This window comes from Meriones unguiculatus, chromosome 12 (genome assembly GCF_030254825.1).
Source record: "Meriones unguiculatus strain TT.TT164.6M chromosome 12, Bangor_MerUng_6.1, whole genome shotgun sequence".
Lineage (NCBI taxonomy): Eukaryota > Metazoa > Chordata > Mammalia > Rodentia > Muridae > Meriones > Meriones unguiculatus.
This window is the reverse complement of record NC_083360.1, coordinates 4,363,885-4,508,063: the sequence shown is the minus strand read 5'-3', so window position 1 is coordinate 4,508,063 and position 144,179 is coordinate 4,363,885. Positions and strand designations below refer to the sequence as shown.

General features: G+C 37.4%; 1 pseudogene; it reads right to left on the bottom strand.

The window, feature by feature from the left end:
• Nucleotides 1-67,296: 67,296 nt before the first annotated feature.
• LOC110564661 (ATPase GET3-like) lies at nt 67,297-118,927 on the bottom strand (annotated as a pseudogene).
• Between the last annotated feature and the right edge of the window lie 25,252 nt (nt 118,928-144,179).

Genomic DNA, 144,179 nt, shown 5'->3' with positions numbered 1-144,179 from the left:
AGGTTGCTTAGGCACCTGTGGTGTCATCATTGGTCACCACCACTAGGCGCCCAGGAAAAAAGGACACCTGTCCCTTACCTCTCTCTTGCTCTCTTGGCCTTGCTGTTTCAGCCTCTCTCCCCTTTCTCTGTCAGAGCACACCCTGCCCCAATTCTGTTTCTCTCTTTCTCTCTCTGTCTCTGTCTTTCTCTCTCTGTCTCACTCTTTCTCTCTCTCTGTCTCTCTATCTCTGTGTCTCTCTCTTTGTCTGTCTGTCTCTCTCTCTTTCTCTCCTCTCATGGCTCACTTAGGCCCTAACTCTGTTCTGCTTCCCTTCCCCTACTTCCCTTCCCTTTAATAAATATCTCATATAAAATATGTTGTGTACAGGGCATCATTTTAAAATAACATTGGGAAGAGGGACTGCCTCAGACATAATCTGATTGGCCTGCTCTTTGATCACCTCCCCCTAAGGGGGGAGTAGCCTTACTAGGCCACAGAAGATGACAACGCAGCCATTCCTGATGAGATCTGATAGACTAAGATCAGTAGGAAGGAAAGGAGGACCTCCCCTATCAGTGGACTTGGGGAGGGGCATGCGTGAAGAAGGGGGTGGGAGGGTGATATCAGGAGGTGAGGAGGGAGGGGCTTATAGGGGGATACAAAGTGAATAAACTGTAATTAATTAAAAAAATAACATTGGTACATGACACAGGGAGCAATTCTATAGAGACACCATTCTCTTTCCTGCCTACGCACAGCAGCAACACTCTCTCTTCACTCTTACTACCAGAACCTGCCTATTCTCTCCACTGAAATAACAGTGGGGATATCCAGGGCAGGCAAAGGCCATTGGGCTAAGGGCTAAGGTACTGAAATACCTCCTCTGCATGAGGGTGCATTCAGGAGTCCCAGGGAGCTGGCTGAATGGGTTCTTATAGGGAGAAAGCGAGTTGAACCTGTAATGTCCCTAATGTCTACAAGGCATTCTTCAAGTAGGATGTGTGGAGATCTGGGCTCCCCAAGGCAGAGAAAAGAAAACCTCACCAACAAAGGGGGTCCTCCATTTTGCACTGAGATAAGGCTTTCTGGTAAGAGCAGACTGCAACCTTAGCAGGAGGGCTTCCTGACAATGTTCTACAACACAAGACGTGGGCAGACCACTTACAAGTTACAGCAGGAGACACTTAAAGCACAGTCACACACCTTATGCTAAAAGGAGTTTTGATAATAATTACCCTTCATTACTCTCTGTTTTAAACTGTTTACTGTATCTAGTGGTGTAGTTTGATGGTGCTGGTTCTCCTCCAGCATGCATAGCCCCTTCTTGAATTATAAAAGCAATCTAGTAGGGACGAAGCTTTCAGGTCAGAAGCAACTTGGTTTAATATATCCAGTTTCTGTTTCTCAAGTACGTAGCGTCTTCAGTACACAGGGTCTTGCAGTCAAGTCCTGTAGGTTAACCAGCAGCGTTAGCAATACACTGTAATGTTAAAGATATTGTTATCTGTACCTAATTATGATGACACTATAAAAACTTTGTGTGATTAACAACAAATATATAAATGCTTCTTTTACAATGTTAGTTCTAATCAGCCTGACCATATAATAACTTAGGGACATTTATATCTTTGTCAAATGTCATTTGGAATTAAGTGCAAAGAATATGGAAGGCATAGACTTACCTGCAAAAATACTGTGCATGGATATGCATAAACAGATGCAATTTCTAGGATGTAAAAATACTTATTTAATAACGTGTTTTGATTTTTAAATGTCTTTATTAACAATGTATTTACTTAAAATCATAAGCTCATATATGAAGTAGAAAAAAAATCTCATCGTTCATAGTAAGTTTACTCTTTAGAATCATGTTCTTTCCTTATTTTATGCTTAAGAGAATGAGCAGAGAGAATGAGGAGGAAGCGTGCCTTTACCTTTTTCCTCAGTTATCAAGGAGAATACAGTGCCCACAGATCTGTGGAGTGCTGAGCCATCAGAATTTGGTCTTTTATGCAGGCTCAGTTACATAAGCCAGTATAACCTAAGCTCCCATAGAATTAGCCTGCCTTTCAGAAGCCGCATATTTCTCTATACAGAGTAGTGGATTAAGGACGAGGCTGCTCTGGCCTTCATCCTGGATTTGTCATTCTTGCTTTTTGTGTGATCCAGGTCAGATCACAGGGCCTGTCTGCTTGAACATTCACAGCTGCAAGAAACAGCTGCGCTTCTGAAAGTTATACCCACTGCACGAACACTTTAAAATAAACGCCAACCTCCATACTTAACATGAAAGCAAGCACTGCTTCTGCAAGTTACTTACCATTTCCAGACTGCTTTTTTAACTTCATAAACTTTATTTTAAAAACCACTTGCAAAAAAACAAGGACACACCGCAATTAACCAAACCCAAAGCCTATGCATCTCAAACAACTTCTATCCAGTTTAAATAGCAGTTCCGAAGCTGTGTAGCTTCAAATTGGATTTTACTTGCAGTATTGCATATATTTCTCGCTCTTTTCCACCATCAAACTGAAGAACTCCATGACAGAATTGAAACTAAACAAACAAAAACCAAAAACTAAAAACTAAACAAACAAACAAACAAACAATAAAACCCCAAAACGAAACAATTTGCTTTCTAGTTTCCTTTCTAACACATGTCCATTGCCTGCACTCAGTCCTTTCTCCCTTTGGAATACTTAGCCTATTTTTCTGTGTCTTATCATTCATCTTTTAATTTATTCTTCACTCACACAATACATCCTGACCACACTTTCTCTTCCTTACACTCCTCCCAGTCTCCCCTCCTCCAACACATTTCACCTCTCCCCAGTTGACTCCTTTGTTTCTCCTCAAAATAAACAGGTTTCCCAAGGATATCAACGGAACAAGGCATAATTAATTACAACAATATTAGGCACAAACCTTCATATCAAGGCGAGATAGTGTAATCTGGTAGGAGGAAAAGCAATCCAAGAGCAGACAGGAGTCAGACATATCCATCCCCCCCCAACACCCACTATTAGGAGTTCCACAAAAACAACAGGATACCCTTACACAGCTCAATGCAGGCTCGGTGATTTCTACTTCGGTCTATTTTTGATGAACTAAATTACATGTCAAGTCCTGAGACAACAAATGCATTTCCCATAAACAGTTTTGAACTTATTGTTATGTAATATTTTAGTAGAGGAAGTGTAACTTTTTTTGATTGCTATTAATTTTGCCACATAAAGAGTTAACACATTAAATATGTGGTGATAGAGTTTTCATCTCTAAAAACAAGCGGCAATGTAAAATTTTATGCATAACTTTACAGTGGTCTTATAATGGCAAACTTTAAGGAGAAAAAAATGAAATAAAACACTATTCCAATAGGAATGTATGATACAAACACTTGATCAAGTTAGTTTCTGATGGACAAAGTTGGGCAGCCTTTGTTCCTTCCCCAATTAAACATGTTTATCATTTTCACACTAGTCTTTTCTATGTGGCATAAATACCACCCTGCGCTTAAAAGGAACAGTTAGTACATAATTTTGCAATTATAGGTATTATATGTCTGATATCTCTGAATGTCTTTGTTTTTGTCGGGATGAATATGCATTTAAGTAGTGTAGCAAAGATTTCTGCAATTTCGGTTTTGCATGTCTTTTAAATACCATCCTTATCACAATACTTCTGGATTGTCATGACTACTTTAAAGAATCATTTTGAAGATATATACTCTGCTATTAAACTTGTCAATAAAATGGAAACCACTTAATAGGAATAATTTCCAATTCATATACTTCCTATGAGTCCCCTTTATTTCATAGCAAAATCCTATCTAGTTCATATGGTTAGAATATACAGTACCCAAAGGCTACCCTTCTTCTTTCATCTATGAACCCTCTACCTAGTATTACGGTGTAACAGGCCTAACGGGCACACAAATACACATTCCTACACTCCAACCAGACATTTAATTTTGGTTCATTTCACCTTCTTAGTACATGTTTCCTTACAGCTCCTTTCCTACTTCAACAGTTACCTCACACCTTTTCTTCCAGCTTGCCAGCCTGACATTGCACAAGCGTTTTTCCTCCCTTCTCCATCTTGGCCTCCTGTGGCGGGAGAAAACTGTCTAATCATCATAATTTCACTCTACACTTGGTAGCTAGTTAATATATAAAATGAGTTGATTGTGAGGCATTAGTGCAATTACTGCTTTCCAGCCCAGGAAATGGCCACAGACAATTACCATGCCCAAACCAGCTGTATGACATCATAGTATATGGATTATGTGTTGAGCAAAAGTTGACTGAACTACTTACGGTTTGATAATATTTACTGAAAATATTTTAAAAATAACTGGATTATTTATAATCAATTTATTACAAACTTATAAATGCATTACTAATAACTTACTGTCAATCTTATGTCAATCAGTGATCACCTTTTTATATAATCTTGCTATCCATGAGGTTGGGCTCCTTGGGTTGTATTTAAATCTCTCTCTCTCTAATGACTTGTAAGACACCTAAGGAAACGACATGGTTTCCGTATCAGTGTGTCACTGGCCCAGAGTCTGAGGGGGGATTGTGGTCAATAGCACGCAGATTCTGCAGAGGCTCAAGAGCAAATATGTGCATAGGATTTCTTTGTTCAGCTCAAAAAAATTTAGACATTTTACTAGTTCTTATGATACATTTCTTAGAATTAATAACTGCTGATTAAAAGAAACTTAAACATGTATGCTCACGTAGGAAATAAGCTATAAATGAAGGAAATAACAGATTTTAACTCTTTGCCAGCTCTGTTACAGAATACATAAATATTAACAGACCAACAACTATAGGGGTAGGACTTGCTGCATTAGTTTTGACTGTTGCATCAGGTTACCAGAATTTGGAACATGACTCAAATTCCTAAACATCTAGATTTTACTCACTAAGGATCAGCGAGAGTACATGGTGGCTGCCAGTCATTTTTCACTTTTGACTAGGAAACTGTGCTGTTAAGGATTCTTCATGTTGGTGGTTAAATTCTTTTTCCCAACGGCTGTAGAAGTCTCGTTGTACTGTCTGAGAATGCTCTCAGATCCTTGGCATTACTCTTGAGTCACTGATATGTGCTGCTATCACAGCAAGGCAGACAGTCCGTGTAATAAGCAGGAGACTTCTGTTTCCATTTCTTACATCTATTAAATGTTCACCTGTTAGTTCACCCCGCATAGAATAACTCCCTTTCCAATTTAATCTACACCAATTAATGAGAGACATAAAGAACACTACGCCCACAGTCCATTTACAGTGTAAGGCGATGTTATTACAAGAGTGACATTCTGTTCTCATCATGTGCCAGCCAATCAACAGGAGGGTTTTCCCATGATTTATATACCACAGCAATGGAAATACAGTGGTGATGTAGGGATGTTCAAAGTCAGCTGCCATGTTGTAAAGTTTTACCACACTGACAGTACAAGATGTCAGAGAAAATCTGTAAACCATACTTAGTGAAAGTTAGATTTTTTTTGTGAAAAAAATACTATGATATTTCTTTATTTTACTTTATTTTCATTTTTAAAATTCTTTTTTTATTTTTATTTTTCTTATTAGTTACATTTTGTTAACTCTGTATCCCAACTGTATCCTGCTACCCCATTCCTTCCCCAATCCCACCTTCCCTTCCTCATCTCCTCCCTCCACTGAGAGGGGAGGACCTCCTTCCCTTTCATATGACTCTGTTTTATCAGGTATCTTCAGGACTGGCTGCAAAGTCCTCCTCTGTGGCCTAGCAGAACTGCTCCTCCCTTGGGAGGTGGGGAGGTCAAAGAGCCTGCCATTGAGTTCCTGTTAGAAATAGTCCTTGTTCCTCTTACTATAAGAAACCAATTGGTTACTGAGCTATCATGGGTCGCATCCAAGCAGAGGTTCTAGGTTATATCCATACATGGTCATTGGTTGAGTGTCCATCTCAGAAAAGACCCTGTGCCCAGATATGTTTGGTCTTTGTGGAGCTCCTATCCTTTCCACATCAAACTCCCCTTCTTTCATATGATTCCCTGTACTCTGCCGAAGGTTTGGTTATGAGTCTTACTATCTACTTTGAAACACTGCTAGGTAGAGTCTTTCAGATGCTTTCTGCGGTAGACTCCTGTCATACGTTCATTGCATATCCCATTTTTCTTTCTAAATGAGGATTGATCATCTTACCCCTTGTCTGCTTTCTTGATTATCTTATTTAGGTGTGTAGATTTCATTGAGTTTATCATATCTTGCAGGTCTATATAAGCGAGTATATTCCATGTTTGCCTTTCTCCTTCTGGGATACTTCACTCAGAATGATCTTTTCTAGATCCCACCATTTGCCTGCAAATTTCATGATTTCTTCATTTTTGATTACTGAGTAGTATTCCATTGTGTAAAAATACCACAATTTCTGTATCCATTCCTCCGTTGAGGGACATCTGGGTTGTTTCTAGGTTCTGGTTATTAAAAATAAAGCCGCTACAAACATGGTTGAGCAAAGGTCCTTGTTGTGTACTTGAACAAATTTTGGGTATATACCTAGCAGTGGTATAGCTGGGTCTTGAGGAAGCACTATTCCTAATTGTCTGAGAAAGCGCCAGATTGACTTCCAAAGTGGTTGTGCCAGTTTACATTCCCACCAGCAGTGTAGGTGGGTTCCCCTTTCTCCACAACCTCTCCAGCATGTGTTATCACTTGAGTTTTTCATCTTGGCCATTCTGATGGGTGTGAGGTGAAATCTCAGGGTCGTTTTGATTTGCATTTACCTGATGGATAATGAGGTTGAGCATTTATTTAAGTGTTTCTCTGCCATTTGATATTCCTCTATCAAGAATTCTCTGTTTAGCTCTGTTCCCCATTTTTTAATTGGATTACTTGGTTTGTTGCTTTTCAGCTTCTTTAGTTCTTTGTATATACTGGATATTAGTCCTCTGTCAGATAAAGGGTTGGTGAAGATTCTTTCCCAATCTGTAGGCAGTCCTTTTGTTTTGATGACAGTGTCCTTTGCTTTACAGAAGTTTTTCAGTTTCATGAGGTCCCATTTATTGATTGTTGCTCTTAGAGTCTGTGCTGTTGGAGCTATGTTCAGGAAGTTGTCTCCTGTGCCAATGAGTTCTAGGCTCTTCCCCACTTTTTCTTCTAACCGATTTACAATATCTGGATTTATGTTGAGGTCTTTGATCCACTTAGACTTTAGTTTTGTGCAGGGTGATAAATATGGATTTATTTTCATTTTTCTGCATGTAGACATCTAGTTAGACCAACACCATCTGTTGAAGATGCTATCTTTTTTCCATTGAATGGTTTTGGCTGCTTTGTCAAAAACCGAGTATTCATAGGTATGTGGGTTTATTTCTGGGTCTTCTATTCGGTTCCATTGATCTTCCTTTCTGTTTCTATGCCAATACCATACAGTTTTTATTACTATTGCTCTGTAGTACAGCTTGAGATCGGGGATGGAGATACCTCCAGATGATCTGTTGTCGTACAGGATTGGTTTTAGAGATTCTGGGATTTTTGTTTCTCCATATGAAGCTGGGAATCTTTTTTTCAAGGTCTGAAAAGAATTGAGTTAGTATTTTGATGGGAATTGTGTTGAATCTGTAGATTGCTTTTGGCAGGATGGCCATTTTCACAATGTTAATCCTACCAATCCATGAGCACGGAGATCTTTCCATCTTCTGAGATCTTTAATTTCTTTCTTCAGGGAATTGAATTTTTTCTCAAACAGGTCTTTCACTTGTTTGGTTAGTGTCACACCAAGGTACTTTATGTTATTAGCGGCTATTGTGAAGAGTGTTGTTTCCCTAATTTCTTTCTCTGCTCTTTTATCTTTGGTATACAGGAGGGCTTCTGATTTTTTTGAGTTGATTTTGTATCCAGCCACTTTGCTGAAGGTGTTAATCAGCTGCAGGAGTTCTCTGGTTGAATTTTTGGGGTCACTCATGTATACTATCATATCCTCTGTGAATATTGACACTTTGACATTTTCCTTTCTGATTTGTATCCCCTTGATCTCCTTTAGTTGTCTTATTGCTCTTCAAGTACTATGTTGAAGAGGTATGGAGAAAGTGGGCAGCCTTGTCCCTGATTTCAGTGGGATTGATTTAATTTTCTCTACATTGAGTTTGATGTTGGCTGTAAGCTTGCTGTATATTGCCTTTACTATGTTTAAGTATGTGCCTTGTATCCCTGATCTCTCCAAGACTTTAAACATGATTGGGTGTTGGACTTTTGCTTTGAGAGAAGTATCAATTTCTATGAGTGTATCTTCAGCAACCGAGATTCTCTCTTCCATCTCTTGTATTCTATTAGTGATGCTTACCTTTGTGGTTCCTTCTCTTTTCTCTAAGTTCTTCAGTTCCAGGGTTTTCTCGGTTTGTGTTTTTTTTTTTTTTTATTGATTCTAATTTTGTTTTCATGTCTTGCAACATTTCCTTCATCTGTTTGAATGTGGATTCCTGTGTCTCCAAGATGGTCTCTATTTTTTTGTTTGTTTCCTCTTAGTGCCACTACTTCTGCTTCCAATTGTTTGGCTATATTTTTCATGTGTTTCTTTAAGCTCTTTTTTTGTTCACTTCATTTTTCCTTATTTCCATTTGGGAGGCCATATATTTAAAAGATTTATTTGTTTCCTCTTTAACTGTTTGAATCTGTATGACTATTTCTTCACTTTGTATCCCCTCTGTGATTCCCTTCCTCATCCCACCACAATCCCTCCCTTCCTCCTCCCTCTGCATGCATGCCCCTCCCCAAGTCCACTGATAGGGGAGGTCTTCTTTTCCTTCCTTCTGATCCTACTCAATTAGGTCTCATCAGGAGTGGCTGCATTGTCTTCTTCTGTGGCCTGGTAATGCTGCTTCCCCCTCAGGGGGAGGTAATGAAAGAGCAGGCCAATCAGTTCATGTCAGGGAGAGTCCCTGTTCCTATTACAATGGAACCCACTTGGATACTTAAATGCCATGGGCTACATCTACGCAGGGGTCCTAGGTTATCTCCATGCATGGTCGTGGGTTGGAGTATCAGTCTCAGGAAAGACCCCTGTGCTCAGATTTTTTGGTTCTGTTGCTCTCCTTGTGGAGTTCCTGTCCTCTCCTGATCTTACTGTTTCCCACTTCTTTCATAAGATTCCCTGCACTCTGCCCGAAGGTTGCCCATGAGTCTCCCCATCTGCATTGATAGTCTGCAGGGCAGAGCCTTTCAGAGGTCCTCTGTGTCAGGCTCTTGACTTGTTCCCTCTTTTCTCTTTCTTCTGATGTCCATCCTCTTTGACTTTCTGGATAGGGATTGAGCATTTTAGCAAGAGTCCTCCCTCTATTTGTTTCTTTAGGTGTACATATTTTAGTAGGTTTATCCTATATTACATGTCTATATGAGTGAGTATATACCCTGTGCGTCTTTCTGCTTCTGGGATAGCTCACTCAGGATGATCTTTTCCAGATCCCACCAATAGTTAGATTTTATTAAATTGTTTTCTCATGTATAAATTCAAATATTCATCTACTTAGAAATCTGAAGTTTATAATAATAATAATAATAACAATAATAATTCCTTAAATGGTCAAAAAGCAACTGAAAGTATAGGCAATTTTAATGACATTTAATTAAATACAGCAAAGAAAGGTGTTTTTTTGCTTCCTTCAGAAGAAACTCATACCATGTATATCTAAATTTAATTTAAAAATATAACTCTATGAAGCTGAACTTGAAATTTCAGCAGGAAAGTTATTTTATTAAATCATCTGGGTCATTAATGAAATGTCATTAAATTCTGAACATCTCCATTCCTTGTTCTCATATAATTCACTTCCATTCTAATATCCTAAAATGGCCCTGAGGGTAACAGTTATATTAAAGGGCCTCGTTTTACCTCAATATTTACAAAGGTGTAACAGAAGTAAGTGAATTTGAAATTTTACACATGTGTGACCATTTATGTGTCAGTAAAGCAAATAATGGTTATCTTAGTGTGTTGTGTACCTGAAAACCCATAGGATCAATGTCTAATTTCTAATGACAAGAGGAAATTCTCAATAAATATTCTGGGATTTCAACTTCTAATATTTGTTATTAATTGATAATTGAATAATGTTATATTTATTTCTCTTTCCCAGTACTCCAAGCCATGTGATACTAATGACATTTTTTTTTAATCTTTTTTAAAGTATCCACCTTAAAAAATAACTTCATTACAACTGGAATTCTAGCAATGCCCAGGAGGAACTAAGTTTTATAAGAGCTTTATAAAAGTGTGGGGAAAGGCTTATAAGAAAGGTAAGCTAGGTGTTTATGTGTAGGTTTTGTTGATTGCAATCTTGACAGGGTCCAGAATGACCACCCAGACAAAACTCCGGGCATGAAGAGATCAGTTTACTTTAGTTGGAAGATCTGCCCAACTTGAATGGTACTAAATTATGGTTTGTGGATCCTACAGGGAAGGCAAAGAAGAAATCAAGCTGAGAATTCATTGCCCCCAGCTTTCTGAGTATGAGACAATGTAACTAGCTTTCTCAAGCTCCTCTGCCCTGACTTGCCTGACTTAAAGAATACACAGTTAATCTTCCTCCTTTCACTTGCTTTTGTGAAGCATTTCAGCACCGTGTGTGAAAAATAAACAACAAAATCATGACGATATTTATAATAGATAAAGACATGGCTTTGATCATATTAATCTTTAAAATAAGTAATATGATATGCTTTGTTTAATCTAAGTGTTGTAATATCAATTATGTTAAGAAGCTAAATATGGCAAACCTTTGTCCTGGATAACTGTTTAGGTACTTTATCACTGGGAGGGAGGAATTATATTTCTCTCAGCAGATATTAGCTCCCTGTCCAAAGTATTTCATTCTGTTTCTGCTATTTGGTAACTAATTATACAGAAAAAAAAAAACAATACCAATTCTTATTTTTAAAGTATATTAAATAGTTAAAAATAAACAATGGTAAAAAGAAATTAAGTATGAATGAACTAAACATCCTGTCCACATGTCACCCAAAGCTCCATAAATTCTGACCAAGTAGTATGTGATTAAAAAAAGTAGATAGACCATAAATAGCTAATAAATCCCATTTATTGAGCACTTCTTAAAAGTACAGTGTAAACAAGGTTTGGTATGTGCTTCATTAGTCTACAAATAATCAGCTACTACCTCTGATGGAGCCAAATAAATATGTTTACTTTGGAAAGACCTTTTATTTGTTTTTCTATAACCTTGAGAATTGACCTCTTATCAGTCATTTACTTATTACTCAGTATTATCTTTTAAGCACAACAGAATTGCCTATAAAAAAAGGTTCCCATACTTTCCCAGTTCCTTAAATAAAATTCCAGGTTATTTTGGAGTAGTCAGTGACTTTTGGATTGTTTTCCATTTAGCATTTGATTTATGCAGAACTCTCCAGAGCATGTTCCTCTGAATATCCCATACACATGTAAACTCCACACACATAAGCTGTGCTGAGTATTTGAGTCTACATGAACTGCCAGTCTATGTGAGCAATTTTAGGAGCAGAGGTGTAAGTGGGAAAACTCAACAGACGTTCCTGAAGTCACTAACCCAGGGTTTTCACAGCATGTGAAACACTTGATTACGTGGCGGGAAAGATACGATGTGGCAGGGTTACTAACAACATTTCTGAGTTCAACACTACATCACAGGTTTTGCTGTTTTTACCTTGGGCAAGAGTCAGAAAGCCCAAATATATCCAGAGAGCTAGAGAGTGGTTTAGCATTCACGCTATGTGTCAACTCTCCTCACACATTCACGCCCAGGTTCCATAGCTGTTGAGCACATTCCATGTGCAAGGTTCTTTGGCATGGGGTGAAGTATTCAGGAGAAGTAAGTTCCGCATTTCATGCCTTCAAGCGCTCGGGCCTCAGCCAAGAAGAAACTCAGCTCACACAGCTTACAAGGTATAAGCACGTGAGCACCCCTCATAAGTCCTGCTGGCAGGTCCTGTTGGCTCACAGTATTTGAGAGCTGCACCACCTATGCGCATATTTTTCATGTAAATTGAAATGTTATACATGGAATTATGTTTTAGGAATTAATTGAACCTTTAGTGAACCATAATTAAATGAGTTTAAAAATACTGTCATTAGAGACACGTGTGAATAATAAAGAAGACACACAAACCATTGTGAAAACCAGAATATCTCCTTTTACATCATAACACAAATACTTAGCATACATTGCCTTCTTGCTTTATATATATTTTTCTTCTCTCACGTTCAAGGTTATAAATGTAATATTATTAGAATTGTCAAGTTGTTATATGTTGTTATATTAATCCAAATCAATCCAAGTAAACAAGACTCAAGAAACATTCAATTGAAGTCTAAATGATTACTTTTCTTTCATTGAAAAATTAAGTATTTTAAATTTATTTTAAAATTATCCCACTAGATAAGATAGTGATAGCATTGCTAATTTGAATGCAAATCAAATTAACAATCTTCACTAGTTATTAGTAGGCAACACATTTAAACTAGGACTCACAGTCCTTAAAGGAAAGTTTTGAAATATAGAAAGTGAGAGGACAAAAAAAAACACTCACATGGGATTTGCAATTAAGAGATTAGTGAAATTATTTTAGGTTTAAATATAATTCGTGTGTGAATGTGTTTATGTGTGTGCCTGTGTTTGAGTGAGTGCAATTTTTGTTTCTTGTTCTTTTTTTCAATAAACTGCATAATGGAAGTAAGTGTATCAGTGAAAGGATTATTATATTATACATTTACTAGGCTTCTGAGAATCTAGGGAGTTCACTGAGCATGGAATTAAAAACGGGGTGGGGGAGGGAGTGGAAATCCTAATTTCACCAAGAGATTATGACCAAATCATGGTGACCTGTTAAAAGGATTGCTTGACTACTGGAGAAAGAGTTTGCAACAAGTTGCTCAATTAAGATATTTGTTACAGAGGATTTGTTTGAACTATATTCAATACTGAGCCACCAGTAATAAATAAAGCATATTGAGGAAAAAATAAAAAATAAACTGCACATCACTGGCAAATTGAAATAAAATCAAAACATGGGAAAACTACAGAAAAACACTTCTATAAATATCATTTTAACTACATAGAAACTTAGTGTAACAGATTTATTGTGAAGACTCTATAGTGTGTGGCTCTAGTAAATACTTTTAATTAGGAAGATTAACAATAATTCACTTCCAGAGAGAGGATCCAGGTAGTCCTGATGAGACTTGATAAGCTAAAGTCAGAGGGATGGGGAGAACTCCCTCTTTCAGGGGACTAAGGGGGAATGATGGAAGAGATGAGGAAGGTGGCTACATTCAGGATACAAAATCAATAAATTGTAAAAAAATAATAAATAAACAATTAATTAATTAATTAATTTTTAAAAAGAAAAATAATTTACTTCATACAAATAATATGATAAAATTATTTCAAAATTCTCTTTGCCAGATACTTTCAATTATCTACTTTCCATTAGTTATTATAAGATGTTACAAAGCTTCTTAATTTATGTAGCAATGCAAGAACTAATCTATAAAACCAAGACTAATGATGAAAATTTCTTGTAATTATTTAAATGTAGTTTCATCTTAGAATCTAGTCACAATAACATAATGCTCATAATACAGGAACGTTTGTAGACAACGTTTCTCTTCATCTTCAGGACCATGATTTATGCATATGATGGAAAGCCCAAAATCTTTAGACTGTTGTAAAAAGGATGCAGTAAAGGTTACCAATAATGAGGAAAGAGACCATCATTCCTAGGTAATTGAAAGTACAATCCCTAATGCTGTTAGCGAAGGAGATGGTATCATTATCACTGCATTCCTGGAAAAAGAAAAGGTAAAATGTGTGTGCCACTTACCAGTGCTGCTACTTTTTTTTTTTTTTTAAGCATAGGTCACTGGTCTCTAGAGGAGCTTAATTAAATTTTGGAGTTTTACTGTAGGTTTGAAAGAAATTGGCTGACTTAGCCTTTGCATGCAAAGCTGCATTTGACTCACAGATCCTAATGTTACAAGTCAACAAGACATGAGCGTGGGATGGAATGTTGGAATGTACTGTGAACAGACACCCTTTGAAGATTTCTTTTTCTTTTTTTGTGTGAATCTTGCTTTCCTATACCAACTTTCTTTTTGGAGTACATTCAAGGTCAGCATAATTGTGGATGTCACACAGCCTTCAAAAGGGCCATCGTAAACCTAGTAAAAATGATAGCGTGAGACGGAGCTGCTCAATGTCAGTGCCTATTGCTTAAAAACACATTTCACTGTAACTACATTCCCATCAGGTTGCTAACAACTATGATTATGGTTGCATTGTCAAAAAGTTGGAACACCTATCATGTTTCTATGTCTTATTTTAAGACTGTCAAGGCCCTCAATAAAATGTGACTGGCAAATCCGCACAGTTCCAACAATAACAACAAAAATAAGTATGTTGCATACTAGAAATGCAGTTTCCTTTCTGGTACTATTGTCAATATCAATGTCCTCTCTTGTGGTTTTGAATCCTGTGTGGTGACTGCAGCTCCAATGCCAGGGGTTATGTTTTTCTACAGAAAGCTTGGCTCTTCTTACCCCTGAACTTAAATATTTTTATGCCACTTTTAATGAAGTGTTGAAGAAGTCATCTGAGGTATAATCATACTCTGAAAACAACTAGGTAGTCTTGTGCCAATTTCTTCAGGAAAACAAAAAAAAAAAGAAAACAAAACATATATATATATTTATACATATATATATATATAAATGTTGGGAGCTTCTCTTTGAAAATTATATACACTTGCAAGAAACAGAGATTTTCCTTTTTTTAAATTAAATTTTATTTATTTATATTACTGTTTTTTCACTTTGTATCCCAGCTGTAGCCCCCTCCATCATTCCCTCCCAATCTTACCCTTCCTCCCATGCCCCTCTCCAAGTCTACTGAGAGGGGAGGTCTTCCTCCCCTTCCATCTGACCCTAGCCTATCAGGTCTCATCAGAACTGGCTGCATTGTCTTCCTCTGTGGCCTGGTAAGGCTGCACGCCCCTCACGGGGAGGTGATCAAAGAACCAGCCACTGAGTTCATGTTAGAGACAGTCACTGTTTCCTTCACTAGGGAATCCACTTGGAGATTGATCTGCCATGGGCCTCATCTGAGCAGGGGTTCTAGGTTATATCCATGAATGGTCCTTGGTTGGAGAATCAATGCTAGAAAAGATCCCTGTGCCCAGATTTTTTGGTTCTGTTGCTCTCCGTGTGGAGCTCCTGTCCTCTCCAGGTCTTACTATCTTCTCCCTTCTTTCATAAGATTCCCTGCACTCTGCCTAAACTTTGCTTATGAGTCTCAGCATCTACTTTGATACATTGCTGAGTAGTGTCTTTCAGAGACCCTCTATAGTAGGCCCCTGGCCTGCTTCCTGTTTTCTCCTTCTTCCAGTGTCCATACCATTTGTCTTTCTGAGTGAGGATTGATCAATTTACCCAGGGTCCTTTTTCTTGGTTAACTTCTTTAGGTATGCAGATTTTAGTATGTTTATCCTGTATTATATACCTGATATCCATTTATAAGTAAGTATATGCCCTGTGTGTCTTTATGCTTCTGGGATACCTCACTCAGGATGATCTTTTCTATATCCCACCATTTGCCTGCAAATTTCATGATTTCCTTGTTTTTAATTGCTGAGTAGTGTTCCATTGTGTAAAAGAACCACAATTTCTGTATCCATTCTTCCACTGAGGGATAGCGGGGTCATTTCCTGGTTCTCCATTTAAAGCAGAAATAATTATTTGCTAGTCAATCAAGTCTTTTCCTGAAAGGTTTCTGTTTTTTGAAACTTTAGCCTGTAAATCTCATATTCTCAACCAATCTTAAGTATTGAATCGAGTACGTGCAAGGTCAGGTCTCAGAGCTATAGAGGAGGCCGTTCTTAGAAGACTAATCTTACAGAATCATTTAATTAAAAAATCTAATAAAAAAGCAAAAATTAGAAAATAGTATTTAACTGCAGAGTGGTGTGGAGTATGTAAATATGTTTTTCAGCTATTGTGAGAAGATGAGGTGGAGTTTGTAGCAGAGCCAAGGTCTATAGAATAGCCCTGAAGACTGATGTTAAGGTGAATGCCAGGAGAGATTAGGAAGAGAAGCAGTTTGTGTGTTCTCCTCTGAGGAAGCTTATTTCTCCTGATCCCAGCATTTTTAGTTGCTTCAATTCTCTGTTTAGCATTTAGGCAATTTGAGCTTTCTCCGCTTTCTCCAGACTAATCTAGCATGTTTTGGTATCATACTTGTTCATGTTATGGAGTCTTGTCGGTGAAAATTTTGGGTGTATCTTCTGACATTCTTAGAATATATCAATTGTTTTTCCAATACTGAATTGCCAGCCCTGAAAAAAAATATACTGTGAAACTACATTACAGAGACTGAATAGGGGACATTGTGTAATTATATAATAATCTCATAAGACAAAAGATTTTTTTTTAAATGAGAAGAACTCTAAACAGGAGAACATGTGTATAAAAGATCTGCAACATGAAAATGCATGATACATGTTGAAGATTAAAAGTTAATACAATTTTTCAGATACCATGTCACTTGGCTTTCTAAATTAACTCAGCAAACAGATATGATGCATCAGTTTTTACTTAGTGTCCTTTAATAAAATATTAATTATTAATTTTTTACTATTACATAGCTGCTCAATGATATTGATGAATTGTGGACTGGTCTTTTTGTATCATAAAAACAAATCGAGTACAGCATTGCAAATCATGCGAAGAACAATGTTTAGCATAAGATAGTAACAAAAACTAATACATATTTGCCCTTTTATACAACTGTTTGGATAACTGATGATAGCTGTTTCTTTTCCTACTGATCTAATTCTCATCACCAGTGAAGTGTTAGCATTATCAGCATTTTCTAGATCACAAGTGCAATTCTTCTAGATAAAAGTTCTTCTAGACAACATTAATAACGTTTAGATTTAGGATCATTAGTAGACAACACTGTGCCCATTCCATCTATGTGGCTTGGGAGATCAAATTCAAGTTTGTATGTTTCCAAATAAACACTTTATTGGCTGAGCTGTTTCTCTATCCCATAAAAGTGTATTTGTCATGAAGAAGGGCTTTAAGATTTAGAGAGCAGAGTTTCATTATATAAGGTTGAAATGTTTAACATGAAGTATTAAAAAAACATAATGCTTATTAATTATAAAACTGATATTTTACTTTTATCCATGAAAACTATTAACCCACGTTCTCATGCTTCATAATGCTGACTGCTGAAGACAATAAAGTAATGATTTCTTAGGGTATGGCCTCTTTGTGAAATATTTCTGGCCAAGTTATACAATTTATATTGTTATAGTCCATAGTTCATATGTCAGAATTAGACACCTATGATCACAGAGACTCAGAACAGAAGTTTTGATCACATAGTTGGTTGATTCAAAGTCCTAGTAATTTTTCCTGTTCCACATTTCCTCCTGTATGCACAACCTATACAGCAAAATAGTTTTTTTATAGGGAATGGTAAATATCTATATGTCTACTCCATAGAATAATTAGAGGCCTGTCTTTTGAATCTACTGTTATGAGTGTTTGCTCCAATTTTTAATATATACCACAACAGGAAACAACCACAGAGAAGGAAGGTGGCATTTGTCACTGACGGAGTTATAAATGGTACACTCTTATATGTTTAATGCATGTACATAAATACACATATATTACATTACATAGCGTAGGTTTGTATGGCTGTTGCTATTGAGTGTACCATATTGTAAATCTGTGTGTCCTAGGGATGAGACCATTTATTTGTGTTTGATATTAAAAAATACGTTATGAATGCCAGAGTCAGTGACTGCAATCCAGGTTGTTACATGCCATTAAATCTGTTTGCCTGGTGAGAGAACTGAAGTATCTATTATTGGAAATACTGTATATGACACAAAGTATTTCAGCTTCAGCTATTTCTAATAGAAAATCTGTAGTCTAGTTTGAAGGCTTTAAATTAAGCTTTTTATTCCAGATTTTCACCTGCTGTTTATTTGAGACATTTCCTTCTTATATTCAACAACTAGTTAGGCTCAATAAGTTAATACTTTGAGCAACAGAAACTCCATATGTTATGGATCTTGCTGACAGTATGGGTTCAGGCTTGAAGGCACTGATCTATTAAATCACATGTTATGATCAAAGTGTTATTTGCAGGCAAGTATGACAGGAGTCCTTCTTTGTAAAATTGCAACCTTGTGCAATACTTGCATAGATCATAGATAATTAAAAGAGTTAATGCCAAAGAAGGTTGCCTTTTTAAAAATTAATTAATATATTTATTGACTCACTTTACATCCCAATCACAGGCCATCCTTCCTCTCCTTCAGTTCCCATCCTCCCTCCCATTTCCCACTATCCTCACTCCCCTACTCACCAAATAAGGGACCTCTTGTTACCAACTCAGACCAGATGGCCTTAGTGCATCTTCTTCCCCTGTGGCCTGGCCAGGCAACCCTGCAACAGAGAACTGATCGGAAAGCAGGGAACAGGCCTACAGCTTGACACAGAGAAATCTCACCTCAGGTTCCCTTCTTTTTATTATTTATTTATTTATTTATTTATTTATCTATTTATTTATTTATTTTTCAATGCAGTTTATTCAGGAGCTTTGAACAATCTTCTGACCCTGGGGAAAGCCAGCCCACAGCTTAAATAGCCTCTGGGTAGCCAACCTCAGCGTGCCTCGTGGGCAATGCAGAGAGGTCCACATATACTGAAGCAAGCCAGATCCTCAGCCTTAGCCAAATGTGGAGTTGTTCGTGACAGAGAGCACTCACCATCGGGAAGGTGGAAGGCGGAAACCAGCTCCATCTTTAAGGCATAGCATTCCGCAGCTCGATACAGTTCCCCCTTTTCGTTTTAGACGCATCAGGCAAGAGTAGAGGTCTGATCTCTGATATTAGAAATAAATTGGGACTTTGTACCGATGTTCATTTAGGTGTCACCCACCCAAAGAGCATCAGACCCGTCTGATACCTTTTTCTCAGAGGCGGGACCTGGGGCATCAACCCGCATGCAATCAGACATGCTCTTCTCTGGGTCCAATGTGGCTGACCCTGAGTGCAGTGCTTAGCCTCGCATCCTGAGCGTAACATTGTAGCTTTTTATGGTAGCCAACCATGCTTGGGGAGACTGTCCTGCTTCAATGGCTGTAAAGGCCTGAATGGTCATGGCTGCATTACGCTGTTGTGAGACTCTAATCTTGCATATATACCACAGGCAAACCAAGGAGACCAACACCAGAAGGCCTGCTAACACTCCCATGCCCGCCCATTCCTTCAGATGATTCATGGCTGCAGCAATCCATGATGATAATCCTGTGGCTAGTCCTGCGTCCACTCTGGTAGAATTTACTGTGACAATGGCCACTCTCAGCTGCTCCATCATAGTATCGAATTCTCCAGTCCAATTACCTAAAATATAGCTAGACAATTGTTTAGACAGATTTGCAGCACAGGAAAAATTCTCATGTTATATGCTAGTGACTCAAAGTCCAACATATTTTCATTGACAGCCAAGTTGAGCGATTTGCCATAGGGTATCAATTTGCTCCTGCACGAGGTCAATCCTCTGATTGAACACCATCAAGCCTCCTTTTAGTTGAGCATTAATTCCTTTTTGTACATATCAGGCATGAGCTACATTGGCTAAAAGATTATTCAGGGTCTGAGCAGTCTGCACAGTATGACTCATGGCTAATGCCGCAGTGGTAGCTCCAATAGCCGCCAATGAGATGGCAGTACCAATGGCGGCTGTAATTCCAAGATCCCTTTTCTGTCTGAAGAGAATCATAGCGTGAGGGGCATCAACGGACACAGGCACCCAGCAAGGCATGCGAGTAACCAGGGCATACCTAAATTCACTAGCATTCCAGCATTGGGCAAAAAAGCAAGTATCATCACCACAATTACTGGCTCTATCTGGCTAATAATGAATAAAAATGGGGGATATAAACAAACAGGTGTGGGCTTATAGGAAATAATATGAGAAGCCTTAACCCCCTCGTAGGTTCCCTTCTTGTTCCCAGCTCTCTCCCCTTCCACCCCTGTTCTCACCACATCTGATCTCCATGCTTGTTTCCTTCTCCAGTTCCATCTCTTGCCTAGTTCCCTCTCTTCATCCACTTCTGCTGTCTATTCTATTTCCCCTCATGAGTGACATTCTGGCACTCTCCCTTGTTCCCTCCTTGTTAATCAGCTTCTTTGGGTCTGTGGATTGTAGTATGGTTATTGGGTGCAATAGGTCTAATATCTGTTTATAAGTGACTACATACCATATGTATCATTATGAGTCTGAATTACCTCTCTTAGGATGATCTTTTCCAGTTCCAATTATTTGCCTGCAAATTTCATGATTTCCTTGTTTTTAATAGCTGAGTAGTATTCCATTGTGTAAATGCACCACAGTTTCTGTATCCATTCTTTGACTGACATTTAGGTTGTTTCCAGTTTCTCAGTATTATGAATAAAACTGATATGAACATATTTTAGCAAAAGTCCTTGTTGTATGGTGGCGCATCTTTTGGGTATATGTCCAGGAATGGTATAGCTGGGTCTTGAGGTAGAGCTATTCCCAGTTTTCTGAGAAAACATCAGATTGTTTTCAGGAGAGTGTACAAGTTTACATTCCCAGCAGCAGTTTAGGGGTGCTCCCCTTTCTCCACATCCTCACCAGTATGTATTGTCACTTGAGTTTTTAATCTTAGCCATTCTGACTGTGTAAGATGGAAACAGAGTCACTTTAATTTGCATTTCTCTGATGGCTTAAGGACATTGAGCATTTCTGTAAGTGCCTCCTGCACATATGTGACCAATGGGCAGCTTTGTCCTTACATGGGGTGCCTGGTGAAGAAAATGGAGTTGTTTCTAACATGATTGCCTGCTTTTGGATCATTTCCCCCTGGCAGCACTGCCTTGCCTGGCTTCAGGGGATGAGGATATGTTCAGTCCTGATGTGACTTTATAGTCTGGGGAGGGTTGATATCAGGGGAAGGAGGCTCCCATGTTTCTTGGGGAAAAGGGAAAGAGAAAGTGGAGAAGAGGGAAAGGAAGTTGGGAGGAGAAGAGAGAGTGGGCACCCTTGGAATATAAAGTAAATAAGCTGAAATAAAAATATAAAAAAGAACAACAGCAAAGATAAAAAGAAGAGCAGGCAAGAGAATCCATGTCAGAGACAGCCCCCTCTCTCCTTTCCTGGTCCACATGTTGGCCAAGCAGTCTATGTAGGAGATGTAGGCCTGGTCCATGCATGGTCTTTGGTCGGTGTTCCTCCATAAGTCTCTCTGGAACCAGGTTAGTTGTCTCTGTGGATCTCCCAACCAATGCCAGGCCCAATCTGTGACCCACACCATGGGAGAAAGTCAGTCCCTGACACTCTTAGCAATACTTTGCTGTGCTTGCACATAGGAGACTTGCATAGCTGTCCTATGAGAGGCTCCTTCCAACAGCAGATTGATCCAATGGTGAGATTCACGGCCAAACAAACATGGGACAGAGCGCAGGGAGTCTTGTGGAAGGATGAGAGAAGAACAGAAAAACCCAGGGGGTACCACAAAAAGCTTACCTTTTATGGCCCATAAAAGCTGTGTGATTCCAGCAATTATTTGCCCCTTCTACAAAAGCACAGCATAATTAAACATGTAACACACTGAATTCTGATATTTGAATTACTAAGAAATTGTCGTCTCACTGTAAGACCATTACTTAAATTTCATTTCTAAATCAATAAATAAATCAATAAGTTTATTAAAGTAAAAAAGAATTAATAGCAAGCCCCAAATCCACATAATTTTAAATGTCATTAATTATGAAAATTATATTTAATAATTTATTAACTAATTTTGGACTATATTATTGTGAATATTTCGAAACAGGGTCTTGCTATGTAGTCCTGGTGAGTATTTTGAAACAGGGTCTTACTATATAGTCCTGTTTGTCCTTGAACTCACTGTGTAGTCCAGGTTGGCCTAGAACTCACAGAGACCCACCTGCCTCTTCCTATTGAGTGCTGGGATTAAAGTTGTGTGCCATCAAACCAGGATAGTAAAATTATTTTAATTTGGAATACAAATTAAGATACAAAATACAAAATAATAGATGAGTTATTGTTCTTTAAAATGTTATATTGAAAGCTTTCCATTTCTCTTTTATAGAGAAGATAAAATATGCGATTATATTGTCTTTGACCATTTAACTATTACTTATATAATTGATATTCTTATTTTAACTACAATCTTGTCTTAAAAGAACTAACCTGATGACCAAATTAAGCATCATTTTCATCATTAACAACAACAAACTATTCACTTGAAAGCATCACACTTTGCAATTACATTTGATTTTTATTGACCTATGAATTATATTATGCCTTGCATTTAAAAGAGCTCATAATTTTTGATTTATAGATACACTTTGTCATGCCCAGTCACATCAAGGCAACTCAGATATGCTACTACATTTATGTAGAGTAGAGGAAACACATGAACTGATTTTTTTCAATAGTTAGGTCCAAAATTATTTATTAAAATTAATTCATAATACTTTAAACTACAAACACATACAGTAAATATTAGGGTCATCTAGTTTGAAGGGGAGATTAAAAGAGTAAAACCTCAATATATGTGTTTTTGTGTGACTGTATTAAATAAGCTGTGTGTGTGCATGTGCTTGTGTGTGTCTATGTGTGTGTGTCTGTGTGTGTTTGTTTGTAAGATATTGTCATGCTATAGTTATGGGTAGTAATTGATGAAAACCTGGTTGACATGATTTTTTTAACTAGGATAAAGGGCTTATCCACACATAGAGCTAATGACCAAGATTTGGAATAATCTAATGTTAATATATATATATAATTATATATATTTAATTACATATATATAATTACATATATGTTCTTATATATTAATTATATATATAATTAATATATAAGAACATATGAGTAGTTTACTGTTCTTCCAAATCCCAAGTCTTGGTTTAATGCGTATGTCATAAAAGAGAATTCAATAATAAAAGTTTTGGTCTTTGAGAGTGTGTTTGAAGGAGATGACATCTGTTGTTGTTTTAATGATTACATAATTCAGAAAAATAAATGTCTTTCTAATCATCCAATGATCTATGATTTTATCTTTGTATATACATAATGTGTTTATAGATTAAATAAATCTATGCAGCATGGTGAAAATTCATTATTAATTATTGTTCATTGCTCTTGAAGTATATTGAATAAGCATATTGTTTCCATGTGGAGATAAAAATAAACAAGCATGTTATTACTCCATATGGTTGAAGTTGTTACAAACAGTGTAAGAAATATAAGTAAGACATAAAGATGTCAGAGATGGATATGCCGCTACCAATTTTAACTAACGTGATCTGGGAAAAAGAACTGTAAAAGTGCTCTGTGAGAGGTGGAGAACTCATGGAAACACCTACTTGAAAGACAGAAGCAGCAGAAGAGAAAGAACAGGACAGGAGCCTACCACAGATGTTCTCTAAAAGACTCCATCCTGCAGAGGATTGGAGCAGATGCAGAGACTCACAGTCAAACTTTGGACAGAGAACAGGGCTTATGGAAGAATGGGGAGAGAGAAGGACGCGGAGGGGACAGGAGCCCCACACGATGAAGAGCAAAGACAAAAGAGCTGAGCCCAGGGGTTACTGCAGAGATTGGTGCATCAATGGAGGACTATACATACTGAGGATCTGGAGTCCCTGCTCATATGTAGCCCATAGTCAACTCAGTCTCCATGTGGGTCCCTAGTAATGGGAGAAGAGACAGTCTCAGACAGGATCGCTTGCCTTGATCACTTCTCCCTGGTGAGGTGACTTAGCCAGCCCACAAAGGAAGAGGAACCAGAGAGTCCTGATGGGACCTGATAGGCTGGGATCAGACAGTAGAGAAGGAGGACTTCCTATACAAGTGGAGAGGTATAGAGGTGGAAGGAGGAGGGAGGATGGGACAGGGAGGAGACCAGGGAGGGAGCTACAACTGGGAAACAAAATGAATAAATTGTAAAATAATAATAATAATAATTGCATATTAAAGACATACCAGATACAATAAGAATTAGAATTTTTATGGCATGTTACAGGAGCCTCATGAAAGTTAGTGTCATTGTTGGGGAGGGTAAAATTAAAATTTGACTTCAGAGAATTAGTAGATACAGGACAATATCAATTGTAAAACTGAAATGAAATTCACTTGACATATTCTGAGTAGAAACAAAAGCTTCTTATTGAAAGTTTGACACCATCACCCAGACTGCTTCATTGAGTATTGATAAGAATTTATTAAAGTAAATGCTACTATAAAGAAACTTTAGCTATCTCTAAATCCCCTTCATGAAAAAAGCATCAGTCTATATTAGATAAATCTGTAAGAAGGTGGACTATACTTCTGCTGTAACTTAATAGATACATAGACAATACATAGAGTATGAACTATAGATTTTCAAGTATTTTCAACTCAGTTGTGTACACTTTAGAATGTTATGTTGCCAAATGGTGACTTAAAAGGTAATGATTGTTACATGCTATGTAAAATATGAAGTGTGAAGTATTACTTTTTGCAGGGTGGCATATTTCATCCTATCATACATATGTTACACATACACTGTTTATAGCATAATATGATATATTTTACATACATTTGTACAGACATATGCTATAAATATAAATATGCTAAAATACATACACACAGATTCACATATGGATACATGCCTTGAGAAGTGATGTCTGGACTAATGATACCACAAAAGAAAATATAGTGTTTGGCTGCCATTTCAAAAGAATGCTCTTTTAGACTGGTTGAAAAAGAAATTCTGCAGGTGTCTGGATTTGCTAATAATAAAACATTTTTAAGCAAACAAATATTAATAGATAAAAGATGCAACAAGAATCAAATACTTCAATGAGATTATAGAAAAGAGAATAGTTTTGGGGAGGAGAATGGGCTTTGCCTGTGAGTGAGCTGTGCCTTTAGCCTTGTTAGCTCACAGTCACCTCTGCTTTCATTCTGACACCATCATTTAACTGCAACAAATCAAATATTTCTGATAGCCTTGTTTGACAGGAGACATACGTAGCTGCCAGGAGGCCTGTCTGCAGCTGCTGCTCTCCGGGAGCACACAGTTGTGCTGTGTCGTTTGAATTTGTGCTCCAGTGAATCTTTAAAACCTTTCTTCTGCATAGCCTGATTAAAGTCGTGTGTCTCGTCTGTTCAATTGACTGCTGACGCTGAAGAATCCAACACATCACAAATAGTCACTCCTGCAGAAATATTTTTTAAGAAAAAAATACTTGCAAAAAAATAAATATTTGTAACAGACTTCATTTTGTCAGCCCTTAAGCATTTTATCAACAATATCCAACCACCTCTGTCTACTTGTTTTGCCTTGAACATATTTGATTTGTCAATCAAAATGAAAGTCTTTAAAAAGCTTCTACTCACTGAATTAATCTCTGGATATTTCTTTTCTGTGTTCCTATTTTGCCTGTACACACTCTCTAATCTTCTAATCTACAGTCTGGCTGCCTTTTAGAGTTTCTGTATGATCTTCCAAGTATATATTATCAATTACATTTTAAGAATTCTTTAAGGAAGTCAATTCGTCTGTTACATTGGATCCATCTTAGGAAATGTCAGAGTGCTTCATTTCTATTACTATAGCAAAATGCCAAAGATAAACAGTTTATGAGGAAAAAAAAAGCTGACTTTACTCAGTCCATGGTTTCATTCTTGGAACATCTGGTTCTGTTGTGTGGGTGTATGTGAGTCTGGGCATTATGGTGGACTTGTGTCAGGAGAGCCATGTGCATAAGAACTATCTACCTCATGGCAACCTGGAACAAAGAGAAAGTAAAATGGCCAAGGATCCCAATATGTCCTTCAAAACCACACTGCCACCAACGTCTGCCCACTACACCACACTCCCTAAGGGTTCCACACCTGCACCAAGGGATGATGACCAAGCTTTTGGAAGTCATTTAAGGTTTTTCTTATGCGTTAGATTAAAATTGGCATGACTCCTTATGTTACTGCATGTTATGTTGGGAAATCGTAGTTAATAGAAAAAATGTTTCAAATATTAACTTTCTCTTCCATTGTTCCTTTTCCTTATGCTAATGTTATCAATTCTCCCTACTGGCATTCATTCCAGCAATAACTAAGCCTAAAGAGCTACTGAGTGACTGTTATTTTTATCTTCTGGCAATAGTCTCCTTTATACAACAAGTAATTTGACATTTTAAAGAATAGCAAATATTCAAATCCCCTCTACCCCTTCAAAAAGCTCATTACAATATTTTGTTTGTGTGTGTGTACAAGTGTGATGTTTGATTGTGAAATATCTTATCACTAAAGAGTATTTTGAAATCCAGGTAGTGAAACAGAATTATTTAAAACATAACTAATTTCTGGCATAATTTTGTTTTTGTTGTACTTTAAGCTTAATAGTTGAAAGATTGAAACACCTTGAAATGACTTATGTTTTTCAACCAGTTTGAAGGCCTAGGCCTTAGAAGACATTATTTTTAGAAAGAAAGGATCAAAGTCATCTTTAGAAGAAACAAACAAAACATTGAGCGTAAATAACAAATTGCTAAAGATGCAGAAATAGGCAAAATTTATATCTATGGCACCATGATTAGTTGTGCACCCACATAAAAACAGTGTTTATGGGCTGTAAGATACGTTGCTAGGACAGGCATGTAAGGTCTGGATGAAGGCAGTTAGACTTTAATGAATACATCTTTCTGGAGAGTGAAGGAGACTCCACCGCAGTACAGCTCACCCAGCAGTGGTCTGAGAAACTGTCCCCCAGAACCTGCAGTAGTTTAGAAAGAAGTAAATGTAAGTCTTTAAGTGCATGCTGCTGATCATTTCATTTTTCCCAGGCTGAAATGGAAAAGGAAGCGGTGAAGTCTCAGTTTTCAGAAGGATGACATGCGATCATCTATGACACTGACTAAGGTCTGAGGAACTGCACTGTAAGATGGGAAGAGACCTACTTATTCTGACATAGATATCTGACTTCTCTATCAGCCTCTAATTAAACTTGCATTCTTTTTAGCAAAGGCAAGATTAATTATTTATTTAATTGGATCTCGTGTTTCTTATTACAATTACTTAAAATATTTGTTTTTTCTATTTGGCCTTTCTCTTCTTGATTGTAAGTGTTATTTATATATTTATCATAGTAATACTATGAGTTATTTCACCATGAAAAGGTTCAACAGCCCATCATTCAAAATAATTTTAAAGTATGGTCATATTTTTGAGAGAGGATGTATCTCAGTGGAGGAAAGTACAACAGGAAAATGATTATGTGTTGTTTAGTTTGTCTGTTTCAGACTGTTTTCTCTTTATGTTCAAATGTTCGACAGTGTCTCCTTTCCTTCTTTAACTGTGGATTTGTTAACATTTTAATTGAAATTTCAGAAACTGCATTAATATGTAGGCATATTACTTTTGTGTCAAATATTTTATAACTATTTTAACTGAGCTATAAAATATAAAATGTATAATTTATACATATTAATGTGGAATGATGTTTCTGTTACATTATATGAGGTCTAAATCAAGTTAAGATAGATTAACTGCTAAAAATGAATATATGACTTTGTTCTTGATCTCTGGAATCTCTCAGCTAGTGGATATTCTGTAATAAACAAAAAAATGCAACATGGGAGACAACAAATGGGAGTAGAATTCAACTGTCTTACTGAGTCTTTATTTTGTTCATTATTTTAAGAAGCTCTAATATTCTGAATCTTCTAGTTTTAAAATTTGAATTAAAAACCAAGCAAGGGACTTCCATGCAGGGTGTGTCTGCAATCCTATCTCCTGGTATGACGGGACATGGGTATTAAAGTAAAAGTCAGGCTCCTCTGGGCTTCATAGCAAGATCCGTGCTGAAAACACCCCTGTAAGTTTTATAAATCCATACTAACACTGATAATATATTTTTGACAAGATGACTAGCCAAACAATTAAAAATGTACAAAAATAAAAATTAACCCAAATAGAGTTAAAGATTAACTATTAATTTTTGGATGGAATTAGCAATTCTTCATATTAGCTTCAAAGATTTTTTTTCTGTAAAACTGTAAAAATCACGTAATTCTGAAGTTTCATAGATTATTTATCTTTTGTTAGTTAATATTGTGCTTAAAGTTCAGACTTTCTTGAGAAATAAAAAGTAAAAAGGCCTCTTACATGTAATCCAGCTTGTATAGGCAGTACCCTGTAAGTTTACTTCTCTTTTTCCCCAAATCTTGAAGATTATTTGTTTTCATTATTATTATTTTTATTATTAGTTACATTTTATTAACTCTGTATCCCAACTGTATCCTGCTCCCTCATTCCCTCCCAATCCCATCCTCCCTCCCTCATCTCCTCCCTGCCCGTTTTCAAGTCCACTGATTGGGGAGGACCTCTTCCCCTTTCCTCTGACCCTGTTTTAGCAGGTATCTTCAGGACTGGCTGCAAAGTCCTCCTCTGTGGCTTAGCAGGACTGCTCCTCCCTTGGGGGTTGGGGAGGTCAAAGAGCCTGCCATTGAGTTCCTGTCAGAAATAGTCCTTGTTCCCCTTACTATGGAAAAAAAAATTGGTAACTGAGCTACCATGGGCTACATCCAAGCAGAGGTTCTAGGTTATATCCATACATGGTCCTTGGTGGAGTGTCAGTCTCAGAAAAGACCCCTGTGCCCAGATATATTTGGTACTTGTGGAGCTCCTATCCTTTCCACACCATAGGAACTCCCCTTCTTTCATATGATTCCCTGCACTGTGCCAAAGGTTTGGTTATGAATCTTTGTATCTGCTTTGATACAGTGCTAGGTAGAGTCTTTCAGAAGCCCTCTGTGGTAGGCTCCTGTCCTGTTACTTGTTTTCTCCTACCTCCAATGAACATCCCATTTGTCTTTCTAAGTGAGGATTGATCATCTTACTCCAGGTCCTCTTTCTTGTTTATCTTCTTTAGGTGTATAGATTTTAGTATGTTTATCATATCTTATAGGTCTATATAGGTGAGTATATACCATGTGTGTATTTCTCCTTCTGGAATACCTCACTCAGAATGATCTTTTCTAGATCCCACAATTTGCCTGATATTTTCATGATTTTCTCATTTTTGATTACTGAGTAATATTCCATTGTGTACAAATACCACGGTTTCTGTATCCATTCCTTTGTTGATGGACATCTGGGTTGTTTCCAGGTTCTGGCTATTACAAATAAAGCTGCTACAAACATGGTTGAGCAAGTATCCCTTTTGTGTACTTGAATGAACTTTGGGTATATGCCTAGGAGTGATATAGCTGGCTCTTGAGGAAGCACTATTCCTAATTGTCTTAGAAAGCGCCAGATAGCTTTCCAGAGTGGTTGTACCAGTTTACATTCCCACCAGCAATGGAGGAGTGTTACCCTTTCTCCACAATCTCTCCAGCATGTGTTCTCACTTGAGTTATTCATCTTAGCCATCCTGATAGGTGTAAGGTGAAATCTCAGGGAAATTTTGATTTGCATTTCCCTGATGGCTAAGGATGTTGAGCATCTCTTTAAATGTTTCTCTTCCATTCTGTAAAAGAATCAGAAGCCCGTCTGTATACCAAAGACAAAAGGGCCGAGAAAGAAATCAGGGAAACAATGCCCTTCACAATAGCCACTAATAACATAAAGTACGTTGGGGTGACTCTAACCAAGCAAGTGAAAGACCTGTTTGAAAAAAAAAAAAAAAAAACAAAAAAAAAAAAAACAAAAAAAAAACTTTAAGTTTCTGAAGAAAGAAATTGAAGAAGATATCAGAAGATGGAAAGAACTCTTATGCTCATGGATTGGCAGGATTAACATTATGAAAATGGCCATTCTGTCAAAAGGAATCTACAGATTCAATGCAATTCCCATCAAAATACCAACTCAGTTCTTTACAGACCTAGAAAGAAAGATTCTCAGCTTAATGTGGAGAAACAAAAAACCCAGAATCTCCAAAATGATCCTGTACAACAACAGATCATCTGGAGGTATCTGCATCCCTGATCTCAAGCTGTACTACAGAGCAATAGTAATAAAAACTGCATGGTATTGGCATAGAAACAGAAAGGAGGATCAATGGAACCACATAGAAGACCCAGAAATAAACCCACACACCTATGAATACTCAATTTTTGACAAAGAAGCCAAACCATTCAATGGAAAAAAGACAGCATCTTCAACAAATGGTGCTGGACCAACTGGATGTCTACATGCAGAAAAATGAAAATAGATCCATACTTATCACCCTGCACAAAACTGAAGTCCAAGTGGAGCAAAGACCTCAACACAAAACCAGATACTCTAAATTGGTTAGAAGAAAAAGTGGGGAAGAGCCTAGAACTCATTGGCACAGGAGACAATTTCCTGAAGAGAACACCAACAGATCAGTCTCTAAGAGCAACAATCAATAAATGGGACCTCATGAAACTGAAAAGCTTCTGAAAAGCAAAAGACACTGTCATCAGAACAAAATGACAGCCTACAGACTGGGAAAGGATCTTCACCAACCATATATCTGACAGAGGGCAGATATCCAGCATATATAAAGAACTAAAGAAGTTAAAAAGCAATAAATCAAGTAATCAAATTAAAAATTGGGGTACAGGGCTAAACAGAATATTATTCTTAAAATTGACTGATCTGGTAAAATGTTCTGTTCTTGCAAGACAGTAGGTCACAAGACTAGCCCATATTTCTACTGTTGTAATCAAGCTTGCTCACGCTGTTCAAATATATGAACAGGAAAAATGCAAGGCATGTATATTAAGATAATCCTCTGCTTGCACTAGGCAGGATATATAGGATCTAGTGGGTTTTGCCCTTATAAATGCTGGGCTGATATGGCTAAGGGCTGCATGTTCAGAGAGTTCTCAGGTTCCGTACTAGAACCAGTAAGTCCAGAAACCCTGCTTAGATGTAGGCCATGGCAGCTCAGTGTCCAAGTGGGTTCCCTGGTAAGGGGAAGAGGGACTGTTTCTGACATGAACTCAGGGCTGGTTCTTTGACAACCCCCTGAGGGAGAGACAACCTTGCCAGACCACAGAGGAGGACATTGCAGCCAATCCTGATAAGCTCGGGTCAAATGGAAGGGGAGGTGGACCTCCCCTAGCAGTGGACTTAGAGAGGGACAGGGAGATAAGGGAGGGAAGGTGGGATTTGGAGGGAATAAGGATGTAGGTTACAGATGGGATGCAAAGCGAATAAAATGTTATTAATGTAAAATAATAAAAATTTAATAAAAAAGAAAAAAAAAGAATAAAAACTTCTACTTATTATATCTTACTCATTGTCAGATTGCTGAATTTCTGGAACCCCAGACCTGTAATAACCTCACCTCTTCATGATTAACCTGAGGTAAGTGCAAGCACTCAAATATTCTTTCACAGAGTTTGGAATTATACACAATTCACACATTTGCATACATAAAGTAAATTGGATAGGATTTACATATTTACAATATTCAAATAACATTTCTTTGCTTTTAAGAGGATTTATTTTTCCTTGAACATGATAATTTTGGAATTAGCTGTTCATGAGTCCTAACTAATTTATCCACTGTAGTGTGATGATCCCAGGTATGAATTTGTCATATTTATATTTCGGATTTTTTAAAAATTGTGCTCATGCAGCCATGATCACTTGTGTCCTTTCTGAGAAACCACGATTCAACTTTGACATCAACAAAAAATCCCTAGGGTGAGTTCCTGATCATAAATTATTTTTGAAGTGAAATAATTTTATCTTTCTTTCACAGACATACCTTTAACAGACACCTTTAATTGTCTAATTAAAGGATAGAAAAAGTGATAAATCAGAGAACGATTTGACAGAATAAGTCAGAGACAGTATATGCCCAACTCTCAGCAAAACAAACAGGAAAAAAAAGCTACTTAAGAGTTACACAGAAAGAGCAGTGAGGAGTTCCTAGAGACAGTACAGTGGAATCTGTGAGACATTATATTAGCATTTGGGAGTACAGTACAGTTTGATGAATTTCAGTTGAGTGCAGTTTAATTGAGAGCAGATGAGTTTCTGCAGTTCAGTTCATGGAATTCAGAGGCAGTTTTTCTAAGCAGGGCAATTCAGTGAGAAGCCAAGAGAAGCCAACTTAAATCACTCAGCTTGGAAAGGAGTTTTGAGCCAGAACAGTTGAGTTGAACCACCGAGCTAAGGAACAGAAAGAATGAGAAAGGCTGAGTTTATTCAGCCATAAGTCTCAGAAGCTGAAAACCTTACAGGCCCTGGTTAGCAGATAGATGCTGGGACCTGAACCTTTCAAAGTCTGACGTTTCAGAAGATTAGATTGTAAGTAGGCTGGAAGCCTCCAAGCCTGGGCCTAGAAACAGTTATTTAGAAATGTTCTGGGCTACACCTAAGCCATGTATTTCTACAGCTTGAGTATGGCTGTCATCACAGCCACATCTCTGAGAAAACAACTACATTTACAAGTTTCGTTTCTTTTTCTTTTCTTTGGGGATATGTCAGGGTGTATTTGAAACAGGTCTTGCTTTGGAAATCATTTTATAATCCAGGCTGGCCTTGAAATTTCAGTGATTCACCAGCCTCTATTTCCTGAGTGCTGCTGGGATTAAAGGAATGTGTCACTATTGCCAAACATAACTAAATTTCTGATCTTTCATTGGAAATATAAGCATTTCTCTGTATGCATCACTTTAGGTTCTGTGTAGGACAAAACTTACAGCATAAACTTTACAGAATGTCACCTTGGAAAAAAATGGTGATTAAGACACTAAAAACCAGAACAGGCCTGTTCCTGAATAATTGCATAGAGCAGACACAGCCACTATATTAAATATGGCATTAGTTGTAGCATATCAAAAGTATAATAGGAAAACTAAATATGACACAACAAATAAAAACACTTTATTTTTTAATTGAAAGTAGATATAATTGATGTGAAACAATCCTTTAATCCCAGTTCTATAAAGCAAAAGGCAAATGAATCTCTGTGACTTTTTTGTTTCCGCATGTAGTTGCATTTTTTAAATATATTTTTTTGCAAATTATTCATTATATATGCCGATTGAAATCCCCTCCCTCAACTCCTCCTCGTTCCATCTTCCCTTCCTCTTCTCCTCTATCTCTTTCTCCTAGTCCACTGAAAGGGAGAGTTCTCCTGTGCCATCTGCCCATAGCTTATCAAGTCTCATCAGGACTGCCTGGGTACTCTTTCTCTGTGACCTGGTAAGGCAGCATCTCCAGGTAAAGAAGCTAAATACTAAAGAGGACCCTAGGAAGAATGCTTAAATCTCATTCAGAATGACAAACAGGATAGGCACCAGGAGAGGTGGAGAAAGGAAACAGAATGGGAGCCTACTATAGAGGGTCCTCTGAAAGGCTCCACCCAACAGATGCTGAAACTCACAGCCAAACTTTGGGCAGAACACAGGGAGTTTTATGGAATAAGGATGGGGGTAAGGAGATTGATATAGAAGGACACGGAGGGGACAGGAGCAGAATAAGGAGACCAATAAAGCTAAAAAATCTGAGCTCAATGGTCCTGCAGAGACTGATGTACCAACCAAGGACCATGCATGGAGAAGACCTAGACCCCTGCTGAAATGTAGCCGATTGGCAACTCAGTCCACGTGGATCCCAAGTAAGGGGAGCAGGTCTGTCTCTGTCATGAACTTGCTTGCCTGCTCTCTTGGTCTCTGTGAGTTTGAGCCCAGCCTTTTCTACATAGCAAGTTTCAGATCAGCCAGGATTATACAAGGAGGCTATGTCTCAAAAACAACTAAACAATCAGACGAGAATCCGTTGCCATGAAATAAAAACCTAAGAGGGGAAATAGTCATGCTACAAAAACAAGGAGGGCATTAACACATGAAATTGTTTTTTGCTAATTTCAAATTGTAGCTTAAGGGACTTAATGTCAGAGCTGGATAGAGAATATAAAACAAAGTGAATTAATAGAAGCAATTTCTTGTACATCTCAGATATATCTTGGGAATCAAAAGCAAAGGATGTCTGTATTTAGTAATTACATCAAAGTACAGGTTTGAAGAAATATAATTCTGTTTCAGAAACAGAAGTTCAGTAGTGCAACCGGCCTTATCTTCTTTGCCTGTTAGTTTGATTGTAACATTTTAAGATTAATTGTTTAGGTTTAAAAGAAGAGGTCAGAAGAGCAACTTACTGCTCTTGGAGAGAACTGGAATTTGGTTTGCAGAAATCATATTTCGGGGCTGCATGCTTCTGTGACTTCACTCTAGATGTAGGTCCTACTTCTTGTCTCCATGGGCAATTGCACTTGTGTCATGCTCATACATTTCCACACACCCAAACACACAACTTAAAATAAAAACAAATCTTTCATAATACGTGTTATATAATTATTAAAAATTTGTTCAGATTTTAACACATACAGATATGCAATCTTTTTATTTAGTTATTCTCTTTACATCTCAGTCTTAGAACCCTTCCTCCTCTCCTTTTGGTCCCTCCCACTCCCTCATTCCCCTATCCTCCTTCTCTTGCCCCTCAAAAAGGAAACCTCCACCCCCCAAACAAAACCAGCACATATAGTCTGTGCTGCTTCCTCCTTCACAGTGTCCTGGCAAGATAGCCCCACCAGGGGGAAGTGATCAAAAGCATACAAGACAGACAATACACAAGACAAAATACAAGACAGCCTCTGACCCCCTTTCTAGGGAACCCACATGGAGGCTAAGCTTTTCATTGGGTATATGTGTGCAGAAAGCCTAGGACTAGTCCATGCGTGGTCCTTGGATGGTATTCCAGTCTCCACGAGCAACTGTGGGTAGTTAGGACTGTTGGTCTTCACGTGGAGCTTCTGTCCCCTTAGGGTGCTTCTATCCCTCCCCCTACTTCCTATTGTCTGCCCATTGATTGGCTGTGAGTTTCCGTTTCTGTTTCCATCCATTATCGGGCAGAGACTCAGAGGACAGCCAGGCCGGCTCCTGTTAGCAAACACAGCAGAGCATCATCAAAAGATTCAGGGGATCAGAGGTTTTGTCGGGTTGTTGTTCCCCTCCCTCTGCTGGTCCTGCCTGGCTATGAGGTGGCGCTTCGGTCTCCATCTCTATTCCCTCCCCCACTCCACTTTTGGAGTCTCAGCTGGAGACACACCCATATCCTCCCAGGAGCATATGCTGGTGCAGGCCACAAACTTGACTAAGGGATGACTCCTTCCGTTTCCCTTATCCTAGCTTTCTCACCACCCGGCCCCATCTGCTCCCACCCTGTTTGCCTGCCCATTCCATCTCCTGCCCAGTTCCTCTCTCATCCACTTCTGTTGTCTATTGAACTTCCTCTTCCCTGTGGCTGTCTTGCGCCCTCCCTTGAGCCCACCATGTTACTTAACTTCTTTGATTGGAGCATAGTTATCCTGTATTCTAGGACTGATATACACTTATAAGTGAGTATCTACCATGTGTGTCTTTCTGGATTTGGGTTACCTCACTCAGGATGATCTTTTCCGGTTCCATCCATTTGCCTAAAAATTTTCATGATTTCTTTATTTTTAATAGCTGAGTAGTGTTCCATGTGTAAAGGTACCACAATTTCTGTATCCATTTTTCTGTTTGGTTAGAGGGTGGCCTCTCCAGTCTCCATGACTCCTGCCACCAGGGATCTAAGCTAGGGTCACCCGTATGTTCACCGGGACCTGTCTTTTTGTAGGTCTGCTGATTATGTGAGAGATGCCCCTGCCCATGGTTTCTCCTCTCTCTGCAAGCCCTCTCTGTCTCTTGCCCCCACTTTCCCCACATATGATCCCAACCCTCATTTCCCTCAGTGTTTCCTCTCTTATCCTGTTCCTTCTCTTCAAGGTCTTTCACTGACTACTCTACTCCTTCTGAGTGAGATTAGAGCATCCTCCTTTGGGCCCTGCTTGTTAGTTAGCTTCTTTAAGTCTGTGAATTGTACTATGGTTATCTTGTACTATATACCTAATATCTGCTTATAAGTGAGTATATTCCATGCATTCCTTTCTGGGTCTGGGTTACCTCACCCAAGATGAACTTTCCTAAGTTCCACCAATTTGCCTGCAAATGTTATGACTTCCTTATTTTTAATACATGAGTAATATTTCATTGTGTAAATTTTATAGTATTGAATAGGCTTTATTATCAGCACAGCCTAATAAGAAGAACTCTTGTAACCATGTATAAAAAGTTATATGAAAAAAGTTACATAAAAAGTAAATGTTTGACTATAATGTACTAAAATTTTAGAGTGAGACTAGGGGTGTCTATAAAATTATAATTCACCAATGCATTGATTCTAGAATTGGTGTATTCAAGATGTTAATATTTTAGTGAAAATAAAAGTATATTGAAAAGCTATGTAAATGAATGAGAGTCTTGCTATTTCTCAGCCATAATATTACTTGGTGCTGATGGGTTTTTGTTTGTTTGTTTGTTTGTCTGTTTGTTTGTTTTGATTTTGCAGGCTGAATTTAAATGAATGATTGATGGGAGAGATGGATATGTGTTCATATCCATCAGTGAGAATGTGATATCAGTAATCAGAAAAAAAGAGAGTCTTACTAGCTAAACACTGGGCAATGGCCACCTGATTGGGATTGTATTAAGCGGAATAGTTGAAATCAATATTCACTTAATTATATTTAATATTCATTTAATCATAGCTAAAAATTAAATGGAAGTGCTATATTTTAACATATTATTTGGTTGGTTTACTTTATATTGTTTATTTGTGTCTTGATCAAATCTTAAGACAATTAAAATATATATTATCATTGTGTTCACTTAACAAAGCCATTAGGAAGACATGATGTACTTAATTGTTACAATTATAGGATTGAATATCACTCTGTATTGACATAATTTCATGAAATAGAGGAAGGAATAATTAATGGAGTCATAGATAAAGCATTTTATGTCAGCAGCTGTAGCAGTGCAAAACTTGAAATCCTTAGTATTTTAAAGAAGGTATATAAATGGCTGGTATTTACTTTTTCCTTAAAAATTGCATTGTTTTATAATTAAAATACTCTGATGATAGGATTTCACATCGCTTTGTTTTAAAAATAAAACTATATGAAAATGAATATAATATAAAATACCATCACATTACTGTTCTCTAAGTATACACTAATGGAAACCTAAGACATATTTCTTTAATTTAAATATTAAAGAACAACACTGTGAACTTTAATAAAAACAATCTATTTCATGTAAATTTTGTTCTACTTACTTGGCTTTCAATTCAGTTCTAAAACAAAATATATGCAAAAGTCATTAAAGAATATTTATTCTTTTTCTTTATTATTATTACTATTATTTATGACAATTTATTCACTTTGTATCCTAGCTGTAGTGGTCTCCCTCATCTCCTCCCGGTCTTCCTCTCCCTTCCTATTCCATCCCCATGTCCTTCCCCTAGTCCACTGATAGGGGAGTCCTCCTCTCCTACTATTTGAGGCTGTATTTTATCAAATTATATGGGTTTAAAAACGTAGAGTCAAGAGTAATTCTGAACTGGATGTGGTGGCACATGCTTTTGATCCCAGAACTCAGGGATACAGAGGTAGGTAGATCACTGTGAGTTCAAGGCTAGCCTGGTCTACAAAGCAAGTCCAGGACAGGGTAGCCAAGACTACACAGAGAAGCCCTGTCTTCTAAGATATGCTCATTGAAAAGTAGTGCACTATATGCACTGACCAAAATTAAGTTGGTAAATTTCAATTAAGATTCTATTTCAATCTATGAAAAAAACATAAGGTTGTGATGCTCTGTACATTTTGTTCTCATGTCCTACATAAGTCATAATTATGTGCATCAAGATTTTGTACTTTTCACTCGACTTGCTTTAAAACAATGCATGATGAATAAAGGAGATTGTTCAGTTATTAAAAGTGCATGTCTCATGAGCCTGGTGACCTGAGTTTGATCATTTTAACCCATGAAGGAAAAAGAGAATTTAATTGGATTATGAAAATTTTTTCTATGACCTGTACCTTTATGCTATCTTTTTAAGGCTAGGAAACTCCTGACATAATGATTATAAAATGAAAATTTCATTTTCTAGAATTTAAATTTGAATAAAAACATGGAAATAAGGGAAAATAATAGTCTTCAACTCTCACCAAATTATGTAGGTGAAGGAGGGATACTTCTCAACACAGTAAAGGGAGCCATATGGTGAGGTTATCAGTTACGTCACTGTCAGATTCAGCTTTGCTGTGGGAGACATGGTCTCTAAAAAGAGTGGAGAACAGGCTCTAGACTCTCTCCATTTATATTCACCAGACAATTAAGAAAAAATAAAATAAAATGGAGCAAAATGAATGAAATTGCCTTGGCTTGCTGATATCATGTTATACAAATAGAAAAATATGTAAAGATTATGAACAGAAAACCACTTAAGTTAATAAATGATTATTACTGATGTTATACCCACAAGTCAATATGTCTCAAAACAGGCATCTAAGAAGCAAATAGTAGTGGATATAGGTGTATGTACCTGTACACACAGAGACACATACGTATAAATTTTAATCCATCAACTTGACTGCTCTGGCAAGGAATCACATCTAAAGACCCTCTAGGCCTCTGTGCTTAGGCTGGAATGCAATCACACCTTGGATTACAGTATGATAAGGCTGGAATGCAGACACTCCCTTCTTACACACCTTTAATCACATACAATGAAAATAAAATTAGTTTATAGAAGGGAGTAGTCATGTTTGAAGTGATGTCTAATTGATGAGAAGACAGAGCGAAGAAGCAGAGAAAGATTTGAGAGAATGAGTCAAAATTCACAAGAAGCAGAGGCTGCCTAAGAGGATGGCAGGAAAAAGAGGGGGTTGGGTTAGATGCAGTTCATTTGAGTGCAGTTTAGACTTTGCTGTCCCTGCACTCAGCACATTTATATTGGTTGTATATAGAAATTTATAAATTAGTTGTGGTATGGAAGTCTGATAAGGACAGCTAAAAAAAGTCTTGATTAATTGAATATAATGAAAGAAAATAAAAAAATAGAGGCATGTATTTAATGTCATAAGAGTTGTAATTTGTAATTTTTATAATGTTTACTTATTTATTTACTTTAATTGTGTACTTACTACATTATACTTGGGACTAATTTATCATGTATAAATACCTATAAAAATTTAGGACAAAGTTTAAGTAAAAAAATGTATGTGTAATATTACATTTTCTACTTTAGCCATTTAGTGTTCTTTTCTGTTCTTACCAAGAACAGAATAATATCTAAAACATATAACTTCTATAGTTGTAAATATTTGTTGTTTTGACTCACTGACTTTAAAATAAAATCCAAAATGCTAAGCAGAGAATTAAAGGCTTTTGTTTTGACTTTTTCAAACATCAGAACTAAATTAGCATCCATGCCAGAATGGGCCTACTCCATGTAACTGTAGATTCATGTATGTTCAGATTTTATTCTTTATGATACACTATTTGTTCTTCTCTTCAGAATTTTGTTCTGTACAATTAAAATCACTTGCTTATTCAAAAACTGCTTCTCACAACATATAAAAACACATTACATGTTAATGATATAAAAGATGGATTAATCTATATTTATAATCTATATTTAGATACATATATACAGCTTCATCTTCATTATTTTTGGTGATGAGCAATAATTATAAAATAAATGTGTAAACATATCAGATTTTGATGATAAATTACAATGCATAGCAAAATACCTTACAAATTTTTAGAAATATAAAAATTCCATCACGGAGGTTGGATTATAGCTTAGCATTTCATGGACTTAGTGTTTTTAATGCCGTAATTCAGTGTCCAGCACAAACATGTTCAAAAACTAAAAATATATCTGGCAATAAATGTTGCTTGAAACTTGATGGTGATGGAACAGCAAAATCAAACATTATTAGTGATGACACTTAGCAATTCAAAGATTGACTAGAAACTTTAAACATTAGAGAAATAGGAAGCCAGAGTATTAGGAAAAAATTATAGCTTGAAGTCTATCACCATATTGAACTACAGCCAAAGAGCAGAAGAGAATTGTGCAAGAGCTTGTGGATTGTGACAAAGATGTTCTTTAAGCTTATGGGAAATATTTCCATATGTTCAAAGCAAATATGTGCTATAATCCCACATAAATGGTTCAAATATAATTTGGGAAGTTGTTTGGAGAACAGATGAGCTGTGGCTGTGGAGTACATAATGCTGGCAGACTGACGAGGAGGTTACCCTCTAAGTCAGCTAAAATGATGATGATGAACTAGGAGATGGGAGAGGATGAAAAAAGCAGGCTGAAAATTGTTGAAATAGAATCTCATGACTCATTCAACAGTGTTATTTCCTGTAGAATGTGTACTATAAACTTTTAAAGTTCCTGCATATTATGTATTATAGACATTTAATAAATTAAAAACATCATAGTGTTAGAAATACACAATTGTCACTAAAATTTTATTTTTCTTAACCTATACACTTCAATTATTTATAACTTGTTTTAAGGATTAAGTTTGTTCTTTGACAATTCAAAGCATGAAGTCACTTTCCCACATTCATGACTTTGTTTTCTTTTGTTTTGTGTTCCTCAGGTCTTAACCTGTGATCTACATTACCTTGGGTTTGAGGCTATTCGTAGGAGTCTGGTGGACTCATTTTTGTTTTTCTCTTCCAGAATTCACCTGTAGCCCATAGATCAGCAAGAACAGGTCAAGCCCACAAATTTCTCTCTGATCTATGGTGGACTGTGAGTAAGTCTCATGTAGTTCAGGCACAGAGCAAACATCTCCAAGTACTATGAGGTCATGTTTGTAATGTGTGCTAATGCCATAAGCATAAAATTCCACAACCATTTTTTTCTGCCTTCAGTATCTTAAATTATTTCTGTTCATCTTCTATGGTGCTTCCTGAAACCTGGTGGGGAGTAAATAAACGTTTTTTTTCAGGAATTATTTCTCGGTAGTCTCTTATTCTCAGCAATCAGGAAAGCCAAGTGTCTCTGTAAATCATTATTCACTACAAAGAAATTTTTTTTCTGATTAAGCCTGAGGATAGAATTTATGTAATAATATACATGAGTTTCTGAACACAATTGGGCACTATGTGTCCTTAGATAAACAGCAATAGTAGCTTCCCATGTAGAATCTATGACTTCATGATCCATGAAATTTTGACCAAGTTAAAGTAGTTGGTATATATTCCTTCTTATGGAAAGAGAGTGAATCTAAGAGTAGCTGTTTCCTCCCTTTACATTTGTCCCACCTTTTCATCAGTGGGGCGCCATTCCTGAGAGCTTGGTATAGTCATTCAAAGAGTTCATGGGTTAGTAAGACCATTAATTATTTTTCTACCCTAGCAGACAGCATAGCATCTTCTGGCAATATAAATATAGGCATCCAAACAAGGATGATTATATGAGCTGTAACTCAGTTTTTGCCCTTTCAAGTTGATTGGCTCACTCATTGTTATTCTTTAGATTATCCACTTATTAACACATTTTATAACACATTTTATATTTCTTTTTTATAATTTTTATTTTTTTTTATATTAATCACAGGTTATTCACTTTGTATCCTAGCCGTAGACCATCCCTCATTCCCTCCCAATCCCACCCTCCCTCCCTCACCTCCTCCCTGCCCCTTTCCAAGTCCACTGATAGGGAAGGACCTCCTCCCCTTCCATCTAACCCTAACTTATCAGGTACCTTCAGGACTGGCTGCAATGTCCTCCTCTGTGGCTTAGCAAGGCTGCTCCTCCCTCAGGGGTGGGGGGGAAGGAGGAGTAAAAGAGTCAGTCATTGAATTCATGTCAGAAATAGTTCCTGTTCCCCTTACTAGGGTACCCACTTGGATACTGAGCTGCCATGGGCTACATCTGAGCAGGGGTTCTAGGTTATATCCATACGTGGTCCTTGGTTGGAGAAACAGTCTCATAGAAGACCCCTGTGCCCTGATGTATTTGGTCCTCATGGAGCTTGTCCTCTCCAGGCCCTTATAGTTCAATAAATTCCATCTAGTGTATTCCATATTTTATTGGTTACTCATTTGTTTATGAACATCTAAACTTATTCCAATGTTTAGTAGATGTTAATAGAAACAACAATGAATATAGACGTACAGGTAACTATCTAGTATGGCATAGAAGCTTTTGATGGAAGGACAAAATACTTTTATTTGCACTGTTATAAGGCCTAATGAAATGGAACATGCTTTTTTTTCTTTACTATTATTATTTAATACAAATTATTCACTTTGTAGCCCAGCTGTAGCCCCCTCCCTCATATCCTCCAGTTGCTACTCTCTCTCCCTCTTCTCTCCAGAAGTTCCTTCCCTAGTTCAACAATAGGGGAGGTCCTTCTCCCCTACCATCTGACCCTAGCCTATCAGGTTTCATCAGGACTGTCTGTATCATCTTTCTCTGTGGCCTACTTGGGCCACATTGCCAGAGGGAGGTGATCAAAGAGCCAGTCAATGAGTCCATGTCAGAGACAGTCCCGGCTCCCCTTACTAGGAAACCACATAGAGAATGAGCTGCCCATGGACTACATTTGAACAAAGGGTCTAAGTCCTCTCCATGCATGATCCGTAGTGGCTTCATCAGTCTCTGCAAGACCCCCTGAGTCCAGATTTTTTTTTGGCTTCTTTATCTCCTTGTGGAAGTCCTCTCCCCTCCAGGTCTTTCTATCTCCCCCTTCTTCCATCAGATTCCCTGCACCCTGCCCAAAGTTTGACTATGAATCTCAGCATCTGCTTTAATACCCTACTGGGTAGGGTCTTTCAGAGGCCCCCTGTGGAAGGCTCCTCTCTTGTTTCCTGTCTTCTCCAACTTCCAATGTCTGTACTGTTTTTCCTTCTGAATGAGGATTAAACATCTCCTCAAGGGTCCTCCTAGTTGTTCAGCTTCTTTAAGATTATAGATTTTAGTATGTTTATACTATATTATATGACTAATATCCACTTATAAATGAGTATATACCATGTGTCTTTCTTCTTCTGGTTACCTCACTCAGGACAATTTTTTCTGGTTCTAACCATTTGTCTGTAAATGTACCACAATTTCTGTATCCATTCTTCAGTTGAGGGACATCTAGGTTGTTTCCTGATTCTGTCTACTATGAATAAAACTGCTATGAACATAATTGAGTAAATGTTCTTGTTGTATGGTTGAACATCTTTTACATATATGTCCAGGAGTGGTATATTTAACAGCACAATTCTTTGCAGACATTGAAAGAACAATTCTCAATTTCATATGAAAAAAACAAAAAATCCAGAAATGCTAAAACAATCCTGTATAGTAAAAGATCCTCTGGAGGTATCTCCATCCTTGACCTCAAGCTGTCCTATAGAACAACAATAATAAAAATGGCATGGTACTGGCATAGAAACAGACTGATGGATCAATGGAATCAAATATAAAACCCATTAATAAACCCACACAGTTATGAACACTTGAATGTTGACAAACAAGGCAAAAATATACAATGGAAAAGATGTCCTCCTCCCCTACTATCTGACCCTAGCCTATCAGGTCTCATCAGGGCTGTCTGCATTGTCTTCCTATGGCCTGGCAATGCTGCACCCCCCTCGGGGGAGGTGATCAAAGAGCCTGCCACTGAGTTCATGTCAGAGACTGACCCTGATCCCTGTACTAAGGAACCCACTTGGAGACTGAGTCTATGGGTGACATCTGTGCAGGGGTTTTAGTTCCTCTCCATGCATGGCCTCAATGAATACTTTAATTGAAAAAATTTTCAGTGAAATTCTCACTTTTAATACCATTTCAACTTGGGTTTTCTTCAATATTTTATGTTTTCATCCCTTAAAATGGCTTCCTTATTTCATTTGTTTTCTGTTTTCTTAGGATTCAATCAGGTCATTACTCATATCATTCTTAGATTCATTAACATATTTATTCATTTCCACTTTGCGATGTTTGAATATTTATCACCATTTTAAATTATTTTTCCAAAACTTATGGTCAATATTATATAATTGGTAATTTTTAGAAGTCATTTCTGTTTTAACAGTATTTTTGCATTTAGATTTGTCTATCTAGAGTTAGTTTTTGCATAAAATTTTCTGGCATAAACATGTTGGATAACTAGTTTCTGCTTGATGTTTTCTTTACTTTGTTATTTCCCTAGGTTGGGTATTGACTAATGTTCAGTTGTGGAAAGACTTGGTGTTGAAGCTTGTATGGATTAATGGAGCTCATTTCAGCTCTGTTGTAAAGGCAATCAATGGTTATGTGAGTCCTCTGACTTAGAAAGCCAGGGCTTACAAGATACTATGTATATGCATTGGGTCTGGATATTTTCAGAACTTTGATTTCACTTGCCTGAATGGGTAAGACATCGTATTTTTTTCCTAAGGTAGCAAGCACATATTGCAACTTAGGGTATGAACTGCAGGTGTCTGAGCAAATCCAAATGCTCTGTCTTCACCAGTCAAGATACGCAAAGGAATGTAGAAGATATTTGGTAAAAAAGAGTTGTGGAGACTTCTAAACTGCAAAGCTGGAGTCAACTCATGGAACATTGGATATGTGCTCAGCATGAACCTTAGTTTTTAGCATGTGGGCTACAGAATACTACTATATTTTTATAAAAAAAAACAGAATGGAGAGAGAGAGACCCATTCTCAACAATAATCATACTCAAAAATAGAAATAAAGAGGATAAACAAAATTACTTTTATGTAAAAATATTGTGATATTTTGGAAAAGAACTACATTCATGTTCAGCAAACCATAGTCTGCTACTGAGAATATGTGAATAATTGAACAGAATTAATGAATTGCTTGACATTTGACAGAAAAATGCCTCTTACTTTGAACTTTTCCATGTAAGTGCAATTGTTCTGCCTTTTTTGAGTTATCCTGTGCTATTCCCATGGATACATTTTACACAGCCTTTCAGCCCCTCCCTTACATGAATATGAGAATCAATTTCCATAAATGGTACAGCCATAGGAGTAAATTTGAAGACTTGAAAGGCAGCCAGTTCTCTTGATTTGCAGTGATGTTTCTTGCATTGCAAATTTGCTTTGCTGAGGGCATAAGAAATAGAAAGAGGATGGCGCTTAGCCCTTTGCAGACTGCAGACCTCTGCGGAATCACCACAGAAAGGTCAGGAGGTGTCTTTGTAAGGCCCTGATGTACTTCTACACATATGGTAATGCTCTGAAAAGCAAAGAAATGAAGTCAGGAGCAAGTCAACTGTACACAAGTTACAGTTCACTTTTCATTATATAAAAGGAGCAGAATAAACAACATTAAGGACAGAAAAAAATATCTAACATGTGTTTAGAAATGTCAATGTGTTAGTGTCATTAACCTAATTTCTTATTTATTTTTATCTGGTTTAACATGATCTTCGCTCCTTTGAGAGCTATGTCCTAGTTCTGCCTACTTAAAAAAGTTTTCTTTGTTTATTCAGCATATGCAAAAAGAAATAACAATGAGATCTAGGGATTCCTCGGTGGTTAAGGGCACGGTATCTTTTTATAAGCAGCCCAGGTTAGCTTCCCAGCATCCACATGGGAGCATGATGCAGTCTGAAAGTCCAGTTGCAGATATTCTCAGTGAACTCTTTGACTTCCATGAGCACCGCACGCATGCACTCTACATACATGAGTACAGCGGGGATGCAAAGTAAATAACCTGTGATTAACATAAAAATTATAAAAAGCAAAACAAAAAGAAAAAAGCACCTATGCACATACAGTAAAAATAAATACGCCTTTAACATAAATTGAGATTTTTGTCCATGATATATATTTGAACAACACTTTTTCTTTATTTTAATTACACTTCATTCACTTTACATCCCTCTTGTAGCCCTCTCTATCTTCTCTTCCCAGTCATACCCATCTTCTCTCTTCTCTGCCTATGCCCTTTCCCTAGTCCCCTGATAAGGAAGGTCCTCCTCCCCTTCTATCAGACCCTAGCTTATGAGGTCTCATCAAGGCTGGCTGCATCGTCTTCCTCTGTCACCTGGCAAGGCTGCACCCATGGGGGGGTGATCAAAGAGCCAACCACTGAGGTCATGTTGGAATCAGCCCCTGTACCCTTACTAGGGAACCCACTTGGAGACTGAGCAACCTATGCTCTTCCTCGGGAGAGGAGGTCTAGGTCTTCTCCTTGCGTAGTCCTTTTTTGGAGTATCTATCTCTGCAGCCATCCTCCCAAGCCCAGGTTTTATGGCTCCGTTTGAACAACACTTTTCAAAAGAAGTAAATATCTTTATATCTTTAGGAGAAGAACCATCTTATAAATGCCATAAGTTCAGCACAATATAATTTAGGTACTTGTGTGATCTTTGTCATTATTAATAGCTGACAATGGTGGATACAAATAGTTTGCATGTTTCACATTTTTAAAAAAAATATTTTCCATCCTGAATACACTTTATTACCAACATGTTCTAAAGCTATGAAATGGAATAATACAACAAAGAACTCCAAAAAAATAAACTTGTGCTCTGAATTGCACAAACACTAAATTTTACTAGAAGTAACTTAGGTATAGGTGCCATACAAGGCTCTTTTGCTTGTTCATAATGGAATAATGATGGTGCATTACAGCATATATCCCAAACATTATAGGTTATTGCCATTGCGTTTAGAGGAAAAGAGGACGAATAAGGGCAGGGAAAATAATAGCAACAATATGAAAAACTTAAATACAATGATTCTATTTTTGTGTCAATGCTAAATACATCTCTTGTCATGAATTCATTGCTCCATGACAGATATAGACATTTGAAAGATGTAGAAAGCTTTAGGAGTCTAACAAGTGGCCATACTCACTATAGATTTAAAAGTATATATAATATATCTCATTGATTTTTTAAAATTTCACAATACAATAATTCTAGACATGCAGTAAGTTGCAATACAATTTATATACATATAACCAGAGTTTAATTTTAGTTACCCTATCCTTAGTCATTTGGAAAATGCAAATCAAAAGGCCCTGGGATTTCATCCCACACCCATCAGAATGGCTAAGATCAAAAACTAAGGGATGATGCACGGTGGAGAGGATGTGGAGAAAGGGGACCGCTCTTCCATTACTGGTGGAAATGTAACCTTGTACAACCACTTTGGAAACCAATTTGGTATTTCCTCAGAAAATGAGAAATAATGCTATCTCAAAATCCAACTATACCACTCACTCCTAGGCATATACCGAAAAGATTCTCCACCATTTAATAAGAACATTTACTCAACTACATTCATAGCAGCTCTATTCATACTAGCCAGAATCTGGAAACAGCCTTGATGTCCCTCAATGGAGGAATGGATACAGAAATTGTGGTACATTTACACAATGGAATACTACTCAGCTATTAAAAACAAGGAAATCATGAAATTTGCAGGCAAATGGTGGGATCTAGAAAAAGATCATCCTGAGTGATGTAGTCCAGGAGCAGAAAGACACATATGATATATTCTCACTTATGAGTGGATATTAGCCATATAATATAGGAAAAACATACTAAAGTTTATAGCCCTAAAGAAGCTAAACAATAAGAAGGAGCCTCATTCAGAAAGGCAAACAGATCGGAAGTAGGAGAAGACAAGGAACAGGACAGGGATCTAGCACAAAGGACATCTAAAAGACTCTACCCACTAAGGTATCGAAGGAGATGCTAAGAATCATAGCCAAATTTTGGGCAGAGTGCCGGAATCCTCTTGAAAGTATGGGGAGACATAAAGACCTGGAGGGATCAGGAACTCCACAAGGAGAACAACAGAGCCAAAATACCTAGGCCCAGGGGATCCTGCAGAGACTAGTACTCCAACTAAGGCCCATGCATGGGAAGCACCTAGACTCCCGCTCAGATGAAGCCCTTTAGCTGATCAGTTTCCAAGTTTCCCTAGTAAGGGGTACAGGGGCTGTCTCTGACATGAACTCAGTGGCAGGACCTTTGATCACCTCCCTTTGGCGGGTGCAGCCTTGCCAGGCCACAGAGGGAGAAGATGCAGACAGCCTTGAGGAGACCTGATAGTCTAAGGTCAGATAGAAGGCGAGGAGGACCTCCTCTATCAGGGAACTAGGGAAAGTGCATTGGCAGAGAAAGGGGAGGGCAGGTGTGACTGGGAGGAGATGAGGATGGGGCTGCAGTGGGGATAAAAAAATCAATACATTGCAATAAACAATAGTATAAATAAAGTTAAACTTAAAAATAAGTGTAGTTAGCCTATAAAATGAAAAGTGTTCACACTGGATACCAGCAGTTAACAAATAAAAATACCAGTGCCTGGAATGAGTTCTCTAGTTAGGAGTTCTCAGGCAAGGAGACCTGTACACCTGAAATAATGCAGACTATTGTCTTTGCTCAAGCTATTTTCTAGAAATTGATTGCAAGATCATGTTGCTTAAAACATCATAAGCTAGAGTCATAGAAATGAAGAAATCCAGATGGTATCAGCTTTGAAGCAGCATCCTTTCCAGCTAGCTTCCATTGCACTGGAAGATGTTTTGTAGGGTAAGAAAGGAAAAAGCAATCACCTATAATACTCGGCTATGAACTTTTGAAGTTCCAAACATGACTGGCCTCAGAAGATATGCCATGAATACAGTAGTGGCATGAACATTCTTCTGAGATCAGATGAAATTGGCGCGTTCAGGGTCATGTGGTGGTAGACGGCACGAACTTTCTTGAAGTAATCATCTTTAGTCCCATGCTACAAGATGTGACTCATGACTGACATCATTACTGGGGTAAGAACTGAGACTAAACAGTTTACAGACCCTAGAGGAGAGCATACTATTATTACATTATTAAATGTATGCATTACTGCACCTAGACTTAATTACTTATATTACAGCCACAAAAATATTCTATCAATCCTCATCTTAGGACATTATTTTAGACTAGACGCGATTAACACTAATTAATGTAGAGACTCACAACTAGAAAAGATGGGAAATAACAGGCCAACATATACTGCACACCCTGCAGTAACGCTCACTGCTAACCGAAGGGCAGTGACAGAGGCAGGGTTTGAGAAGCGGGACCCTGAGAGAGACCGCAAATACAATTCTACAGCAGTTAGGACTGCATGCACAATGCCTTTGCAAGCCTAATTCCAACCGAATCCCATTAGGAAAGGGAAATTTGACACACAGTTCCACCTTAAGTCATAAGGCTATTGACAATTGCCACCTGAGAGATGGAAAGACAGTTTTCTCTAGGTGTATATCCCTTTGTTAGGTAACCACTCTCCAGTGGAATAATAGACATCAAAAAATATTTCAGTAGCAAATATTGGTCCTGAAAAATTTAGACAATAAAAGGATCCAAAATGGGGGAATAGTGAATGGGAGATGGATATGGAGAGAAGCATCTTATTCAGATGCTTACTCTGAGTGAGATGATCAATCCTCATTCAGAAAGGCAAAGAGGATGGACATCAGAAGAGGGGGAAAACAAGGAACAGGACAGGAGCCTACTACCAAACGCCTCTGAAAGACTCTACCCAGCAGGGTATCAAAGCAGATGCTGAGAGTCATAGCCAAACTTTGGGCAGAGTGCAGAGAACCTTATTAAAAAGGAGGAGATAGAAAGACCTGGAGGGGACATGAGCTCCACAAGGAGAGCAACAGAACCAAAAAATCTGGACACAGGGGTTTTATCAGACTGATACTCCAACCATGGACCATTCAGGGAGATAACCTAGAACCTCTGCACAAATGTAGCCAATAACAGTTCAAGTGAGTTCCCTAGTAATGGGAACAGGAACTCTCTCTGACATAAACTGATTGATCTACTCTTTAATCCCTCCCCCTGATGGGGGTGCGGCCTTACCAGGTCACAGAGGAAGACAATGCAGCCAGTCCCGATGAGACCTGATAGACTAGGACCAAATGGAATAGGAGGAGGACCTCCCCTATCAGTGGACTAGGGGAAAGCATGGGTGAAGAAGAGGGAGGGAGAGTATGATTGGGAGGGGAAAAGGGAAGGAGCTATGGTGGGATACAAAGAGAATAAATTGTAATTAATAAAAATAAAAATTATATGTAATAAAATTATATAATAAATAAAATTATATATATAAGTTTTAATAGTATAAAGAAGGGAGGCTGCTCTCCTGAATGGCTGCAGAAGGGAGCCTTTCTGTGGTATGATGGATCTACATGGGGGCAAAATAAGCTTGTGATTCCAATGACTAGAGAATCTACAAAACAAAGCACCTCCCCCTTTTATTTTCAAAGCGATTGAGTGCTTGACATTATGAAGAGAATAAGTAGTAGGTGGCACTGAAGATGATAAGTAGCCAACAATGGCTCTTACCTGGTTAGGAAGTCTAAATAAGTACCATGTTTTACACATTGTCTGTAAGTGGGTTTTCTTTAGTTTGTTTTTGTTTATTTAATTTTTTTTTTTTTGGTTTTTCAAGACAAAGTTTCTCTGTGTAGCCTTGGCTGTCCTTGACTAGCTTCTAGACCAGGCTGGCCTTGAACTCACAAAGATCTGCTTGCCTCTGCTTCCCTGAGTGCTGGGATTAAAGGTGTGTGCCACCATGCCTGGTTAACATTCTACTCATAAGAACCACTGTTAACATGAAAACATATGCATAAATTGTCTCTAAATTGTTTATTCACTGATATACTACAATCAGCCTAATGTTAATATACAAGCACAGATTTGAATGTTATGCTGATCATGAAGTATTTCTATGAATAATATTTATACAGCTAACATCTCCCTTTTAATTTTCTGTGTTTCACAATCTGAAGTGTGAATTTTTGTATTCTATATCACGTTTATACAAGGATGCAAACGTGAACATGCTGTGTGTCCTTTAAGAGTTAATGTAAATTAAACACTTTAAAATTTCACATTATACAGGATTTATTATATTACGTGCAAGAAAATAGAGTGAAATATAAGCAGTATCTCTCTAGATATGCAAAGTCATGTGATTCTTTTTTCTGTGTGTTATTTTTGACAGCTTGGTGAATTCCTTTTGGGTGACCCTGAACTGATCATGATGTTCCCCTGCTTATGAAGGATCACCAATGTTGGGGAACCTCAGTGAAAACATCATTGTCCATTCCTTTGTCACGGCAGATGCGTTCCTGAAGAGCGTGCACTTACACTGAATTAGGAAGCATGATGGCCTACACAGACAGCCACTGGCACAGCAAAATGGCATGGAGTTCAGAGAAATTCAGAGATTTTCTCACAATCCAATCTAGAGGGAAACTGAAACTATTGAAAAATATGAAATGAAGTGATGATTCATCTTATTTAAATAAGAATCTAACTATGTGCTAGTTCCTAGATGGTTAAAAAAAATAACTTTGATTGAAACTTCTTACAAAAGTATGCCTTAATTGCTTATGTATACTTTTTATTTTCATGAAGCTCATTATTCTTACTAGTTTAGAAAATTTTAACCTTTGAATTGCTAAAATCTGATAAAAACACTAAATAATCAATGCTATATATTGTGAAATTATTAAGCACAAAAGATTAGGCATTCTAAACTAAGCCTTCAATTATTCCAAAAATTTTGATGTACAGAATTGAAATAAAATGTATATCCTGTCATTATAACCAATCAGGTTACACTATATAGGAATTCTTTCAATATAGTTAATGCCATTAGGATATTTCTGTTTAAAAGACACACATGCACACACACAAATCTGTATTTGCTTTTTTCTAAAAAGCCTTTATTGTTACATATTCTTCTCTTATTCACCTTTATTCTACTCTCCCATCTTCCACCTCATTCAACATTAGATATGTATATATTTATACACATTTATATACATATACATAATTTATACATATATGTATAGATATATATTAAAGCAGGCTGGCCTCGAACTCACAGAGATCCACCCATCTCTGCCTCTCTGAGTGTTGGATTACAGGCACACACCACCATGCCCAGCTAACCATTGATAGTCTATAATCCATTATTCATCTTTACCCTGCTTTACTAATGTGTTCTATGTCCTTTCCTATAAAAACCTTCAACTCCCAAACCCATATTACATTCCTGAGCTCTATGGGTATTCACCATACATTATCAAAATGTTTTATGCCTAGAATGAGTTACCTCTTTGGAAATGGTTGGCCAATGGGTCAATGAAAAAAAAAAAAAAAAAAAGACTTACACAGACTTTTGCATGTCTCAACCTTCATCTGAGAAGCATATTTTTAAAGTACATGGTGATTAACATTGGGTCACAACTGACCAAGGTACATAGAATAAAGGAAGTGCTTAGCCTTTAATATACTATATACATTACAGTTTCTTCCTCTAAGGCAAAGTTATCATATTTTGAAGAAGCAACAGATAAAGTAAAAAAGGCAGAGGCAGCAGATGACAACTTAAAAAAAAATGAAAGACAACAGTGTTGTGAAGACACAACATGGCAATTGCACATGAGAAGTGATACCAATTGTCACAGCACACACAAGGCTTCTTTAAATTTATAGCAGATTAAATCTCAGCACGAACAACAGAGATAACCACAAAGCACCCTTCCTGTCTAAGATGATAGCTTAGTGATAGCTGCTGAGAGACAGGGCGTCAGTATTATTTGACAATGTGGCTTATGATAGGGCAAAGCTGCTTTGGTAGATGTTTTCATACCAAGTAGCACATGAACTGCATACATTATAGAGTCAAAGGGTTTTCAAAAATGTCAGGGTATATAGTGGGATGAGTATGGAAATGGAGTGGATCACAAGAGCTGGGAAAATGTAGGTGAACATGATCAAACTACATCCTATGATACTCACCAAGAATCAATAAAATGTATTTAAGTTAATGTCAACAATATTAAAAATATTTTAAATATTCTCACAATTAGCTTTGGAAGTATTTGTATTATGAAAATTATTTTATATGCTAAAATTTAAACATAACATGATAATTTTAAGAACAAAATGATTTTGAATTGAAAAGGAAATAATCAGTTAACAGATGTAATGTTTTATTTATTTTTGTGTGTGAGAGTGTGTGTGTTTGTGTATGGTACTGCAGGAGGACAAGGTACACATGAATGTGGCTGTATGTGCTCTAATGTGCACTGTGTGGAGACCAGAGGACAATGCTGAGTTGAATTGCTCAGCAACCATCTTTAATGATTTTTCTTGTCACCTTGAAACAAGCTACAGGTTTTTGAGAAGAGTAATCTCAATTTTTAAAAAAAAATGCCTATGTAAGATTGACTGTTGGCACTCGTGTTTGGCATTCTCTTGATGTGAAAAGGCCCAGATCGCTTAGTGTTCTCACCCCAGAGTACTTAGTCCTGGTTTTAAAGGAAAGCGGGCTGAGCAAGCCACAGGGTACAAGGCAATAAGTTACCTACCTCTGTGGCATTTGATTCAATTTCTGCCTCCAGATCCCTGTGTTTAATCCCTGCTGTAACTCCCCTTTGTTGTGAACCATAAGTTATGAGATAAAGTAAATGCTTTATCAAATTGCTGGAGGACCCTTTTCACAGCTAGTTATGAAGCTAAGTAGGACACCAACCAGTTTTCCGTTCGGGACAAAGTCACTCATGCCCTGGATTTCATCAACACGTCGTGGCAGGCTGGCCAGCAAGCCCCAAAGATCTAGCTAAATCTGAGTTAACAATCTTGCAATTACAAGCTCATATTGCAACGAACCACAGTTTCACATTTAGAAATGTTTGTATCTTATTGTAGTGAGTGCGTGTGATAGCATTGTGCTCAGTCACGGGCACAGAAAAAGCTGAGGAAATCATCATCTGGATGTGTTCATAGACATGGTGCATGTTCTAGAAGCATTTCTAGAAGAGTTTGTTAATGGTGTCTAATTATTTAAAATGAAGAGAAAAGCTGAACAAAACATAGTATTTTTTTTTAACTTAGCAGATTGAAAGGCTGAAAATATTTGTTTATTCATCTTTTCAGCAAAGCACTGAGGACACTGAGATGAGACAGTTATACAGTCATATTTGTTTCTGCACTGAAATACTTTACCTTCTGTAGAGCAAGAGATGTGGTCTTATGTGTCTTTCATATATATATAACTTTGAAAGAATTTAAAATGACACTTCTATGTGTAGCTCCAATATATTCTTCAGGGTTTTTTGTCACTTTATTTTAAAATAACTCTTTTATGAGTGACAAGGTCATTAAAATTGTATATATTAAGAACAGTATGATTTTGTTGTTGTTGTTTTAATAGTGGATTGCTAAACAAGTTTGGAAAATCTTAATAATAAAGATGATCCCAAGGCAGAGAATAGTAAGTGGACGATTTTCACAAACAAATCTGATGTTAGTTATATGACATATCATTGGAAAAGTTGGGGCTTTAAGGGTAGGCTATGGCAGCAATAATTTGTGTTTGGTTGCTTAACTTTCTGTAATTAGTAGTTAAGTGGACTGAACTGGAGAGTGATTCTGCACAATAGAATGTTACTGAGGTCCTCACTTGCCTAGCCCGCTCAGCCAAGCCTGGCAGCTAACTGGGTATTTATCCTCTAGGCTTTCTCCAGTGTAGTCTGAGCATATTAGTCAGGAATGTTGGATCACTGGCAAACACATACCAATGGTCAAGCTGTGAGCTTCAGTTTTCTCTTTTAGAGTTTCTCATTGCCTATCTACCTACAAAGGACGACTATCTGTACCTTTGCGATTTGTTATCATTAAGGGATTTTTATAATGAAAGGCAAGAGCTTCTGGTCTTATCTCATCCCTCAGTTAATGTCTCTAAAATATATACAATTGTTCTGATGAGTCCAACAGTAAGAACCAGAGCAACTTCCAAGAGCACGTGGAGTCACACTTCTGGTCATCAGTCTCCACCTGTAGGGTAGGAGTAGGCAGATCCCAGTGCCACCCTGACCAGACAGTCGAGGCAAGTGGTGAGCTCTGTATTGAGCAAGAGACCCTATCAAAGTGGAAAACAATGGAGAAATACACCTGATCTCAACCCCTGGCTTCTCGTACCCTGGTGTAAGGTCACCCACATGCAATATACACAAAGCATGCATAACTACAAACACCACATATGTACACATAGTGTTCTTAAAAACGAGAAAAGGTGTTCAGTATCACACTTAACCAGCAATGGATAGTGCACACAGCTCAGAGAATGACCAGAATCTACAAAACTAACTGTATCCAATGCTGACAAGAACACTGGGCAAAACAATTAAGGTTCATTGCTAGTGGGATTGTTAAATGCTATAACCACTTCTGCAAACTGTTTGGAAACTTCCAGATTACATTGTATGGAAGATAGAAGCTTCCTGGGCTTCAGGATAGTTAGATAGAACTGCTCTGGGTTCATTCAGCCCAAGTCTTGTGGTCTTGTGTGTGTGTGTGTGTGTGTGTGAGTATCTATCTATCTATCTATCTATCTATCTATCTATCTATCTATCTATCTATCTATCTATCTATATCTTGGGTATGGCTCCATGTCATCCTTTCATATTAAAGCAGCATTTATGTCTGGTGACCCACATGGCTGGAGGGAAAAAACCAACATGATTGGAGAAGGAGAAAGCCCACCAATGTTGCAGAATGCAGGGGATATCTGACAGAAACATTGCAAAGGACTGGAGACATCTGAAAGAAAACTGCAGAGGTGAAATTCAGCTGGGATCACTTTGAGAGGAACCATCAGTCCTTGGAGTTTGGCTGGATGATTAAAGAAACTTGGAAGACACTGAAACAGTGGGAGCCTATAGTTCAGAGCCAGGAAGGACCCGGGAGACTCTGAGACAGTGAATCAGAGTAAGCCACCCCCAAAGACAATTTTAATCATGTAGACAGGCTTTTTCTACATTAAAAATGGGAAACTCTGCCTCACATCCCTTAAGAACAAGGGTAGGAGTTTAAGGGGTGAAATGCTAGTTATAAAGCCATTGCAGTTTTGACCGCCAGAGGAAACTCCTTCCTGTTCTAATTTACAATCTTTATATATTTAGTCTCAAAAAAGCTTGAAAAAAACCCGTAAACAAGAAAAATGACTGTGTGAGACAAGAACATTTGAAATGTAGACAAGGCATTCTTAGAGACTTCTCTGGAAAACCTCAGCCTTCCAGGGTTTATAGAAAGTGTGTTATTTGACTGATGAATGCAGATTAAGAAGAGATATTTGAGATAATTCTTTACAAATTGGAAACTCCCTACAAGATAAGCCTTTAAATATGGAAAACTCTCTAAGGAGAAGGTTTGATGATACCAAGGCAACACACAGCACAAGCCAGGTATTTCTTGTCATCAACCCACAGATCAAGAAGTGAAACTTAAACTCAGAATTAGAGACCTAAGGCCTGCTACATACGGCAACAGTGTTCTGTACCTAGCCACAACTAGGCCATGAATTAAGAGACAAAACAAGAAATTCTGGAGGAATTGGAAAACCAACATCTCTGCCTACAAAATGATTAATTGGCAAGTTTATGTGTGTAGAGCATTGTCCCATCAGTAAAGAACAATTACAGGCACTTGAGCAGCTGGTGCCAGAGCATCTGGAAGCTCAGCATACAGACCATTCTGCAAGTCCTTGGGATTCTGCATTTTTCTTTAAAATGAAATTTGGAAATTGGAGAATATTGACTGACCTAAGGCCTGTAAATAAATTGATCCATCCTACGAGACCAGTAAGATCTAAAATTTTTATTTTCTTGTCATGTTGGGTTCTACCATAGATCTCTGGGCTATTCAGTCTGAGGTTCCTGTTCATCCAGGAAATGTAGGGCATGGGCTCCCTTTTATGGATTGGCCACCCCCACAATGGTTCTGAGCTACCATTGCCCATCATGTCTTGCAGACAAGAAAAAATGTAAGTGGAGGGTTTTAAGGCTGGGTTGGTGTCCAGCTTCCTTTTTCCATAGTCTCAACAGTAGCTTCTTGTGCCAAAGAGAACATAGAATTGATGATTCAGTGCAGGTGCCAGCTCAGCTCACACTGTATGAATGCTATTCTTGGCATGCTGTCAGTTGTCAGAGAACAACCTTCTGCCTTAACATTAGCTTATGATGTTTTAGGGATCTCCACAGGGTTCCCTAGTCCAAAAACTCAACTGAATTCAACACAGGCCCACCATTAGAAGTCTGACTACAAAATATGGTCAGTTCAGACTCAGAATCCTTCATTACTAGGAGTCCTCACTAGAATCTTCCTCATAGATTCCAAAAAGTTTCCACTGGACTGGGTTTCCACACAGCCTCAGTGTTCTCCAGTTCCAGCTGTTTCTCCTTGCATTCTCTTCATCTATCCCCAGCCCTTCTGCTTTTGTCCCCATATGCCCCCAGTTCACACACAAAATTTATTCTATTTTCCCTTTCCAGGGAGGTCCAAAATAATGGTGCCACGATTGTTATTAATTTGATTTAGAAAGTTAAGCACATATTTTATTTCTAAATGCTAATCAGTTATTTTAAATTTTAATGTTTTATACATTCATATCACAAGGGCATGGTTTTGCAACTACAGTGGTTCAGGGTGGCCAGAGGAGAGCAAAAGTTCCCACAGAACAGAGCAATGCTTTGTCCTGAACTACTTGACACAGGTGCTGGGAACTCAACATTGCTCTGCTAAAAGCACAGTGTGCATTTGTAAGTGCTGAGCTATTTCTTTAGCTCCTATAATTAGATATTTAAACAAGTGCAGAGGAACAAAAGAAGGGCACCTTAGGAATTAATATCACACCACAGAACAAATCAATTTCAGGATTATTAAGTAACATCATCGTCCTTTGAAGAATTAAGCTTATCCAAAACTATTTTAAATATAATTTAAATATAAATTTCTATTTTGTATCTTATTTCAATAAAGTCACTTTCTTCCCATTTTTGAATATTTTTTTGTGTGTGTGTGCAAGCTATTGTTTCCTGTTTAGTTGAATGCATTCTTATTTGAAGTAAATCTTATCATTAAAAGAATTTAAAGTGATCATGCTTCATTTTCGGTTTTTAAAAGCAAACGAATATTTGGGTAAATACTGTCTTATTATAAGTTTATATGTGTGTGCTATCCACTTTAAAATGATAAGTTAATTCACTAAATATATGGTCAGTGATAATAGTAGTATAAATGATATTATGGCGGCTATTTCTGGCATTCTAAAGATCAGAGATACAATACAAGGTACTCACTTTTATTATTAACTTGCCCTGTATTACTTAAGGAAACATTACCACATGTTTTAAACATAGAATTTAAATAATATCACATCTATATCTGACATATTTAAACTTTTTTCTTCTCTAGTGGGATATCTTTAAAATTTTTATAATTAATATAATGTCGTGTTTTAGGAGATCTGAGAAAAACAAAGGGATGGATCCAAGTCCCAGTTTCAGCATCTGTAAACTGCCTTTCCTTCAAAAGTGCATTAACCACTCTGAAAGTCTTTCTTTCTTATGTATGTTATTCATATTATAGGTTACAATAACTTATGAAATGGTCCCAAGCTGGAAAATTATGAAAGAATGAGAAGATTAAAAAAATCATAAATAATTGCAAGACAAATAACACAAGTACTGTATCATCAAAGAACCTTATTTTAAATCATGAATAAAGCATCACACTATAATATGTTTAGTTTCCTAGTGTGGAAGTTTTAATGATGCATCTAATTATGTTTTAAAAGAAATCCAAAGCCTCATATGTTTTATTATCTCAAGTACATGATTAAATAGTTTTATCCTCTTTAAAGTGAACAATTTCAGAGGATTCCTTGAAAATCATTACTCTGGTTACATGACCAGTGTTTTGTGAACACCTCATACATTCTCACATTAAGATGTTCACAGACATGGTTGCTGTTATTCCTGCATCGTTGTTGGTTATTAAATATTGGTGTTTACTGAGAAGTTATAAAAGAAGGAACAACCAATCAACACTTTGTTTGCACATCTGCCAGAATATGTTAAATTTTAAAACATAGATATGATAGAATGTTTCATTCTTTGGAAATTTTGTAATAATTAAAATGCCATCAAACAAGTGACGGATTTATTCTATGACAGGTTGGGAAGAACTGAAATCATGAACACACAAATATACTGATACTGACAATTTGAATAGTTTCAATGTACCTTATCAGGAATGTCACGTACATTTTTCTAAAATTCCTGATACTGAAAAGTAAGTTTCAGAATACTCAAATTTTCCTGTTATTTTAAACCTTTAATCTCCAAATTCATCATCTTCACCTGAATTCTAATTTAGAAATTTTATTGTAACAAAACCTACTATAATCTATAAATAAATTATCTGCCAGTAACAGGACTCAGGTTGTTTTTTTTTTTTCTGCTCTCTTCTTTTTATTAATTTTTTATTTATTTTTGAGTTAAATAGCTTATTATTTTTTATAATTTTTATTATTTTATATTAATCACAGGTTATTTACTTTGTATTCCAGCTATAGCACCCTCCCTCATTCCCTTCCAATCTCACCCTCTCTCCCTCATCTTCTCCCTTCCCCTTTCCAAGTCCACTGATAGGGGAGGTTCTCCTCCCCTTCAATCTGACCCTAGCTTATTAGGTTTCATCAGGACTTCCTGCAGTGTTCTCCTCTCTGGCCTAGCAAGGTTGCTCCTTCATCGGTGGTGGGGGCAGTCTAAAAGCCAGCCATTGAGTTCATGTCAGAAATAGTCCCTATTCCCCTTACTAGGGTACCCACTTGGATACTAGGCTACCATGGGCTACATCCGAGCAGAGGTTCTAAGATATATCCATACATGGTCCTTGGTTGGAAATACACTCTCATTAAAGACCCCTGTGCCCTGATATATTTAGTCTTTTTGGAGCTCCTGTACTCTCCAGGTCTTACTAACTCCGCCTTCTTTCATATGATTCCCTGCACTCTGCTGAAAGCTTGGTTATGAGTCTCAGCGTCTGCTTTGATCCACTGCTAGGTAGAGCCTTTCAGAGGCCCTCTGCGGTAGGCTCCTGTCCTAATTACAGTTTATTCACTTTGTTTCTCCACTATAGCCCTTTCCCTCATTCCCTCCCAATCCTTTCCTTCCTCCTTCCCTGCCCCTCTCCCAGTCCACTGATAGGGGAGGACCTCCTTGCCTTCCATCTGACCCTAGCCTATCAGGTCTCATCAGGACTCAGTGTTTTAAAAAAGTCATGCAAGTGTGACTTTCTTAGTGTCCTCCTAGAATACATGCTAGAGGTAAAGAACTAATAAGTGAAATTTGTTCTCTGATCTGCATGTGCATGACATGGCTCATGTCTCCCTATGTCCCCCCACTAATAATAATAATGATAATAATAACAATTATTATTATTTATTATTGCTATACAATCTTAAAATTTGATCAATTTTTACCCTAACATGGTGGCACATAGCAGTATTCCCAGCATTTGCAAGGATTAGAAACAAATATGGTGAGTTGTAAAATAGTCTGGACTGATGAAGGTGATCTTTCCTCAAAAGCAAATTATTAACCAAATTATATCTTAATTGTTAATAGTGTTTTTAATCTTGAGTTGGTTTGGTACTAACTAAAATTCAAGCCACTGGGCATAGTGAAGAGATATTTGTTTTTGTTTTGTTTTGTTCTATTTGAAAGGGAAGATAGAGTCGAACTGTCATTGTGACCTTCCATTAGCAGCCTGATAACATGAAGGTCAAAAAAGTATTTTCTTTTGCCTGCCTAACTTTTCTCTTGCTGTGACTATCTATCAAGTGGCTATCATTGTTATTGCTACTGCATTCCTTCACTGACATCAGTAATCCAGCTTCTTCAGCTTTTCATCATGAACTGAATACAAGTAATTTTCTAGGAATCCCACAGGACTTCAACACAACAGTGGACTAATGAGGTAGGCTCCTTGTTTACTGAGCAAAGGCCATGTTCTCTGTCTGCATGGTGTGACATGGCTATTGTTTAATTATTCAGACCTTATTATATAAGACAATTTAATGAATCTTGATTTCATATTCAGTTAGTTCTGTTTCTATAGGGAACCCTGACAAATACAGATGAACACTTCTGAATGTCTGGAATAAGATTTCCTGACCAAACCAACTTAAAGGAGAGGGCTCATTTTGACTCACAGTTTGAAGGAAGAGACCTTTATGGTGGTAAAATTAAGAAGTACTGGTACAAAGATATCAAGGAGGCTGATCACATTTAATTCACAGTGAAATTCTCCTTATTTGTTAAGTGTAATGAAATTATCCTGGAAGTATCAGAGGCCCTCCTTACCATTAGTTTGCTATATTTACTGTGATACCCTTAAATAGTACTCTGTGGATGATGATCATGAACTTACTTATTCACTATAAGAAAGGAAACTGTCTTGCTCAATTATTTCAGTACACTCTGAAAACTTCCAAAGCTGCTGGTATCAGTTATCATTAAATTCAAACACGTTTTCTGAGACTGATACTCCAAACAAGGACCATTCATGGACAAAACTTAGAAACCCTAAAACCCCTGCACAGATGTAGCCCATGGCAGCTCAGTCTCCAAGAGAGTTAGTTCCCTTGTAAGGGGAACAGGGACTGTCTCTGACATGAACTCAATGGCTGGCTCTTTGATCACCTCTCCCTGAATGGAGAGAAGCATTACCAGGTCACAGAGGAGGACAATACAGCCAGTCCTGATGAGACCTAATAGGCTAGGGTCAGAGGGAAGGGGAGGAGAACCTCCCCTATCAGTGGACTTGGAGTGAGGGATGGTAAAAAATGAAGGAGGGAGGTATTGGGAGGGAATAAAGGAGGGGGCTACAGAAGGGATACAAAGTGAATAAACTAATTTATAAAAAGATAAATAAAATTTTAAATAGTGAAAAAAAAGTTAAAAAATCAAATGTATTTCTCAGAACTCACAAACCCTCGCTGCTCGTTGGCATCTAATGATTTCTATGTCTCAATTTTTGTTTTCATATTTCTTCCCACAGATGTGACACAGGGTATTTTCTAGTCTTCACTCATATCCAGGCTGAGCTTGTGCCTTAACATCATTTCTGCTGCCTGGACTAGTTTTTTTCTGCTTGAAGACGTTTAAGCATTTCTTAGAATGTGCTACCATTTTAGGACAGTTGTTGCTAATTGTCAAATTGACAGATTTTAGAATTACCTGAGAAATATGGGTTTGGGGATTGTTGAGGGTGATTATCTTGATGAACATTATCTTTATTTAGTGCTGGACCATTTCTTGGACTTCCATTGTGGTATGTCAATATGGAGAAAGTTATCTGAGCACTAAATTGTATTCATGTCTCTGTTTCAAATTACAGATGTGACGATCTCCAGTATGTTCCTGCTGCATTGATTTCCCCACAAGCAAAAAATGATACTTTCTTTTAAAAAAGCTAACAATAACAAAAATATTATGAAATGTGTGAATTGCCTGAAGTCCACGGCATACCACCGTGTCGGTACTATGTAGCAACCTGCCACCACCTCCAAATAGCAACTTTTAATCACTTCAGACAATTACTCTCTACACACACTGTGCTGCTAACAAATTTGACAATTACAGTGGTTCCCTGTGACAACTCCAGCTAAATTCTGCTCTTTCCCTCACTTAAACATTAAAATTGCAGAAATTAAAGGTAGGGAAACAAAACTGAAAATCCTTAAAGTCATGACGATTTGAATAGTTTCAGTGTACCTTATCAGGTATGTCACATATTAATTTTTTTCTAAAATTCCTGATTTTGGCTAAAGAGAGTTTCTCTCTGAGACTACACTCTTATTTGAAGCTATGATGTGCCTTCTTAAATGTAGGTCTTCAACTCTGCCTTCTATATGAAAGAGAGGAAAGAAAGAGAGAGAGAGCAAATGTGATTTCTGTCAAAAGAGTCTGTCTTTTTATTTGGAAAAATAGTTTTGTTTATTTCTCAAATAAATGCTAGCAAACATTTTCCACGCTGTACATCAGACTCAGCTACTTTCTACTTTTAACCTTGGCTAGCAACCTTGGAAGTTCATGTGATATATTTCCCTAAGAATGTGACCTCTATTTCTAATAGGAAAGATGACTTCCTGATTAGCATCAGAGTTTGAGAGTTCTTGAAATAGCATGCTGAGGAATTTTTTTTTTCACAAGATTTCTGGAAACACAAAAGGAAAGGAAAGTACATATTAGGTGATCTAGGTTGTGATGACTTAAGCCTAGTCTCCAAAGAAACTGTCTTCATAAAATGTAAATTGAGACTGTTTCATTGAAGATGTGATGTCCCTCAGCTGAAGAAAGAATAAATAAAATGTGATTCGTTAACACAATGAAGTTTATTTAGCAAATAGATGGAACTAGAAAATATTATCCTGAGTAAAGTAACCTAGCACCAGAAAGATATATATGGTATGTATTTACTTATATGTGGATATTAATTAAATGATAAATAAACTATCATCTGTATAACTAGAGATAGTAGGTATAGAGGAGAACTTTAAAGTGGGCACATGAATATTGCTAGGAGGGAAGAATAGAATATAGGTTTTATGAATGGAAGGGGGAATGCTGGGATGTGAATAACTGTTTCATGGGAGAGGATGGAAGATAAATAGAGGAAGAATGTGGGACAATACAGCTGCAATTGAGGGGCATTTAAGTTATCATATGGAAACATAATGCAATGAAAACTTCCTAAAATATATGGTGAGCCTAATGAGGTCTCCTAATAATGGCGGTACACTGTCTCAAATGGCCATCTCTTGTTATCAAACAAGGAGTCCCGTAATAGGACTTGGTTATACTCAGCTTAGTTGGCGAAGGAGGCCCCATGGAAATACGTAAACAAACAAAGCCATTGCTAAGACAATGGGCTGTTATCCCCAAACTGAGAGTACTTTCCGGTTGCTGAGGACAACAACCGGACAAAGCACTCTACATGTAGAAGTTGAGCGGGTGCCCACATGGGGCCTCCAACCTTATGTGCTAGTCTCTTTGCTACAGGAAGGTACTCTGCAGGCTACCAAAACAGAAACATAAACACCAACCCAGCCATAAAATCTTTGACATATAATCTATCTTGCAAGATACGCTATGTCAGTGGTGACATAGAGTTGTGAGAATAATCAACTAATGTCTAATTTGATTAAAGCTCCCTTCATGAGATGCAACCCATACATGACACCCATTGGGTGACCAAGAATCAGATACTAGATAGCCTAGAGCCCTAAAGTAAAGCAAAACACTATTCTCTCTCTAAAAAAAGAGTAAATAAATTACTCCTGATAATAATCTGATATAATCTTTTATCAGTGCTTATTCAATCATTATCAGAGAAGCTTCCTCCAGTAGCAGATAAGATCTGATGCAAAGAGCCATAGCCAGAAACTGTGTGGTGAGAGAATCTAAAAGGGATGTCTCCATTACATTCCTCCCTTCAGAGCTCAGGGAACCACGTGGAAAAGCAAGTTGAAAAGTGTAAGAGCCGGAGTGGATGGAGGACACCAGGAGAACTACACTTTATGAAGAACCTTGAACACGGAGCATATGAGCTCGCAGAAACTAAGAAGCAAACGACAGGCCTACTAGGTGCTCTGCATAAGATTATAACTTTTAAGTTAATGTTTTTGTGGGACTTCTGAGCCTGAGAGGCAGTGAGTCTCTGATTCTTGTGCCTGCTCTTGGGACTTGGGTCCTCTTGTTGGGATGCTATGTCCAATTTCTACATGACAGGTTTTGCGTCATCTTATCTTTTATTTTTTATTATCTTTTGTTGTTGTAGATGTCATTTTATTTCCTCAGATAAGGGGATGAGATGAAAATCATACCGAAACCATACATGAGTTGAGCTGAGCCTTCATTTTTCTATCTAACTCTCCATAGGTCTAGGCCTAGAAGTTTCTAGCATCCCCACGATTCAATCTTCGGCAAACCCAGATGTAAAGGCTTCAGCTTCTAGTCTCAATCTGCTAACCTAGTTCTAAAATGTTTTCAGGCTTTGTTGAAATAAGCTTTGCTGAATAAGCTCACCATTTCTAGTTCTTTCTGAGCTCTGGCTGGCTGGTTCAATTCAACTAACTGTTCTGGCTCAAAACTCCTGTCCCAGATGACTGATTCAACTGGCTTCTAGCCACTTCTTCCTGAATGTCTTTCCTTGGAAAAATTGCCTCTGCACTCCAGAATCTGAACTAACTGCAGGAATTCAACTGCATGCACCTGAACTGTGTCAGAGCACTTCCTAGCTCTACTGTACTGTCCCCACAAACTCTGTATACTGTGTCCATGACCTCTACTGTACACCAGGACTGTACTCTCCTCTTCTCCCTGTATAGTCTGTCCATTCCTCTTCCTCTGTGTGTGCGGCTATTAATCATTTTCCATCTTTAACTCTCTCTCTCTCTCTCTCTCTCTCTCTCTCTCTCTCTCTCTCAGGAGAGTTGGACATAATCCTGTCTCTGACTCATTACATCAAATCTGTCTCTGATTCATCACTTCGCCTTTCCCTAATTAAATGTGGTTGTTTGAGATTGCAAGTGTGTAGTAAAGGCATGAGTGTATTCCAAGCCAAAGAGATTAAAGTTGTGTCATGCCAGCCAGATCACACAGATCTAAACTACCTTTGGATGGGCTCCCCTGCCAGAATAGCCATTGCTGGATTAAAATTCCTATACATGTGATTATCCCTTAGAAGCCTGTTCTTTTCTGGTGAAGAGAGAAATGGAGTGGATCCAGAGGGGAGGGGACGTAAGAGAAATGTGGAGACATAGAAGGGTGAAAAATGTAATCAGATTTGTCATAAATAAGAAAATAAGATAGACATAGGGATAAATATATAGTTAGATAAATGGATAGACTGAAAGGCAGACAGATGATGGAGAAATTGATGACATGTATTTTAAAGTCACGTTCAGGGTTTCTACCAATGAACTGTCAATAGGGAACACATTTAATTTTCAGATTTTGGCATTATTCCAAATTATTATGTTACCAAATAAAAATAAGTAAATAAAGTGAAGATGGAGTAATGGAGCTAACTACCCACTTCCGTTCTGTTGGTGTGTCCAGAGGAGGAGGAGTCATCTAAGTTTCCTGGTACTGCTGCTTCTATTACTGTGTGGATTTTTCAGGAAAGGCCCTGCTTATCATCACTTGTCAACAAGCCAGCTTAGTGAAGGTGTTTTCTGAATCTGCTCAAATGTACATATGTTTTTTCCAGCAGGACACTGATGTCATGCCAAGACCCAAGGAGATATGGAGAATGAGAACTTGTTTGCAATGATAGATATTTTGAATGAAATTTTTGAAAGGGTATTTTGAAACACAGTACAAGATATACTAAACCTTCAAGGGCATGGAGGCTATTGAAGCTGTGAGTGAAATAGAAGTGAGAAAAACAAAACGAAACAAAACATTAAGTGTCTTGACAGAGCCAATCTGACCGGAAACTGCCATTGTGAATGTGTGGAGGCAAGTGTGGGAATTTCCTAAAACGTTGTCTATTAATGTAAAACCACGAGTCAGTAAAAGGGATTAGTGGAAATAAGTCTTGGTGGAAAGCCAGATGATCTGATTTTTATAATCAAGACACTGGCAGAAGAGAAGAAATTCTTCCCAAGTTGTTCTCTGACCACCATACTTAAGCTGTGGTTTACACACATACATAAATAAATAAAAATGTATTTAAAATAAAATCTCTAAATTGTAGTGAAAGATTGGCTAAAGGATAGAATATAAAGAAATACAACCTGCACAGATGTAGCCCATGGCAGCTCAGTATCCAAGTGGGTACCCTAGTAAGGGAAACAGGGACTGTCTCTGACATGAACTCAAAGGCTGGCTCTTTGATCACCTACCCCTGAGGGAGGAACATCCTTCCAAGCCACAGAGGAGGACATTGCAGCCAGTCCTGATGAGACCTGATAGACTAGGGTCAGATGGAAGGGGAGGAGGACTTTCCCTATCAGTGGACTGGGGAGGGGCATGGGAGGAAATGAGGGAAGGAGGGTGGGATTGGGAGGGAATGAGAGAGGGGACTACAGCTGGGATACAAAGTGAATAAATTGTAATTAATATAAAAAATAAAAAATTAAAAAAGAAATACAAAGAAATCAATATAGATGCATGTTTTTTTTTTCTATGTAAGATTATTATTTTGAGGAGTGTGAGGCAGAGAGAGGTGAGGGAAATTTCTTCAGCCTCCCCAGGTCCCAGGAGGAGGAACAGATCCCACCTACTAAGTGGCTCATGCTGTACTATGGGGAATTTGGGCAAATTCTGCCCCAAGGGGAAAAAGGAGGGTGTAAAGCTGCATTAGCCGGAAAGGCGGTGCTACTGGGTGTGGGGGGCTTACAGGGCTGCAGGAAGAGGGCAAGGAAGTGTCGGCTTTGCAAGATCCTCAAACCTTGGGGGATAACAGTGGCAGATCGGTCTCATACAGTAATTCAGAGATGCACACATAGGTGAAGGTCATCTGTTCAGGGTCCTTGAACTGTTCGCTAACCAGTCCAATGACAGGTGAAGCTGGAAGCTTGGAGGCAGCTGGTTAGCATTCATGTCTCCCAGGGCCAGCATGTTGCAGATCTGTGCAATAAAAGGACTGATCTGGTTCTTGATCTGCGTGAAGCAGCCCAGGCCCTGCTTCAAGCTGGTGGGGAGTTCTGCAGCCTGACTGTAGGCCAGTGGGTTCTATGTTGAACATTACCACCAAGAAATTCGTGCTGTTCACTAGCCTCATGATGTCAGCATACCTCATGGCCTCATCAATGTCAGGGAAGGTGCTCAAAGCTGCTATATCGTCTTTTTGCCTAGGCCTCATCCAGGCTGGGATCTATCCCCACAGCAAAGAGGTTTTCATGGCCTTTTAACTTGGAGGACTTCTGATCAAAAGATCCCGAGATGTTGTGAACTGGGTCTGTGGAAACGGTTAGGACACTCTCACATCCCTTAGACAAATGGACATCCACCTAAAGCTGCAGGTAGCCTTACCAGTGCCTTGCCCTGGACGGAGATCCACGTCAGGCTGCGCAGCTGGATGATATTGCTAAGAGTGGCTTCCATGTCAGGTGCATCCTCACCTACTACCAAGCAGCTCCATAGCCATATTGGAGCCCTCTAAATGCATGTTATAAACATATCACATATATTGTTAAATTTGTTATGGTGCCATATTTGGTGTACTTACTCTATGTATAAAAATCACATATCTGAGTGTTTTTAACATATGACTAGGCAGTGTTAAAATCAATACAAAATTTGTGGATCTCATGTGTTCAGGTACCTAGGCTTGAATCAATATACTTTGGACGTAATAAATATTGAATAGTCACATCGGTAGATGTCATTTACATTTTCCATTAAGAGCGACACATTACCATCCTCTATGGAATAACAGTGTTACTAATGATGGTAGATTTCATTCCTTTTGGTTTGCGTATGTCCTTTGTATATATTTTATTTTGCACAATTCATGCCTTACTAAATTATGTTTATAAGTACACTATACAATATTTATAGGAAAGTAAAAAAGAAAAGTTCCCTTAGCTATTATTCATATATTGGATTCCTCAAGGAAAATCTTTAAGCTTAAACAGATTTGGTGTTTGAGGTTCGTTGGGACAGTATGGTCACTTTTGTACATCAGTTATAACTGTTGAAGAGTTTTGACCCATTCTGCCTGAATGCAGGCAGAGGGCACTGGATTTCACAGATGGTTGTGAACCACCATGTGGTTGCTCAGAATTGAACTGAGGACCTTTGGAAGAACAGCCTGTGGTCTTAACCTCTGAACCATCTCTCCAGCACCCAAGTTTTGACTTTTAAAAAGCGTATTCTAATGAAATAATTTCAAAAGTTTGAAAGTTAAAAAGAAAAATAACTTTAAAAACAATTTTGTTATTCTACAGAAATATATAAGCACAATTTGTTTTGCCAAAAATTTCAAAATGGAAGGAGGAATATAGCACACAAAAAGAAAGAAAGAAAAACTTTTATATTCTGCAAGAGTTACAGAAGTACATAAGTACTATTTTAATGCACAAACATTTCTGACGACTATAATGTTAATGAATTTTACCACTTAAATCTCCAAGGAGACAGCTTATTATTACTACTGTCACATTAATAGAAATTAAATATATAGTAGCTGAAAAGCCTGGATCTGTTATATAATAATCCACCAGACACATTTTTTCAGCCTTTATGTTATTAGGTCCTATTAGTTTCTTCTCAAAGAACAAAGAATAAATCTTAACTGTTCATTTCTTCATTCCTTCATGTGTCCTCAAAATCATATATGCTAGCTAATAAAGCATAGACAATCTATGATGTAGATAGCAATATAACTAATATTTCACAAATATTTAAGTAAACATGCTACAAAAGAGTGACATTGATAATTATTCTTACCTCATGGCTATGAGCTTTCAAACTCATTTTTATGGTCATATTATATTTCACTTTAAAATGGCCAATGAATGAAGATGTGTGTCTTCATCTATGTTTAGGAGAGAACAGACCTTGTCCTTACTTCTATCAATGGTTAATTACATGAGCAATGTCAACACACACACACACACACACACACACACACACAGCACAACACATATTTTAAAGAATTTTGAAACCAGAGTGTGGCTTAAATATAGAGGCAATAGTATGACTAATTTAATCTCCATAGAAACGAGTTGTTTAGCCTGACCTCATTTAACATGCTCCCTGTAAACAATATACTTTAATTTTTGTTAAACAGTTGTAAAACTAATTTGTTATTCTACAGTTAAAATTTTGATTGATGCTGAGAAGGTTTTCCTGATATCCATGCTTAACTATCTGACATAGCCAAGGCATAAAGATAGTTGGAAAAGAGAACAGAACATTCTTCAAAATGTGTCAATTTATTTATTTATTTATTTATTTATTTATTTATTTATTTGGGAACTAGAGCCTTAATACTGTGACAATAAATTATGTTATAAAGGTCAAAGGAACAAATCACAAACATTGACAAATTTCCTTATGCAAGAGTATTATATGAATTGATTGTAAAATTTAACATTAAGACAAATAAAACTTTATAGAGCTCTACGTACTAGTGGCAAACATATCTATAAAACTTGCTTGGGGAGAATGTCTTGCTTCAATGGCTGTAAAGGCCTGAATGATCAAGGCTGCATCACACTGTTGTGAGACTCTAATCTTGCATATATACCACAGGCAAACCAAGGAGACCAACACCAGAAGGCCTGCTAACGCTCCCATGCCCGCCCATTCCTTCAGATGATTCATGGCTGCAGCAATCCATGATGATAATCCTGTGGCTAGTCCTGCGTCCACTCTGGTAGAATTTACTGTGACAATGGCCACTCTCAGCTGCTCCATTGTAGTATCGAATTCTCCAGTCCAATTACCTAAAATATAGCTCGACAATTGTTTAGACAGATTTGCAGCACAGGAAAAATTCTCATGTTATATGCTAGTGACTCAAAGTCCAGCATATTTTCACTGACAGCCAAGTTGTTGATGCCCCAGGTCCCGCCTCTGAGAAAAAGGTATCGGACGGGTCTGATGCTCTTTGGGTGGATGACACCTAAACGAACATCGGTACAAAGTCCCAATCTATTTCTAATATCAGAGATCAGACCTCTACTCTTGCCTGATGCATCTAAAACAAAAAGGGGGAACTGTAGAGAGCTGCGGAATGCTGTGCCTTAAAGATGGAGCTGGTTTCCGCCTTCCACCTTCCGGATGGTGAGTGCTCTCTGTCAAAAACAACTCCACATTTGGCTAAGGCTGAGGATCTGGCTTGCTTCCGTGTAAGTGGACCAATCTGCATTGCCCACATGGCACGCCTGGGTTGGCTACCCAGAGGCTATTTAAGCTGTGGGCTGGCTTTCCCCAGGGTCCGAGGATTGTTCAAGGTTCCTGAATAAACTGCATTGAACAAAAAAAAAAAAAAAAACTTGCATATTTTCTGTCGGATAGTGTAAAATAAAGCAGCTCAGGGAAGTAAGTGTGCTTTCAATGAACTGATACAGAAAAAATTAAGTTATATTATTAAACAGATTATTCAATTTACAGAAATATTTTAATACATCTTTTTTAATGTAAATTTAAGCATGTCTTCTTTAAATCATATGCATGATGCACCTAAGCATTTATATATTCATGTGCAATATGTAAATTTCTATGTTTATTACTATTGTATTATATATAAAATTTACTTGATATTTTAAAATTTGTTTTTATTTTATGTGTATGAGTGTTTGCCTGCATACATACATGCACACCGTATGAAAACCTTGTGCCCATGGAAGCCATAAGAGGTCTTAGGTGGCCTGGGATTGGAGTTACAGGCACTTATTAATTTTTTTAGTTATTGCAATTTATTCACCATGTATCCCAGCTCTGTCCCCCTCCCTAGTCCTCTCACAATCCCACCCTTCCTCCCTCTTCTCCTCCTGTGCCCTCTCCAATTCCACTGATAGGGGGGTCCTCCTCCCTTTCCATCTGACCCTAGCCTATTAGGTTTCATCAACACTGGTTGCATCTTCTTCCTCTGTGGCCAGGCAAAGCTGCCCCATAGCTCTTCAATATAGTTCTTAAAGTCCTTGCTAGTGCAATCAATGAAAGGAGATCAAGGGGATTCAAATCAGAAAGGAAGAAGTCCAAGTATGACTATTTGCAAATGATATGATGGAATACAGGCACTTTTGAGCCACTGTTTTGGTGCTAGGACTCACAATTAGAGAAATACTTAGTTTTAAATCGTCAATTAATACCTGAATTAAATCAAATTGTGTGATTTTAGGAGCATGATTTTTCACTCATTTCCTTTTGTCAAATTCTAACAAATGACTAGTTTTCATTAGGCATCCCAAACAAAATGCATAAGTATTAATTGCATGCCAGTTAAAACACAGTGGTAATATAGCTTTCCATCTTTGCCACACTTTTTATTAATTACATGATTTCGGTAGAATTAAAGCTGCCTTTGGGAAGAAAGCAAATGACGCAATTCTAAAATTTGTAATGAGCACAGGACATGTGATTTCAGTCTTCTTCAAGGCTAATGGGTTTTGAACATCAATATTCAGACAATTACCAGAAGCCTTTGCTGGGATGAAACAACCCTAAATTCAATTAAAATAAATTCTACCATATCCTCCTTAAGGATGTGACCCCTGGAAGCTACAGCACTCCCTAATAGAAGGTCCCACATATGAGAAGCACAACATGGACTTGAAACAGTCACAAAACAGGACGACAAAGTTAGATGGGTAGTGAGTTGTGAATGTTGATCTAAGAGGACTTAAGGGCAAGAGATGAATGCCATCAAAATTCATTGTATAGATTTCTCTATGAACTAATAAAAGTTATAAATTAAAAAAATAGAAATTGAATTAGAGGATTTCAAGTAGGTCACAGAATTATATGGTCTATGTGACTGCAGCAAGTCCAAGTCTGTGTACACTGAGAACTCTAAATTTCTGCGTATGGACAAGTAAGAAAAATATCATATCACCAACTATCTGTTGGTTAGGAGGTGACAGGCTGGACTGGGTTATAGAGTAATTTTTTAAAAAATAAATGTATGTATATACTTATTTATATAAAAAATTTAAAAATCTTATTTATTATTTATTATAATTTATACACTTTGCATTCTGGCAGTGGTCCAATCCCTCGTCTCCTTCCAATCCTGCTGTCCCTTCCTCATCTCCCTATGCCCCTCCCCTAGTCCACTGATAGGGGAGGTCTTCCTCCCCTTCCATCTGACCCTCGCTTATCAGGTCTCATCAGGACTTGCTGCATTGTCTTCCTCTGTGGCCTGCTCAGGCTGCTCCCCTTGGGGGATGGGGGGAAGAGTGATCAGAGAACCTGCCACTGAGTTCATGTTAGAGACAGCCCCTGCTCCTCTTACTAGAGGACCCACTTGGAGACTCAATCTATGGGCTACAACTGACCAGGGGTTTGGGGTCCTTTGCATGTTCCTTGGTTAGGTATCACTCTGATTCTCTGCATGGCCACCAGAGCCCAGTTTTGTTTGTTTGTTTGTTTTTGTTTTTTGGCTCTGTTGATCTCCTTTTGGAGCTCCTCTCTCCAGGTCTTTCTCTCTCCCCCTTTTTTCATAAAATTCTATGCACTTTGCCCAATGTTTGGCTTTGAATCTCAGCCTCTGCTTTGAAACCTCAATCAGTAGAGTCTTCTGTGGCCCTCTGTGGTAGGCTTCCGTCCTGGTCCCTGTTTTCTCCTGCTTCTGATGTTTATAGTGTTTGCCCTTCTGAATGAGGACTGATCATCCTACCCAGGGTCTTTCTTGTTGTTTAGCTTCTTCAGGAGTATAAATTTTAGTATGTTTATCCTATATTATATGTCTAAAATCCACTTATGAGAGATTATATACCATGTGTGTCTTTCATAGGGTAATTATTTTTTTAATTTTATTTTTTTAAATATTAGTTACAGTTTATTAACTGTGTACCCCAGCTGTAACCCACTCCCTTCTTCCCTCCCAATCCCACCCTCCCTCCCTCATCTCCTCCCTGCCCCTTTTCAAGTTCACAGATAGGGGAGGTCCTCCTCTCATTGCATCTGACCCTAGCTTATTGGGTTTCTTCAGGACTGGCTGCCATGTCCTCCTCTGTGGCCTAGCAAGGCTGTTCCTCCCTCTGGGGTGGGGGAGGATGAGGTCAAAGAGCCAGACATTGAGTTCATGTCAGAAATAGAGTAAATTTTTTTTGTTTGTTTTGGTTTTTTTTGTTTGTTTGTTTTTTTTTTTTTTATCAGTTACATTTTATTAACTCTGTATCCCAGCCATGTCCCGATCCCTCATTCCCTCCCAGTCCCTCCCTCCCTCCCTCATCTCCACCGTGCCCCTTTCCAAGTCCACTGATGGGGGGGACCTCCTCCCCATTCATCTGATCCTGTTTTATCAGGTATCTTCAGGACTGGCTGCAAAGCCCTCCTCTGTGGCATAACAGGACTGCTCCTCCCTTCGGGGGTGGGGAGACCAAAGAGCCAGTCATTGAGTTCCTGTTAGAAATAGTCCCTGTTCCCCTCACTTTGGGAAACCAATTGGTTACTGAGCTACCACAGGCTACATCTGAGTGGAAGTTCTAGGTTATATCCATACATGGTCCTTGGTTAAATGTCAGTCTCAGAAAAGACCCTGTGCCCAGATATATTTGGTCCTTGTAAATTTTTTAATGACTGAAGAGTCCTATAATGCCAAAGCAGTTTTATAGGATTTTAAATATTCTGTAGCAAACAAAAAATTTAAAATATTTTCTTTGATGTTTTATGTTTTTTATGTTTTTGAGACTAATACAGCTACAGCATTCCTATAAGCCCTTGCCTACTCTCTTTTATTCCTCTCTTTCAACTTCAGTAACTCTTTTATTCCTATGATGATGCATATATATATATGCATCTATATTTATAATAAAATCTTCTTAGTCTGAATAATGTTGCTTGCATGCATGTTTTTGGAATTGGCTCTTTGTAATTGCATAAGCAACTGGTGTGCACTTCTTGGAGGCAGTAGAAAATTTAAAAGAACATAGAAAACCAAACTCCAGAGATATTAGTCTTTTTCATTCTCTTTAAAAAAAAATCTTTTAGGAGCAGTCATTGCACTTATCCTCTGAGCCAAAGGAGCTCCACAAGGAGAGCAACAGAACCAAAAATCTGGGCACAGGGGTCTTTCCTGAGACTGATACTCCAAACAAGAACCATGCATGGAGATAACAAAAACCCCTGCACAGAAGTAGCCCATGGCAGCTCAGTGTCCAAGAGGGTTCCCCAATAGGAGCAGAGACCAACTCTGACATGAACTCAGTGGCTGGCTCTTTGATCACCTCCACTTGAGGGGGAAGCAGCATTACCAGTCCACAGAGGAAGACAAAGAAACCAGTCCTGATGAGACCTGATATAATAGGGTCAGATGGAGGGGAGAAGGACCTCCCCTGTTATTGGATTGGGAGAGGGGCATAGGAGAAGAAGAGGTAGGAAGGGTGGGATTGGAAGAGGATGGAGGAGGGGGCTACAGAGGGGATACAAAGTAAATAAACTTTAATTAACAAAAATGTTTAAAAATTCTTTTTTTATGAGAAATATTTTTGTTTTGCTATTTTTTATTATTGTTGATTATTATTAGTTACATTTTATTAACTCTGTATCCCAGCTGTATCCGGCTCCCTTATCCCTCCCCCCATCCCACCTTCTCTCCCTCAGCTTCTCCCTGCCCCTTTCCAAGTCCACGGATTAGGGAGGACCTCCTCCCCTTTCATCTGGCCCTGTTTTATCAGGTATCTTCAGGACTGGCTGCAAAGTCCTCCTCTGTGTCCTAGCAGGACAGCTCCTCCCTTGGGGGGTGGGGAGGTCAAAGAGCCTGCCATTGAGTTCCTGTCAGAGATAGTCCCTGTTCCCTTTACTATGCGAAACCAATTGGTTATTGAGCTACCATGAGCTTTGTCCGAGCAAAGGTTCTAGATTATATCCATACATGGTCCTTGGTTGGAGAAACAGTTTCAGAAAAACCCCCTGTTACCTTGTTTAGGTCTGTAGATGGCTATCCTATATTATCTGGCTAATATCTGCTTATAGCACGTGTATACCATGTCTGTCTTTCTGTTTCTGGGCTACCTCACTCAGGATGATCTCTTCTGGTTCCTTCCATTTGCCTGCAAATTTCATGATTTTGTTGTTTTTAATAGCTGAATAGTATTCCATTGTGAATTGCACCACAAATTTCTCCGTTGAGGGACAACTGGGTTGTTTACTTATCCTGGTTATTACACATAAAACTGCTATGAACATAGCTGAGCAAATGTCTTTACTTAATGGTGGGACATCTTGTGTATATATGTCCAGGAGTGTATGGAGACAACCTGGACACTCTGCTCAGATGTGGCCTATTGGCAGCTCAGTCTCCAAATGGATCTCTGAATGAGGGGAGCAGGGGCTGCCTCTATCATGAACTCTTTTGCCTGCTCTTTGATCACACTGCCCTGGCGATAAGGCCTTGCCAGGCCACAGAGGAAGAGAATGGAGGCAGTACTGAGATAATAAGCTATGGGCAGATGGCAATGGTGGAGAACTCCCTTTTTCAGTGGAATGGAGGAAAGGTATCGGGTAGAAGACTTGCAGATTTAAGGGAGGAGGCTTCATATGGGATATATAATGAATAAATTGTGAAAAAAATAAAATGAAAGTTCTTTTAAATAATATTTCTTTTTTAGAACACAAACAGAAGATTTTACTTAATTCACATAAACCATAAAGAATAAAAGGGAAATTAAATTTCTAACACTGAGCGTTATAGGAGATGTGGCTAATTTTCTTCATCTAAGGTGTGTGGAGAGAGGAATCTTGGGAAGTTATATTTTCTATGTCATTCATTGTCAGTAATCAATGATTATTATTTGTGAACCCTTACTCATATTTCCTTCCTTGTAATTTAATATTACTTTGACTCTGCAATATAAGTCACTTATCCTACATTATTTTATTTTGTTTTTAAGAAACTGGTTGCTGCTTGACCTGTTCCTAAGAGTAACAAATATTCTTTTATTAATTTATTAAACAATGATGGAATGTGTCTAATTTTTGCATAGTAAGTACAACTGTGTCACCTTAATTATATGAGTGTATGTTCAGAATTTATGTAACAGAAATATCTCCACTTTTTAAAGCCCCATTTTATTGTTGTGCATGCCACAACCTAAGGCCAACCCCAGCAGCACACCTTCTCCAAAAAAGCCTCTTATTCTCCATAAACCAGTCCACCAACTAACAATGAGCATTTAAATACATGAGCCTATGGGATCATTATCATTTAAACTATCACATTGATCAGCTCCACACTGTAATAAAAATAACAACCACACACACTCACACACGCACACACACACACATACACACACACACTCACACACCAAACAACGACTATAAAAACAATAAAACAAATAACAACCCAGCAACCAGGAGTCTTCACTTCTGGTTCCCGAATCATCTGGCAACACAAAATTGAATGCTAACTTAATTACACACACAGAAGCTCTGCTAACTACAGCCTGTTGTTGTTTTAGTAACTACCCCATATATTTGTCCAGGAAGCAAATGCAAATAGTATTTATTATTGTTTGATTATTTTAACATTATAGCTGGCAAATCAACTGTAGTGTTTCAGGAAAAAAAAAACAGTATATTTATGAAAAAGTATAAAACCTGTGATACATTTTAGCAAGAGATAAAATTTCTGCAGCTATATAGAAAATAAAGATGTGTTTATTTAAGCGTATTTTCTGCATTCATTAATGTATAGAGTTTTTCTGAAATGTTGGTTCATCATAGCAGTGGAAATGGCTAATATAAAAAGTAAAGAGTACTGAAAAGTTTGCAGAACAAAAAGGAAGTTTATGTTCTGTTGACAGAAATAAAAAAAATGGAAGAGGGATTGAGGAGGAACCCTGGAGATTAGCTGACTACTACATAACATCCTAATCCTGATTTTTAATGTATCCCTACCCTGCTGTATGTACTTAGAAAATACAAGTAGCCATGGATGCCTGAGAAAAATATTACAATGAGAAAAATAAACCAGGTATTAACAGATAAATACTGCATGATCCAACTTAGATATGCAAGCTAACACAGCCAAGTTCCAAAAAGCACCAAATAAAATGATTGCTACCAGGGGCAAGAGTGGAGAGAAAGGAGGGAGAGTCGATTATGAGAGACAGTGTACAGTTACATGGGATGAGTAGATTCTGGAGTTGTAATGTACAGCACAGTCCTTGTCATTAAACAATATCATTGCACAAACAGAAACTGACAGTAGTAAAAAGCAGTGATATGTGAGAAGATACATGTGTTTACTTGCTCAGTTTTGATAATCTTTTCACAACCATAGAATGTATCAATGTGTAGCTATGATTTACATTCCTTTGTATCTGTTAACTATTTCTTAATAAAACTGAAAACAGTAATACCCAAATGCTCTATTTGCTGATGATTGGAAGGGTAATGACTTCTCAGTTGATATAATATGCATACATGTAATAGTAACATATAATATGTAATATATACAGTATACAATGTGAATGCTATGGAAGAACAGGGAAATACTAATATGTATCTATGCATTTATATATATATATATATATATATATATATACACATACATACTCCCGAAATACACAATTATTCATGTAAATCAATACATGTATTGGTTAGGACGAAAAAGTCAATTTCTCTTCAGTTGGTAGTCAAAATTGGCAATAATAAAAATTTTCAGATTATAAAACATTAGCAAAATTATAACCATGAGTTTAAAATTTATGTAGCAAATTGGGAAATATTGTCATCAAGTCACACTCCCTCTTCTCCTCCCAGTCACATCCTCCCACCCTCTTTTCCCATACCTTGTTCTCCCTAAACACTAACTCCAATCTATTTAAGGAAGTTCCAGGAACTAACCAGGCAAAAAAATTAGAGCTGAAAAAGAAAATCAATTTCATGGTATAATAGTGTTTATAAACACTAGCCAAGAGTGATGGCATATGTCTATAAAGCCAGCCTTTATGAGGCAGAAAGAGAATGGGCAGAATTTGAGATCCATGTGCTCATGTCAGATGTAAACCTTTTGTCTAGCATGGAAAACGCTTTATCTTGTAAAACATTTGTCTGGCATGGAAAAGGTAAATATCCCACAGGTGCCTAACTTCAAATAATTAACACCATCATAGCTTCCTTGAGACATACTTAAAGACATATTTGTATCATCCTTTCAAAACACAATGTTTGTGCTCAAATGAATTTTGTTACTTCCTTGCCCCTCATTATCCTGAGTCTAATAAACAAACAAATAGCTTTGATAGAGTTATAGGATTGAGACCAAAGCAAGGAGTTAAAACTAATATCAAATCAAGATCAGGTAAACATTCTAACTAGATCTATAACCCCTAAGGAAATAGAAAAAGCCATTAAAGTCTCAGAACTAATAAAAGCCCAGAGACAGATGGTTTCAGTGGAGAATTCTACCCAATCCTCAAAGAAGAGCTAGTACCACCAGTCCTCAAACCATTTCACAACGTAGAAACTGATGGGACATTGTCAAACTCATTCTTTGAGGCTACAGTCAACCGGATACCTCACCCACACAAACACCCAACAAAGAAAGAGAATTTCAGACCAATTTCCCTTATGTACATTGATGCAAAAATACGTGCAAACCTAATCTAATTACTTATCAAAATACTTCATTCATCATGATAAAGTAGGCTTCATTCCAGGGATACAAAGATGGTTCAATATATGAAAATCTATCAATGTTATCCACTATGTAAACAACTGAAAGAAAAAAATCATATGACCATCTCATTAGAGGCAGAAAAAGCCTTTGACTAAATCCAACACCTTTTCACGACGGAAGTCTTGGAAAGATCAGGAACACAAAGCCATAATTAAACATAATAAAGACAATATACACAAAACCAATATTTAACATCAAATTAAACTGAGAAAAACTCAATGCAATTCCACTAAAATAAGAGACAAAAGCTTCCCACTGTCTCCATGTCTCCTCAATATAGTACTTAAAGTTCTAGGCACATCAGTAAGACAACTGAAGGATATTAAGGGGAAACAAATTGGAAAGAAAGAAGTCAAAGTATCTCTAGTAACAAATGATGTGAGCGTATACTTAAGTAACCCTTAAATTCTATGAGTGATCACCTCCACCTGAAAAATACCTTCATCAAAGTGGCTGGATGCAAAATTAACTAAAAAACAATTAGTAGTACTTCTTTATATAAACAATAAACTGGCAGAGAAAGATAACAAAGATGCATAACAGCTACATAACAGCTACAGGCAATATAAAATATCTGAGTGGAAATGAATTCCTGAACACATCATAAACATCATCCACCATGATCAAGTAGTCTTCATCCAAGGGATGGTTCAATATATGAAAAATCTCTCATTATAATCCATCAAATAAGCAAACTGAAACGATAAAAAAAAAACCCATGTTCATCTCATTTGATGCAGATAAATCTGTTGACAAAACCCAACACTCCTTCATGCTAAAAGTTTTTGAGAGATCAGGAAAACAAGGTGCACACCCCAAAACAATAAAGGTAATATACAGCAAGCTTAGAGCAAACACAATTAAATGGAGAGAAACTTAAAGTAATCTCACTAAAACCAGAGATGAGACAAGGCTTCCCACTCTCTTTGTATTTCTTCAATAAAATACTTGAAGTCCTAGTTAGACCAATAAGACAACTAAAGGAGATGAAGGCTATCCAAGTTGGAAAGGAAAAATTCAAAGTATTACTATTCACAAATGATATTATAGAATGCATAGACTCAAAAATAGTCTCCAAAAATTCTACCAGAAAACTTCCATTGATAATAGACACTTTCAGCAAAATGGCTGAATAACAAAATAATTCAAAAAGATCAGTAGCCCTTCTATGTGCACAGGATGCATGGACTGGGAAAGAAATTGGGGAAACAACACCCTTTGATAACCACAAATAATAAAGAGTATCTTGGTGTAACTGTAACCAAGCAAGTGAAAGACCTGTATGACAAGAATTTCAAGTCTTTGAAAAAAGAAATTAAAGAAGAAATCAGAAGATAAAAAGATCTCCCATGCTCATAGATTGTTAGGATTAACATAGTAAAATTGACCATTTTACAAAAGCGATCTATAGATTTAATTCAATTCCCATCAAAATTCCAACACAATTCTTTACACACCTTGAAAGAGCAATTCTCAACTTTGTGTGGAAAAACAAAAAAACTTAGAATTGCCAAAATGATCCTGTACAACAACAGATCACCTGGAGGTAAATACAAATAAATAAATAAATAAATACCCACCCTATGGAAGATTACAAATCCCCTAACCTATGAAGGATGCTCTGGTAATCTTGCAGACAGGAGCCTGATAGAGTTGTCTTCTCAAAGACTATCTAGCAGCTCCTTAAAACAAAAGCTGAGAATCACAGCCAAACTTAGGGAATCTTGTGGAAAAGTGGGAGGAAAGAAAAAAAAAAATGACCCGCTGAGACTGAATCATCAATCAAAGACCATGCTCCTTGAAATGGTCCTAAGCACCCTACCAAGATGAACAGAGGGGAGCTTTGGCCTTTTATGGGTCCTTTAGTAAGGGAAATGGGGACTGTATTGGACAGAAACTCACTTGCCAGCTTTTTGACCACTTCCCCATGGCGGGGCTCCCTTGCCAGGCCACAGCAGAAGAGTACATGTTCAGTGCTGATGCAACTTGTTGAGCTGGGGTGGGTGGCAAAGAGAGCTTCCCTTTTCTGAGGAAAAGGGGGAGGGAGAGTGGGAGGTAGGGAAGGTGGGACTGGGAGGGGAAGAGGGATGAGGCTACAACAAGGATGTAAAGTGAATAAATTTCTTTTAAAATTAGTAATAAAATATTTTCAAATCAATAAACTTATACTTTTTGATCTTCAATATTTTCATTTGAATTTCTCACATTTAATTTTAACTAGTACATTGACATTAGTAAATAAATCATATTTTTAAACAATTTTATTTTACAATGTACATGTTTTAATTGGCTATAATAGTGAATGTTAATTAATAACACATTGATCTGTTTTTGAATGGAAAATTTTGTTGTGTTTTTAAATGATTTAATTGTGTGCTGATGCCTTTTAAATAGGTACTCTGATAAAGTCAATGAAACCCTGACTTCTGAACAAAATGTGTTAAGCAATAAATAGCTAGTTTAATAAAAAATGACCCAGTAAAATTAATCAATTCTATACCCTTATTTTAAGCTTAATATAGAACCCAAACACAATATTAAAAATTTGTTAATTAATAGATATATTAATCATCTCTTCAAATGATATTCTGTAATTTTGATTTTTCAACATTTTAGTAATGGTTTCCTTCCTCTTCCCCTACTCTGCACTTTCTTAGAGGCATTGCTGGATCTTTACAGTAAATAAATGTGGTAATGTCTATTTTGGACTTTGGGATGTAATCAGTGCAGCTGTGTTTTATTTCTGGGAGGGCTTCATTTCTCAGCTTATGAAATTGTGGGGAAGATGATGAGATAAGTAGGAAGTAAGTAAAAGCGAAGAACTAAGGATGGGAAACATTTGCCTCATTCTCCCCAATAATGATGATAAGGAAAATTTGTTTTACCCCAATGGAACACAGTCTTAAGATGGAAACAGTAACAAGGTATCAAATCACATCCTTCTTCCTGGAGATAATAGAGTTGGAACATTGAAAATTATTCATAATTTTAAGAATATTGAAATATTTTTAGATTTATTTTATTAAAATATTCTTTAAAAGTTATTTTAAAAATCAAATGCTGTTAAGAAACACACACAAAGAAACTTCTTTGTTTATCCATGAATTCACTCCACTCTACCATCTCACTGTCCCACATGGCATTCTTTCTAGCCTTGCTTATGCTTTAACATAAAGTATCTTTGTTTGTCTTAGCTATGTTCTTTCTTCTTAGTATTGCAAAAGCCTTTTGTCTCACTTTTAAATAATCATTTTCCTTTATTGCTATAAGCTCAGTACTACTTAGCTTTAACTTTCAATTTTACACATTCTACTATACTTTAAAGGGAAGCCACAATTGAGTAATTTCATTCATCATATTGGCTTGTGAAGGTTTTGATGCAGGAAAGCTCAGGCCATTGACAAAATCAATATCCCAAATCAAGTGATTGGGGACGTACAAGAACGCTAAGTCTGTACAACTAAGGAATGAGCTACATTGGCTAAATGATTATTCAGGGTCTGAGCAGTCTGCCCAGTATGACTCATGGCTAATGCCCTGGTGGTAGCTCCAACATCCGCCAATGAGATGGTAGTAACAATGGTGGCTGTAGTTCCAAGATCCCTTTTCTGTCTGAAGAGAGTCATAGCGTGAGGGGCATCAATGGGCATAGGCACCCAGTGAGGCATGCGAGTAACCAGGGCATACCTAACTTTACTAGCATTCCAGCATTGGGCAAAAAAGCAAGTATCATTACCACAATTACTTGGCTCTATCTGGCTAATAATGAATAAAAATGGGGGATATAGACAAACAGGTGTGGGCTTATAGGAAATATTATGAGAAGCCTTAACCCCTCGTTGGAACATCCTGCATCAGTTCTAGAACTAGCAGTGGTGGTGTCCGAGGTCTGAGTAGGTTCAGGAGACCATTGCCCCCAGGGGCGAGACATGCTCCATGCCAATTGACTAACTCCATGTTTTCCTCCAATTTTGAAAGTCATTTAAGGTTCTTAAATTATTTTTTTTCCCTTTTTTCTTAAATTTTTCATCAATTACACTTTATTCATTCTGCATCCCCCCATAAGCCCCTCCCTCCTCCCATCCCAATCCCACCCTCCCTCCTCCCTCTGCTTGCATGCCACTCCCCAAGTCCACTAATAGGGGAGGTTCTCCTCTCCTTTCTGATCTTAGTCTGTCAGTTCACATCAAAAGTGGCTGTATTGTCCTCTACTATGGCCTGGTAAGGCTGCTCCCCCCCCCCCCCCAGAGGGAGGTGATTTAGCCAATGTAGCTCATGCCTTAGTTGTACATAAAGGAATTAATGCTCAACTAAAAGGAAGCTTGATGGTGTTCAATCAGATTTGACCTCTTGCAGGAGCAAATTGATACCCTATGTCAAATCGCTCAACCTGGCTGTCAATGAAAGTATGCTGGACTTTGTGTCACTAGCATACAACATGAGAATTTCTCCTGCGCTGCAAATCTGTCTAAACAATTGTCGAGCTATATTTTAGGTAATTGGACTGGAGAATTCGATACTACGATGGAGCAGCTGAGAGTGGCCATTGTCACAGTAAATTCTACCGGAGTGGACGCAGGACTAGCCACAGGATTATCACCATGGATTGCTGCAGCCATGAATCATCTGAAGGAATGGGTGGACATGGGAGTGTTAGCAGGCCTTCTGGTGTTGGTCTCCTTGGTTTGCCTGTGGTATATATGCAAGATTAGAGTCTCACAACAGTGTGATGCAGCCATGATCATTCAGGCCTTTACAGCCATTGAAGCAGGGCATTCTCCCCAAGCATGGTTGGATACCATAAAAAGCTAAAATGTTACGCTCAGGATGCGAGGCTAAGCACTGCACTCAGGGTCAGCCGCTTTGCACCCAGAGAAGAGCATGTCTGATTGCATGCGGGTTGATGCCCCAGGTCCCGCCTCTGAGAAAAAGGTATCGGACGGGTCTGATGCTCTTTGGGTGGATGACACCTAAATGAACATCTGTACAAAGTCCCAATTTATTTCTAATATCAGAGATCAGACCTCTACTCTTGCCTGATGCGTCTAAAACAAAAAGGGGGAACTGTAGAGAGCTGCGGAATGCTATGCCTTAAAGATGGAGCTGGTTTCTGCCTTCCACCTTCCCGATGGTGAGTGCTCTCTGTCACGAACAATTCCACATTTGGCTAAGGCCGAGGATCTGGCTTGCTTCCATGTATGTGGACCTATCTGCATTGCCCCCGTGGCACGCCTGGGTTGGCTACCCAGAGGCTATTTAAGCTGTGGGCTGGCTTTCCCCGGGGTCCGAGGATTGTTCAATGTTCCTGAATAAACTGCATTGAAAAAAAAAAAAAAAAAAAAAAAAAAAAAGAACGCTAAGTCTGAACCTGTGATTAAGCAAACCTTTCTGCCCAGTCTCCCTTCAATGATGGACAGAGCCTGAATGTCTTAGACAAAAATTTTCATATATTACATCAGTAAGAATGAAAAGAAAAGAAAAGAAAAGAAAAAAGAAAAGAAAAGAAAAATTCAGCCCTATGTTGGTTTTGGTTATGGTAAAACCAAACAAAAAAACAAACACGATGTTAATTTGAAAGCCTCCAACAAATACCAAGAAACATCAAACAAATCACCAGTTCTATCTACTTTCACATTCTATCTGATTCTATAAGGTTTCTATACCTGAGAGCAGTTGTGTGTTTCTTTAAAAGCATAAAGTTTTTTGATCTGCTAGAAGATTGTGTGATCTATCATTTAAGAGTGAAGTGTTCTTAAAAGAGTAGAGAACAAAACTAAAACTAACTTGAAAAGAAAAATAAAACAGTTAAACAGTTGTCTGCATCAGTGATGTGAAAGGATCTGCCCATAACTCAAATTCATGACATAGAGTAGGTGTTTCCTGACACTCATTAAAGCAAAGGAAACAAACAAATTAACCTAGCATACATAAATGCATGCACGCATGCACCACACACACACACACACACACACACACACACACACACACACACACCACAGAGCAGGAATGGAAAACAATGTTTACCTTCTATTTAAGTAAGTACACCAAGCAGAAAATGAGAGTTTCTCTCTGAATAATTTCCGTATCATTTGAAATTTGAAAAGGATATAATTATGTCTTCTCAAAGAACCAAAACAAATACCCCTCATGTATGGTGGAAGGATGATGCTCCTGTGTGATAGCACAGATCATGCAATGGTAAAAGTTGCACCGTACATTATACATTTACTAAAAGACTTTAAAATGGATCATCAGGTCAAGGTTCAATATGAAAACAGGAAGTACCTCTGGAAATCAGGGATGGGATACTTCCAGAAGTTTGCTTTTTGTACAGAACTGTTTTTGCTATCGAGCGATCGAGGAAGAGGCAGGTGAGTCTTTGTTTGGGCCAGGTATTGGATGGACATTCCCTCAATTGATTAACAGAGATTTAAGGGAGTGGAGATTAGACCTGGGGTAGCAAGGAAACAAAGAAAGAAAGGACTGCATCGAAAAGAGAAACTGAGGGTGGGGTATCCCTGTCACAAGCTGGAGATATAAGTCAGGGTAGGTTCTTGGGAGGATATGAGGGTTACTCAAGTGGAGACTCCTAGCAACAGAGGACATAAAAACTGAAGAGGACACCCACAAACTATACTACTCTCCTAGCAGAAGGAAGGGAACACCAATCCATCTACTTCAACCCAAAATTTACCCTACCTACGTTGCTAAATTTTAACATGCAGTGAACTCAGAAGTATTTTATAACATAAATGAAAAGGTGCATTAATCTTTTTTACTTAATTTGTCAATGTTTAATAGAATTATTATTTTAAAATTAATTTATTTTTATTACATACAATTTATTCATTTTGTATCCCAGCTGTAGTAGCCCCCTCCTTGCCCCCTCCCAATCCTACCCTTCCTCTCTCTTCTTCTCCCTGTCCACTGATAGGAGAGGTCCTCCTCCACTTCCATCTGACCCTAGCCTATCAGGTCTCATCAGGGCTGCCTGCATTGTCTTCCTCTATGGCCTGGTAAGGCTGCACCCCCTTATGGGAGAGGTGATCAAAGAGACAGCCACTGAGTTCCTGTCAGAGACAGCACCTGAGGGCCTCTGAAAGTCTCTATAAAGCAAGGTATTAAAACAGATGCTCAGACTCATAACCAATCTTTGGGCAAAGTACAGGGAATCTTATGAAAGAAGGGGCAGATGAAAGACTTGGAGGGGACAGGCACCCCACAAGGAGAGCATCAGAACCAAAAAGTCAGGGCCCAGAGTTCTTTTTTGAGACTGATACTCCCACCAAGGACTATGAATGGAGATAACCTAGAACCCCTGCACAGATGTAGCATTAACCTTTTTAACCTTGTTTGATAAGTCTGAGTGTACATAATGACAGATAAAAAGAGAATATTATTTGGAATAAGAATAATGAAAATCATAGAGAAAACTAATCACATAAATCTGGTTAATACTTTACTGCCGTTAAGAATTCCAGCATGAATATGAGTCCTGCCAGTTAGTGCTTACAGGTAGCCAGCTTCACATATAATATGTTCTTATTTAACATCATTTTTTATTGTTATTTAAATGTAAACAATATTTATGATATTGTCATGATTTACATTACTCAGACAATTTTAAAATGTTATAATAACTAAATATGCTATCTACATTGATAAACTAAAAATTAAAGGGACTCCAAATTTAAAGGGAGGGACAAATGAAAGTGTTAATTATTGGTTTACTTAGAAAATAATGTCTCTCATTTTAAAATAAACTAAATAAGTTTAATTAATTAAATTTATTTCATTTAATTAAATGAAAATAAGTTTTAAGATTGCAAATTACAATAAAAGACAAAATCTCATATTGTAGATTGTGTATAAGCAAGTGATCAAATTTATCTCTACATGGAGGAATGTGAGATCAAAATAAGTTAAAGGTGAAGGTTTAGCTCATAAGCATAAGACCCTGTTAGGACAATAAAACACACATGCACACAGAGCAACATACACACACTGACACTCATTCAAATACATTTTAATGTTTTAAATAAAAACATATTTAAAAATTAAAATCTGCTAACTCCCCTTCTTTCATTTGATTCCGTGCACTCTGCCCAAGGTTTGGTTATGCGTCTCAGCATCTGCCTCGATGCACTGCTAAGCAGTCTTTCAGACACCCTCAGTGGTCGGCTCCTGTCCTGTTACTTGTTTTCTCCTACATCCAATGTCCATACCATTTTTCTTTGTAAATGAGGGTTGATCATCTTACCCAGGACCTGAGAAGGACAGGAGTTCCACAAGGATGAAATGTATCTGGAGACAGGGGTCTTTTGTGAGACTGTCTCTCCAAACAAGGACCATGTATGGATATAACCTAGAACCTATGCTTGGATGTAGCCCGTGGTAGCTCAGTATCCAAGTGGGTACCCTAGTAAGGGGAACAGGGACTCTTTTTGACATGAACTCCATGGCTGGCTCTTTGACCTCCCTCCCACCCCCACCCGAGGGAGGAGCAGCCTTGTTAGGCCACAGAGGAGGACTTTGCAGCCAGTCCTGAAGATACCTGATAAAACAGGGTCAAATGAAAGGGGAGGGGTCCTCCCTATCAGTGGGCTTGGAAAGGGGTAGGGAGAAGATGAGGGAGGGAGGGTCTGGGAGGGAATGAGAGAGTGAGATAGAAAATTATAAAACTAATATTAAAAATATATATTTTTAACTTTTATTAATTACACTTTATTCACTTGTATCCCTCCATAAGCTCCTCCCTCCTCCCCTTCTAATCCCCCCCTTTCTCACACATGCCCCTCCCCATGTCCACTGATAGGGGAGGTCCTCTTTCCTTCCTTCTGACCCTAATCTATCAGGTCTCATCAGGAGTGGCTGCATTGTCATCTTCTGTGGCCTGGTAAGGCTGCTTCCCTCTCAGGGGGAAGTGATCAAAGAGCAGGCCAATCAGATTATGTCAGAGGCAGTCCCTCTTCCCATTACTATGGAACCTACTTGGACACTGAACTACCATGGGCTACATCTGTGCAGGGGTTCTAGGTTATCTCCATGCATGGTCCTTGGTTGGAGTATGAGTCTCTGGAAAGACCCCAGTGTTCAAATATTTTGCTCTCCTTGTGGGGTTCCTGTCCTCTCCAGCTCTTACTATTTCTCACTTCTTTCATAAGATTCCATGCACTCTGCCCAACAGTTGGCCATAAGTCTCATAATTTAATTTAAGAAATTAAAATCTGCATGTTATTTGTCTAAGGACAATTAAACCCACATTTGTGAACTGATTTCAAAGGCAATCACAGTCCTTTTTTAAGATGTTTGTTTTGGGCCTGGGAACCTACAAGGGGCAGTTTGATACATGAGTGAACAAGGCCACCATGGGTAATTATACTGCCTCCACTTTGTCTTCCTGTTTTCATGCCATCTTTTTCTCTCCTACCAGTCTCCTATCTGCTCTTCTCATAATTTTCCCAGATCTCAAGCCGTAATCTGCGATTAACCCACCACCTTACCAAACTAACACTGTCCTCCCTTTCATTTCATTTTAATGAAATGTATGAAAACTTCTGTATGATTCAAGTACAGTCCTTTAAAATTAATTAATTTTTGTACACTGATGGAAAATTGCTTGCCATGGTGTTCTTGTGGAAGGCAGAGAGCAGCATGAGCAAGGCACTTCTCTCCACTGCGTGGGGTCCTGTGACTGAATTCAGATGGTCAGATTGACTGGCTTGACTGCAACTTCCTGTACAGGCTGAGCCATTTCACTAGGCATAGGCTTTAAATATGCATTTCTCCTTCTCATCATTGATGGACAATTTATTTTGTTTTATTTTCATTCAACAGTCTATATAATTTCTCTTATCACTGAATCCCATTTAGTTGCTGAATGCCTGCGTCTGGACAATAAAATCAAGAAGTACACTGGAAGGATCAACAAGTAAATCAGAATGTACGAAGGGAAGTTTCAAAGTATGTCCAACTCTAATGTCAAAGTGATTAGCAACTATTAAGGCAAATGATAATTGTATTTCATTTTATGGAGATGTTTTCTTTTTTTTATTTTTTTTATTTTTTTATCAGTTACATTTTATTAACTCTGTATCCCAGCCATGTCCCGATCCCTCATTCCCTCCCAGTCCCTCCCTCCATCCCTCATCTCCACCGTGCCCCTTTCCAAGTCCACTGATAGGGGGGACCTCCTCCCCATTCATCTGATCCTGTTTTATCAGGTATCTTCAGGACTGGCTGCAAAGCCCTCCTCTGTGGCCTAACAGGACTGCTCCTCCCTTCGGGGGTGGGGAGACCAAAGAGCCAGTCATTGAGTTCAATTTTTATTTTGAGTATTTACTTATGTCAATATCTAAAATATATTTTAGCTGTTTACCGTCATAGTTATTAGCTAAATATTTTAAATCCACAATCAGAAAATAAAATAATGTGGTTAAATATCCTCTTCTTCCATTCAGATTGCTATAAAAATTAGCCATGTGGGAGGGGAAGGACATAGTGGAGAAAGAGTAAGGAAGCCCAAAAGTATCATGGAAGGCATAATTAGCAAAGCGGTAGAGAGAAGAAAAGGAAACTTTCCCCTTCTCTGAATAATTAACAGCAGGTAGAAAGGACAATGTCTCATTAAAGATTTGTTCCTTTTAATGTATATAATATATACTTAATAGAAATGGGAGCATTAAGATAAACAATAAAGAGAAAATTTCATATAAGTAAAATCTTAAAAAAAGAAGATACAGTGAAGTGAATTTAGAGAGGGAACATCTCTTAGCATCGAGGGCTTGATGTTAGGGTTGAAAGAAGAAACAAGGAAGACATTCAAGTAGTTGACATAGCTATACTATTTTAGTGAGCTTGCATTCCCTTGAGATGTGGAGAGATTTGTTGCTTCTTCAGTGTGCAGAGGATTTCAGTACCTGTCCCAATGTGTGTAGGTGGGCAGAAGTTCAGACTGATCGGGATCCTGGAACCAATCCGAGCTGATTCATTAATAAGAGCAAATTGAAAGAACAAATTCTAAAGGTTGGGAAAGTTGTTGAGATTTGGAATAGTGCATTACAATACTAATACTTATCACCCAAAATGAATAAAACTTTGTGGCAGTGATTTGTAATGAAAAGTAATAATGTAATTACAATTCTGTGCTACTGGTTGACACTAGAATGTGCTACATATTATACAGCACATAGAGAAAATAAGTTTAGACTGTAAATGAACATGCCACACTCCTATCCGGAGCAAGGCTGGAGTTTTGTGCTCTACTGAATATGAAACCTTTGGTTTTACCTGAGTGAGGGAGCTGTCCTTCCTTCCTTCCTTCCTTCCTTCCTTCCTTCCTTCCTTCCTTCCTTCCTTCCTTCCTTCCTTCCTCTCACAGTCTCAGCATCTCTCTCTTTGTTTTATGTGGGTGTTCTGGGCTTCTGTTGGAAAAAGAGTGTGCGCACACATAAATGTTTGTTCAAGCAGGTCCCAAAATTACTTCAGGTGTCTTTCTCTACACCTCTCCCTTTACTTACTGAAGTGAGGAATCTTTCTTGCTTCATCCGTTGCTATGGTAGTCTACTTCTTCCAGGGATTCCTTGCCTTTGCCTCCTGAGAGTTTGGCAGCCTTTGGCCTCAAGAGTTGCCTCACTTTGCTGGGTTTCTGGATATTTGATTGTGCTCTTAACTCTTGGCCTGTAAGAACTTTATCCACCAAACCCTCTCCCCATGTCTGTTTTTAAACACACTATTTTCAGTATTTCAAATGCAATTCTTTGTGTTAACACATAGGCACTGTAAAATCTAAATTTCAAAAATATTTTAAGAATAATGACCCCTAGGGTTTACCTGCCTCTGACAACGGACAAATTCTCCTCTCCATGTTTTAGAAAGTGGAAGAAACTTTCTTTTATTAATAATGCATACAATAAAAAAAGAATATCCTCACTCAGAAAGACAAATGGCATGGACATTGGAAGAAGGAGAAAGCAGGAAACAGGACAGGAGCCTACCACAGAGGGCCTCTGAAAGACTCTACCCAGCAGTGCATCAAAGCAGATGCTGAGACTCATAACCAAACTTTGGGCGGAGTGCAGGGAATTTTATGAAAGTAGGGAGAAATAGTGAGATCTGGAGAGGACAGAAGCTACACAAGGAGAGCAACAGAAGCAAAATATCTGAGCTCAGGGGTCTTTTCTGAGACTGATACTCCAACCAAGGACCATTCATGGATATAACCTAGAAACCCTGCTCAGATGTAGCCCATGGAAGCTCAGTATCCAAGTGGGTACCCTAGTAATGGGAACAGGGATTGCCTCTAACATGAACTCAGGGGCAGGCTCTTTGATCACCACCCCTCTTGAAGGGGTAGCAGCCTTGCCAGGCCACAGAGGAAGACAATGCAGCCAGTCCTGATGAGCCCTGATAAACTAAAGTCAGATGGAAGGAGAAGAGGACCTCCCCTATAAGTGGACTTGGAAAGGGGCATGGGAGCAAATGAGGGAGAGAAGGTGGGATTGGGAGGGAATGAGCGAGAGGGCTACAGCTGGGTTCCAAAGTGAATAAACTGTAATTAATATAAAAAATAAAAAGTTAATTTAAAAAGAATAAGACCTTTGTATTAAAAATAGTACTGATCATCTGATGGTGTTGCAACATTTTATTTTTAGAAAGATATGTTGAAAGTGAATATATAATTTTTTTCTCTTCTGTTTTTTCTTTGAAAACACATTTGGTTTCAGAAAAGTATGAGCAATATTTTAGATTACTTTTCAGTGCACACACAGGCATCTTTATTTTGCATATTGTTTGGCATTAGTCATCTTGAATTAGGCCTCTCTAGTCCACATTGTTCAGCGAGCCCAGTTTCAACTGATATGCGTGCAGGTGCTTTTCTTTGTCCTTCTGAGCCTTGGTCAAACACAGCTGGTTAACTCACTTGGTTAAACACAGCTGGTTAACTCACTTGGTCAAACACAGCTGGTTAACTCACTTGGTTAAACACAGCTGGTTAACTCACTTGGTCAAACACAGCTGGTTAACTCACTTGGTCAAACACAGCTGGTTAACTCACTTGGTTAAACACAGCTGGTTAACTCACTTGGTCAAACACAGCTGGTTAACTCTGTCGGTGGTTTCAAAGTGTTCCACTTATTCTCATGTGCTTTCTGTCCTTAATTACGGAAACAGCTTTTCCCAAAAACGTCTTCTCTAAAGTGTAAGTGGTACTATGTTGAGATGCAGAAATCTGTCACTTCTTTTATTTTTCTTGTAGAAAGCCTCTAATTTGGTGTGATCACTCTTTAGAGATGTTCCCATTCTTTCATTTTCTAGCAGCAGATGACTTGTTGTTAATTGTTTTGAATAAAAATCACTTGAGTTTCAAATATGAATTTTGGAAAATTAGTCCCAGTTATCAAGTCTTTTCAAATTCCAGTGCATGTTGTTTTGTTCTTCTGTTTCACAGTATGCTTGTAAGACATTTCTGCCTTAAGTAATGCACATGACTATCTCACAGCTTGACTTCATTTTATAACACTATACACAATATTATTGTTGTAATAATAACACAACTGAATAATAATATCTTATATCAATTATGAATAAGAAATCCAACACAAGAATAACAGTTTCTTTTACAATCACCTTGACTCTTCTCTGCTCAGTTCATTGACTAGAACATTAATCACACCCTCCCTCTTCCTGTCCTCCTCTGCAGTGGTTGAGGATAATAACGAATCATCAAGTGAGGGGCAGTCATTTGAATCCACATCGTGAAATATAAAGGCCAAAGTATTCTAGGTAATAAAATGTGATTATCGAGTTCTTGTGGAAAGAATAGCATCCAGGTAGAAGTATATTATATTATTTTTAGGATAGAGACACTGTCACTGACAAAAGAGACATCAGGATACATACACCTGGGGAAATCACTCTCTGCTTTAATGGACTATTCTTCTAAACTCAATTTTCTGCAATAATGACTACTTGGATCCTTATTCTAAGATATGGTTCTGTTCATGATGGTACCCTTGAAGCATCAGATTTAATACGCTTAACTTCATTCTCCTAAAAAGTTTCTGTTACAGTCTCACTTCTGAAAGCAGAGGAGTTCCAGCAAATGAATATCCATTTATTTTTTTTTCTTGATTTTGTGATAATTTATTGTAGTTTATCTATAACGCATTTCTTAAGTGATTTTATTGTGTTTGGAGAGTGAAGTCATAAATACAATGGATCATATCTAAAACTATTAAAAGATAATAAACAAAAAAGTCACAGCCATCAGTAATAGTAGTTATGAGTTTGGAAACATTATGGACAAGATACAGCCTTAAGCTTCTTTTTTCATTAATTCTTATTTATTACAATTTGTTCACTTTGTATCCTTGCTCTATTCCCCCTCCCTCATCCCTAACTGGTCCCATTCCCTCCCTCTTCTCTCACTATGTCCCTCACCTAGACCACTGATAGGAAGGTCCTCCTCCCCTACTATCTAACCCTATCTTATTAGGTCTCATCAGAACTGTCCACATGTTCTTTCTTTGTGGCCTAGTAAAGCCACCCCACCAGGGTGCAGTGATTAAAGGCAGCCAAGTTCATGCCAGTGACTGCCCTGCTCCCCTTACCAGGAAACCCATATGGAGACTGAGGTGCCAGTAGGCTACATCTAAGCAGGGGTCTAGGTCCTCTCCATGCATGGTCCTTGGTTGATTCATCAGTCTTTGCAGGCCAACCTGGGCCCAGAATTTTTTGGTGCTTTTGGTCTCCTTGTGGATCTCTTGTTTCCTCCAGGTCTTTCTATCTCCTAGTTCTTCCATAACATTTCCTGCATTCTGCAAATGTTTGGCTATGAGTCTCAGTATCTGGTTCGACACTGTGATGGGTGGACTCTTAGAGAATTCTCAACAGAGGAATACTGAACAACAGAGAAACATATAAAGAAGTGCTCAATGTCCTTTGTCATCTGGGAAGTACAAATTAAAACGAACCTGAGATTTCACCTTACACCCATGAGAATGGCTAAGATCAAAACTCAAGAGACAACATATGCTGGAGAGGATGTGAAGAAAGGGGAACCCTCCTCCACTGCTTTGGGAATGTAAACTGTACAACCACTTTGAAAATTAATCTGGTGATTTTTCAGAAAATTAGGAGTAGCGCTACCTCAAGAAAAAATATTTTTAAAAAGGTCCAGTTCTACCATTCCTGGGCATATACCCAAAAGATGCTCAACCATACAAAAAGGACATTTGCTCAACTATCTTCATAGCAACTATATTCATAATAGCTGGAATTTGGAAAAAAACCTAGATGCCCCTCAGCCGACGAATGGATACAAGGATTGTGGTGCATTTATACAATGGAATATTACTCAGCAGTTATAAACAAGGAAATCATGAAATTTACAGGCAAATGGATACAAATTGAAAGGTTCATCCTGAGTGATGTAACCCAGAAGCAGAAAGACAACATGGTATATACTCACTTATAAGTGGATATTAGACATACAATGTAGGATAAACATACTAAAATTTATTAAATTGAAGCTAAACACAAGGAGGAACCTAGGGAAGAGGCTTAATCGTCATTCAAAAGGGCAAATAGGATAGACATCAGAAGTAGGGGAAGATAGGGACAGTTTATTCTTTTAATAGATTCTATTCTCAAAATATCTTGCATTTTAAAAATTAAATACAGGTAGAATGCTGAAGGTAGAAGCTAATGCCTTTTATTAGCATATGTAATTCATTGATTCAAGTACTGAAAATCAAAACCACTGTTCCAGGAAGATTTGAGATGATCATTTATACATGTTGTAAACCCTTATCCAGGGAATCTGGTACGCTCTGAACCATCACATGACACATGTTACATTGCTTTAAATGTCACTTTGCTTCCTAGGAAATAATATTTATACCCTTGACTTAGTCAAGCAGACCTTATCGTACTCACCTTCTGTCACGCAGATTAGTGTAACAGAGGAGGTCCAATAAGGTATACATATATACATACATACATACATATATACATATATATGTATGTATACCTTATACATACATATATATATATATATATATATATATATATATATATATATATATATTCTTTATCATTTCAAGGACCTTCTATATACAACAGCTCCAGAAGCTTTATCTCCTTGTTTACTGCTTCTTGGTAGGCAAAAGTTACATTCCACCATGATTTGTTCTTGAGGAACAGTCTAAGATACACAGATATTTTTTGAAGCAGACTTTTGTATTGGAATTGGAATCTCTAATTCATGTAATTCTTATTTTTATATGAAATATAGATGAGTTTTACTGTGTTCATGTCTGCTTCACTCAATTTCATTTTGCCTCCACACAAACAATTAGTGCAGGCCTTGTCAGTACTTCAAATGTCATATCACATTTAATCTTCAGACAAATCTATAAAGCAGGAACATAATAATGCCTATTACAAAATTGAAAAATGGAAGAGCAATCCTTCTAGAATGACCAGTATAGAGACCATAAATTTGGAAAACCAATATTTTATATGCAGAGGCATAAAAACATGGCTTATTTTATACCATGATTGATTGTTTCTCAGATAACAAATGTACTTCTCAAAACTCCAGCTGTCTCTATTTCAAACTGAGCCCTGTCCCTCCTCAGTATAACACCCTATACTTAGGCATAGTTTTCTCCAGACTCACAGCAAAATCTAACTCACTGAAAAATAAGATTAACTCATCACTTTTCAATGTCTGTACATATGGATTATGTTTGAAGTTCTCTTTTCATTTCTTTTCGTTCTGTTCCCTTCCTTTCTTCCTTCCCCCCTCCCTCCCTTCTTCCCTCCCTTCCTTCTTTCTTTCTTTTCTTTTTTTTTACTCTTGTCCTGCAGCTGACTTGACAATTACTGAATATTTAACACAATCTTCTCAGTTATGTCATATTTGATACTACAATTGTCTGAGGAATAAATGATGTCTTTTGAAAATAGTTTCAACTTAACTAGGAACTTTATTGGTAAAGCAACTAATATTTGATTTACTATAAATTCTGATATTATCAGTAATTAATCTCATTTCCCCACATTTGTCTGTTAACTTTGCTGATTAAGTTTCCACAGTACAGATCGTATAATATATAATAAAACATAAAATTTACCTTAATTACAAGAGCTGGAGGAAAAAATAATATCCTACAATGAAGAAACAGAAAAGAAAACCAGTATCAGTTTATAGTAACCATCCCCTAACTTCAAAGTGACTCTAATATAAGTACTTCAAAGAGGTCCTTGAAAAATGGGCAATATTGTCTCTTATTTTTAAAATAGCTTTTAATTTATTTAGCACGTATGTACACTCACATGCCAGTTTGCTCAAGGGAGTCTGTTATCTAACTTTCTTCTATATTAGTCCCTGGTTCAAGCTATACACATCGTGTCACGTAACTGGAGGAAAATTTCAATTTGGAAGTGAATCTAACAACTTAAAAAAGGGAGAAAAGATGGTCACTAACAAGTTAAAATTGTTTACCATTTTTCTATTGAGAGAGGATAACTTACATTTTTTAACAAAATACTTTCTGGTCACTCAATTATTCCATCTAAGAGGCAGGTTGGGCCATCTCCATGAGGACATTAGGAAATTTAACCTAAGCAGTTCAATATTAACTAGGTTCGCCTTTTTTAATGAGAAAAAGGTATCGGACGGGTCTGATGCTCTTTGGGTGGATGACACCTAAATGAACATCAATACAAAGTCCCAATTTATTTCTAATATCAGAGATCAGACCTCTACTCTTCTTGCCTGACGTGTCTAAAACAAAAAGTGGGAACTGTAGAGAGCTGCGTAATGCCGCACATTTTTATTTTTTATATTAATTATAGTTTTTTCACTTTGTATCCAAGGTGCAGCTCCCTTACTTTTTTTTCTCTTGGATAAAATGTTTTATTTGGAATGCAATCAGAAAGAATGCTTAACAATTAATTGATTTTATTTTCCTTGATCAAGCCGTCTTGACATGCAGTTTATCTCCAGTCTCCCTTCTCCCCCTATGCCCTTTCCTTACTCCCCTGACAGAGGAGGACATCTCCCTTTCTATCTGGAACTAGCCTATCAGGTCTTATCAAGGCTGGCTGCAGCATCTTCCTCTGTGGCCTGGCAAGGCTGCACCCTGCAGGAGAAGGTGATCAAAGACTCGAACAATGATTTCATGTCATAGACAGCCCCTGTACCCCTTACTAGGGTACCCACTTGGAATCTGAGGCATCCATGGGCTTCTTCTGAGCAGGGGGTCCAGGTCCTCTTCGTGTATGGTCTTTGTTTGGAGTATTAGTCTCTGCAAGCCACCCCCCCGAACCCAAATTTCTTGGCCTTGTTGGAGTTCCTTTTCCCTCCAGGTCTTTCCATCTCCCTCTTCTTCCACAGGGTTTCCAGCACTGTGCCCAAACTTGGCTGTGAGTCTCAGCATCTCCTTTGATACACTGGTGGATAGAGTCTTTCAGAGGTCCTCTGTGCAAGGCTCCTGTCATGCACTCTGTCCTCACTCCGGGTCTTCTCCTACCTCCGATATCTATCCTGTTTATGCTTCTGAATGAAGTTTCAGCGTCTTTTCTAGGGTACTCCCTGTTGTTTACCTTCTTTAGGACTATAGAATTCAGCATGAAAATCCAATATTATATGGTTAATATCCACTTATACGTGAGTATACACTTCTGCTTCTGGGTCACCTCACTCAGAATGAACTTTTCTAATTTCTACCATTTGCCTAAAATTTTATGATTTACTTTTTTTAAATTTTTTTATTGTTTGTTATTATTAGTTACATTTTATTAACTCTGTATCCCAGCTCTATCTCCTGTATCTCGCTCCCTTATTCCCTCCCACTCCCACCCCCCTCCCTCATCTCCTCCCTGCCCCTTTCCAAGTCCACTGATGGGGGGACCTCCTCCCCATTCATCTGATCCTGTTTTATCAGGTATCTTCAGGACTGGCTGCAAAGTCCTCCTCTGTGGCCTAACAGGACTGCTCCTCCCTTGGGGGGTGGGGAGTCAAAGAGCCAGTCATTGAGTTCCTGTCAGAGATAGTCCCTGTTCCCCTTACTATGGGAAACCAATTGGTTACTGAGCTACCACAGCAGCTCCCTCACTTATTCCCTCCCTATCCCACCCTCTGTCCCTCAGATCCTCCCATGGCCCTCTCCAAGTCCACTGATAGGGAAGACCTCCTCCCTTTGCATCTGACCCTAGCTTATCAGGTCTCATCAGGACTGGCCGCAATATCCTCCTCTGTGGCCTCCAAGGCTGCTTCCCCCTCAGGGGGAGGTGATCAAAGAGCCAGGCCCTGAGTTCATGTCAGAGACAGTCCCTGTTCCCCTTACTAGGACACCCACTTGGATACTGAGCTGCCATAAGCTTCATCTGAGCAGGGGTTCTAGGTTATTTCCATGAATGGTCCTTGGTTAGAGAATTAGTCTCAGAAAAGACTCCTGTGCCCAGAGTTTTTGGTTCTGTTGCTCTCCTTGTGGAACTCCTGCCCCCCCTCCACGTCTCTCTATGTCTCCCTTCTTTCATAAGATTCCCTGCACTCTGCCCAAATTTGGGTTATGACTCTCAGCATCGGCTTTGATACACTGCTGGGTAGAGTCTTTCAGAGGCCCTTTGAGGTAGTCGACTGACTTGTTTCCTGTTTTCTCCTTCCAATGTCCATCCCATTTGTCCTTCTGAGCCAGGATTGATCATCTTAACCAGGGTCCCATTTTCTTGCTTAGTTTCTTTAGGTATACAGATTTTAGTATGTTTATCTGATATTATATGTCTAATATCCACTTATAAGTGAGTATATACCCTGTGTTTCTTTCTGCTTCTGGGATACCTCAGTCAGGATGATCTTCTCTATTTGCCTGCAAATTTCATGATTTCTTTGTTATTAATTGCTGAGTAGTATTCCATTGTGTAAGTGTACCACAATTTCTGTATCCATTCCTCTGTTGATGGACATCTGGGTTGTTTCCAGGTTCTAGCTATTACAAATAAAGCTGCTATGAATATGGTTGAGAAATGTCCTTGTTGTACTTGAGCAAATTTTGGATATATGCCTAGGAATGGTATAGCTGGATCTTGAGGAAGCTCTATTCCTAATTTTCTGAGAAAATGACAGATGGATTTCCAAACTGGTTTTACAAGTTTACATTCTTACCAACAATGGAGGAGGGTTCTTCTTTCTCAACATCTTTTCCAGCATGTGTTGTCACTTGAGATTTTGATCTTAGCCATTTTGATGGGTATAAGGTGAAATTTCAGGGTTGTTTTGATTTGCATTTCCATGATGATTAAGGACATTAAGCATTTCTTTTTTTTTTGTTTTTTGTTTTTGTTTTTGTTTTTGTTTTTTTTCAATGCAGTTTATTCAGGAACCTTGAACAATCCTCGGACCCTGGGGAAAGCCAGCCCACAGCTTAAATAGCCTCTGGGTAGCCAACCCAGGCATGCCACGGGGGCAATGCAGATAGGTCCACATACATGGAAGCAAGCCAGATCCTCGGCCTTAGCCAAATGTGGAGTTGTTCGTGACAGAGAGCACTCACCATCGGGAAGGTGGAAGGCGGAAACCAGCTCCATCTTTAAGGCATAGCATTCCGCAGCTCTCTACAGTTCCCCCTTTTTGTTTTAGACGCATCAGGCAAGAGTAGAGGTCTGATATTAGAAATAAATTGGGACTTTGTACTGATGTTCGTTTAGGTGTCATCCACCCAAAGAGCATCAGACCCGTCCGATACCTTTTTCTCAGAGGCGGGACCTGGGGCATCAACCCGCATGCAATCAGACATGCTCTTCTCTGGGTCGAAAGCTGCTGACCCTGAGTGCAGTGCTTAGCCTCGCATCCTGAGCGTATCATTTTAGCTTTTTATGGTATCCAACCATGCTTGGGGAGAATGTCCTGCTTCAATGGCTGTAAAGGCCTGAATGATCATGGCTGCATCACACTGTTGTGAGACTCTAATCTTGCATATATACCACAGGCAAACCAAGGAGACCAACACCAGAAGGCCTGCTAACGCTCCCATGCCCGCCCATTCCTTCAGATGATTCATGGCTGCAGCAATCCATGCATGGAGCACGTCTCGCCCCTGGGGGCAATGGTCTCCTGAACCTACTCAGACCTCGGACACCACCACTGCTAGTTCTAGAACTGACACAGGATGTTCCAACGAGGGGTTAAGGCTTCTCATAATATTTCCTATAAGCCCACACCTGTTTGTTTATATCCCCCATTTTTATTCATTATTAGCCAGATAGAGCCAAGTAATTGTGGTAATGATACTTGCTTTTTTGCCCAATGCTGGAATGCTAGTAAATTTAGGTATGCCCTGGTTACTCGCATGCCTCACTGGGTGCCTGTGCCCATTGATGCCCCTCATGCTATGACTCTCTTCAGACAGAAAAGGGATCTTGGAACTACAGCCACCATTGTTACTACCATCTCATTGGCGGCTGTTGGAGCTACTACCAGGGCATTAGCCATGAGTCATACTGGGCAGACTGCTCAGACCCTGAATAATCATTTAGCCAATGTAGCTCATGCCTTAGTTGTACATAAAGGAATTAATGCTCAACTAAAAGGAAGCTTGATTGTGGTCAATCAGAGGATTGACCTCTTGCAGGAGCAAATTGATACCCTCTGGCAAATCGCTCAACCTGGCTGTCAATGAAAGTATGCTGGACTTTGTGTCACTAGCATACAACATGAGAATTTTTCCTGTGCTGCAAATCTGTCTAAACAATTGTCGAGCTATATTTTAGGTAATTGGACTGGAGAATTCGATACTACGATGGAGCAGCTGAGAGTGGCCATTGTCACAGTAAATTCTATCAGAGTGGACGCAGGACTAGCCACAGGATTATCAACATGGATTGCTGCAGCCATGAATCATCTAAGCATTTCTTTAAGAGTTTCTTGGCCATTCTATATTCCTCTACAGAAAATTCTTTGTTTAGCTCTGTACTCCATTTTTTAATTGAATTACTTGATTTATTTTTTTAACTTCTTGAGTTCTTTATATAATCTGGATATTAGACCTCTGTCAGATAAAGGGTTGGTGAAAGTGGTTTCCCAGTCTGTAGGCTGTGATTTTGTTTTGATGACAGTGTCCTTAGCTTTACAGAAGCTTTTCAGTTTCATTAAGCCCCATGTATTGATTACTGATCTTGGAGCCTGTGTTGTTGGTGTTCTCTTCAGGAAGTTCTCTCCTGTGCCAATGAGTTCTTGGTTCTTCCCCACCTTTTCTTCTAACAGATTTAGTGTGTCTGGTTTTATGTTGAAGTCTTTGATCCACTTGGACTTTAGTTTTGTGCAAGGTGATAAATATGGATCTATTTGCATTTTTCTACATGTAGACATCTTGTTAGAGCAGCACCATTTGTTGGAGATGCTCTCTTTTTTCCATTGTATGGTTTTGGCTTCTTTGTCAAAAATCAAGTATCCGTAGTTATGTGGGTTCATTTCTGAGGCTTCTATTCAATTCAATTGATCCACCATTCTGTTTCTATGCCAGTACCATGCAGTTTTTATTACTATTGCCCTTTAGTACAGCTTGAGATCCGGTATGGAGATACCTCTAGATGATCTGTTGTTGTACAGGACATTTTTGGCAATTCTGTTTTTTTTTTTTTTTTTTTTTTTCGATATGAAGCTAAGAATTTTTTTCTTTTAAGGTCTGTAAAGAATTGTATTGGTATTTTGATGAGAATTACTCTGAATATGTAGATTGCTTTTGAGAGTATGGCCATTTTCACAATGTTAATCCTACCAATCCATGAGCGCGGGAGATCTTTCCATCTCCTGATATCTTCTTCAATTTCTTCAGAGTCTTGAAGTTTTTTTTTTGAAGAGATGGCTCAGCCGTTAAATGCTAGGCTCACAACCAAAAATATCTGGGTTCTCTTATTTAGAGTCCAAAAACAATCTGACATCATAGTATGCATATGTGTGTTTATGTGTGTGTGTACATAAGTATGTATGTATTCCACTGTTAGTGTGGTAAGGAAATTACATTTTAATTGCTTTCCAAATGCAAAGAGAAAATAACGCTTTTCATTTATTCCCTAAAATCCTAATTTTGGCTTCTGGAATTCCACTTTAAATCATTTAAATGTTGGAAAATATTATTCTATATTCAGGATATAGAAAAATAAAAATCAGCAATGGCTAAATCAGGCTTTTGCAATTAGACAGTTTATCAGTGATGCACGTGCTAAGCACAGGCTTCTCCCAAGTTATTATATAAAATTTTTGATCCACCAAAATAAATACTGAGAGATAAAAATAGATTACTTTTATTATCCGTGAATATGTTGTCACAGATAGTATTTTACTCTTCTACCCAATAGACCTGAAGGCATTGAAACAGTTATTGATCTTCTCATCCATTGCTAGAAAAAAAAGTATTACAATTAATGAGAAAATACATTTTCAGACATTTCATGTGTTAGAATTACTTTCACTAAGTATACTACAATACCAATGACAAAATTTGAAGTCAGTTTTCAGAAACCACTATATATTTACCTAACTCTTTTTTTCTTTTTTATTATTATCATTTATTACCATTTATTTAATTTTTTTCCCAACTGTGGTTCCCTTCCTCATCTCTTCCTGATCCCATCCTCCGTCCCTCCCTCTTCTCCCCTATTACCTAACTCTTAATCTGTTGAGTTTAACACATTTTATCACCTGTAAAGTAAAAATGTATTTGTATTTTAGAAAATCTTATAGAATTATTATAGTCTTACATGAATAAATATAAATTTCTACAATGTTTTCTCAAGTTAACACTTCATTGATCACAATGTGATAAACTTTCTATACACACACACACACACATATCACAAGTAAAGTGAAGTTTTGTGTTTGTGTCTGTGTATGTTTGTATGAATTCTTGCATATAGTACATGTATGCACGTTCATCTGTGTGTGGGCGTATATTCTTGATTATGAGTATGAGTTTGTGTGCATGGGTATTGTTTCCCACTCTACTTAGTAAGGCAGGCTATCTCACAGAACCAGCTGCTTACATATAAGGCTAGTCTAAGTAACACCCTTGCCCAGAAGATCTCTTCTCTCTCCTCCCTAAGTGCTGAGATTACAGAAAGTCATAGCGAATGGGCAATTTTCACAAAGTCCTAGGAATCTAAACTCTGGTAGCAGACTCTCATGACATGAGCTTTATGCATTGAGGAACTTTTGATAATGGAGAGACACTGAGAAGCCAGGTTTCCTGTGTCATGTCAACAACATGGATTTTCTCTAATAACCATTGTTCCGTATATTGAACCACCCCTGCATACCTGGGATGAAGCCTACTCTATGTTTCTCCCCATCCATCTTTCTACCTTTTCACTTAACCCTTACATACCCTGGAATACTTTTTATATCTTCAAGGCTTATATATCTACCACCTTCCTCCCTACTTCTTGACATTTCCTTTTTCCTTTTCTTATGATCATTTTTTTTTCAGTTTCATTTTCTATTAAACCCACACACATAATACAAATATACATATACATACACATATAACTTCAAAGATTACATTTGTATGTGACAGAAAAATATATGATATTCCTGAGTCTTTGTTATCTTAATTAATAAAATAATTTAGGTTCGTTTCTTCTTTTATTATTTTGCTACCAAAGGATTTCCAAGGTAGCATTTGGAGAGTTGAGTGGGTGTAATATATTAATGAATAAAATAAGTTATTAAATATACATAGATTCCATCTGTGTCTTTTTGCAGTTAATGACTTGACTAGGATCTGTGTTTGAAATAGTTTCCCGGAGGAATGTAACTCTTTCCAATCAGAGCTGAAGTCCATTGTGTAAAACAGGGTTCTGTATAGTCTATGTCTTTATTCTTAGTATCATTTACTACCTTATCAGCTGCAGTCCTCATCCATAATAACCTAGCATATTTTCAAAATGCTTTTCTCAAATATTTGAGAATGCAATGCAATGTATTCACAATCATTCCTCTTCTCCAACTCCTATAAGATGCTCCCTCACCTCTCTACACACCCAACTTCATACCCCCCTCCTCTTTCTCTCTGGACCCTCGATCCATCCCTCCGTCCCTCACTTTGCATCATCATGTCCAGTTTGTGTTCGCCAAATATTCGTGGGTGTGGGTTCTTCCCTGGTATGTAACCAACAATTAAAGCAAACTAAGTTTTTTCTTTACCAGCAGCAACACATCATCAATAGTTCCTCGTCTAGGGGCAGGATCTTGTGCCTTCTTTTATGCTTCCATGTGACTTTTTATCTGGCTTGAACTTGTGATAGTCTTGTGAATGTTGTCTAGATTGTGTGAGCTCATAATCATATCTGTGCTGGTATATCTGGAAAACTTTGTTTGATGTCATCAACAACCTTTTGCTCATAAAATATTTCTACATCCTGCTTTGCCAAGATCCCTGAGCCTTCTAGGGATGGGTATGCTACAGGCACTAAATTTGAATTATCTATAACATATAAAATGTCCTTATGGAAATTTCCAGTTCATATATTAATGATATATTGGCTAAATCAATAAAAAATGAAATCTATTATTCCATTTTTTGTCTCTAAACAGATTTTCCTTAATCATTAGAGTGTGAATTTGTGGAGAGCAACAGCCACATTTATATAGACTCAAAACTTTTAAAAATCAAGTTTCTAAATGAGTCACTGGATATATCGTGTACATGGCACATTCCATCCACTAATTGACTTTTTACCACTTTCTCATTTGTACTTTTCAACAATAACTTTGAACATGACAAAAAAAATTGCTGGTCAGAACTATCTAGACTTCAAGGTATCTGACCAAACTTTTTGCAATTGAGGCCAGTTTTATCATAGAAATATATATATATATATATATATTCTATTTCATTATTCCTCTGAAATTCCTCTGGTAGCTTTTCTAAGCCTCAGAGAAGACACAAACCCCAGGCTACTCTTGATTATTGCTGACTATCTGTAAACAATTTTCTTACTTCATGAACTTCTTCGATGAATGTTCTTTCTCCCTAAATTGTCTAAGAAGTACAAAGTGTAGCCTTAGGTAGTATAAATTGTAGTGATACCCAAAACAGAAAAGAATGTGTTTAACATTAAGCAAGTAATTTACCTTTACAAAGTTAAAAATTACAATGAATAGTATTTGATTAAATAATGTATGCAAAATTACATAGAATTTTATAGAATTCATTGATATTTGATAGACATTATTATTTCTCATATATATATACATATATATATGTAAAGTATATTAAATTTGCATTCAGGTAAATCACAACCTTTATTTACAGGTTTTAGAAAAATCATTTTATTGACAATGGATTCTTCTTTCATATAATACACTATACCACAGTTTTCCCTCCTTTTACTCCTTCAAGCTACCCTTCTTACCTCCCTTCTCCTATGAATCCTTCCATTTACCTTCAGAAAAGAACTAGCTTTTAATTGTGTGTTGGCCCAAGCCTATAATCCCAGCACTCGGGGTGGTAGAGGCACTAGAATTTCTGTGGTCTACACAGTAAGTCCAGAGCAGCCAAGCAGCCAAGGACAGACAGACAGACTGACACACACACACACACACACACACACACACACACACACCTGTCTCAAGAAAACCAAAAAGACAGAAAGAGAGAAAAGGGGAGTGAGAGGGAAAGAGTGAGAGACTCCAAGAGACAACAACCAAATAGGACAAAACAAGACACAGTAAGACAAGGCAAAAGCCCTCATAAGGAGGTGGATAAGGCATCTGCATAGGAGAAAAAGAGGTCAAAGAGCAGGCAAAAGAGTCATCACATACCTGCTTCCATAATAAGGAGTTCCACAAAAACACCAAGCAAACAACCGTAATATATACACAGAAAACTTGGTTCAGGTTCATTCAAACCTTGTTCTTGATACTCCAATCTCTGTGATCCCAAGAGAGCCCTGTTTAATTGATTTAATGGCGAGGTTCTCTTGGTGTTCTCCATCCAATCTGACTCCTACAAGCTTTCTGTCCCCTCTTCTCCCAGTTCCTGAGGTCCAAGGTGAGAGATCCAGTTTTGACTCCTCCAAGCAGAGGGAACCAATTTAGACTTCCAATTTAGACTCTCCACAAAATGCCTGGCTGGTGGTCTCTGCACCAGCTCCGATTTGATGCTGAAGAAACCTCTCTGATGACAAATGGGTAGGGCACCAATTTATGAGTTTATTCATGTGATACAGAATATCATTAGGAATCATGAATCATTTCAATATTTTTTCTCCTCGCCGGTTGTGTTTGGTTCTACTTTAGGTCTCTGGGGTCGCCAGTCTTCCATTTATGTCAAATAAGGAAGTGTGGGACACGGGCTTACACTTGTAACATCTACCTCAAGTTCTACCAGACATTGATTGACCACTCCTACAAGGTCTGTGCCACCACGTTTCCCTCTTGCGGGCAGGAAGGATTGTAGGGTATCACAAAAATCCTAGCTTGGCTACAAAAGATCTCTAGTTCAGATTCCAGATCCTCCAATACTAAAAGCCAGGTTCATCCTCATAGAATCCAGGAATTCTCCAATGCATGGGTTTCCAACCTATTCCACCCCAGTTCCAGCTGTTTCGTTCAGCACTCTCTCCTTCCATGCCTTCCCTTCATATGCAGTCCCGCCATGATCATTCAAATTCATCACACATTTTCACTCTTGTCTGTCCATCAAATTTATTTACTTCCGTTGCAGATAATTTCCCAAAGCTCCCTAAATGACTGATGAGATGCATCCCATTATGTGTAATTGAAAGCTGCTTTATAAAAGTAAATGCACTGAACACAAGTATTAAACTGAAAAAATATAAAGCCTGTTTTATCGTATAACTTATAACACCTTCTATATTAATCGCAGGTATTATTGTATTGGTATATCAATTTATGTCACTTTCTCTAATGACACACATTTGTATGACATTGATAACTGTTAAGTACCTTTGAGTTTTCTATCTTCCTGTCTCTCTATTGCTCTACATTAATATTTACAACAATCTAAGCTGACTATTATAGTTTCATTTTAAGGTGTAGAAAGTGAAGATCAGAATACTAAGTAAGCAATTTGACCTAGTCTCCTCACATAAAGAACCATTTGGAGGGTGGCTTTTGGGATACACAATTCAAGCTGGAATAGGTTTTTGTTTGTTTGTGCTTTTGTCTTTGTTTTTTCTACAAGTTACACAAACATCCATGTGAAACTTAGGTACTTTGGAGTACATTAAAAAAAAAAAAAAAAGAGTCTCAGGCATAGTGATAACCTAGAACCCCTGCACAGATATAGCTCATGGTAGCTCAGTCTCCAAGTGGGTGTCCTAGTAAGGGGAACACGGACTGTCTCTGACATGAACTCACTGTGTGGCTCTTTGATCACCCCCCCCCCCCATGGCGGAGTAGCCTTACCAGGTCCCAGAGGAAGACATTGTTGCAAGTCCTGATGAGACCTGATAGGCTAGGGAAAGATGGAGAGGGAGGAGGACCCCCCTTATCAGTGGACTTGGAGAGGGGCATGGGAGGAGATGAGGGAGGACAGGTAGGATTGGGAGGAGACAAGGGAGGGGACTACAGCTAGGATATAAAGTGAATAAAATGTAATTCAGGAAAAAAATATAGGCTTTTGTAGTACGACCTAATGATTGTTTGGATTTCCTCAGTGTCTGTAGTTATGTTCCCCCACAAGGACCAAATATATCTGGGCACAGGGTTTTTTTCTGAAACTGTTTCTCCAACCAAGGACCATGTATGGATATAACCTAGAACCTTTACTCGGACGAAGCTCATGGTAGCTCAATAACCAAGTGGTTTCCCATAGTAAGGGGAACAAGGACTATTTCTAACAGAAACTCAATGGCTGGCTCTTTGACCTCCCACTCCCCAAGGGAGGAGCAGTCCTGTTAGGCCACAGAGGAGGACTTTGCAGCCAGTCCTGAAGATACCTGATAAAACAGGGCCAGAAGAATGGGAAGGAGGTCCTCCCCAATCCGTGGACTTGGAAAGGGGCAGGGAGAAGCTGAGGGAGGGTGGGATTGAGAATAAATAAGGAAGCAGGATACAGCTGGGATACAGAGTTAATAAAGTGTAACTAATAATAATAAACAATAAAAATAATTAATTTTAAAAAGAATCTCAGAAATTCTAGAAGGGTAGAAACTTTTTTAATACAAAATATGACAATCAAATTATTTTAATATTTTAGGAGATGCTCATGGCTCTACATTCATATATCCAGTTTATTCTGGAAAAAATGTCTTAGTATTTGGCAGATCTTTGCTGAAACGTCAATGAATGAGCATTAGGAAGCCTCTTTATTAATTAAGAACTGTGTGGGACTGGGTCCATATAAGACATTTACTGGTTCCCTGGGCATATTGGAACACAACCATTATTGGTGTCTATTAATTTGCACTTTTACTTTGATTCTTCTTATTAATCTGTGTTCAATTTTTTTATTAATTCTATATTACATTTCACATTACTGTTTATACTCCTAACAATTCATGACTTCACGGTGTTAGTTTTTAAAATGCATTACTTGGCTCAGTGTTACCTAATGCTTTTTTGTTTGCATCTTATATTGTTCCTAAGATCTGAAATGAAAATATGTTAAAGATATTAACTTCAGTTTTATAACAAAAGTTCTTGTCTCCTTTTCAAAGGATAATTTTAATGCTCCTCAGGCCTGCCCATATTGATTACAGGAATGTATCCCAGGTACTAGTATTTAATTTTGATGGGTAGCATCAATAATAGATTGGTATTCTGTTTATGGAAGAATTACCAGATGTTCGAGAATTTTGACTCAATACAGAAAAGCATAATAAAATAATAAAGTACAGTATAAGTATGTATAGGAAAGTAGAAGGGTAGAAGTATTGATTAAAAATTGAAGCAAATTAAGTGCTGTGAAGAAACCTTAAAGCATTATCTTTCAAGGTATAAGATAATAAAAAACATATTTAAAGGGGAATATATAACAAAAAGAAAAGAAAATGTTCAATTGTTCAAAGTTGTTGCTACAATGAACAAGCAATAGAGAAGGATCACAGCAGATTTATTTTTCTTATTAACTCCTTCTAGACTTTTTTCATTTTAAAATTGTGTATATGTATATACTGTTGTCTATGTTTGAAAAAAATTAAAATATAGGAAATTTTAAGTAGAGGAAACAAGACACTATAGCATTCTCCTCTAGCGGTTGAAGCCTATTATGGGAAGGTGCATATCAGGTTCAGTATTCATTATGAACGGAAAACAAAGAAGAGAGACAGTTCAGGGTCTCATTGTGTAAGATGTATGTTTTTAAGGTCTACATGCAGTAGGTATTAGTGGGTGAGTTTATAAGGAGTGCATTTTGCATTCCCTGCATTTTTTCAGAGGAAGACTCGCTGATATCAGTGTACTGAGTAAGCGCAACGTCCTGTTTCTATTTTAAGTTCTTCATCCAGGTCGCAGCCAGTTTTAAGAGATGATTGTGGGAGAACAAAAGAATAAAATAAAACATACATTTTCTAGGCTAACCTCTTACGTTGAGGCTTTAGGGATTCTCGTGGGAAAAATCCCACCTAGTAGCACTATTCAAGTCTTTAGTCTTTGATTATGCAAGTGCTCAAAGTACTGTAAGTACAGAATCAATGATTGGTCTCTGTTAACTCAAATGTGTTCTGCAAATTATAGCTGCCTACTTGAGTTAAACTGTCTCTCTGGACTTTCAGGGGAAAAAGTAGCTGAATGATGTCCCCAAATATTCTCTTTAACTAGGGGCTCTCAAACATTAAGGCACATAAGAATCAATTGTGGATCTTATTTAAAATGCAAATTGCAGGATTGCGAAGCTGTCTCCAGAGATTCCGCATCACTAATTCACTAATGCTGCTGATACTAAGAAATTAATCAGCCCCTCTCTCTCTCTACTCTTGAATGAAGTGAAAATAATAGTCTGAGTGAAAAAAAAAAGAAAAGAGAGAGAGAGAAGTAACTTAAAAGAACTGTGGATCTTTGCCATGTATTAATACTTACCATATTAGTTATACTTCCTGTAGGCAATTCCTGTCTGTACTAGACATAAGAAAAATGCCATCAAACCTTTTAGCAGATATATTCTCTGGTTTGTAGTTAAAGCTGGAAACAAAGTAATCACTGGTGAAAAAATTCACCATGTGCTGAGCCCTTGTGGGAAAGGAATGGTCAGAAAGAAGTTTGGAAATCATTTTCTTTTAACAATGTTTTTCTAAGTAACACTCATGTATCAATGTCCTATTTTGAATATTTATGTTGAAATTAAGTAAAGAATTTCCAAGGAAGAAATATAATTTATAATACATATAAATTTACTTATATTAATAATTTTTTTACAGTAAAACTGTTAGAATAGTGCTAATTTTCCTGCTTATCAATACACTTTGAATAGTTTCAGTCTTCACATCACCTTCAAGAAGCAACATTAGCATGTTATTTTCATCATCTTACAAAACTGGCAATTTTAAATATATGACTGTATATTACGTTTAAAAAATAAAAGTGACAAGGAAAATGAATTTAAATGGGGCAAAAAGGAGGGTTGAAAAGTACATCTTTTCACATAGAATGAGACCTTTTATATATTTTAAACTTTATAGTACAATCACAAACTTTAAAATAATAAACGGTCTTTCATTGGACTAGGAGAGGGGCATAGGAGAAGAAAACGGAGCAGGATTGGAACGAGATGGGGGGCGGCTACAGCTGGGATTCAAAGTGAATAAACTGTGATTAATAAAAATAAAATAAAAATTAAAAATAATAAATAGTTTGATTAATTAATACCAGAACTTACTATTGTAGAATATTTCAGATAATTTTACCAGCTAATTAATTTGCTCATTAGTAACATTTCAGCAGGAAATGTAGGCTTAGATTTTTTACCAAACTTATTTCATTTAGGGTTTTAAAACACCTTTACATAGGAAAAGAGCTGTAGACCTCTTTTATCTACTTCCTGCTGATTAGAGTCAATGGGTCTTTGGGGAATTACCAAATTCAGTCCTCAGGATACCATCAGTCCAGTCCAATGGCCAACACCAAGTAGCCACAGGAAGTCAGCAAAAGGCACAAGACTCAGTTGGGTTGCCTGGAGAAGTTCTCTGGAACATTTATCTCTGTAAAGTCAAGTGTCAAAGCACAAAGATTAGTGCAGTGATGTCAACAATCCAAAAAGTGATGCCTCACTGTGTGGGGGGATCTCCTCAAAGTCCACCCACAGTTATACTCAGCTGACTGAAATCATGCCCCTTGCATGAGAAAGCTCACAGCAAAACATCACCTGCCCTCTCACAAACAGCAAAGGCACAGCTTGCAGGAAAACATCTCTTGAAAAATGGAGTCTTCAAGGAAACCAGAAACTTTCACTTCAAGGAAATTTCAATCTCACTTTTTTTTTTCTTAGAAGTTGTCTAAATAGTAAATTCTAATAGAATTATTTACAAAGCCTTACATAATTGCCAGGAACTTCTTTTCTGTCATTTTCTTTTTGAGATCATCCAGCTAGATTCTCAATAATTTTGTTCATTCTGAGTTTAATATATTTTATGATTTATGAGGTTAAATAAAATATATTATTGAAATTAACCTTCTCCATTTACTTTTATTTGTCTATATAGTTATTAGAAAACACACCTTTAAAGCCAGGTGTCATGGTATAACTTGTTATGCTATCAACCCTATGCCCAGGTAGCAAGAATGCCAGGTTCAGGCTAGACTGGGCAAGTTAGTGAAATCCCCCCTTAACATAAAATATGAAATGAGGTATTGATACTTCTCAATCGTAGAGTATTTGCTACTCCACAAGGCACTCGTTTCTACATGTAATGTTAAATAACAGATAGACAGACAGACAGACAGACAGATAGATAGATAGAGTGCTGTTTTAAAATTTTTGGTCATTTGATGTACATCTGTGTGTTTTACTTTGTGTGTTTTTATGCTTGTGTGTGTATCTGTGTGCATGTCTGAGTATATTTGTGCAAGTATGTTTATGTTTTTGTGTTTGTGTGTCTATGTTTAATAGTGCTGGGTCCTGAAACCAGGCAGAGACTTGAGTTTGCTGCTGGCTAGCATTCGTGTAGCTAGATGGTGCAATGCACTATTCTGGGGCACAAAAAAATTTTAGTAAGCTGAAAAATCTTAAGCCTGCAATAACTTGCCTGGCAAGAATTTCCTATTTGTATAATAGTGGCAGCTATGTTCTGGAAATAACCAACCGTTTTCTGTAAGGATTTAGGAGTGTTTCAAAATACTGAACTCTTAGCTTGACCAAGAACTAGTTGCTGATTGGGAAGTAGGCCCTAGTGGAGCACATATTGCTCTCATTCTGCTGGATGGACATCATTTACATTCAATTACTTCCTAATTGCTTGTAACTATACCAGCTGATCAGTGACGTTCTCACCCGTCATCTCAGAAGCTTCCTTTTCCGTAGACAGTTAGATAAAGTGACTCACAATCGCCCAAAGTACATAGAAAAAGAGACCATAGAGAGTTCAATCCTAAATGGAACGTCCCTGGTACAATGCAGAGATTCTGAAGGAAGACGTGGTAGACATAATGTAAAAACCGGAAGCAGGGAGACAGTTGCGAGATAACATTCTCTGGATGAACTCACGGTGGCTGAGACTGTGTGCACAGTATATACACAAGATCAAGCGTGTAAAAGATCAGCGTGTAAAGGTGAGAGCTCACCAAGCTACAGCCCCACTTGAGCTGTTAGCAAGTATTAGCTTCATTTGAAGAGGCAGTCATTTAGGTTTGTTTCCAGATGTGGCAGTTTTCAGGCTAAGTTCCAGCGGATGAGACTCTATCTATTTATACACTTGCAGGACTGATTGAGTTTATGGGTTTAAAAAGAAAAAGCGTACATAAAGTAGAGCAGGAAAAGTGGAAGTGGTACATTATGCAAAGAGATGAAACATAGGAGCTGGCATGAATATATTTAAAAACATTGCAAATATGCAGAAAATTCTCAAAAATACAAAAAATAGAAAAATATGTCTACACATATGGTTTAAACTAAATTTTTCTTTTGTGCTTATTCATACTTATTGTGATATAAATTAGAAACAAAAATTTTGCATATAAGATACTCACATATTTTAAAGTATTTCCTACATTTATCAACTTATTTATGTCGATAGAGATACATGAGTGCCATGGCACAGCTTTAGGGTCAGAGGAAAATCTGTATGAGTCAGTTCTGTACACTCTCATGTGAAGATCTTTAGGGAACATAGCAAGTACCAGCCTATGAATATCCTTTTGATATACATATGTATATGACCCAATCCAGCTAATAAGCAATATCTGCTACCATACATGATTAACATTTTGTTCACTTATGGGAAAATAAAACATTGGCATATTTTAAATATTTAAGACCTCATTATTCCCTGTTGTAATCAGGCTGCATTCCTACATGTAAAATCTTATAGTAATGGCTGTACAAGAATCCTGCCAGAGACAGATTCATTTAATATTATTTTTGAAATCTCCAGTTATGTTTCCACACAGTTTCTGAACTCAGCACTGGCAGAGAGATTCTAAATGCCAGCAGCTGCGGTAGCCACGTAGCCAAGAGCAGCGATGCCCAGCGTGTGGCTGTCCACTTTCCTCTCTTTGGAGAGCTGGTCTCACCTCTGTTTCTGCCCTCAGAACGAATGGCTCTGCTCTGGCTTTTGTCCTCAGGATGACGTTGGTTCTTCGTATCATCCTGGCGCTACTTTCACCCACCTGCAAGTAAAGAAATGAGATAAGTTTCATATATTATTTCACTCTAAGGCATGTCCAAATCAAGACACAAGAAAAATACCAGCCACTTAATCATAAATGCAACTAATTTATATTTAGTTTACAGAGGTTTCTTTATCTATTATTTTATCAGTTTATGTGAACTGGTAGAATATCTGAAATTCTTAATTGAAAGGATAAAGAAAGTGAAAGACTTAAATGGCATTCTTTTTTTTTTTGTTTCTCCTAGGAAGATAATGGTTTGCTAAGCAAATTAATAATATAAAGGTTTTTCAGAGCTAATTACAATACTTTCTTACTTGATCATTAAAACAGTTTTCCTCTGCTAGGCATTATTTAGCTAACCTAGTTTAGTCATAGCATGAAGTAATAAAAGCGATTTAAAAAATATGGCCTATTATTCTATCATTATTTTTTGGCTCACAAAGAGGTTTGCTGGAAATATAAAAAATAAATTAGACGTTAAAATTGCTTTAGCTTTAACAAGGTACTGTTTCTTTTTAAAGCAATTCTTTTAAAACTTAATTCAAAAGAAAATTGCAAATTCTATGTTTTATTGAGTACTTGACCAAAATTTGAATATATTTACCTGAATATTGCCAGTGGTTAGACAAAATATGATTTCCAAGTGTATGCTCAAACTAGATAATTAAAAATTTAATATACTTTTACCTTAGTAGATAACATGAGCAAATTTAATTCTGAACTCTCATGTACTTTCCTTAATCTTTTTTTTTTTTTCTGGCTGTACTAGATACCAATAGGCAAACACCATGCCTAAAATATGAAATCACATCTTAGTACACAGAATATATTTCTGTTATTATAGCTTCCAATTCTGTAATAATGTCGCCAGACCAAAGAAGCCATCTACAGACTCCCCACCTACGTTAGCAGGTAGTGACAGGACAATGGGGCTACCTGACTGAGGATTGCTCCACTCAGGTCTATAGTTTAGGAGCAAGTTGTGGCTCAGTGTCAAAGGAGATGAGGTCAAACCTGAGGATGGACTTCCACAAATACAATTTTTCTCTTCTTCATGATGGGAACATACAAGCTTACCAAAACAATATTCCAGATCTCGGTTGCTTCAAACATTCAAGATTCTGTGAGACAGCACTGAGGCTTGAGGGTTCAGCTTACTCCAATACAGGTAGCTATTGATTATAGAGCAGGCAAAGTGTACTCTGTGCCCTAGGAGCACTACCCAACAAATATTTAACACAGAGATGCTTGAGTCATGCCCAAGATCATGTATTCACTGTATGCATCCTGCATGGATTCACCTAACTTTAAGGAGAGTTACCTTGTTATGCTCTGGAATTTGGTCTGGTCATAGCTAACCAGCACAATCTAGAGAGCAAGTCATACTAAGAGTCCATTCTAAGAACTGGCAACAGAGGGAAATATTTCCGGGAAGACCACACTGGCTGTTGCTTTACTCAGTTGCTCCGTTTTCCTTCAAAGTTTCTACTTTCTCCTCTGATTATTTTTCCCTGCAGAGAACTAGTATGACAGCACCAACATATTGTTTTTAACTTGACAGTCCAGTGATGTTGGTCTCACATACTCTTCTCACATTTCCTATCCTTGCTTTCTTGTTAAATCCTGTAGTTACTACAGTTTGTACTTTTAATTTTCCTTGAAGGTCCTTATGTGGAAAACAGGGCCACCTGCTCCACTGACCTCTGGTGATGTTTGAATGCTCTTTGTGTGCAGTCCAAGTGTGTATTCTGTGGAATAGCAGTACATAAAACCCCACTACTTGCTAAGAGCAGTGGAATCCTAAGGAAGGAGTCAAGATTGTGACTATGATCATATTAGTTAAGTGTTGGGCAGGGTGGTTTTTAATACAGTTAAAGATTAAGAGGCATATACCTCTTAAAAGCCTACAATGAATGGAAATTTTATCAACAAGGCAGATGGAATTCTAATTCGATGGACAATCAGTCCATGAAAACACATACAGGGCTGCAGAGTCAGAAACTGAGGATACAATTGCGATTGCTTTATGTCCACTACAGGCAGAAGGAGTGTACTACAAAGGAAGACAGCTTCGTTCTTCCATTCAGAATTACTACAGAATTACTACAAAATACTTTCTCAGTTAGGAAGCTACAGTTAGGTTCTACCACATCCTAGTTACTAGGGTATAGTTTAGTCTTTTTTTTTTTATATTTTCCCCATTACTTTAGTGCACATAATTTATCTGGTTAAAAGGCAAAAGCATGTTTTTTATTTACCTGAAGGTACTGCAATATTTTAGTTGACATCAAATGAAGAACGTACTTGGAAAAGCACTAGTTCTCTGAAACTGTATCCTTTATTTATTAGTGAAAATGCTTGTACAGTGCTCATCTTGTATAAAAATGTTTTATATATGTGTGTGTATGCATATATATTATATATATATATATATATATATAATTTTTGCACACCACTCCTGATTCAATAATATTAATGCTTTTCATTTATCATTGTAAATCCTAGGACAATTTTACTATTGATAAGTACATTTTTGCATGCAACTGTTACATTTAGGGAAGTCTGTCTTTAAGTTCAGTTTTGGTAAATCACTCTTAAAAACTGAATAATTGAATAATAGATAGTTTTCCATTAAGTCAAATATATTAAAGTTTCAATGAAAGTTAATCATGAAGGTGGGGCAGGGCCTTTAAACCAGCCTATTGAAAGGAAGTTAAGTTCCTGGTAGTGTGTTTTAAAAATTGACAGGGAAAGAGGTGTAGTTATGTCAATATATTTTAATTAGAAATAAAATTAAAGGTTAATCTTAATATTGAACACCTTTAATCCCATCAGTCTGGAATCAGAGGCAGACATATCTCTGGGAGTTTGTTGCTAGCCTGGTATATATAATGAGTTCCAGGACAGACCCTTCTCTCTGATGAGATCAGATAAGTTAGGGTCAGATAGAAGGGGAGGAGGTCCTCCTCTATCAGTGACTAAGGAAAGGGCATAGAGGAAGAAGGGTGCGTGGGACTGGGAGGAGACAAATGAGGGGCTGCAGAGGGGATATAAAGTGAATAAATGATAGTAAATAAATAAATAAATAAAATTTTAAAATAAAGATGGAGTGGGAGATCTGGGATGTGATAGGGAGGGAAAATATTACACACACACACACACATACACACACACATATATATGCTCAATAAAAACTAATAAAAAGCTTTAAATGCTTAAAAATTTTGTTGCTGTTAAAAAAAAAAAGGTTATGTTTCCATCTTGACCCTCACTGCTTCACCTCCTGGATGATGTGTAAATTACCTCACCTGTCAGGCACTCCCTAGGTGGCATACTGTGATGCCATATGCCCATAGGCAACATTATAGGTTACTATGAATGGAAATTTTGGAAACGGTGAGCTAAAGCAACACCTCCTTTGTGTGTCTATCACAACCACGCCTTTTTTTCTCAAAATCATCCTGAATGGAAAGCAAAAAAGTCTAAAATTTTTTCCAGAAATTTTATCCACTGCACGTCCTTGATCTGCATGAAATGAAATTAATCTCCTCAACTTTCAGATCTTGCCCTTCCTTCTACTTTTCTTTTTTTCCCAACTTTTATGTAGAGGAATTTTAATCTAGCAACATGGCTGCTCTGGCAAGGGGTCACATTCAAAGACCTTCTAGGTCTAAGTGATCTGACTGGAATGCAGACATGCCCTGAATCACAGTATGATCTAGCAGGAATACAGACCCTCCATTAGCACACACCTTTAATCCCAAACAATATAGGTAAGGTTAGCTTGTAGATGGAAGCTTTCATGTTGGAAAGTGCTGTCTAATTGAAGGTCATGCAAAGTGACAAAACAGAGAAAGATTTGACACAATGAGTAAGACATAAGATGTACCCAACTCTCATGAGAACAGACAGGACAGAATGGCAATTTATGAGAAGCAGGGGGCAGTTGGGCTTGGAGAGTTTTGCAGACTGGTTGCAGAGAGGACCAGGTAGACACACACAGAATGAGCCAGAGAAGAAGGAGGCAGAAGATTAAAGCATATAGCAATACTTACTTTGAGGCTGGACAGAGCAATTCAGTCAGAGGCCAAGAGAAGACAGTTTGAATCAGTCAGACTGGGGAAGATTTTGGACAAGAACAGCTGTATTGAACCAAGCAGTGAGAGTTCGGAAAGAGCCAGAAGTGCAAGAAAATGGCTCTTATATCAGCCCCCCCACCCTGAGAAAATAAAAACAAATTTTGAACTTTTATTTCCTCGTTTTTTAAAAAATAAAAAGCATCCTACTGTAGATTTTAGCTTTTATAAGTCAGTAATAGTTGCCTTACAGCATGATTATAGTAGATGTCCGCCACTTTGTTCACAAATATTTGCTTAAAACAAAAGGACCCTCATTTGATAAGGATATTTTCCCATCACATTAAAATCCTTTTCCATGTATCTGCTTTTATATCATATTGTTATTCCTGGCTAAGGTCTTAGTCTTTCATTATTTTTTTTATCACTTAAGACAAAGCTTACTTCATTGGATTTGCTCATTAATATCTACTTAAATTACAAATGATTGAAAAAGAATGCATAACACTCCACTTCATTATGAACTAAACTTCTCTGCATACCAAAAGAGGAAACCAGCACTGTAGAAAAAGCAGTGTGCCAATGCCCAGAGAGTTTCCATAATCTACCACCGACCCCTTTAAGGCAGAGCAGCACAGCTGCTCTGAGATGGGCCTTGTAACATGATTTGACTGATGTCATTGAGCTGCCACTGCTCAGGTTAATTGTGTTGTCTTAGGCACTCAATGGAGTGTTAGGAACAGCAAAGGAACCAGTCTTAGAATTCCCATATATAGGAAGCAAGCTGTGTGCTTGTTTGCAGCTTATCACTGACCTCATGATGCTCCACAGATAAAAACGCCATGTTATCCGCTATCACATTTTTCAATAAATTTATTTCCTATTTAGAGTATTCCAGTTCTCCATCTTCCCTTTTGATTAATTAGAAGTTTTCTCTTTTTTTTATTAAACAAATATTTTCCTGTGGAAATGGTATGTTCATTCTTTGCTTTGTCTTTTATTAATTAATGGAGAACCAATGCTAATAAACAATTTTAAACTCCTAAATAAAACCTTGTAAAACTTTAATGAAGTTCAACTCCCAAGAGGCCAATGTTATTACAGTATCAAAATAATGCAGAGTATAAAGCTAAGACAATGACAGAAAAGAAGCTATTAAACTAGGACACTTGTTTTATGTTTGTTTCACTTCAGTACATGATTCACCTACTTATGTAACCTTGCTTTTTTTAATGACACCAATATGTAATTCTTCTGAAGTAAAAATACAGGGTGTATTTGTGAAATAGAAAGGTCTAAAAATATTTATTTAATATTCAAAAATATAGATTAACGAATTGTAACAACGACATAACATTATTTTTTCCTTTAAAAAGTCAATTCTAAGTTCTCTCCATGTGTTGTCCTTGGTTGGGGTATCATTCTCTTCAGGGCTCCCAGGGCTCAGTTTTTATGGCTCTGTTGGTCTCCTTCATGGAGAGGACCTAAAACCCCAGCTCAGATGTAGCCCATAGGCTCAGTCTCCCAGTGGGACTCTTAGTAAGGGGAACGGGGACTTTCTCTGTTATTCCCAGTTCATGAGACTCCCAAAGACATCTAGGAACTGACTCTGCTGAAAACACATGAGGGTTTATTTAATACAAGCTCGAGCCTGAGTCACAACATTCCTGTTGAAACAGGAGACAAATGCAGCCCCGAGGTCTAGGGGAACAAGGTCTTTAAAGAGCCAATCCACAAGCAGGGGCTCCAAACTTTGGGTAAGGGATCTACTTTTGATGCCAAGACCATAAAATGGTTCTGGCCCAGCTATCTGGAGAGTATTTGATCATGAGCAAAGCCTGGAATGTGCTGATTAGCTGTTGCTAGAGAATAGCAACTAGCACACTCTCTTGTCACAAGTTAGGGGCCATCTGGGTGGGTTGCCAGGAAACAATATCTCTTAAGTGCAGGAAAGAATGTGGCGAGCCTGATTACTCCCTGCAGCAGGCTGGGCATGTCTTAATTAACCCAGTACTTTGTGTAAACTTTTATCCAGGACTTCAGTCATACTGCCTTAAGACTCTAATTTTAAAGTTTGGACCTCTCAAACTCAGTGACAGGCCACCTGGAGAGTTCAGCCTTGACAGTCCACAGAGGAAGACAATGCAACCAGTCCTAATGATATCTGATAAGCTAGGGTCAAATAGAAGGGGAGAGGACTTTCCCTATAAGTGGGCTAGGGGAGGGGCATAGGGGGGAAGAGTGAGGGAGGGTGGGATTGGGAGGAGATGAAGAAGGGTGCCACAGCCGGGATACAAATTGAATAAATTGTAATAAATTATAATAAAGCACGGAAAAAAGAATATGAACATTCTAAAACACTGTTTTAAAAAGTCAATTCTTGATATTTTAAGGTATTATATATAACAAATTGTCATGTGTTTTTCAGAAATAACATTCAAATATAAAATTATAAACTAGGGAAAGGGTTCAGAGTAAAAACACTTGTCTGTCAATCATGAGGACCTGAGTTTATATTTAAAGAACTTCTGTACAAGTCAGACACATAGCATTGGCCTGCATATCCTAGTGCATCAGGTTAGTTCTTGAACCACGTGGAGACTCCTGTCTGTAAGCATATCAAAGAATTATTAATAGTGACTGCGGTTGGCTCTCTTCCACGGGATGGGTCTCAAGGCTGGGCCCAGCATTTTCTGGACATTCCCTCAATTTCTGCTCAATCTGTTCTATCTTCGTCCCTGTGGGTCCAGTAGGTAGGGAGTTTTGGATAGAGGTTGTTGTGGGTGCGTTGGTGATCTGTCCACTAGGAGTCTTGTCTAGATAAAGGGAGTCCTCCTCCGTATCCATGGCTGCTGCTACTAGGAGTCTTAACTAGGGTCCCCTCACGTCCTCCCAGAGGCCTGGTTCAAGAACTAACCTATAATTGAGATGTACATTGAATTAATTAATTATAAAAGAAATATATAGAAACAGTTGAAGACCTTAAATGTAGATAACCAGTTCATGCTAACATCAGAGGTGAAATACTGATGGAGGCATCTGGGTCTGGAGAGCTAACCAAAGAAGAAATAAATAAAGAAAAGAGAAAGACTTCTTATGTGATGGACATTAGATGTTTATGTCTGTAGGAAACAGTTCAAACGTGATCCTGCTACACAGGGGCTGAAGTATCTGTCACTCTTGAAAAGTATACAAATTTCACTTTCATCACCCAAATGAGACAGTTTACAACTGCCTGTGAGTATAGCTCCAGGGATATAATACCTTCTTCTGCCTTACAGGCAACCATGCTTGTAATGAACACACACACACACACACACATACACATTAAAATATAACTATGACGAAACTGTGTTTTCCTTACAGAACAGAGTAGACACTTGTGAACTCATAGCAGTTGTGACAACATGAACAAGACCTGCACAGTCTCAAGCCAGAAAAGTTACAACATTTTGTAGGGAGATGAGTTAAAAGCCTTATCCCTAGATGAGGTGATATGATATTGACTGTTGATAGCTACAGGAAGAGCCAGTTATCTTTAATAGTGTGAATCCTAACCACTCCCCAGAGTAGGATTCATACCCAAGATTATTTTCCCAATACAAGTTAGGCTACATGAGTGAAAAAACATGAAGATGATATGGGCAGACTTGAATGAAGGAATGCCTGTGACCAAAATACATTTATGAATTATAATCTATTTATTAATTCAAAAAACTAATACAATTTTTTAAATAAAATTTACATTAAAAATAATATCTGCAAAGCCACTCTCTTCTGCTTCTGCTTCTTGGCATTACTCTAAAATCTATGTCATCTATGTCGACTATGCAGCTTCTCAATATGCATCCTTATATGTTTGCCAAACAGTTCTACATTATAAGGTGCAGCTTCTGCTTGGTCTGTTAGCACACTCCACATGTCTGTAATATATTATCATCATTTATAATTTCAAAGTGTAAGTCATTAGATGACCTACTTTCTAGACGTACTTTAAATAGTTTAAATTTCTAGTCATAATTTACCTCTAAGCCACATGACTGAAATGTTGTTCTTCATCTCTTGGGGAACAATGGAAAAGTAATATTCTTTTGCAGTCTTTTACTAAAGAGAGTCAGGGATAAAAATCATTACATCAATATGGAACTATTCCAATTGTGGAAATAACTGTAAACATTTTAAAAAACACAAAGTCGGTAAAGGTAGGTTGAACTTCTAATCCACTCTAATAAAATGAAATATATATATATATATATATATATATATATATTCACAGACTTGCATAACTTCTAAGAAAATTGTTATGCTAAGTAAATCCCCTCCCATTATAAAATGACAGCTCTGATAATTTTGGAATCCTCTTGTTTTGTCAAATATATTGCCAAGTAGTTATTTTCAATAAGAAGAATGACCAGTGTGTCATTCTGTCTTTTCTCTAATTCATTTATAAAACTTGGCCTGCTGTCAACACTGTGTGTTCTGTGAAACCTTGGGATCCATTGGTTAAATTTCATGACACAGCTGCGAAATTTTATTATCTCACATATCCTAGGAAGGCAAAAAAAAAAAAAAAAAAAAGCAAAACAACAACAACAAAAAAATCAAAGATTATATCCTTCTGTAATTCACCTGTACATGATATACAAATTTAAAGCACTCATTTAGAAGTACATTTAAAAAATCAAGAAATATGTAAGGAAGCTCTCTTCAGAAAAATATTATGCCAATATAAGGCAAGAGTAATGTATTGTGAGGGCTAATTAATTACTTACAAAAAGGAATGTTGCTTTTATTGGATCCTTTAATCAAAACTGACTTCTTAAATTCACTAGACAATATTAGTATTTTTTGAGATATTTCTGTTTCTTGCTATGACAATTAAACAAAGCAAACATTCAAAATGAAATATTTGTCTTAGATCTTATGCTAAGGGAAGAGATGGGGCCCACAAACACATTTCAATTTAAAAGTACACTAGTTTTTATTTCTTATAGGATTAGAGTACTAATTTAATAAACCTGTTGGTTATAATTAAGTGTCTTGGAAATTAAGTTATGTTTCATTGTTTGTTCCAGTTCTTCTCTGAGTTACACTGTCTATATGTAGGTTATGTAAGACTGTAAATATGTTGGTCTTAAATAAAATCTAAAATGTGGATAATCACAAAATGTCATTTGTGATTATGACAACTAATAAACATAAGTAGCATAAAATTAATTGAGATCTGTGTTGCTCTGGTGATAGGAAAGACACTGTGTTGAAAGCGATATTGGGTGATCTTTGCAAAACATAAAGTAGTATAATAGTGTTACTTCCCTATAAGTTAAAAAAAATAGATACAAGAATGTCTCAATATCTCAGTTTATGGCTTTTATAAATTAAGTTGAGGAAAGAAAATCCTGGTCCTGACTGAGTTTTCTTATAAAATATTAAATATTACTGTGCTAAAATTATTTAATTATACTATTAAATGAAAGGGAGGGGGGATTGGGAGGAGATGAGTGAAGGGGCTAAAGCTAGAATACAAAGTAAGTAAATTGTAATAAATGAAAAACCAAAAATATATGTTAAAAAAGTTACATGGATCATTTGAGCATGAGCTGTTAAGAGTATAATGTCCTTGACAGAGTAAAGTGGGTTTTATTTTTTTTCCATAATTTTATTTTTCTCATTAGTTACATTTTGTTAATTCTGTATCCCAGTTGTATCCCTCATTCCCTCCCCAGTCCCACCCTCCCTCCCTCATCTCCTCCCTGCTCCTTTCCAAGTCCAGTAATAGGGGAGGACCTCCTCCCCTTTCATATGACTCCCTTTTGTCAGGTATTTTCAGGACTGGCTGCAAAGTCCTCCACTGTGGCCTAACAGTACTGCTCCTACCTTGGGAGGTGGGGAGGTCGGGAGGTCAAAGAGCCAGTCATTGAGTTCCTGTTAGAAATAGTCCTTGTTCCCCTTACTAAGGAAACCAATTGATTACTGAGCTATCACGGGTCACATCTGAGCAGAGGTTCTAGGTTTTATCCTCTCATGGTCTTTGGTTGAGTGTCCATCTCAGAAAAGACCCTGTGCCCAGATACGTTTGGTCCTTGTGGAGCTCCTATCCTTTCCACATCAAACTCCCCTTCTTTCATATGATTCCCTGCACTCTGCCGAAGGTTTGGTTGTGAGTCTTAGTATCTATTTTGGAGCACTGCTAGGCTATGCATTGAACGTAAAGTGGGTTTTAACAAAGACGGTTAGAGGTATATAAAGGTAGATAAGTCATTAATTGTTGCAGTCTTACTTTCTTGAGAGATTTACAAAATACTAAGTCCTTTCTGAGACTGATGCTCCAAGACCTGTGCATGGAGATAACCTAGAACCCCTGGACAAATGTAGCAAATGGCAGCTTAGTCTCCAAGTGGGTACCCCAGTAAAGGGATCAGGGACTGTCTCTGACATGCACTCAGTGGCTGGTTTTTGGATCATCTTCCCCTGATGGGGGAGAAGCCTTGCCAGGCCACAGAGGAAGACAAATGCAGCCAGTCCTGATGAGACATGACAGGCTACAGTCAGATGGAGGGGGAGGAGGACCCCCCCCATCAGTGGACTTGGAGAGGGACATGGGAGGAGATGAGAGAGGAAGAGTGGGGTTGGGACAAAATAAAGGAGGGGGCTACAGCTGGGATACAAAGTGAATAAACTGTAATTAATGTAAAAAAATAAAAATTTGATTTAAAAAAGTCTGAATGTTTCTAAACTCAGCTCTTACTAGATAATGAGAAGCAAATATATTTCTTAGGCATATAGTTACTTTACAAATTAAGTAATATAGCAATAACTTACATGAATACACATTTGTTTATACCACAGCAGTGAAAAGATGGAGAAATTATTATGTATACTAAATTCTTATTTGTCATCTTGCTTTTGGATTTTTTCTTTCAATGAAGAAACCATGGCAAACAGGCCACAATACTCATTTTTAAAACTTCACTGCAATTCTACTGTTTCTTATTACTCTCATTCCTCTATGCCACCGAACAATTTTAATTAAGGTTATATGTATCCAGGGTCATTAATAATGTGCTGATTAATTGCCACCAGATGATTGTAAGATGGCTACTTTGGAAAGGTTATAAATTATTTCTAGGTTCTAAATGCTAGACCATTCAAATTGAATAAAAAGAAACAGAAAAGACTAACTGAGAAAATGGAGGAAAATTGAAGAAAAGAAAATAGAGAGTAGATGTGAAATGGGACTGAAAAAAATTCAGTCATAGTTCCCTTCTTTATCCTGTTGTGTTGTACTTCGTCTTTATAAAATTGTTCAATATAAAGGTAACAGGGACTTTTTATTAAACTGTTTTTTAAATGTCTGTTTATATTGACAGAAATCCTAGTGTGTTTTATTCTAGACTATCCCTGAAATCTTCTAGTTTTAAAATACAATTTTAAAAACAATAAAAATCTTTTCACACTTAGTAACTTGCTAAATAGAACTTGCATGTATGTTTCTTCGTTTTCTATTAACTACATGCTATATGTGACATTTTAAATCTGTCAAGAACTTATCAGTACCTACTTGCTTGTGGTCTATGCCATTCTCAAGATGAATCTGAGAGACAATTTTTTTTATGTCTAAAAATTGCTGCAGAGGACTTTGATGAGAAGTGGTGTCTTCCCAAATTTCCAGGCTATGAGGCTAAAGATATAAATAGACTTTCAGGAAAGTAACAAGTACTTGTAGATTCTGGTACTGGCTTTACATTTTTGTCCTTCAAATTTTACATAAGAATTATACAAAAAGCACAAAAAATAAACAGATAAATAAATATTAACATTAAAATAGTTCATTTAAGATTAAAGTACCTTATCAATGTTTATATATGTTAGTGATATAATATTTATATGATTTTTATATGAATATATTCCTAGGTCATACCATTTTTTAACAGAAAATAAACAGACTTTATTCATGTGAAAATATTGAGGACTTAGATTTAAAAGGTAAATGCAAAATGGAAGACACTATCAGTTTGCAAATTGAAGAAAATTGAAGCTGGAGTGGGTTTTTTTCGCCATTTATTTTTTATTTTTTGTTATTATTTATTACAAAATATTCAATTTGTATCCCAGATGTGGACCCTCCCTAATCTCCTTCCAATCCGACCTTCCCTTCCTCTTCTCCCACTATGCCCCTCCCCTAGTCCACATATAGGGTCTGACCTTAGCTTATCAGGTCTCATCAGAACTGGTTGCATTGCCATCCACTATGGCCTGGTAAGCCTGCACCCCCCAGGGGCAGATGATCAGAGAGCCTGCCACTGAATTCATGCCAGAGAAAGCTCTTGCTACTCTTACTAGGGAACCCACTTGGAGAACACTTGGAGACTAAGTGTATGGGTTACTTCTGAGACAGTGTTTTAGGTCCTCTCCATGCATTGTCTTTGCTTGGGGCATCATTCTCTTCAGGGCCCCGAGGTCTTAGTTTTTATGGCTCTGTTGGTGTCCTTTTTGAGCTCCTGTCCCTCTTCAAGTCTTTCTATCTCCCCCTTCTTTCATAAGATTCCCTGCACTCTGCCCAAAGTTTGTCTATGAGTCTCAGCCTCTGCTTCAATATCTCTGCTTCAGTACCATGATCAGTTGAGTCTTTCCAGAGGTCATCTGTGGTAGGCTCCTGTCCTTTTCCCTGTTTTCTGCTTCTAATGCCTATCATGTTTGCCCTTTTAACTGAGGATCTAGCATCTTCCGTAGTGTCTTCCTTGATGTCTAACTTCTTTAGCATATTTCAGTATGTTTATTCTACATTATGTGGCGTAGATCCACTCATGAGGGACGATATACCATGGGTATCTTTCTGCTTCTGGGTTACCTTACTATTTTTTGTTTTTTTTTTTTAATTATTATTAGTTACATTTTTATTAACTCTGTATCCCAGCTGTATCCTGCTCCCTCATTCCCTCCCAATCCCACCCTCCCTTCCTCCTCTCCTCCCTGCCCCTTTCCATGTCCACTGATAGGGGAGGACCTCGTGTCCTTCCATCTGACCCTAGCTTATCAGGTACCTTCAGGACTGGCTACAAAGTCCTCCTCTGTGGCCTAGCAAGGCTGCTTCTCCCTTGGAGGGTGGGGAGGTCAAAGAGCCTGCCTTGAGTTCCTGTCAGAAATAGTCCCTGTTCCCCTTACTAGGGTAATCAACTTGGTTACTGAGCTACCACGGGCTACATCAGAGCGTAGGTTCTAGGTTATATCCATATGTGGTCCTTGATGGAGTGTCAGTCTCATAGAGGATCCCTGTGCCCAGATGTATTTGGTCCTTGTGGAGCTTCTATCCTCTCCATGTCATACTAGCTCCCTCTTCTTTAATATGATTCCCTGCACTCTGCCGATAGCTTGGTTATGAGTCTTAGTATCTGCTTTGATACACTGCTAGGTAGAGTCTTTCAGAGGCCCTCTGTGGTAGATTCTTGCCCTGTTACTTGTTTTCTCCTATGTCCAATGCCCATCACATTTGTCTTTCTAAGTGAGGATTGATCATCTTACCCTGGGTTCTCTTTCTTGTTTATCTTCGTTAGATGTATAGATATCATTATGTTTATAATATCTTATAGGTCTATATAAGTGATTATATACCATGTGTGTCTTTCTCCTTCTGGGATACCTCAGTCAGAATTATCTTTTCTAGATCCCATCATTTGCCTGCAAATTTCATAATTTCTTTTTTTTTTTATTGCTGAGTAGTATTCCATTGTGTAAAAATACCACAATTTCTGTATCCATTCCTCCATTGATGGACATTTAGGTTGTTTCCAGGTTCTGGCTATTACAAATAAAGCTGCAACAAACATGGTTGAGCAAATGTCCTTGTTGTGTATTTGAGCATATTTTGGACTTATGCCTAAAAGTGGTATAGCTGGGTCTTGAGGAAACACTATTCCTCATTGTCTGAGAAAGCGCCAGATTACTTACCAAAGTGGTTGTACAAGTTACATCTTCAACAAATAGTGCTGGTCCAACTGGATGTTTATATGCAGAAAAATGAAAATAGATCCATATTTAAAACCCTGCACAAAACTAAAGTCCAAGTGGATCAAAAACCTCAACATGAAACCAGATACACTAAACCTGTTAGAAGAAAAAGTGGGGAAGAGCCTAGAACTCATTGGCACAGGAGACAACTTCCTGGACAGAACACCAACAGCACAGGCTCTAAGATCAACAATCAATAAATGGGACCTCATGAAACTGAAAAGCTTCTGAAAGCAAAGGACACTGTCATCAAAACAAAACGAATGCCTACAGATTGGGAAAGAATCTTCACTAACCCTTTATCTGAATGAGGGCTGATATCCAAAATATATAAAGAACTAAAGAAGTTAAAAAGTAATAAATCAAGTAATCAAATTAAAAAATGGGGTACAGAGCTAAACAGATAATTCTCTGTAGAGGAATATACAATGACAGAGAAACACTTAAAGAAATGTTCAACGTCATTAGCCATCAGGAAAATGCAAATAAAAACAACCCTGAGATTTCACCTTACATCCATCAAAATGGCTAAAATAAAAAACTTACGTGACAACACATGCTGGAGAGGATGTGGAGAAAGGGGAACCTTACTTCACTGCTGGTTGGAATATAAACTGATACTTGTGTTTCTTTCTTCAGCCAACCTCAGCACCAAGATTATTGTACTGATCTCAATTGTGTTAATCTTAGTTGTTCCTTTATTTCTGCCCCTTACCCCATCTTTGCTACTTCCTTCATTGTTTGCTTTGTTTTCATCTTTTGATTTTTGGTAGAAAGGTTCCTGTTTAGTTGCTCTCCAGACACTAACTGCTAGGTGTCAAGGGTCCTCTGCCTTAGCATCTGAGTAGTAAAGACTTAAAGTGCATGATGCAATAACAAGGTTACCTCTTTCATTTTATGACAAAAGCCAATATAAGATAAAAAGAATATATATACATACATGTGTAAGAATATACATACATAGTGCATGATGCAATAACAAGGTTACCCTCTTTCGTTATATGACAAAAGCCAGTATAATATAAAAAGAATATATATACATACATATACACATAGATATATAAATAAATAATATTGCTTCAATGTGTTAGAAATCTTAATTCTTTCCTGCTTAGCAAAACACTATCCACAACTTTCCCCCAGTTTTTGTAATGGGATTCTTTACCACTTATCTTCATCATGAACATTAGTGATCCCTTTTGGAACATGGCAAGCATGTCTCCCTTCTATATTAATCACACTTCCTCCATTGATCATAATTAACTTTTTGTTCTACATCAGTGTTTCAGCCTTTTCCATTTTATCACCTGTTCATCTGTTCCTAATGTAAAAAAAAATACATTTTAATTTTTCTCTTATTTGACTAGATTTAATGGGTAAGAAGTGCTGGATATTGTTGCTTCTGTTTACAGATGCACTGACATATTTTCTATATTTCAGTTCTTTCAATATTGGCGATATCAAGACTTTTATCTAAATGATAAAAGAAACATTTTCTTCAATATGTTAATATTTTATGTCATTCATTGTTTTGTTGTTTTGTCCTCAGAATTCCCTTGGCTTACCTGCAGTCTTTGGCAGTAAGACCTTTGTCAAACCAAAGAAAACATCTAGATTCTCCCTAAATTCCATCTTTCATTTTTACTTTCTTTCTTACTTATATTTATTTATTTATTTATTTTAATAAACAAATGAATTAATTTTTTAGAAGATGCTAATAAAAACATGAAATTTGGGAGAAAAGGCACTCCCACCTATAAAGCCCGCAAATAAGTGACACAGCCACACACATGATCACATGTATAAACACACACACAAAAATACACACAGACACACATACACACACACAAGAACACACACTAGTTTAAGCTTATGTTTTCTCTTTTTCCTATAATGAGCATTTTTTCTTATTCATTTATTTATTACAATTTATTCACTTTGTATCCGTGCTGTAACCCCACCCCCTCTACTCCTCCCAGTCCTACCTACCCTCCCTCTTCTCTTCCTATGCTCCTCTGCTTGTCCACATATAAGAGAGAACCCCCTCCAATTCTAACTGACACTAGCTCATCAGGTCTCGTCAAGGCTAGTTCCATCATCGTCAAGGCTGCACGCCCCAGGGAGAGAGGATCAAAGAGCCAGCCACTGAGTTCATATCAGAGAAAGCCTTTGTACCCCTTTTCTAAAGCACTCACATGGAAACTGAGCAACCAATGGGCTTCCTCTGAGCAGGGTGTTCTAGGTCCTCTCTATGCATGGTCCTTGGTTGGAATATTGGTCTCTGCCTGCAGTTCCCACTGGGCCTAGCTTTTTTGCCTCTGTTGGTTCCCTTGTGGAGTTCCTATCCCCTCCAGGTCTTTGTCTTCTCCTTCTTCCATAAGGTTCCCTGCACTCTGCCAAAAGTTTGGCTACGAGTCTCAGCATCTGCTTTGATCCCTACAGGGTAGATAGAGTCTTTCAGAGTCCCCCTGTGAAAGGCTGCTGTCTTGTTCTCTGCGTTCTCCTACTTCCAATATCTATCCTGTTTGCCCTCTGAATGAGGTTTCAGCTTCTTTCCTAGGGTCCTCCTTGCTGTTTACCGTTTTTAGGACTATAGATTTTAGCATGTTTATCCTATATGTCTAATATACACTTGTAAGTGAGTATATAGCATATGTGTCTTTCTGCTTCTGTGTTACCTCACTGAGGATGATCTTTTCTAGTTCCATCTATTTGCCTGAAAATTTCATGGTTTTCTTGTTTTTAATTGCTGAATAGTATTCCATTGTGTAAATGTACCACACTTTTTGAATCCATTCCTTGGCTGAGGAACATCTAGGTTGCATTTATTTATTTATTTATTTATTTATGCTCTTTTCTTTGTTTTGATTTCACAGCTTGTGATTCTCATGTCCTCTCCTCTAATAACTGTGCATTTGAGTTTATTACTGGAGAAATCTGTCACATGTATCTTGTTTGTAATCCTGCTCTGAGCCTTCTTAGAGCCCAAGAGGGTCTTTGTGGAGACTTATTTTTCCAGGTATTTGAGGCCTTTGCTTGCTAATTATTTCTTATCTACAGCAACACAAATTATTTCTCATCTACAGCAACACAAATTATTTGTTTCTTTTTGTACCTCTGAGAAATTAATTTGATTTTTCTTATCTCTAAATAAGTTTAATATTCCTTTTAGTTTATTCACAATATTCTCTATTATAAAGTGGGGTAAAAAGTGGGGGTATGTTTTATGAAAATGTCTGGAGTTTTACTCCTTCATACTTCTAAGTTCTGTGCACTGTATGCTTTTGCTGCAGTTTTAATGCTTGTTAAGGAAAAGGGAATACTTAGCTCAGATGAAATATAATGCTTATGTGGAATGTACTTAGATTTTGTGTTGCATTTTATGTAGTTTGAATAGTTTATTTTCCTCTGAAAAACTTAGACTTCCTTAATATATAAGACTTCATTGCCCAATGGGAAACATATGGTCACATCTAATTTGAGAGAAATGTCATATATCTGAGATTCAGAACATAAAGAGGTGTGTCTTACTATTAAGTAACCTTAAACACTGCATAAATACCCTAACTAAAGTGTAAAATGTATCCATATCACTGTACATTACATGTATGTGTGCATATATATATATATATGTTTATACATATACATATCTCCTTCTAACTTAACAATGTAGTTAAACTGTGATAATTTTATGTATGATTGTGTTTTCCAAAGAGAAAGAATAAGAACTTTCAGTCTCCCTGAAGTTATTTTTATACACATGGAATTTTAAAAAAGTACACCGTGGTGTCCTGCTTTAAGTAAGAATAAATAATGATTCTCAAATAAAAAATATTTTGGAACAATTTCATCTAAAAAATTCCGTGCTTATATTTTTCTGCTAGTTATTTTCTCATATTTTCTTTGTTACTGAAACAGTCAATGGTGTGAAATTTAGAACCTTTTTCAACTTAGAAAATTAACTTTTTTTAGTAAACAATAAAGAAAATCGAGAACCCAACATACAAAGTTTTAGTTTTGGGCAAACTGCAACAAACAGCAAACATCGATTTCTTTAGGATAAATATTTTATATGTTTAAAAATGAAAGCACATATATGTGTCTATTTTTTGTTTCATGACATGTTTACAAGCACTAAACCTGGGATTTAAGCAGCACACTAAAAAGAGAAATAAAAGCAGAGAAGAGGAGAGAGCAGGAGGAGAAGGCAGACCGGCAGCCTTGGGATTCGCAGGGAATGCCAGCTGTCGTTCTCAGGGCTGTCTCTGAAAACTCTATCATTTCTTTGTTTTTTTCTTTGTTTTAAAGGTGTCATGTGCCACGAGCTGCAGCTTTGCTCTGGTTTAACTGCCTGTTGTAGTCACAGTCGACAAAGCCAGTCTTTGTCCTGTCAGTCTGAGTCTGACTGTACTGCTGACTTTCTCCTGCGTTACAGAAGATTTATTGCAAAGCAAGGTGTACTTCACGCTCCCAGCCAGCGCAGAAATGCTGTTGACACCACCATCACTGCAGTCCACGACTGAGGAGACCAGACTTCTGATGCGCACTCTACTGCTTTTGAGAAATGCTCTGGTAGAAATAAGAATTCCAAATTGTTTACTTTACTGCCATGCTTGTTTTAACCTTGAATTAAGCTAATGTTTGTGCAAGCATAATTTGTTTTGTATTTCTTAATGCTGAAACAAAAGCATACATAAAGACGTTTGCAAGATATGAAGTTTAAATGATACAGTGAATAGAAAGGGGAATTTTGGGTTTCTTCTACGTAGAGGAAAGAACATTTTCACTGTCCTTACTTTCAAATCCTACCTATAAAATTTTTATCTATAAATACGAATGTATATATAAAACTTCTAATTGCCTCTGTTCTAATTTTACTCATCAAAAAAAAAATGGAGGAAATAATGGTACCTGTTCCTCAGAGCTATGGCAATATTGAAAGGCCTTATTGTGTATTTGAATTAAAGCAATGCTGCCTTGAAGTGAACACCAAAAAATTTAACTATAGTCTTATATGATTATCTTGGAGATGATTTGAATCACCTCTAAGAGGAACATTGTCAGTCACCAGCTGATAATTAAATGGAAGAGCTGAAGTAGGGAATAATCTTTTTGCACATGGAACCTCCATCATCTCTGAGGAGAGGTAGATACTTTTCTCCTGCCAATATTTTTATTATCTCATCTTTCACATTTATCCTTAACATCTAGCTTCATCCATGCCTGATTCAGTAATCACAGATTTTTTTTATGCTTGTTCATTTTTTTTCTGTTTGAGGTGAAAACTCTTTAATATCATTAACCAAATCATTTATATTGTCCCTGATGCAGCCTTTCACAATTTATCGGTCTGAATGAAAACTGGTCACTGGAAACAAGTTGGGAACCTGCCACAGAGGGCCTCTGAAAGCCTCTGCCCTGCAGACTATCAAAGCAGATGCTGAGACATATGGCCAACTGTCAGGCAGAGTGCATGGAATCTTAAGAAAGAAGTGGGAAATAGTAAGATCTGGAGAGGACAGGAGCTCCACAAGGAGAGTAATAGAACCAGAAAATTTGAAAACAAGGTCTTCCCAGAGACTCATATTCCAACCAATGACCATGCATGGAGATAACCTAGAACCCCTGCACAGATATAGCCCATGGCAGTTCAGTGTCTAAGTGGGTTCCATAGAAATGGGAAGAGGGACTGCCTCTGACATAAACTGATTGGCCTGCTCTTTGATCACTTCCCCCTGAGAGGGGAGTAGCCTTACCAGGCACAGAGGAAGACAGTGCAGCCACTCCTGATGAGATCTCATAGACTAGGATCAGAAGGAAGGAGAGGAGGATCTCCCCTATCAGTGGATTTGGGGAGGGGCATGAGAGAAAAAGGGGGAGGGAAAGTGGGAGTAGGAGGGAAGGAGGCAGGGGTTCATGGGGAGATACAAAGTGAATAAAGTGAAAAAAAACAATATAATAAAAAAAGAATGAATGGATCACAGCATTTTTCTTTTGTTATAGTATCCACATCTCTGACAGCTCCTCATCTCAATTTTCTCATTAGTTTGATGCGTAAAGGTAGTGACAGTGTCACTTTTTCCTCTTCATTCTCACTCTTCCAAATCTAGCTCATGAAATACCCATTACTATAAAACATACCCTGATGTCTTATGAAAATCCTATCACTTAATCCATACTTTCCTAGTTTCAGGAAAATTCTTTTTTTAGTTAATTCTTTTTATTAATTATAATTTATTCATTTTGTATTCCAGTTTTAGCACCTCCCCTCCCAATCCTACCCTTTCTCTCTCTTCTCCTCCTATGACCCTCTCCCGGCCCACTGATAAGGGAGGTCCTTCTCCCTTTCCATCCTACCCTAGCCTATCAGGTCTCATCAGGACTGGCTGCATTGTCCTCCTCTTTGGCTGGGTAAGGTTGCTCTCCCCTCAAGGGGAGGTGTTCAAAGAGCCAGCCATTGAGTTCATGTAGAGACAATCCCTGTTCCCCTTACTAGGGTAACCACTTGGAAACTGAGCTGCCATGGGCTACATCTGTGTATCTGTGCTTGGGTTTTAGAATATTTCCACACATGGTCTATGATTGGAGTATCAGTCTCAGAAAAGACCCCTGTACCCAGATATTTTGGTTCTGTTCATCTCCTTGTGGAGCTCCCGTCCTCTCCAGGTCTCTCTATCTCCCCCTTCTTTCATAAGATTCCCTGCACTCTGCTCAAAGTGTGGCTATGAGTCTCAGCATCTGCTTTGATACTCTGCTGGGTAGAGTGCTTCCGAGGTGCTCTGTGCTATGCTCCTGCCCTGTTCCCTGTTTTCTCCCTCTTCTGATGTCCATCTGATTTGCATTTCTGAATGAGGATTGATCATCTTACCCAGGGTCCTCCTTCTTGCTTAGCTTCTTTAGGTGTACAGATGTTAGTATGTTTATCTTATATTATATGTCTATTATCCACTTATAAGTGAACATCTATCAGGTTTGTCTTTCTGGGATATCTCATCAGGATGACCTTTTCTAGTTCCCACCATTTGCCTGCAAATTTCATGATTTCCTTGTTTTTAATTGCTGAGTCATATTCCATTGTGTAGGTGTACCACAATTTCTGCATCCATTCCTCCTTTTAGGGGCATCTGGGTTGTTTCCAGATTCTAGAATCCACATATGCAGATATTGTAAACGATGAAAGCTATTTCTCAACAACTGTGGCAGGTTCTTGCCCAGTATGCAAGCCATTCTTCACTGTGTTGTTTGCTTTAAATTATTGCTGTTGCTTCACCTAGAAGTAAAACTTCTCTGTGTAGCCCTGGCTGTCATGGAACTTTCTCTGTAACCAGGCTTGCCCTTGAACTCAGAGATCCATCTCCCCCTGCTTCCCAAATGTTGGAATTAAATGTGTGTACCACCAATAACCAACTAACTAAATAAATAAAGACATAAATAAAGTAAAAAAGTATTTAGAGGTTATGATCATATAAAATACCAGTTATTCTGATAGACTAGGGTCATATATATACAGAGAAGGACCTACCCTATCATTAGATTGGGGGAGGGCCATAGGAGAAGAGGGAGGGAGGGTTACAGCTGGAACACACAAAATGAATAAACTGTAATTAATAAAGAAATAAAAATAAAAATACAAGTTATCTAAAACCATAAAAAGTTTTGCAAGCAGAAAATTTTCTCACATTTTAATATTAATTAGAGGTAGACAATTCTGCTACTTATGCAAAGAACACATTCCCTATAATCTTTTCCAACTGATTACCAAATTCTACTGAGTTATTTGTTTTCAGATTAAAAGATTGTTATAGACTGGAAAAATATTCATATTCCTATATTCTCTTTTAGAACATACTTTGATTAATACTAGAAACCAAAAAGTTAACTCAGTCATGAGTTGCTGGATTACCTGTGGAAATATTCCTTACCTGAATAGAACCACGTAGAATATTGTCTTCTTTCATCTGAACTCTTCAGTATCAACCGATCATCTGAGCATGTAACTGAATGCTTCTATGCTCTATAAAATTTGAAACTTGAAAACAATGTTATCTTTATATCCATATGCTACTAATGTGTAAGTGGACCTGGGATATTATTTGAATATATGAAAACATAAAAAAAGTGCAGAGTAGCTGAATTTCCCAATTGGACATTATATAATTGTCATCTAATATTATTATGTGAAATATCAAACCAAAATGAATGGTTCTTTAGTTTACTCTAAGATACAGAAAATGCAACACTTTATACATGAGGTCTCCTTTGAATGATAGTCTTTGTTAAATGTTTTCTATCAGCCTACCATTTTTCTTAGTTAACTCTAATTTTCCTATTTTTTTCTGACAAATAAATTTTCTTATTAAATGTGCTTGCTGTGGTGAATCTCAATCATTCGTGAGCGAAACTACCTTCTTGACAAGGTAAAAAGACATGGTTGACTCTCAGAATGGAGGTAGAATGGAAAAAAATACTGACCTGAATGTTGCTGAAAGTTACTTTAGGGTGTAGAGCAAGTAGGTTTACACTAGAGCATGGATTGGAGAAATTTAAGCACGTATTACGCTTTCTTTCCTCTGAATTTCAGATCCATAACACATGGAGGGATGGCAGCTCTGACCTACATAGAGGATATTGTTGAAATTTCAGGAAAGGCAGCAAGCACACAGAGGATTCAAAATAAAACTCAGCTAGGCTAAATATTAGACAGATCATATGGCCCATGGCCACCATTTCTTGAGAAAATTTGCTGTAGAAATGTGGAATTAAGAATTCCAAGGTAGCTGGATGTAAGTAGGTTGGAACATTTGCTTTCGTGCACAAATCTGTGTTTGATCTCCACATTGTCCTCCTTCTAGCTGTCCTTTTTCTTCCTTGTTTGAGGTGTAAGTACTCCGTACTTCAGACAGGCCTTCTATAAAAATATGAGCATTATCCTTTATGACTATAATCATAGCGCTGCTATCACTTGCACTACATGGTAGGGTAGGATCTTAAATTTAATAATTAAAAGAAAAGAGACCACAGGTTTGTGGGTTGCACAGCTAACCTTCCTTTACTAGACCCTAGTGCTTTTCAGGCTTACACATGGCTCTTATAACATTCTGTTTTATTTCATTTTTCCTTTGTCTGTTTTAGTTGGCATTAATTGAATATCTATCCCTCATAAAGGTAGCCCAAAATAACATTTTCTTGCCTCTTTAATTGATTTGATATTTTTTTCTTTTAGAACTTTTAGAGAATATTAGGGTGATATTTTAAGAAACACAGAATTCTGTCTCCATCTCTCTCTTCTTTTACTTACTTGTATTAGCTTACTTCACATTTTCCTAAATTAAAATGATCAGTAATTATATTGTCTAATTTCAGTTCCAGAATTCTATATAGAATCTCTGTATCCCTCTATCTCACTTTTTAAAATCAAACTTTTAATATTTTGAATCTTTAAATAAGGATATGAAAACTGTAAGTTTATCAGCAAATACATATTAGTATATGCCTGGAGGCAGTTTAAATGAGGAAAGCAATTTGAGTTCCTCAGACTTGACCTAAAATATGTTGTATAAAAAACAAAATACTTAACCCACTTAGAGAAGAACTCCTTCAGAGACTAAGTGAGAGATCCAGAAATCTGAAAGTGTACTCTAGGAGATGACCAATTTCAGAAGCACATTTTGGTTAGAGTTAGCAACCCAAGGGCAAGATCTGCTTCAGGCTCCACTAAGAGTCATTAAGAAATAATTTCCAGATAGTAAGGGAGAAGGACCTCCCCTACCAGTGGACTAGGGAAGGGGCATAGGGGAGAAGAGGGAGGGAAGGTGGTGCTGGGAGCAGCTGAGGGAGGGAGCTACAGCTGGGATACAAAGTGAATAAATTATAATAAATACTAAATGAAAAAAATAAAAACGGAATAATTTCAGGGCTTTGTAATTTAAGAATTAATCACGAGTCATGGTGAATGAGTGAACTAAATAGGTCAACCTCTTCTAATTGTTTCTTAAATTGTATATTTGGAAAGAGGGTCATAATCCCAGAATGACTTCTTATGTCAAAAGCAGGACTGGTAATAGTCAAAGGTATGACAATATACTCTGCCACACTTTGCTATTTTAATTTCAAATGTGCTTAAACTAGAGGAAAATTAAATGATCATCCCTAAAGTTACAAAAATACTATCAGTGGTAAAGTTTCAGACGAAAAAGGGGGAACAGATTTTCTTATAACACAAAAGAGGATGTTGCAGTTCCTGAACCTTCAAAATCACGACACGAGGGGAGTGTTATTCAAGAGTTGTTCATGGCTCCCTCATTTGAGATCTTGTCTCTCTGTAGTAAGATGATTGAAATTATCAGACTTTAGATGGGTGCCTGCCTAAGATGTATGTCCTGCAGGCAGATGCGAAGAGGCTTCCTATGAGTAGATTGAAACCACAAACATGAAGAGAAACAAAATCACAACCTGGGTAAGGAAATGTAGGAACAACACACACACACACACACACAAATGTAATTTTTCTTTGTTCACTACTTATTAGTACCATGCATTATCAAAAATATTTTACTCATATCAATTCATTTAATCTCAGCAACAACTTAATTAGTGATATATATATATATATATATATATATATATATATATATTTAGATTGTGTCAATGGAAAATACTGAGGCAAACATAAATATTATCCTAAATTGCTAACAAGCAACAAAGACTACAAGTACAATTGTTCAAATGTTGCAAATTCTAAAACACAAGTTTATATTTCTACCTTTTAGGAAAAAGATTGAGAAAACTCTAGAAAGGACAGAGAAGATAGAAAGAAGGACGGGGAGCACGAAGGGCCGTTTGGTCCTGCTCTCACTAACAGTAACAGGCGTTTACGACGGTTATGTCTGTGTACGCTTTGTCGCTACAATCCAAGCAGCTCTGTCCAAAGACTCTGTCTGTTAGTGGTCTCTCCTCTTTCCTTGGAGAACTTCTGCCTCTTAAAATTCTCAGAATTTACCTTTTTACCCTCAATATCTTGCATAGATCTACTTTCCATGCTATTTCATATTGCTCCTCAAGGAGAAGGCTCTCAACTGTCATTTAGGTACAGTTCCATTGATAGATTGCTGCTGGATCCTTCCAAGGAAGGAAATAAAATAAAGGACATAATCTAAAGCATGTTACCAGAAAATAATAAAAGAGGGAATGTTACGTGCCAATTACATAACATTTCTGCTCATGGTTTTTGTACTATTCTCTTCTTGTTCTCTGTTAGAAACATTTCTGAATCCCTATTTAGGTTATGTATCTGGAGTCTCTAAAAGACTGCAGTGGATGATGCAAACATAGGAAAGGTAGATGGTGGACATGATGAACAGGAAAGTCATTGAGACTGAGCACAGCATGTGTGTCCACTGTCAAAAATAACACTAAAATTCAGTCTAGTCTTACGTACCATTACGCAACCTCTTGAAAATGGCTAAGATTATCTCCCAGAAGCCATTCTATCTCATCTGCCTATTATATTGTCAGTATTCACTTATGAGATACCCATCTAATGAAATTAATAGATGACAAGAATATATCTATGGCTACATAAAATAAACCAGGTGCTGTGCTTTAAGAACAAGGAAAAATAAAAAAAAAATATTTAAAAGTAATGTATTCCAACAATATGCATGTTTAGACCAGACAAATGGTTAATGACTCTATAATTTTACAAAACTCTAAAAATTGGTGCATCTGATAATTTATCAACAGATTTGCTTCTTCTTTCATACACCAAAGAACTCGAACTGTAGAGACAAATAATTATTTTTATCCTAATCACATGTGACACCAGAATTTCTGGCCAAATGTATTATGACTGGCATGTCACATTACTGCTTCTAAAGTGTCATGCTTTGCAGCATGCCAGCAGATGCCACCACAACACTCATCAGACAAAAGGTCACCTAGTGAAGAAGTCAGTGTTTTGAACTTTCTCTGATTATGAAAGAAAGAAAGTCTGAAAATAGAACTAACAACAAAGTATGCAAATATCCATAGTAAAATAAATGTAAGCCCCCCCCAAAATATGCTCTAAGTGCACCAAAAAAAAAAAAAAACCCTAGAAGATGAGGATTTCTAGAGATTTCAACATATTTTTAATTCTTTATTAATTACACTTTATTCACTTTGTATTCCCCCCTGTGGTTCCCTCCCTCCTCCCATCTCAATCCCTCCCTTCCTCCACCCTCTGCATGCATGCTCCTCCCCAAGTCCACTGATAGGGGAGGTCTTCTTTTCCTTCCTTCTGATCCTAGTCAATTAGGTCTCATCAGGAGTGGCTGCATTCTTCCTCTGTGGCCTGGTAATGCTGCTTCCCCCTAAAGGGGAGGTAATGAAAGAGCAGGCCAATCAGTTCATGTCAGAGACAGTCTCTGTCCCTATTACAATGGACCCACTTGGATACTGAACTGCCATGGGCTACATCTGTGCAAGGGTCTTAGGTTATCTCCACACATAGTCCTTGGTTGGAGTATCAGTCTCAGGAAAGACCCCTGTGCTCAGAATTTTTGGTTCTGTTGCTCTCCTTGTGGAGTTCCTGTCCTCTCCAGATCTTACTGTTTCCCACTTCTTTCATAAGATGCACAAAAATCTATTCCTTTAAAACATATAGTGGAATACAGTAGAACATTGTTGGCTATTGAGATAGAAACAGCCAAGGAATTTATACTGTTTCAAATTTGAATTTTGATCTCATTTTTAAAAAAAATGAAAGATATTAGTATATACAGAGGTAGCTTTATATGATTTTAAAATCTTGGTTCAAGTTGTTTGACAAATTCAGATTTAAAATATAATTACATTATTTTTTAGCTTTGTTGTGTATATAGTGATAGAACCACTTTAACAGGCCAGAGTTAAATAACTCATTTGGTTTCAGCAGGAACAATGTAGTATTAATTTTAATGTAAATAGTTACAGAAGTTTAGCACATACATTCAAGTTATCAATAAAGCAATACTAATGCAACAGATGTCAAAATAAATTGTCTTAAAGACGTTTTGTATCACACAACCTAAATGTCATGTTTCATTTTGTTTGTGTTAACTTTTCTTAGTACAAATAAAATACTTTTAAATAAAACTCTTTGTTATACAGACTATGGTAATAATGTTTATATTCCATATCTTTTCTTAAGAGAGCATTATCAGTAGCTTCTAAGGTTGTCTCTCTAAGTCTCACCTTCATTTTTCATCAAGATGGATCTGCCATGCATTGCATGAAGGTATTGACTCTGTCGCAAGGGCCCAGTGTGGCATCTGTATAAATTGCACCAGTATTTACTGAATTTCAGTGACATATACCAATAGCTTAGTTTAAATTAAAGGCACCATCTCCCAGAACAATTTATGAGTTTCATATTTCCAATTATAAATGGTACCTTAATATGCTTGTTATATCTTGGCAATGAGTTTCCTTAGTCCCTGTGTGACTCATCTATGAATCCACACTATACAGAGAGCCTTTCATTTTTCCCCTAAACAAGCTCTAATTTCAATCATATGAAATATCTTTCATTTTTGAAACCTCTCCTAGTTTTACACATGCTATTTAACAATGAAATCACTTTTGCTCAAATGCCTGTCTCCATTTTTAGTCTTGGAAAGTTTTTTATTCTTCAGTAGAAGTCAGTTAAAAGCGTTTAACATTGGATGTAGCATTATTGTAGTAATAGACTGTGCATATATGCGGCATTTTGCATATGTTTGCATTTGGTTTTGCATGTGCGTGTGTGTGTGCGTGTGTGTGTGTGTGTGTGTGTGTGTGTGCGTGTGTGTGTGTGTGTGTGTAGGCCTTTATTTTTTTCCCACGTAACTAGAAGAACGTATCATGGGCAAGGAGGAAGAGTGAACTCTTTGTTAATTTTTGTTGGCGTTGATTCAGCAGACAGTATGTACTGCAATTCGTGAACATCACTGATATTCAAAATGACTGCATCAACAAACATAAGGCAGAATGCAGCACTGATAATTTGAGTTATGAAATTACTCATAATAATAAAGAAATAATTCAGAATTTTATTTTCTGGATGATTTTTTTAAACTTTCTTTAACCACAAAATAGCAACAAATATTAAAAGTTATTCTTCTTGATAGAGTCTGATTCTTTTTCCCAAAGCATTAAGTTTTTGGCAGCTTATCCTTATGGAAAAAGGCAGTGAATCTAATAATAAAATGTTGGCTAGCTAACTCTATTTCCTACAGAATACTCTGTAAAATAAATTATAATAATCCAAACTATTTTAGACAGCAATGATGGATAATTCCAATCTATCTTGTTTCATGAATAAAAATATGCCTATCATAAATCCTTTATTTTAACATAAATTACTACTATTAAATTTCTGATGATGCTACCTCCCACAAATCATCACCTGAGATTCCTAAAAAGGAAGCTGAAATATATTATGGATGATTTCATTCTTTGCATTCATAGTGATCCATGGACTACACCTGACATATTGAAACCATTTGTCCTTCTAAAACATATTTTATTCAATAATCTTAATACATTATATTAATATATCATAATGCTGAAAATGTTAGGTACATTACATACAAAAGAGCTATATAAATCCTCAAGTAATAAGCATCAATTTTTCTGACTAGTATAGAAAATCAATTTGGAGAGCATAAAAAAATGAAAAACAACTTATTTAACTTGGCATAGAAATCAATATTTATATCTCTTCTACTTTCCACTTTTTTGTATTTGTATATGCCTTGATATACAGGTAATTTCATACTATTTTTTATTTTTATGAGCAGAAGAATAAGATATTTAACTGATTAAAAGCAATACTGTGAACTATTGGGTTTTAACTATTTAATAAAAAGGCTCTCTGGTAATATATATATGCCATTCCATTTGTATTTAGGGTGAGATTTCCTTCATTATTTTAAAAGAGAGTCTAGCTGTTATGTCCAGGCTGACCTCAAGCTCTTCGTCTTTCTTCAGCCACATCAGTACTGGAAGCACACAACCACATCACTATGTATGGTTTGATTTAGTATTTTAGTCGGTTAGCCCTAGAACATTTTTGAAATTTATTGAAAGATGACAAGTGGAAACTAAGAAACTGAAAAAAATTAAACATTGCAACAATTCATAATAGAGAAAATGTAGAATGGCTAAAGTGATAAAACATGGAAATAAATCATCCTTCTGTAATGGATTTGTGTCACTGTGGAGCACCTAGCTCTCACTTGTCACTGGCTTGAGAATAGTACAGAACCCATTCTTTCCAGATATAATTACTTTGCAATTTAGGATAAAACAACATGTTTGATCTTTTTCAGTCTAAGCTCTAGATGGAACTGCAATATGTGAACATTTTCACAGTGGTTTGTGTTGACTCTTTTGTTTGGTTACAGCCATCCTAAACATGAGTTTTTAAATATACATTATATTGAATTGACATCTATAAGAACTGTAAGATAACAAGTGTTTTTTTCTTTTAAGTCACTGTGTGATACTTTTTACAGATGTACAAAGAAAGAAAGAAAAAAAAACACAAAACACTCCGCTCTATAATTCATGTAACCTTATCTTGCGATTTGGTCAAAACTCTATCACGAATTGAATGTCTTGCGGTTTCATGCTACAAGAGTAGTGAGCGTCAATGATAGCTGCAGAAACAGCCTCTCAGCATCCATGACTATAAAAAGTTAAGAAAAGTGCCATCATGAAATTATTCAAGAATGTCAGTATTACGTACATAAGGAATTTATGGGCAGTTGACTATGTAGATAGGTGTATTTCACTCATTACTCTAGATTTTTTCCTTGACGTTATAAATATGAATAACAGTAGACTCAAAAAATTGTTAGTACTGCTGCCAAATTCAGCCACCATGTCAAATGTTATGTCTTTAGAAGACAGATTACTAAGACAATGTTTGTAGAAATCTACTTCATGGAGGCAGTCTCCTCCTCTCCCCATCACCATCTTCTTCTTCTCAAAAAAGTAAATAAATAAATAAATAAATAAATAAGTAAATAAATAAATAAATAAAAGACATATTTGATATTTACATAGAACAGGTGATAAACAACATT